This window comes from Leucoraja erinacea, chromosome 2, assembly GCF_028641065.1.
Source record: "Leucoraja erinacea ecotype New England chromosome 2, Leri_hhj_1, whole genome shotgun sequence".
NCBI lineage: Eukaryota > Metazoa > Chordata > Chondrichthyes > Rajiformes > Rajidae > Leucoraja > Leucoraja erinaceus.
In genome coordinates, this window is record NC_073378.1 from 88,150,196 (window position 1) to 88,272,091 (window position 121,896).

Consider the following 121,896-nt stretch of genomic DNA (forward strand, 5'->3'; position numbering starts at 1 on the left):
ATACATCATCCTTTTTACATTTAATTCAATTTCAGTGCTTTCGTCCTTGTTTCAAAGTTGGCACAGAATCATGTTTTGATATAATGAAATGTAAGTGCCTATGGGGGATTTCCACATGTAAAATAATCTCAGTAAAATTATATCAATTTACATCCATCATCATGAAAATTTTATTAAAGCTACTTAATTTTATTCGTTGGTATACTGGGAAGATGGAAATAAGGATAGATCTTACATTTATATCATGCCTATCCTGCGAGGCTGTGCTACATTGTTGTTTTACTTCGGAGTCACGTGAGTGACTACGTGAAGAACCCCACCAGGACGCATGCGTGTCATATCGCTACACGCATTGCAACGAGTCACAGCGGGGGGAACGACGTTCCTTTAGCGGCAGAATTTGAAAGCAGGGAACAGCAGGTAAGGAAACTCTGCATTCCAGAATTTGAAAGTCGGGAACAGCAGGTAAGAAGACTCTGCGTTCCTTCCACTTACCTTTTAGGTGGAGACATGGACCGGATCCACGAAGGCTGCGGGAAAGCTGGCGGGAGAGAACTGCGGAGTTGCGGGCAGCCGGCAGCAGCAGCCAAAGGCACTATAATCTCCCGTAATAGGAACAGCTGTGCCCGACTTCGCTCCCGAGGAGTCCGACTCTGAATAGCCGCGAGCGGCCAGTGCCCATGCGCATTGGGGCCGGTTGCAGTGGCTTTAGGAGCAGCCGCGAGCGGCCAGTACCCGTGCGCATTGGAGCCGGTTGAAGCGGCTGGGAGCGGGGAACAAAGCAGCCGCGACAGCCAGTGCCCGTGAGCATTGGAGCCGGTTGGAGCGGCTGCAGGATCAGCAGCAGCCGGGAGTGGCCTTTGCCCGAGAGCATAAGAGCCAGTTGGAACGGCTGCTGGAGGAAATACCCCAAAGTGGCAGGCACCGGGAGATGGAGGCTAGCCACAGTGGGCAGGTAGTAAGCCCCACAGCAGTACCTCGTGTAGGGCTGCACAGTGTTTCTCCCACATCAGAGGGGAACACCGAGGGTCAATCCTGGGCTGGCTGCAGGAGCTGGAGCAGGAGCGGCTTCAGGAGCATCCGCAATGGCCAGTGACCATGTGCATTGGAGCCGGTTGGGTGCCCGAGAGCATCGGAGCCAGCTGGAGCGGCCGTTGGAGCTGGAGCAGGAGCGGCTTCAGGAGCAGCCGCAACGGCCAGTGCCCGTGAGCATTGGAGCCGGGTGGAGTGGCTGCAGGAACTGGAGCAGGAGCAGCCTCAGGAGTAGCGGCCTCAGGAGCAGCCGTGATGGCCAGTGACTATGTGCATTGGAGCCGGTTGGGTGCCCGAGAGCATCGGAGCCAGCTGGAGCGGCTGTTGGAGCAGGTAAGTGGCAGGCTCCGGGAGATGGAGACTAGTCACAGGGGGCAGCTAGTAAGTCTTACAGCAGTACCTCTTGTAGGGCTGCACAGTGTTCTCCCTCATCAGAGGGGAGTATAGGGGGCCAATTCTGGGCTGCACCTGAACAGGGGTGCAGAACATATCCCTAGTGCACATGGGGTGCAGAAAACCTATCGGGGGCCACTTACCATCAGGGAACTGCAAAACACTGAATGTTCCCAGTATCAACCAGTGTATTTGAAAACATGGCAGGGCAAGGAATTGAAACAAAAGAAAGTTCTAAAAGTCCTAACAGTGGGACAGGTTCGCCTGCACAATAAACAAAAAGACATGACACTAGATCACCAGGATGCACTGGCCTTATTTTGCAAACTACCAATACGAGTAACAGCATTAGGAAGAAGTACCATCCAAGCGGATTTAGACCCTAATTTGCAGGCCTATGCAAACCTGGAACCTCCATACCTCCAATATTAAAATTTGGAGGCATCTTATCTTAACAGGTAAAGAACTTGACATAGAGGGAAACCTTCAACACAGACCCAACTACAGATCCAGACACCGGCACCTCAACGACCACGGAGGCTGCCGAAATAGTAACAAACCTACTAAGAGTAACCATGGAGGGAGGTGGGTCTGGCTCCTTACGAGGTTGGTGGGAGCTTACAGTTCTATCTGGATGCATAGAATATATTACTACCGACACTTATATTTCAGAAGTATAGGGGTATACCATAGAATTATTCAAAACATAATCCTCCAGTTCAGCATGTACCGAACTGAATGTTCATGCTTACAGGCAAAGAAATAATCAAAAGTGCATGCTGAACTACAGTGCCCTAATAAAATAGGAGTAATGGAGGACAACCAACACGAATCACAGGAATTTGTGTCCAAAAATCTTTATCATAATATAGATGGGGGTTGCCACAACATCATAGATTTGACTAATTTGAATACTTTCATACTTTATATTCATTACTAGATGGGAACCTTTGTTACTGCAAAGGTATTGATCCTAGGGTACTACATGGCAAGCATGGTATTAAAATATGCTTGCTAGACAGTACTCATTGGATGTGACCACAGATGTATTTAACACAATAGATCATCTGCGGTTCACCCTTAACACAGTTCACATGTCAGTGACTTTGCCGTCAGAAAAGGTACAGCCTTAATGGAGGCTTGCAGTAAACTAAACCATCCATCAGACTGGTAGTAGAATAATCGGCATTTAGTGGCTGTGTTCACTTGCCGGCCTTTAAATTTTCCAACCCCTTGGAATACTGAATGAAATTCTTGCCTCTCGTCATCATATGACTGCACTGAATTGACATGCACTCCGATGTGAAGCACGCCCAGCTCTCGAGCTGTGTTTCTACGCAGCAGAGGTTCTCCCTTCTCCTCTATCACCACAGATTCTGCTTCAGTTTCTCTATCTCTGACTTCTACATTAGCCGTGAAACCAATGGTCTGCAATGGCTTAGTTGTGATGTATGGATATAACTTCCTACTACATCTCCTTGACGTGCACTTGATTTTCTGCTGTTTTAAGCATTCCCAAACGGATCTGTCAATTACGTTGATGTTGCTACAAGAATCTACAATCACTGGCACTGTAACACTTCCGATGGCCACTGCAACATTTCTTGTGATGGCTATCATTCAATGCAAACTGATAATTATTTTTAACAGCATGCTCACCGGCTTCATCTGTCTTCATAACTTCAGAAATCACCATCTACGTGACGGATGTGACCCTTCTTTTTCTGCCAAGGTCTGTCTTTCTTTTCACTGGACTTCCCTTTCTTGTTGTAATCACTTGTCTTGTCCCTGGCCTTACTTTTACATTTCTTTGCAAAATTATCTTGATCTCCACATTTCCTACATATTCAACCTTTTGCCGGACAACATGCATCTTTCCCTATGTGATCCTTGTTGCCACACCTGTAACACTTGATCTCACGATCAGGCATACTGCTTGGTCTACTGAAGGACAGCTGGTTAACTTCCCCAGTCTTGGAATCTTTCAATTTCATTCTGTGAAATTGTCCCCCAACAGCTTCCAGTGCTGCTGCAATCGACAAAGCATCATTAACTCACCACCTTTTTCTAGCAGCCTTCTCCTGAGCTTGTCTGACCTTCAATGCTGTACAACCTGATCCAATATCTGGTTTTAAACATCAGCAGCCACATATTTGCATCCTACAGACATCTGACAGTCTAGCCCTTTTCCTGCATTGTTTTACAGAATAAATGGCGTTGAAATGTAACATTCGGCACCACCACATAATGACTGTTCAAAGCATCAACGGCTTTCTTATAGTCTCCCTTCATTCCGGTATCAAGGAGTGTTTAAAGATTTTCTCGAACTGCTGGCCCCACGGTGAAAAGAAGCAATGCTCTCCGCTGTGCCTTCTGCCCCGGCGTTTCTGTTTCCTTGTATTTATACAACTGCATCAGAATTTTGAGATATATTTAGGGAATGGAAGAAAAGTACAAAGGTATATTTCAAATTTTATTTTCAGTGAAAGTAGATGTCAGCTACAAACTTAAATTTGATTTTTAGTTGGACAACTCTCACAGGGTAAATATTGATCAAATTCTGTGGTTAGTGAATCATCATTAGATGAAGACTAATATGCATATCAAACTACTGAGAAACTTTCACTCTGAGGTAGAACAAATAATTTATTTTTTTTAAGTTATGTTCAAGTGTAGAAAATGTAATTTACAAATAAATGGACATTCATGAGTATGATGTCATGTTACATATGTAAAGCAGTTAAGCCCCTGTCCCATACGTGTCCTTGGCACGCTAATTACGCGACCTTGTCGTCACGTTGAGGCGCGACGGTCCCGCGAAGGTCGCGCACGTCTTCATGCCCCCGCACAGCCGTCTGGAGCACGTGACGTCATTTGATGATGGACACAAAATGCAGGAGTAACTCAGCGGGACCGGCAGCATCTCTGGAGAGAAGCAATGGGTGATGTTTCAGGTCGAGACCCTTCTTCAGTCTGAAAGAAGGGTCTTGACCCGAAACGTCATCCAGTCCTCCCCAGAGATGCTGCCGGTCCTGCTGAGTTACTCATGCATTTTGTGTCTGTCTTCAATTTTCTTGGCCCCGCTCTGGGAGTAGAAGTGGGGGCAGACCTGATCCGCAACGGCCGTGAGCCCCAGGCCAAGTTCGACGATCGTTTGCCTGCTTCTGCTGCTGTTGGAGGTGAGACGTTGCATCACGCCAGGGTCTTGGGCCTGTCCCACTTTGGCTGTCAGTTACGCGAAGATTTTGTTCGGTACAAAATCCGGAGCGTCACGCAATACCGCGCACAACTCCATAACCCTCCGTGCTTCTCAGTGGGACCTGCCCCGCGCGGCCACACGTGCACCTCAACGTGACAACAAGGTTGCGTAATGTGCATGCCAAGGACACGTAAGTGGGACAGGGCCTTTAGTAAGCAAGTGGAGAGGTAGGGAAAGGATTTAATCAGGGAAGATCTGTGAGAGTACAAAAGGGACTTGAGAGATTAAATAGCAGAAAATATCATGTATGAAAAGAGACAAAAACAAAGTAAAGGTTCGGTATAGAGGGCTGCATACTCACACTGTATAGGCACAACAATTTTGAGCAGTAAAATATTAAATAGAACCTGAAATTAGCCTGAAGAACTGCGAAACAATATTATTTGGCTTTATTAGACAACTTTCTCCTTCTGTTGACTGGAAGTCTAGAAAGTCCGGACACTGGGAAGATCCACCACTGAGAAGATCCACAACCTGGTTAACCTCCTACCCAGGTATAAGCCAATGGTCCAGAGGCTGCCTGTGACCACAAGTTCAGTGAGGAGTGGTCACAGGAGGCTGTGATGCTCTACAGGGCTGTTTTCAGGTCACAGACTGGGACGCACTCTGTAGTCTCCATGGCGAGGACATTGATGGACTCACGGACTGTGTTACCAGCTACATACATTTATGTGTGGATAACGTTGTCCCTGAGGTGACTGTAGACTGTTTCCCCAACATAAAGGCCCAACTCAACCAGAAGAGGGCCTTCAGGTGTGGTGATGGGGAGGAGGCAAAACGGGTGCAGAAAGATCTGAAGGTGAGACTAAGACGGGGCAAGGATGACTACTGGAGGAAGCTGGAGCTGAAACTTCAGCAGAACAATATGAGGGATGTGTGGAGGGTATGAAGAGCATTGCAGGCTACAAGATGACCAGTGGTCCAGGGAGGGTAAGCAATTATTACTGGGCCAACAAGGTAAACCTGTTTTTGTTAACAGATTTGATGGGGGTGGGCTCTGCCCACCCTCCCCCCTGTTTCCCGACAGACTCTCCCACTCAATCCCATCCCCCTGATCCACTTCCTCTGCTCTTTCTTTGTCACACCTGACCATCAAGGGTGAGCAGGTGAGGAAGGAGCTGAGCAGATTCCGCCCAGGCAAAGCCACGTGTCCCATTGGTGTCATAGAAACATAGAAAATAGGTGCAGGAGTAGGCCATTCGGCCCTTCGAGCCTGCACAGCCATTCAATATGATCATGGCTGATCATCCAACTCAGTATCCTGTACCTGCCTTCTCTCCATACCCCCTGATCCCTTTAGCCACAAGGGCCACATCTAACTCCCTCTTAAATATAGCCAATGAACTGGCCTCAACTACCTTCTGCGGCAGAGAATTCCAGAGATTCACCACTCTCTGTGTGAAAAAAGCTTTCCTCATCTCGGTCCTAAAAGATTTCCCCCTTATCCTTAAACTGTGACCACTTGTTCTGGACTTCCCCAACATCGGGAACAATCTTCCTGCATCTAGCCTGTCCAACCCCTTAAGAATTTTGTAAGTTTCTATAAGATCCCCCCTCAATCTTCTAAATTCTAGCGTGTACAAGCCGAGTCTATCCAGTCTTTCTTCACATGAAAGTCCTGACATCCCAGGAATCAGTCTGGTGAACCTTCTCTGTACTCCCTCTATGGCAATAATGTCTTTCCTCAGATTAGGAGACCAAAACTGTATGCAATACTCCAGGTGTGGTCCCAACAAGACCCTGTACAACTGCAGTAGAACCTCCCTGCTCCTATACTCAAATCCTTTTGCTATGAATGCTAACATACCATTCGCCTTCTTCACTGCCTGCTGCACCTGCATGCCTACTTTTAATGACTGGTGTACCATGACACCCAGGTCTCGTTACATCTTCCCCTTTCCTAATCGGCCACCATTCAGATAATAATCTACTTTCCTGTTTTTGCCACCAAAGTGGTAACCTCACATTTATCCACATTATACTGCATCTGCCATGCATTGCAGTATAATGTGGATCCTGCAGTGTCAGATCTAGAGCACTCAAGGCGTATGCCAGCCAGTTGTGTGGAGTACTCCAGCATATCTTCAACCTGAGCCTGAACCTGGAGAGGGTTCCTGTGATGTGGAAGACATCCTGCCTGTTTCCTGTACCAAAGATGACGTTCCCCAGTTCATCCAATGACTACAGACCGGTGGCGCTGACTTTGTACATCATGAAGTCCCTGGAGAGGCTGGTGCTCACTCACCTGTGACCCCTGGTTAAACCTTACCTGGACCTCCTGCAGTTCCCTTACCAATCAAAGAGTGGGGTTAAGGACGCCATCATCCACCTGCTCCATCGTTTCTATGCTCACCTGGATAAACGGGGAAGCATTGTGAGTCATGTTTTTTTTTTTACTTCTCCAGTGCTTTTAACACCATCCGGCATGCACAGCTTGGCAGCAAACTGAAGAAGGTGTGGGTGGATGCTCCGTTGGTGTCCTGGACCATCAACTACCTGACTGGACGACGACAGTAGCTCAGGCTACAGAACTGTGTCTCAGACATGGTAGTGAGCCACACAGGGGTCGCCCACAGGGGTCAGTTTTTGGATGACTCTCCAATTGTGGGCTGCATCTGTGAGGGGAGGGTAGCAAAAATACAGAGGTGTAGTCAACGACTTTGTTGAGTTGTGTGGGATGAACACCACAGGAGATCCTTTTTCTCTGTGGCTATCAAACTGTACATCTCCTCTCCTTTCTGTCATGGGTTGACACCACCACCCCGTCTAATCTTTTCACATCCCCAATCCTTTTTATTCGTCACTTTCATTTCATGTTTCGTGTATCTTGTTGTGATTTATGTCTATTGGCAGACCAATTTCCCTCCGGGGAGAAATAAAGTTCTATCATATCATATTATATCGTATTGTAAACTGTGGAAAGGATGGGTTAATGGTGCAGTGAGAATCGAAAACGCAACAAAATTAAAAAAAAATGCAGATGCTGGAAATCTGAAATAAAACAGAATATATTAGAAATACTAAACACGTCAGGCAGCATCTGTGGAAAGAGGATCAGAGTCGAAGAACTTCATTAGAACTATAGAGTGTGATTACAGGTGATTAGCAAGGAAATGGTTGGTTTAAAAAGCTTTTGCAAACTGCACTTTGTTGTCACTAACCAGCTGCGATGCACATGTCGAAGCAATCCCACCCTCCATATCTGCAACATCTTTTCCCAAATCATCCTCATGCCCATTTTTCAGAGTCAGGGGATAGGGAAACAAGAGGTAAAGATGGTAATGTAGGAATGCAGAACAAATGTATGAAAGATATGCAATAAAAGTAATGTGTAGGAAGGAACTGCAGACGCTGGTTTAAACCAAGGATAGATACAAAAGACTGGGGTAACTCAGCAGGACAGGAAACGTATCTGGAGAGACAAAAAACAATGCTAATCAAGGAAACAGTCCATTATTAATTGTGGGCTTCAAATCAACGACCTTGCATCCAGGGCCACTGGCGAGTTCTGATATCAATCAAAGACACTGCTTTGATCCACCGGGTGGCTCCGTCAGCGATGGCAGCCTCGCCAACAGTCTGTCTGCCCTTTTGTCCTTATTTTGTTATTTTTAATGTGTTTTAAAAGTTTGTGTTGATGTTCTCTGGTGTGTTTGATGTGGGGGGAGGGGGGGGGGGATGGTAGTGGAAGGTCGTCGGGGGTCGGGGGAAACTTTTTTTTCTCCCTCTTACCTTGCCGGAGATACGATTGTTTTATGGGTCGTACCTCTGGTCGATCTGCAGCCTAACATCATGGAGCTGAAAGCCTTGCTCAGGACTGACTTTGAGCCCCACCACAGGGGCGTGGACTTACCATCGGAGTCGATTCCTTGCCTAGGATTGGCGCTCCAACCGTGGCCTGCGGACTTTAACATCAAGAGCTCGTAGTCTCGAGTCGGGAGCTCCAACGACTCAGAAGGTTCGACAAGCCCCGACCCGGGTTCCGATCGCCGGCAAGGGGGTGCTGACATCCCCCCGATGCAGGAGCTTGGTCGCCCGACACAGAGGGTCCGTCGCCGGCTACGGGAGCCAAGATCGTCCCGTCAACGGAAGGCTCGAGGCCCCCAACCATTGGGAGAACAATGAAGGGAAGAGATTGAACTTTTTTTCGCCTTCCATCACAGTGAGGAATGTGGAGGAGTCACAGTGGTGGATGTTCGTAATCTGTTGCTTTTTATTAGTACGACTATGCCAAACCAAATTCCTGGTATGTTGCAAAACTTTTGTTTTTATTTCAAAATATACTTTGCTAATAAAGTATAATTATGATTATATAAAAATGCTGGAGTAACTCAGCAGGTCAGGCAGCATCTCTGCATGGGAGCCCTCGCTGATTGGAGGCGGGGGAGGGGCGGGACCGGCCGCTGATTGGAGGCGGGGGAGGAGGAGGGCGGTGACGACAGCGGTTCCGTCTAACCGACTGACGGAGCGAGGAGGAGGAGGAGGCGGCGGATGCGCGGCGACGGTCACGGCCACGGCCACCATGGAGGAGGATGGCGGAGAGCAGATGAGACCGCTCCTCACTGTGGTAAGAGCCGGGCGGGGCGGGGCCGGGATGGGGATGGGGAGGGGGATGGGGATGGGGATGGGGATGGGGATGGACGGAGCGGCGATCGCGGGGGAAGTGATGGTGACGGTGATGGGGGTTCGGGATACCCGTTTCCATGGTGCTGCCCACGGCTCTGCCGGCACACGCTGGCCGCCCGCTCGGCAACGGCCGTTGCGATGGAAGCCGCGGCGCTGAGGCTGAGGCCGGGGCCGGGGCCGGGGTCGGGGGGGCCGGGCCGGGGTCGGGGTCGGGGCCGGGGGTCGGGGCGGGGTCGGGGCCGGGGCCGGGGTCGGGGCCTTCCGGGGGGGCCCGGGGCTCGGGGGACACGGTCGGGGCCGGGGTGCCTCCGTTTCCGGGGCGTCGGCGGGGGTCGGGGCCGGGGCTCGGGGGGTCGGGGCGGGGCGGAACCAGCGGGGTCGGGGCCGGGGCCGCGGGGCCGGGGTCGGGTCCTCGTTGCCGCATCCGCCGGGGCCGGGGCGGGGGGCTGGGGCCGGGGTCCCGGGGTCGGGGCGACCGGAGCCCTTCCCCCGGGGCCCAGATCCGCTGCTGCCCCCGTTTCCCGTCGGCGGGGGTCAGATCCGCGGTGTGGACGCGGCGGAACCAGCGGCCGCCCTGTCCTCGCTGCCGCATCCGCAGCCGCTGCCGCCCCCTCCCCTCCCCAGATCCGCTGCCGCTGCCGCCCCCTCCCCTCCCCAGATCCGCTGGCGCTGCCGCCTCGCCATGCCAAGGGTTTTGAACGTAAACACGGCCCGGCTCCCGGTGCAGAGAGCAGGGCTCGGAGGGTGGGATGGCAAGCCCGCTTCCCCTGCCTCTTCCCTTTCTGTGACACTGTCACAAAACATAAGACACCGTCTTGGATCTTTCCTCCAAAGTTTCATTTGTTTGACTAACACGTACACAGACCGATTTAGTCCGTGTTTGGCCCTCTTTCTTCATGCTAATCGTTGTGCTGGTAAACGATGTTGCTTATCTCCGGTCCTGGCTGTGCTTCGTGCGGGTCCAGTGTCATAGCTTGCAGTGTTTGCATAAAGTGACAGTGGGTGGTAGTTCTCTGCCTGTCGAGCGTACATCGTTAGTGCCTGTCCAGTATCGCAGCCTGTCTAGCATCTGCAGATAGTGTCAGATAGTGTCAGTCACTGCCTGTCACTGCCTGTCCTGTGATAACCTGGACAGGCAGAAAGCGATAATCTACCTCCGGGCTAATACTTGATCCCCCTCGTCCTTGATCACTGGCTGTCCAGGATTCAGCAGCTGTAGTTGATGCAAGTCCTGCTTCATATGTCCAGGGCCTGTGCAAGTGCCAGTCGGAGGTTACTGGCTGGCCAGTACCTGGCGTTAGTACCAGTGTGGGGTCACTGCCTGTCTGGGTCTCGCGTTGGCCCTAGTCCGGTGTCACTGCCGGACATTAGATCCAGTTCAGTGTCACTGTCAGTCAAGTGTTTGCTATCCATCCTAGTTTGGGGCCAGTCATTCATTATCTGCACTTATTGTCGGCTTTTGTTTCCGTGGTCCATTTAACTTTTGTTTGTAGTGAGTGCTACTGCCATATTTGTGTTTCTCTGAGGTCTTTTTTCTGGCTTCTGCTAGTCCAGGAATACTGATTGGAATCTGGTCCTGAGTATGTGTCGTCTATCATTCTGCCTATTTGGGAAATGTGAATAGTTATCATTATGGAGTCTGTGCCTCCAGTATCTATTTGTTGTTTATTTACATCAACTGCTGCTGATCCAGGGCCTCTGACTGCAGCCTCTGCCTTGGTCCTCCTTTATGCACTTCATTTGAGAATCTGAGTTGCATGTATCAATTCGTGTTCTGTTTATCATTGATCATTGTTTTTTCAACCACCAAACCTAGTTTTGATATAAATTTTTGGACGAGGCTATAAACTATGGAGAGCTACTTTCTGGTTAGGTTTAAAGACTGACAATACATTATGCTTTCTATTTGGTATTGGTTTTGTCAAAAGTATCAGCATGCAGTGAAAGTCTTTGTGTGCTATCCAGGCAAATTATACCATACATTAGGTAATACAAAAGAGTACGTAAACAAACAGTGTGCTGAATATTGTATTACAGTTAGAGAGAAAGTGTATTTTTTAAATAAGCGCACGTCTCACAGCGAGGTAGATTGAAATATCGGGCAATTCATCCCGAGCAAATGAGAGGTCGTTCAAGCGTCCGCTAACAGTGGAGAAGAAGACATTCTTGAATCTGGTAGTACGTGATTTCAAGCTTTAGTATCTTCTGCCCAATGGGGGAGGGGAGAAAAAAGAATGATGGAGGTGTGTGTTGTCCTTCATTACATTGGTTGTTTTCCTGAGGCAGCATAAAGTATAGATGAAGTCAATGATGGGGAGATTTATTTGTGTGATGATCTGGGCCATTTTCATATGTATCTGTAATTTCTTCCCACCTTGAGCAGAGCAGAGCGGTTGCCATTCCAAATTGTGTTGCATCTATCTGTATAAGATGCTTTCTATGGTGTATCTGTAGAAATTGGTAAGAATCATTGGAGACATGCTGAGACATTAGGCCTTGACATTCTTGATTCTCACATATCTAAATATACTTGAGCTACTTGTATTCTGTTGCTTACCATCGGGCTCTTAAATTCAGCAGAACATGAACCTACTGTGCCCTCGATAATGTTTGGGACAAAGACCCATCATTTATTTATTTCCCTCTGTACTCCATAATTTGAGATTTGTAATAGAAAAAAATCACATGTGGTTAAAGTGCACATTATCAGAATTTATTAAAGGGTATTTTTATACATTTTCGTTTCACCATGTAGAAATTACAGCTGTGTTTATACATTGTCCCCCCATTTCAGGGCACCACAATGTTTGGGACACATGGCTTTACAGGTGTTTGTAATTGCTCAGATGTCTTTAAATGCCTCCTTAATGCAGGTATAAGAGTGCTTGCAGCACCTAGTCTTTCCTCCAATCTTTCCATCACCTTTGGAAACTTTTATTGCTGTTTATCAACATGAGGACCAAAGTTGTGCCAATGAAAGTCAAATAAGCCATTATGAGACTGAGAAACAAGAATAAGACTGTTGGAGACATCAGCCCAACCTCAGGCTTACCAGAATCAACTGTTTGGAACATCATGAAGAAAGCACTGGTGATCTGACTACTCGCAAAGGGACTGGCAGGCCAAGGAAGACCTCCACAGCTGATGACAGAGGAATTCTCTCTATAATTAAAAAATAAATCCCCAAACATCTTTCCAACAGATCAGAAACAAGGGGGAGAGGGGGAGGGGGGAGGGACTATGTATAAACACTGCAGTAATTTCTACATGGTAAAAATTGCCTTTATTAAAATCTGACAATGTGCTCTTTAACCACATGTGACTTTTTTTCTATTACAAATTTCAAATTGTGGAGTACAGAGGCAAATAAATAAATGATGGGTCTTTGTCCCAAATATTATGGAGGGCACTGTATCATTGCACCGATGACTTGCTCTAGTCCTTTTTTGGTATTCTGCTCTGATGGAATTGAAAATATGTATTGCAGTTGAAATATCCTGTCTTTTATATCATCTCTGGCAGTTATTAGCTTAAAAGATTGAATATTCATTATGTACTGTGCATGGGTGTCGTAAAGAGTAGGTTCCTACAGTGGTTACCTACAGTGGAGTTGATTGAACCACATCAACAGATGGGAGGTAGATTGGATATTTTGATGCAAATGTCAAAACATTTTAAAAAACAGCATGGAGAATTGCAGTCCTGAAGGGAATCCTCCATGTTACGTATTACAAAATTAATCTTTCTTCAAGCTCGGGCGTAATTAATTTCCGTCTGACCCTTGTGTGTCAACAAATCACTGCCACATTTCTGCAAAAGCATTTGATCTACGCAGTCTTTGTTTACTCTTTCTAAGTTTGTATAACTGTTGATTGCTGAAATGATCGATTCTTCACACTTGACATTCTGTTTTCAGTGTTTGGGAAGCTGCTGTTGATTTACAGTATATTAGCTGTCAACATCTTATTTGCTAGTTAGAATAGAAACTAAATGATTGTCTAAAAAATGGTGTAAAGTGGTGCTGGAAATTGGCAACTTCAGTGTGTGAATTTGATGTAATTACATATTTCCCCTTTTAAAATAGAAATATTGTTCTCAAGATGTGCTTATAGTTCAGGTAAGTCTTAGGGTTTAGCTTTTTAAATAATTATATTAGATGTGTACGTTATATTGATACTTCAGTTATTAGATATATATTTATAAAAATAAAGATGGGCAAAGTTAGTGGGGAGCAGTCTGAAGTATTGGGAGAGATTGAATAGGCAGGGTCTCTATTCCATGGAGCGCAGGAGGATGAGGGGTGATCTTATAGAGGTGTATAAAATCATGAGAGGAATAGATTGGGTAGATGCACAGAGTAGGTAAATTGAAGACCAGAGGACATAGGTTTAAGATGAAGGGGAAAAGGAATCTGAGGGGTAACTTTTTCGCACAAAGGGTGGTGGGTCAACTACTAGCTGCCAGAGGAGGTACTCGAGGCAGGGACTATCCCAACGTTTAAGAAACGGTTAAACAGGTACAACCCTCTGGGTTGAGGATGGTTTGATTTTTTTTTAATCTTGAAGAAGGGATAATGCTTAAGTGTTTTTAATGAAGTGTTGGCTTGACCAGAAAGGGCGGGTAAATGAAAAGAAGGATAATTTTGGGCAGATCTGAAGGAAAGAGCGGTTTCGGTGGATATATTCCTCATGTGCTGTAGCCCTGAATAGCATAGCTGCTGGGACCAGAGAGAGCAATGTTTGTGGAGTGAGCCTGGAGAGAACAGTACCAGGGGAGAAAATAGATTTTAAGGAGAGGGTTGATACTAAAGGTTGAACGGGAGGGTAGAGGGAGGAGGAATTGAGTTGAGTCAGTGGCTAGAATGGTAAAATGTGATTTTTTTTCCCCCGATGTTTGACCAACAATGACTTGGCAGTGGTGAAGTGGGGACTTGCACCGCAATTATCTCTTTGGGACTTACTAGAGGATTTAGCAATACAATTATATTACAGCCATCAACATAAGGAGTTAAGGGAGTTTTTTTTTTTTAATTGATTATTTTTTATAATACTTCTGTCTCAGCTTTTAATGTAAGGGTTAAGTTTCAGCATTAACAAGAGGGCAGTAAATTGCAAGTCACAGGAGGGATTATTATTGTGGTCCAAATTGATAAGACAGTGATTTAGAATTATATCACTCCTTTGGGGATCTAAAGAGGTTTATATTGCGCAGTCCTAAGAGAACTATTCAAATGGTGTATACATGAGTTTTTTTAATTTTCCTCTTTATGGGAGTTTAAATTAACTTTGGAAGGTTGCTTGTATTAACATCTCATAGCCTTAAGGTTAGTTATTTTACAGTAATTACCAATGGGGAACATGTTGCTGTTATGTCCAGTATAGGTGAGAAAGATGTTACCTCAAGTATTAATTCTTGAATTTTTTTTTGCAAAATGTTAGAAAATATTAAGTTGTAATTTACCGCTGTAAATAAGAATCTTGGATATTTAAATGAAGGAACAGGAAAGTCATTCTTTGAAAGGAATCCTATGTTTCCTCGAGTGTTTTGCCATCTGGAGGTTTCTTGAATTGGAGGATGCAATCAGCAGTACCAGGATATACTTTGTTGTTTAAAAGGCACAATTTGTTTAATGCTGTCATACCTTCTAAGTCAGTTGGGCACTATATGTGTAACTTTGCAGGATGAATTTCCCACGATGTATGATGCATATCTTCAACACCAGAGTATAAAATATATGCTGCTATCCAGTGCCTGAATTCTTCACTTTAGTGTTTACCAAAATTCATTACGCAATAAACAATATTGCCTCTATTGTTGCAACATATTGTTAAACATGAAAAATACAAAGAAACCAAACTGGTCCAATTTTCCTGGTATTGGTTTATTTTGCATTCTATCCAGTCAAATCAAAATAAACATGAGTACAATCAAACCATACACAAAAACAATTGGTAGTATTTAATCTGTGAACGCCACATTTAATACAAACTTGTACATTGAAATTGTTTATTTTGTAGTCTCCAGTGAATGCAAAACTTCAGTTCAATAGGAAAAAAAAAAACTTTAGGATAGAATCCAATAATTAAAGAAAACTGTATTTAAAATGAATCAGAACATTAATAAAATTAACACCAATAAAATAAATCTAATTGGAGAATTATTGAGAAGATATGGAATGGAATACTTTATTGTCACATGTGACTAGGCACAATGAAATTCTTTGCTGCATACCCAATGTATACAAATAGCAGCCACCTATGGTGCTGACAAAGTTACAAAGCACACCGCCTCATCCCTTTGTTCTCTCTTCCCCCCCCCCCCCCCCCCCCCCGTCCCCACCCCCACAGCAGTTCCTCCACGCCGGGTGCCCAAGTTCTTTGCTCTCCCACCCACCCCAATTCTCCATTCATCTTCCCCTCCCCCCCTCACAGTGGCCCTCCACGAGGGTCCTCCATTGTTATCCCCCCCCCCCCCCCCCCCGTTCATGGCGGTCCCCCCACACGTTCCATTGTTCTTCCCTTTCCCCCACCTCACGACGGTCCCTCCACATCGAGTCCTACATTGTTCTTCCCCCCCGCCCCCTCACGGCAGTCCCCCCACGCTGGGTCCTCCATTGCTCTTCCCCTCCCCTCACAGCGGTCCTCCACGCTCTCATCGACCCGCGAGGCATCGCCGCCACGAGGCTTCACCACCGCCGAGGCCCCATTGTCGCGAGGCTTCACTGCTGCCGAGGCCTCACCGCTGTCGTCGTCCCACTTCACACCTCCATGGTTTCGACCAGGGCCCCAGCCGCGGGATCCGGGAGACATCGAGACTGGCGCCCGATAAAGACCTCGGGCCGCGTTCCCAGTCCTCAGCCGCAGCGCGCGGTCCATCGTGAAGCCTTCTGGCCGGGCGTCCCATTGGGAAGCCTTACAGGAACAGATACAGACAGTGAGTATCTATCTCTAAAGTATCTCTCTAAAAGGATTACTAATATCTTTCCTTGACCATTGCATATTTGCTACCTTTGTAATGTGGATGCATCATAATCTTCTAAAAGAAAATTCATTATTTGAAAAGTAACACTTAAGCAAAAATGATTTGTGTTCAATAAAAATCTATAATTGACTGAATCTCAGAAGTTGCAGTGGGAATAGGTTAATAAATGCATTTTAAAGGCTTTGTGATCCAATGTGATTGATGTACTGTAATTCCCTGGGTAATTAATAAATAGACAATAGGTGCAGGTGTAGGCCATTTGGCCCTTCGAGCCAGCACCACCATTCACTCTGATCTTGGCTGATCATCCACATTCAGTACTCCATTCCTGCCTTTCTCACCATATCCCTGACTCCATATCTTCTCACCATATCTGCTGACAATTAACTAATGTTTTTTAATATTAAATGTATATGGTATGTTCAGTCTTTGTTGTAATATTTCTTATCCATGAAGATATATTTTGTTATAAATCTGGCCAAATTCATAATAAAATTATGAAGAACAAGTATTACATTTAAGTAGAATGATAAAGTCTGCTTTCTGGAATTATATTTTTATAGCCTGATAACTTTTGATTGATAACTGTAATTGGAAGGCTTTTACTTTGTGCCCAAGCCTAAATAAACACATTATTTTATTGAACGGGTGGCACAGTGGCATAGTGGCAGAATTACTGCCTTACAGTGCCGGAGACCGGGGTTCGATCCTGACTACGGGTGCTGTCTGTACGGAGTTTGTACCTTCGCCCCGGGACCACGTGGGTTTTCTCCGAGAACTTTGGTTTCCTCTCGCACTCCAAAGACGTACAGGTTTGGAGGTTAACTGGCTTGGTATAAATGTAAAAATTGTCCCTAGTTTGTGTAGGATAGTGTTAATGTGCGGGGGTTGCTGGTCGGCGGACTCGGTGGGCCGAAGGGTCTGTTTCCGCGCTGTATCTCTAAACTAAACTAAACTAAACATTAGTATTTCTGACAGAATTATCATACAATATTAATTTACCTCTTGAATTGTACTGCTTGCAAACTAAACATTGAGCAGATGGATGGATAACTCATGTTTTCCTTTCACTCGGTGACAGACTGCATATAAATCTGTGTGGAAAGTTGGACTACTCTTTCCCTTTTCTCCTTGCCCCTGATGTTTTATGGAAGTGCTTAGACAGGTAGTGTTTTATTTCAAAAAAATAAAGCACTGGGAATATACAGCAGGTCGGCTAGCATCTGATTTGAAATAGTTGATGTTTTCATATGATGTCTGGTTGTGATGTAAGGCCAGCATTAGAAGATGAGCACTTGCAGCAAATGCAAAGAGGTGAAGAGATGGAGGGAATGATTATAGACCAAAAATAACTTAATGACGCAGATTGTGTTGACTGGGCAATGAACTCATGATAATCATAGTGATCTGTCTGGATGAGATGCAAACAAAGGAAGATGAATGAAAATGGAAGAGGGAGAAATTGTTTCTGGACAGAAAAAGGAACAGAATTAAGATAGTTAGGCTGGAGTTAGACAGCTTAAAATGAAAAATATAACTGACCAAAACTGATTGTAGTTTGGGTGAATTACATATTTGACTGGGAAGTGTGTTTAGAAATTCAACCAGAAAAAAATGATCTTGTCCAAATAGAAAATATTGCCCCTTTTTCACCTTTTTTTTCAATTCTATCCGTGAAGGACAGGATAGAGGCTGCTGTAGCAACAGAACGTAGAAGTGGAAGTTTTAGATCATTTACGGCAAGGAATAAATCAAAGGAATTTTCATTATATGCAGAACTCTCGTTTTATAAAAATCAGATCTGTACCTTTTTGAACATGTGTTTTCATTGTAAGATCATTCTCAAACTATCAATTATGAGTATGCAGATATCGGTGATGGTCACGAAAATGGACCTTGAAAGTATTTATTGTGTACTGGGTGATTAGTGTGTGATATGCACCTGCTTTGATATCTTGCACTAGCGGTCCTCCCACCTGCTTTGAAATTTGGAATCTGAAAGCATTTGGGTGAAAGTTTAGAGAAAGAAAAGAAGAAAAGATAGACTATACAGTGAAAAACTGTTGCTCTCAACAGCATGAATTCGCTCAGTTTAAAATGAAAATAATGCCTGTCAATCTGATTAAGTTCCTCAGACCTGTACGTAAGTAAATAAATATGCTGAAAGTAATATAAGTAAACAATGTGGAATAAAACTAAAACTGCACTGATCAGCCAAAATGAACAGAAGGTAATTTCCTAAATTGCATTATTTTAAATAATTAAAATTCTGGTCTGTTTTGATTGTTGGATTTAACTATGCATGAATTTCTGACAATGGATTATATGCAAATCATAGCAAAACCTGGCATTTATATGCTATGCCTTGGCTTATAGAAAAATGCATCCTTTTAACCTCCTCAACATAAAACTGTCCTCCTGACTTAAATGGTACTGCAGACCCTCTATTTTTCCATGTCTCTCAATATCTTCCCATTTATTGTGTACTTTCCACCTGCAGAACTTCCCATTATCAGCAATCAACACATTGCAACAGTGATATTGGCTTTTGTAATGATCTTTAGTTGAAAATGTTTCCTATCATTCATGCTAGTTTAAAACATGACTTGCAACCCCAACATTCAATCAATTTTCTGTCATCTGGTAACGTCAAATTGTACTTATCTTTTTCTCCCACAGACAAACATTTTGAAGTTTGTTAGCCCTTACCACATTGTTTTTACTAGCATCAGCATTTATCATTCAATTAACCATACAACAATTACAGCACGGAAACAGGCCATCTCGGCCCTACAAGTCCGTGCCGAAATTCTGGTCTCTGTCCTATCTTTTATTATTTTTGGCCATCCCCCTATCCTTTTCAATTTAAAACTGTATTCTCATCTGTATTCTCATCCCCATTTCTAACTTTACTAGCTCTGATGAAACGTCATCAGTATCAGACCTAACTCAGTTTTACACTTGAGGGTAATGCTGAGTATTTTGTTGGCCTTTATCTAAAAAAAAATCTATATTCTTTAAGTATATAGCACAGTGACTTGAAACTCAAAATGACATCCTGTATTGCACCTTTGTAAGTATACCAGAAAGTGAGAAACTGGTCACGTACCACATTTCCACTGAATAGCAAATTACTTCCAGTACATTAACTAATTTAGAAATTCTTGGGCATTTCATGTTATTTGTCAAGGGCCGTAACTGAATTTTTGAACCTTTGTTGCTAAGCATGATAGTCTCACATCTGCAGTTATACGGCATTTTAGTTCTTCTGTCATAGTACATAGTTCCCTTTATGTTTAGAACTTTTAAACCTACTGCTTCACTCGGCTTAATACAGTCATCAGGAGAAACCGCCTATAAAGCAGTCTTGATTTGTTCAGCAATTTGTCTAATGCATTGAATAAGCTAGCAAATATTGTTTTTTTCCACTGGACCATTAACACTAATCATAATCGTAATCATAATTTATTAGCCAAGTGTTTTGCAACATACGAGGAATTTGATTTGCCATACAGTCATACCAAAAAAGCAGCACGACACACTATATAAAAATTTGACATAAACATCCACCACAGCGGCTCCTCCACATTCCCAACTGTGATGGAAGGCAATAAAGTCTTATCTTCTTTCCTCCTTCCTTCCCGCGGTCGGGGGAATCGAACCATTCGCAGCCGGTGGTCGAGCTCCCACGTCACGGCGGCCTAAGCTCCCGCATCGGGATGGTTGAAACTCCTGCGGCCTGGTGTTACCGAAATCGGTCCCTAACCAGGGATCGCGAGCTTCACGATGTTAAAGTCCGCAGCTCCCGCAGGTTGGAGCACCAAAGGCCGACCCCTGGCAAAGGGATTGCCCACTCAAGATGTTAAAATCTGAAGGCTCCGCGGATTTGGAGCTCTAGAAGTCCCAAACAAGAGGCCGCCAACTCCACGATGTTAGGCTGCAGTGCAGACGGAGATATGACACAGAAAAAGTCGCATCTCCGTCGAGGTAAGAGATAAGAAAAACATACATTTTACAACAAACTAAAAACACTAAAAATGAAAAAGACAAAGACAGACTGTTGGCGAGGCAGTTATCGTAAAGGAAGTGTTAGCGGCGGGAAAATCTGAGCTGGTTCACAGGGTATTTATTTTATTTTCCACACACAAATCACTTTAAGTGGATTAATAGTCTCGGATATTTATTACTTGAAATAATATCTCTTTCTTAGTTTTCACGATCATTGTATTGCTCACACACCACATTTTAGCTCATCTTTTTTCCTTTCTGTTCAAGAGAAAGTTGGTTCCTTTTATGCCTCTAGAGCACCACCATGTGGCTGGACACATTGATCAACTTATTCTTAATACAGCACCAATATAAAGGCCTCGACAACATTGGCTGGATGCCGACTAACAAACATCCATTACATGGTTCCTATTCTAGTCTCCACATTGCCCACAACCTCTTCCAGATTCCTCAGTTACACATGAACCGTAACTGGTGCCAATCACCTTTCACTGAACATATCTTTGGGATGTGGGAGGAGACTGGAGCACCTGAAGAAAGCCCATGAAGTAAAAGGAAGAACATGCCTGCTCCACATAGAGAGTATCGAAGGTTAGAATTGAACTTGGGTTGTTGGAGCTTTGAGAGAGCTGCACTACAATGCTACGTTTGGCACTTTTTGACTCGTAGAAACATAGAAAATAGGTGCAGGAGTAGGCCATTCGGCCCTTCGAGCCTGCACCGCCATTCAATATGATCATGGCTGATCGTCCAACTCAGTATCCTGTATCTGCCTTCTCTCCATACCCACTGATCTCTTTAGCCACAAGGGCCACATCTAACTCCCTCTTAAATATAGCCAATGAACTGGCCTCAACTACCTTCTGTGGCAGAGAATTCCAGAGATTCACCACTCTCTGTGTGAAAAATGTTTTCATCATCTCGGTCCTAAAAGATTTCCCCCTTATCCTTAAACTGTGACCCTTTGTTCTGGACTTCCCCAACATCGGGAACAATTTTCCTGTATCTAGCCTGTCCACAACCCCTTAAGAATTTTGTATGTTTCTATAAGATCCCCCCTCAATCTTCTAAATTCTAGCGAGTACAAGCCAAGTCTATCCAGTCTTTCTTCATATGAAAGTCCAGACATCCCAGGAATCAGTCAGGTGAACCTCCTCTGTACTCCCTCTATGGCAAGAATGTCTTTCCTCAGATTAGGAGACCAAAACTCCAGGTGTGGTCTCACCAAGACCCTATACAACTGCCATAGAACCTCCCTGCTCCTATACTCAAATCCTTTTGTTATGAATGCTAACATACCATTTGCTTTCTTCACTGCCTGCTGCACCTGCATGCCTACTTCCAATGACTGGTGTACCATGACACCCAGGTCTCGTTGCATCTCCCCTTTCCCTAATCGGCCACCATTCAGATAATAACCTACTTTCCTGTTTTTGCCACCAAAGTGGATAACCTCACATTTATCCACATTATACTGCATCTGCCATGCATTTGCTCACTCACCGAGCTTATCCAAGTCACCTTGCAGCCTCCTAGCATCCTCCTCACAGCTAACACTGCCCCCCAGCTTCGTGTCATCCGCAAACTTGGAGATGTTGCATTCAATTCCCTCGTCCAAATCATTAATATATATTGTAAATAGCCGGGGTCCCCGCACTGAGTCTTGCGGTACTCCACTAGTCACTGCCTGCCATTGTGAAAAGGACCCGTTTACTCCTACTCTTTGCTTCCTGCCTGTCAGCCAGTTCACTATCCACATCAATACTGAACTCCCAATACAGTGTGCTTTAAGTTTGTATACTAATCGCTTATGTGGGACCTTGTCGAAAGACTCATTCATTTAAAAGGAACATTATTCAAATAGTTGTTCTGTGCATTATCACTCTTCATCCTGTGAAGAGACCATTTCTACCTATTTCCTTTCATCCCTCACCACTTGCTTCCCCATGGCCTTTGCAATATCATAGCCTTCTGGATAGCATGAAAGAGGCTATTTGCCCATATCGCTTTCAAAATGGCAAGTTTATTTATCCTCTGTACAGTTTAGCTGCGATACGTTTGCATATGTCAACTTGTTCAGTTGCTTCCTTAGTTCCATATTTTGATCATACAGCCTCTGGTTATTGGTTCTTTACAAGCCTAGTCATTCTTTTTCATCTAAGGTTTCCATCTTTGCTATTAGTTAAGAGATATTGTGTGACGTAATTCAGGTGCACAACTAGCTGAGCAATCCATCTAAATCAAGATCAGTTTAGATTTACCAGTCCTTGATCAATGTAAAAACTATTCAACATGAGGCATTTAGATGGACCATCTTTGTCAGCATTGATGAGTTGGGCTGAAGACCTCGTTCCATACTGTATTTTCTGACTGATAACAAAAAAAAAATCACTGTGACTCTAACAGCAATTAACTTTTATAAATTTAATGTAGAAAAAGTAGCAAAATGCTTCAACAGTTGCTTTGCAGTGTTTTAGGTTACATGTAGGGAAGAGAAGACTTTAAAATACTTAAACCGGTCTACCTCTGATTTACGGCAACTGGTGGTCCGGCACCTCTTAATCCGGACAAAATTTCTTGAGCGCACTTGAAACCCCTCCCGCAAGTCCCACCAAAAATGTGGTGCCTGGGCTGAGTAAGACAACCGATCTCAACCTCAGCGGGACTTCCATGCCGATCGGTGGGTCAAATTTGTCCCCTGCGTTTAGGGCTCGTGAATTCTGGTCCGGCCAGAGCTGGCAGATCCGTTCCATTAACTGACATCCAAGGCCAACTTTGTGAGCCAGTCGCTCGGCGGCCTTGGCAGACCATTCCAGTATTATTGGACTCCTCTCAGAAGGTATGCCCTCTGTTAGTCTGACGAAATGGATAATCCAGAAATCCACTGGAACCAAAGGTGCTGTAACATCGGTGGTGGACCTGTACAAAGCAGGACCATCCTGGAAGGAGAAATAATCCCTGACTTTTTTTTTAATTTACCATAATAAGCCAACCTACTTTTAATTTTGAAATGAGCATTTGGAAGCCTCTGAGACCATCCATTCCACTGTTTATTTGCCTGCTAACCCAAGCCTTTAAGTTATTTCCTGTCTTCACCCAAAATCATCTTGTCCATAAGGCATCAGCGGCTTTCACAAAAAGCACGACGAGGACAGTAAGAACATTCAGTTCACTCAATGCAAACTTTAGGTCATTTGTTCCTTGCTCCCGTGGAAATCTCCAGCGCGGTCGAGATGAGGGGGTTCTGAAGTTGCATTCTCTCGATTGAGGACATTTTCTCAACTCTCCTAGAAGCAACGAGCCATGGCTTTAACATTGGTTGTCTGTCTAACTGAAACCTCTCTTCCCCCACCTCTCACCGTCTCTCCCTGACCCACTTGCATCTACCCCCTCGCTCTCTCTCGCTGTTACACCCCGCTCTCCCCCGCTACCAGTTCACTTATTTTATTCTCGAATGACCTTTGAAAAATCCCATGATTTCTTGTGTTTTTCGGAATACCGAACTGACTGGAATGGCCATTTGTTTTTTTCATGTGTGCTGTTAGATAACTTAACAAATAGTCAGAAAAATTCCTAAGGAGTCTTTCAAGAACCAGAATTGGCATCCAATGTTGAAAACTGGTTTTCAGCACAGCAGTGAGGAATAAAAATTGTTTGACTCATCCTCCACTTTGTAAAAAATAGTTCTACATAAAACGGCTGCTCGTGATACTTTCTGTGTTTAGATTCCAAAACACACACAGCCATTGGATAGGTTATTGTGATTTATTTGAAAAAGGAACATAATTGATTGCTTCATATCATCTCAAACCTATTGTAAATAAAAACAATATCTAAGATGTTTGCCAATAGTGCCAAAATATTTCCGTTGAAGTTTGAGCTGTTAACTGCTTCAGTTTAAATAGCTGGTGTTTATTAATTTGCATAATAATCAAACTTATCATCATACTGATTTTGATGACTAAGTAAATGTCTCGTATTAAATTATAGACAAATTTATCCCTTGGGTTATCTCAAAGGCTTTTATTTTGATATATGGTATCATTGCTCTGAAGACTTGCTCCAGTCCTTTTTTGGTATTCTGCACTGATGGAATTGAAAATATGTATTGCAGTTGAAATATCCTGTTATATCATCTCTGGCAAATATTAGCTTAAAAGATTGAATATTCATTATGTACTGTGTATGGCTGTCGTAAAGAGTACGTTGTTACAGTGGAGTTGATTGAACCACATCAACAGATGGGAGATAGATTGGATATTTTGGATGCAAATGTCACAACATTTTAAAAACTAGCATGGAGAATTGCAGTCCTGAAGAGAATCCTCCATGTGTACGTATTACAAAATTAATATTTCCTCAAGCTCAGGGATATTTAATTCCTGTCTGACTCTTACTGGTGTGTCAACAAATGACTGGCGCATTTCTGCAAAAGCTTGGTTTCATTTGATCTACGCTGTCTTTGTTTACTCTTTCGGAGTTTGTATAACTGTTGATTGCTGAAATGATCGATTCTTCTCATTTGACGTTCTGTTTTCAGAGTTTGGGAAGCTGCTGTTGATTTACAGTATATTAGCTGTCGACATCTTATTTGCTAGTCAGAATAGAAACTAAATGTTTGTCTAAAAAATGGTGTAAAGTTGTGCTGGATTAGCTGAAATTTGGTAACTTCAGTGTGTGAATTTGATGTAATTGCATATTTCTTATCTCAATTGAACACATATTGTTCTGAAGATGTGTTTATAGTTCAGGTAAATTTTAGAGTTTAGCTTTTTAAGTAATTATATTAGTTGTGTATGTTTTATTGATACTTCAGTTATTAGATATATAAAAATAAAGACAGGGGCAAAGTTAGTGGGGAGCAGTAAAAAGATGGCTCTTGTCACTGTCATCAAAGAAAGATTTTCAGGATGAAGTAGCAGTATCTGGCATGGATTTCCTATTTCCTAGTGTAAATTTCATTCTGGTTCCAGCTATAGGAGATTTTGCAACCGTGATGTAATTGCACAGCTAAGTAGGCAATTACATGTACGTATTATCACAGATAAAAACAAGACAAAAACCTCTAATCTTTACTAGCTTCTTCACCAGAGAACAAAATGAACTTGTAGAACTTGGGCTATGTAGAAAAACATTGCAATATAATTACATTATTTTAAACATGGATTAATTTTTAGTTAGTGAAACATGGAATTTTAAAATAATTATTAAGAGATTTGGATTCCTAAAATCAAAGGCCAAATTGGCTTAGTAGACCATTAAAATGTAGTTAATTTAGTCTTTCAGTAAGTTATAACTGTTAACAATGTGCATATTAAAAACAAATGTTCCTGTCAGTTTAATGTTTAAAAGAAAAATCTATTTACAAAATCTTCAGTGTTGCACCCGAAGGAAGGGCAGGCTATTTAAACCTGGGCTTCCACTTTTAACTATGCTTATGTCAACTCCAGTTGTTATTAGTTGTTGCACAGTTTTCCTGGGAAGTCTCTTGGAATTCAGATGACCCTAGTTATTGGGTTCTGAGATGACTGATTATTTGGGTCAGTATGGGGATAACAGCTTAAGTTGCAGATGGAGCAGGTTGTGCCTGACAGGGTGGGCAAGTGGATATATGAGATGGTGACATTAGCTGATTTGAAGAGGTTTTGTGTATTTGCAATGCAAGGCCTCGATTATTAATACCAGTTGAAAGCTCCTTCTCCATTTTGAGTTATGATGGGACAGAGATTTTGAAGAGTCAATGGCAATCTTGCATGCCATCAATAGAGTTTGAGTCTGTCCTGCAATCTTTTTCTCATAATAATGTCTTCATACAGAAGATTAATGACTGCAAATGCTGGTATGTTTACTATCTCTGCACCTCAGAATCTTTGGTATATGACACATTAAAATAATCCCTACATTTGTTTTTTTCGATTTGAAAGTCAGATCTTTTTATATAATTCTTTTTTTGTTGACTATTAAACCACAAATTTCTGTCTTGCTGATTTGATTGCAAATGCTGCTGAACTGACGGAAGTAATGTCCATCAGCTATTATGTGACCTTTGGCAAGAGAAGTCATCCATGTCTCCAGTGTTCATTTTTTGGCATTGACTTATTCTCTTCCTGTGGCAAACTTGCTTTATAACCCAACATTTGCACAACAGAGTGTCATGTATTTTACTCATGTCCAACAAGAATCTAAGGAAGTAGAAACAAAGAAGTGCAGATGCTGGTTAATATCGAGTGCAATTGATAATCCATTACCATTTTGCAATGTGTTTCCTTGCTCTTTTAAACAATATGGAATCATTTAAAAAGTACTACATTTATTTGCTAAGATTACAGGCAATTATGTTAGGTACAGTGTGTAAATAAAGTTTGGAAACCTTAACAATTCAAATCTTGTGTATCAATGAAAACATGTTAAGATGCTAACTTACATTGTGCTAGCAGCTTGGTATTTTATTTTCTTGTGACCCTTTGATGATTTCTCAAGTTGTAAAACATCTTAAATGCAAAATTGATCAAATGGTTCCATTTTATCTTGTTCTCTGAAATATTAGTTTCAGATCCACTCAGTAAAATGAGGCTCTCACTTAACTTTTTTTTCTCTGTTGTCAGTCGGGCAACCTAGGCAGCTTTTTTGGTTGCCAAATGACAGTTTAGGTGGTCATTTAAAACGGCTTGCATGATGCATGCGATAATGTGCTCTGCGAAGTGCATAGTTACCAGTCTGAATTATGCTCAATGAAGCGTTCACATTTTATTTCTGCTTCAAATAAAGTCACAAACTAAACATATTCATCAATCAAGACATGATATATACCACAATGACATGCAGCAAAATTATAATACAGTATCTCAATTCTTTACACGTTGCAATGAATGCAAGTTCTATTATTTATTTCCACTTTCAAACAAAAATGTGGTTGGATTATTCAGCATATGATCAACCTGTGTCAATAAATCCTGGACCAGTATCAGTACTGTAGTTATTTAATGAGCAACATTCACAACTATTCGTTGAATTTATCTCGGTTTTACTTCTACAATCAGTCATGTATATATTTCAGTTGAAATTTTAACGTTAATTCTGAAGTGGGAATGGTGGAAACAGCGTTTATCAATAATTTTTTTTAAAATCTGGTGTGTACAAACTAGGTATCTTCATTGTTGTTCACAACACACAAGTCTAATTTGAACGTCCTGTAATGTGGCGTTTTGACACCTTTAAACGTATTGCCAAAAGAACATTTGCTGCAGTTATGTCTTTTGGTCATACACTAACTGACAAGAGATAACCAAAGGACATAACTGCAGCAAATGTTCTTTTGGCAATATGTTCAAAGGTGTCAAAACGCCACATTACTGGACATTCAAATCAGACTTGTGTGTTGTGAACAACAATGAAGATACCTAGTTTGTACACACCAGATTAAAAAAAAAATTATTGATAAACGCTGTTTCCACCATTCCCACTTCAGAATTAACGTTAAAATTTCAATTGAAATATATACAGGTGTACATCACAAATTTGTGATGTATATGACTGATTGTAGAAGTAAAACCGAGATAAATTCAACAAATAGTTGTGAATGTTGCTCATTAAATAACTACAGTACTGATACTCCATATTAAGAGCATTGATATGCCGTTAAAATGAATTCTGTAGTAACGTGTCAATGGGAGCAGTGACAATCGAACACTGCGGTTTTAATGTTTCACGTGTTTACAATTTAATTAATCCATCTTTATGGATTAAAACAAATAATAACATTGGGAATGAAAACACATTTCATTGCATTCCGTTATCAAACATAATGTTCGCTCTGAAGACATTTCCAGTGCATTAGGGTCGGGGGAGGGGGGGGGGGGTTGAATCAGTGCAGATGGATAGATGGGGGGTTGAGAAGGCAGTCGGTGCAGGATGGATGGATTGAGGCAGGGGAATTAGTGCGTGTTGGTTGGAGTAGGTAAAATTGTGAGGGGAGAGCGCAGGGGATGTCAGTGGTGATTGAAAGGGGGGGATCAGTACGGGATGGATGGAGGGGGGATCAGTGCAAGATGAATGGGAAGGGGGATCAGTACAGGTTGAATTGGGGGGGGGGATCAGTGCAGGATGAATGGAGGGGGGATCAGTACAGAATGAATGGGTGGGATCAGTGCAGGATGAATGTGGGGTTCAGTACACGATACATGGGGGGATCAGTACAGGATGAATGGGGGGGGGGTGGTGCAGCATGAATGGGAAGATCACTACAGGAAGGATGGAGGGGATCGGTGCAGGATAAATGGAGGGGATGTCAGTACAGGATGGATCGGGAGATCAGTGCAGGATGAATGGGGGGGGATCAGTATAGGATGAATGAGGAGATCAGTACAGGATGAATTGGGGGACCAGTGTAGGATGGATGGGGAGTGGCAGGAGAATCAATGCGAGGTGGATAGGGTGATCAGTGCAGGATGAATAGTTTTGGGGGGGAAGGGAGCACAGGGATGTCAGTGAGGACTAAATAGAGGCAGGAATGTGGATCAATGTGGGATGGAGAGGAGAGGTCCCAGGATAAGGGGGATGGAGGGGGTGTAGGAGAGAGAGAGAGCGATGGGGAAGAAAGAAGGGCAGCGCTCCTCGGACAACACCGGCATCATCGCCCCGCTGCCTTGGCCGTCCCTGTCCACCGCCACGTGCCGCCACCAAAGGGAGGCAGTTGGGATCTCCTCACCACCGCCTCCCCTCGTCCGCCAGCCAACAGGAAGGTGCGGGGCCGAGCGGTGCAGGTGCTTCAGACGGTGGAATGGGGCCTCCCTCTTCCTCTCTCCTCCCGGCCTCGGCGTGCGGGTTTGTTTTGAAAGCGGTTATCGCTGTTGGCGGAGTCGAAACGCAGCGGCTGCTAATGAGGGTGGGCTGAGTGCAGGAGGAGGTGGAGCCGCCACTGCTGTGCGAGCTTGTTATTCGCTCCGACCTTCTGTCACCCTGCACTACAGCCGTCGCCACCACCGACCCGAAACGTCACTTATTCCTTTCCTCCAGAGATGCTGCCTGACCCGCTGAGGTAGACCAGTTTTTTGTGTCTATCTTCGGTATAAACCAGTATCTGCAGTGTCAAGCCGGGCAAAATGACTGGGCTTTTAGGTTGCCCGGCGGGACTTTAGGTGGCCATTGGCATCCGGGCAACCGTTAATTTCGAGCCCTGCTAACTGAATTTGTATTATTGCTACTACCTTCTTTTCCAACTTGAAATGACTCAGTTTTAAACAGTCGTTAATCAAGTTCGAGTCACCTGCTACGAGATGTGCACTGAATGAAAGTTGTATTTATTGCTACGTTCTGTACTTAGTCCCTGGTTTTCCGAACTTGGGAAATGACTCACCTCTCCGTTTTTGGCAAACAGTCGTAGCGGCTGGAACAGTCCGTTTCCTGTGGGTATTAAAGAATGCTATGGCTTTATCCCCAAACTGCAACATTTCTTATGGAGAATTGGCAGACATCAGACTTTTAATAAATATGATGACGTAGATTAACAAATTGGGTACCTCCTTGTTGTTTCATTGGCTACCATATTATCTTATAAAAGTGACTTTGCCTTCTTTAAAGATACCCAGTTAATAATCCAATTATATTTGTGGTCTGGCAGGGGCAGAGATTATTGGAGACGAGGCACATGAAAGGTGATGTTCACATACAGATGATCTACATTCTCCCATCAGAAAGGGTGTTGGAAGAAAATATATTAATATTGTACAAAGTGAACACAAAGTTGAAAGGTTATGGGGACAAAGCAGGCCTGTGAGGTCTATTTGTTTACCTTTTTCCAAAGGAGTTGCATACACATGCTCACTTGAGTGGAAGCCTCCTTTGGTAGTATTCTGTGATTATGCATCAAATCTACCTCCTATAGTCCCAGATATCTTATTATTCAAGATAACCCATATTATATTTTGTTTAGAGGCAGCTTGATCTGGTGTCCTTTACTATTTTAAGATTCACCACTAACTCTGTGTCTAAGCCATTAACTATATTCTTGTATCTCTGCCTCTGTTATATCAATTCCTTCAGTCCATCCACAAATGAAGCCTTTATCCATACCTGTGTAACATCTGTTGCTCTGGTAGGCTTTAATTTTATCATTCAAAATATGAATGCTCTCTTGCTTCGTCTTACTTGAGAATTGCACTCTAATTTGTTGCCTTAATGTTGGTTGTTTGTCTCTGGATCCTACAAATTTAATTAACATTATTTTGGTTAAATCAGTATCTGGTATTATTCTGGCTATATTTAAGAGGGAGTTAGATGTGGCCCTTGTGGCTAAAGGGATCAGGGGGTATGGAGAGGAGGCAGGTACAGGATACCCAGTTGGATGATCAGCCATGATCATATTGAATGGCGGTGCAGGCTCGAAGGGCCGAATGGCCTACTCCTGCACCTATTTTCTATGTTTCTATGTCTCCATGTTTCTGCATATATCTGTAAATGCTTCCAGTGTTTGAAATCATCCTCATGCTAAATAGATTTTCTGGTATGTGGCCTTTTACACATGCAGCTGTTCCTCTTTACCCTTGGTGACTAGACTATGAACAGCCTGTGTTCTATGCTGAGAAATTATTTCCATAACATTCTACCTTTCAACTTCACCCTTTTAAATATCTTCAAAGTTCACCACTGTGATGCCTCTTGGTGAGACACTCATTTTCTGCAGTATCTCTGAAGCACTTTGGGATGTATTGCTTATAAGCGTCAAGAAGCAGAGAATTTTAATGGATAATCATAATCATACTTCATTAGCCAAGTATGTTTTTCAACATACGATGAATTTGATTTGCCAATACAGTCATCATACCAATAAAAAGCAACTGACACACAAAATACATTTTAACATAAATATCCACCACAGTGACTACGCCACATTCCTCACTGTGATGGATGTTAATGTTAAAATGTATTTTGTGTGTGTTGCTTTTTATTGGGATGACTGTATGGCATAATCACATTCCTCGTAATGTTGAATTATATGTCGTCCATCAGTGTTTTGCCGTACATAAGGACTTCATTCTCAAGACCTGACATATTTAGTGCTGGATATATTCTGTGAAGTAGTCATAAGTTGGGATGGAAAAAAATTCTTGCACTTCAGATTCAGTTACTGTGCAATATAAACCCTTGTCCTTCATTATAACCTTTATGTAATGGTTGGAGTGCAGTTTGCATGGTTGCTTGCATCTATTTATGATCAAGTTGGCATTCACCCGGCCAGTGTGAAGAAGTCTCAAGAACATGCAGTCCACGCATTATATCTTGCTGCCACCAAAAATCCAAGTATGGTATTCCGTTTATTAAGATACTAAATGTTTTGTTAAATTTTAAAATATCTGTACTGTGACAACATTTCAGGTTGCAATTTACTTTAATTGACCTGACAATCGTTTATTGAGTGCTTTTTATTAGAATCTGGCCTATTTGAGTATATCAATTTCAAACTTTATTTTTCAATATTGAAATTATTTTCATCAATTAGTGATATGTAATTGAAACTAATTAGTTATTTGTTAATTAAATATTAAAGAATATATGAAGTAGTAATAACTAGAATTTTTGTTTTTAAATAATCTGTGCTTTTCCTTCATTTAATATTCAAAAAAAATGCATGGCCATTAACATTTCCTTACGTTTTCTCGCTCTTCACTGACTGGCATAATGTACTACGTTATCACCATATAAGTTGCCAAGTCATCTCTTAGAAACATAGAAAATAGGTGCAGGAGGAGGCCATTCGGCCCTTCGAGCAAGCACCGCCATTCATTGTGATCATGGCTGATCGTCCCCTATCAATAACCCGTGCCTGCCTTCTCCCCATATCCCTTGACTCCACTAACCCCTAGAGCTCTATCTAACTCTCTCTTAAATCCATCCGGTGACTTGGCCTCCACTGCTCTCTCTTCATATATTTGTCTTTGCAAATGCACATAAAAGTGATGTTGTACCGAATATAGTTGCAGTTACTTGCCACTGGCATTCAAACATATTATTTAAGATGAACTTGTTAACTGGTTTTGGCATTTTTAATTGGTGGCAATTAAAATAATCATTTGAATTGGTGATATTGGTTAAAAAATCTTCACAGAAAATAGGAAATGGTCTAGTATATGTAATCATTCCTAATTTTGTTTTAATTGGAATTTAAATTTGAAAATTTGTGTAAGGACACAAAGTGGTGAAGTAACTCAGAGGTTAGGCAGCATCTTTGGAGAACATGGCTAGGTGACGTTCGGGTTGAGACCCTTGTTCAGATTGATTGCAGGGAGGAGAACAAAGCTGAAAAAAGGGAAAGGCCGGGCAGGATGTGGCAGGTAATAGGTTGACATAGGCAAGGGTTTTTTTTGGTTTAGATTAACTTAGAGATACCGCATAGAGACAGGCACTTTGGCCCACCGAGTCCATGCCAATTAGCGATCACCTGTACACGGGTTCTATTTTACACACTAGGGACAATTTCAGGAATCCAATTAACCTACAAACCTGTACGTCTTTGGAGAGTGGGAGGAAACTGGACCACCCCGGTGAAAACTACACGATCACTGGGAGAATGTACAACAGACAACACCCATAGTCAGGATTGAACCCGGGTCTCTGGTGCTGTAAGGCAGCAACTCTACTGCTGTGACACTGTGCTACCCTTTCTTTTTACAGGTCTCCTATTTTCTCATTCTATTCAATTATTAACGTTTTCCCACCCAATTCTGTCCAATCCTTCCATCCCTCAGTTCTCCCACCCATACTACTCTCCCGTTAAAATTTTAATCTCTATGGACTGTAGAGAAAGATGGCTGCACATTTGTTAAGTTAAGACTTGTAACAAGTAAGCCATTGTAACAATGTGTGGGATGGACTTTTTAAGTAACTTTGACTTTTTTAGGGCAGATTATTTTATCGTTTCCTAGAAATCGATTTTAAGGTACAAACATGGTTTAGACGATTCAAATGTAAACACCAAGTAAACTACATTAATTAGAGGATGGCGTATAATTGCTTAGTGTTGAAGGGCTTTTAGGGTAACAAGTTACTTGAATGAACTTTTAAAAGCATTGAAGGTAATCCTGCATGCTGCAAAGAACAAGGCTAAGGTGCAATATAAGAAGGATGGCAGAGAACACGTACTAATTCATCAGAAAGCCTTCTGAATCTTAGGCTGCAGAAACAATATCTTCCCGAAGAAAATCATGCATAATTGCATGCGCTTTATTGAAGAAAAATATAGTTTATTTTGATCCTACTTGTTTATATTTGACTTGATGCCTCCGATTTGGAGACCTTTATTTTGTTTACAGTGTAAACAGATCTTAAATCCAAGCATTGGGTTGAGTGATTTTTTTTAAAGTCAATTTTTTGGATAAGTAGAAGATAAAGTGACATTCTTTGACAGATGGCTGACACTGGATGCACTTGAATTTCCTGCACAAAGAGTGGGTGAGAATGGCATAAAACCATAAAATGTTGGAATTGCTCTTCAGGTTCACCAGTATCTATGGATAGAGTTAAACATTAACTGAGTTTCTATCCACAAATATTGATTGAAGAATGGTAAGCAGCTATAACTTTTGCGGCTGGTCAACTACAATTACTATTAAAGCCAGCATGATGAATAATGGCCTGATATTGTTAGTGCAAGTCAACTCCCCTCGTGGCTCAACCGATTTTGTTGTGGAAATCCTTGGCATTTTGTTTTCTCTGTCCAGTTCTCCCATGGTTGGTTTCCCAACTTCAATCCCATCATCCAACCACCCATTAGATAGAGAGAGTTTCTCATTTTTCCCTGTCATCAGGGCATTTTGGTATTATATCTGTTGTAGAACACTTTGTAGGTGGAATGATTAGTAAATTTGTGGATTGCATGAAAATTGGTGGTGTTGGTATTAGAGAACAAGACTATGTAAGGCAACAGCAGGATGCAGATCAGATGGAAAGTTGGGTGGATCATTGGAAGATTGGAATCTAGATAATGCATTTTGGAAAATCGAGTAGGGGTGGACATGTACAATAAATGCTAGGGCATTAAGGAATGTTGAGGAATAGATGCACTTTGCGGTTCAAGTCCACAGCTCATTGAATGTGGCAATGAAGTTAGATAAGGTGGTGAAGAAAATGCATGACATGCTTGGCTTCAAAGGTTAGGACATAGGATAAAAAAGATGGGATGTTATGTTGCAACTTTACAAAACACTGGCTAGATCATTCTTGGAGTATTGTGTGTCATTCTGAATGTCACGGTATAGGAAGTATGTGGTTATATAAGAAAGGGTTCAGAGGATGTTCTTCTGGATATTTCCTGGATTGGAGGATTTTAATTAAAGGGAGATGTTGTTGAGGCTGAGTTTGTGTTTACTGGAGCATTTGAGACTGAGGGGCGACCTGATAGAAATATAAAAAGGGGGACGAGGCATAGATAAGTTAGGTTAAACATTTTCACTCAGATCGGTTATCGAAAAGAGGATGCCTTGCTGCATTTTACTATCTTGACACACCATAGGATGTTGGGTTACTTTTGAGGACTCCTGGAGCCATGGCTTGCAGACACCAAGCTGCAATGTTGTACCTTCTGCAATGTTGTACCTTCTGCCATGTTTGACAGAGGGATAAGAAAAAACACGAGAATTATGATGAAGTAGACTGGGATTTTGGTGAGTACAACTTGAACCGGCCCATCTTTGTGACGTGTCACAATTTATGCCTAAATCCCAAGGCATTTTTTGTCTGTTGGGTGAAATAATTTGGTGCCTAAATTGTGTTGACTATCAGTCCTCTTTAATTCTTATGTTCTCGTGTTGCAGTTTTGTACAGATGAGCACCTTGGGACCTACATTTAAGTTGACACATAAATTCACGTGCCATGGATATAAATAGGAGTTATTTGATACTGGGAATGCTTAACGTTTGTCAAATTATGTGCCAATGAGTACTGGAACCAATGAGTGTATCATGATTAAAAGTAGAAACCATGTGGGAAATTATCTTTTAGGTTAGATTTTATTGGCTATAGTATTCAGTCAACGTTTTAGATGTGATCCAGCTACCTTTTGTTCTGAACGATATATGTTCTTGGTACAACTATAACAATTCATACGCCAATGTTATTTTCTTTTCTCGCCCACTTATATGCCTGACCCTGTTCTCCAACCTCACCCCCATACACTGAAAAAAATATTGGAACTGTGGTATGTTGCTCAAGGAACACACATTTAACAATTTGGGCAGTTTGTTGTCAGGAAAACATGATTGAAACCCTTAACAGTTGAGCTCAATCCCACTTTCTTTATCTGGCGTATATCAGCATGGGATCGAAATTGATATTGCCTGTTTTGTTTTGCCCAGAGTAGCAAAATGATGTCTGAAGTAAATTATTTTAACACTGATAAAGGTTGAATTTGGAAGTTCTGCAGTTTGCAATCAGATGGTGTTATTTTCTTAAGCATCAAAACCAAACGTTAAACGTTGTTTAAACTTATTATTGTTTGAATTTCTAATGTTTAAAAATTAAGAGTGGATTTATTCTATATTTAATGCAACAAGTAATTGAGAAGCTCAGTTTCCACAGTGGGTGATTTACCTTATGACAGAAACACATTACTTAAATTCTACTTATTAAGATATTACCCAATTAATATAACTTTGTTGAGAAACATGCATACAATAGATTTTTATTTCAAATGATTTCAAATTGTATTTGGAAGTACACCCCTATCATTTGGAAGTACAGCCATGACACACTGGTTAACCTGAGGAGCACCTTCAAAAACAGACTGGTTCCACCAAGATGCAACACGGAACGCCACAGGAGATCCTTTTTCCCCGTGTCTATCAAACTGTACAACTCTTCCTCCTTCTGTTGTGGGGTAGACTGACTCCTCTTCCCCCTCTCCCCCCCCCACCCCCCCTTCTCAATCTTTGCACATCCCAAATCGTGGTCTTTCCACTTGTCACTTTAATTTCATGTTTCATGTATCTTGTTGTGTTTTATGACTGTTGGCAGACCAATTTCCCTCCTGGGATAAATAAAGTTCTATCGTATCATACGTGTCTCGACCCGAAACATCGCTCATTCCTTCTTTTCAGAGATGCTGTTTGTCCCGCTGAGTTACTCCAGCTTTTTGTATCTTTGGTTTAAACCAGCATCTGCAAATTTGAAATACCAAATTACATTTTCTCTTACAGAATTTATATGGGGAAAACGTAAATAAAAAACAAACACATTCTCCCCCCCCCCCAAGTTTCTTTGCTTGTGGCATGCACAGATAATGTGGTCTCGTGTTACAGAAAATTGTGATCTAGGAATGTGGGTTTCATCTGTAATGTAATAATCAAGAATGCATCTACAACCTGATTTATAAAATGTGTTTAATCCTAAATCAATCATCGTAGGTTAATATGTAGTTTTTGCTACAGCAAAAAAAAACTTTTGTGTATCAATGGCAGACTATCATGACTGTCTCCCCAAGAGACTGTTAACTTCTCTAACAATATCTGTTGTGAGTTTATTTAGACATTGTTGATTAATACTCTAAGCATGAGTTTTCTATTATTATACTTTGTCATCAGGCGTACCAATTTTCATTATGACTTGATTTTTGAATAAATGTTGAAAATATTTAATTCTCGGAAGCCTACAAAACACACATTTTAAACAATGTGTAAGTGGGTATACCATCACAATTAGAACACAGTTGAAAATCTCGTTTGAATATATCTTAAATGACAGTGAAATCCTTAAAATTGTGAGTGAAATTCTTGAATTTATCTTTATCAACTTTATAACTTTATTCAACTTTAATGTCATTGCACAGATACAAGTATGGGTACAACAAAATGCAGTTTAGCGTCAGTCTGTAGCAGTAGTGCAATATAGAAATAAAAATACAGAATAATCAAACAATGTGGACGGAGAGACTGGAGAAATCTATCGGCGGGACTCCGAGTTCAGCAATGTGATGGTATTATTGTAGAAGCTGTTCCTCATCCTACTAGTACGAGACCCGAGGCTCCTGTACCGCCTCCCTGATGGGAGGAGGGCAAACAGTCCATGGTTGGGGTGGGAGGGGTCTTTAATGATCTTCCCGGCCTGTCTCAGACACCGTTTTCGGTGGAGGGCATCCATGGCAGGGAGCAGGGCACCGATGATGTACTGCGCGGTTTTCACCACCCATTGTAGTGCCTTCCTGTCTGCTATGGTGCAACTGCTGTACCATACCGTGAAGCAGATGGTCAGGATGCTTTCGATGATACAACGGTAAAAGTTGGTCAGGATCTGGGGGGACAGGTGAGCTTTCTTGAGCCTCCTCAGGAAGTAAAGGCGCTGCTGCGCCTTTTTGATCAGCTTGGAGGTGTTGAGGGACCAGGACAGATCCTCCGAGATGTGTACCCCGAGGAATTTGTAGTTGGAGACGCGCTCCACCTCAGTCCCGTTTATATGGATGGGGGTATGTCTGCCCCCTCTGATCTTCCTGAAGTCGACAATAATTTCCTTCATCTTCTTGGAGTTGAGGACGAGGTTATTGTTGGCACACCAGGCTGTCAGGTGCTGGACCTCATCCCTGTAGGCTGACTCGTCGTTGTCACTGATCAGTCCTACCACCGTGGTGTTGTCGGCAAATTTAATGATGGCGTTGGATCCATTCTTAGGGATGCAGTCATGGGTGAAGAGGGAGTAGAGGAGAGGGCTGAGCACACAGCTTTGTGGCACGCCGGTGTTTAGTGTTATAGTGGAGGAGGTGAGGTTGTTGACCCTCAACAACAAGAAATAGCTCAAATGGAACAATTCACTGCAGTTCAGAGATTATACCGATTACAGTTTTTGCATCTCTGCAGTTAGGAGCATGTTGTTCCTTGATCTTGCACTTAGTACAATATTGTCGTATATTAAGTTATTACGTTTTTTAAAAAAAGTAAGACATTTGTTGTAAATAATGAACTTGAAATGTGCTGTAACTTTATTTCAGCGACACGATGATGAAGCTATCGTGGATTTGGGTAAAACAAGTACAATTGTCAATACAAACTTCGAGAAGGAAGAGCTAGAGAGTAAGATTGCATAAAATTATGTATTTTTGACGGTTTATGTTTTTGTTATGATTGCATTTACCAGATGATGAAACGGTAAAATACAAATTGTCTTCCAATGCTTAGACATGTTGACCATAGAATATAGAAAAGCACAAGCACAGGCTCTTCTACCCCAATGTGCGCTAAAATTGACGCCAAATTAAACGAATCTCCTCCCCCTGCATATGATCCACATCCGTACATTCCCTAATCATGTGTCAATCTAAAAGCCTCTTAAATACAACTTTTGTATCTGTTTCCACTATCACCTTGGCAATGTGTTTCAGAGTCTCGACCTGAAACGTCACCCATTCCTTCTCTCCAGAGATGCTGCCTGTCCCACTGAGTTACTCCTGCTTTTTGTATCTATCTTTGGTTTAAACCCTCCGCTCCAGGATCTTTGGTTCCTAAAGCATCTGCAGTTCCTTCCGACACAATGTATTCCAGGCATCCACTACTCTGAGTTTAAAAAAAAACTTGACATACTGATCTGCTTTAAACCTTTCCCTCTCTCATCTTAAAGCAATGCCGTCTACCTTTTACATTTCCTCCCTGGGAAAATAAGGTTCTGACTATCTACCGTATCTGTTTAATAGTACTGTATTTCTTTGGGATGAACTTAAAGCTTACTCTTTTGGAGATTTAAAAAGAGAGCAAAAAACAATGCTGGAGAAATACAGCGTGCCACACAACATCTACGGAGGTAAAAGGAGAGGCATTTCAGGTTGGGACTTTTCCTCAGGCTGATGGAGTAGATTGAAGAAAGCTGGTAAAGAGAGATGAAAGAAAGAGATGAGGCAAGAACTTGCAGGTGGTGTTTTTTATCCCCTCTTTTCCTTCCCCTGACACCTCCCTCATTCTACCTGCGATCCCTACCTCTGGTTTTCTATTTTATTCCTCATCCTTCCTTATCTCATTGCACATCTGCACCCTCTTGTCTCTAAGTCACCTCTAATTTGTGTTACTATCTCCACATCTTCCAATCGCCCTTCTTCACCTGAATCCACCTATTACTTGTCAGTTCATGCCCCACCATTTCCCTTGCCTCTCTCTGCCAGTCTTCTCCACACTACTCCATCAGCCTGAAAGAGGGTCCTGACCTGAAACAACATTTGTCCTTTTACCACCATAGATAGTGTTCCTCCAGCACTTTGATCATTTGCTCAAGATTACAGCATCTACAGTCTCATGTGTCTCCTTTTGGAGATAAATTTGTGCCCAATACTATTTGGCTTATCTTTCTGTTCTTACAAAATCACTGAGTATTTTGAATCTGTGTTGCCTCTGCATTTATCAAAATCATTTGAAGACTTTTCTGCAATTATGAATTATTTTGGTCATAACTTGTATATGTTTCTTAACTTTCTGAGTTATATATATTGTTTTTGTTAATATTTTCTATTCTTGGGAGCCTCTGACAAATTACCAAATTACCTAGACCTATCAATATACAATCTTATCTTTTAAGACAAGGGGGAGATATAAAGTATGAAATAAAAAACAAATAGTGCATGCCAGGCTGTTAATACAAGTGACTGCCTTCAGAAAATCGAGAGAGTAATTAAAAAAGGAAAGATGAGGCAGACAGAGAATGACACCAGGCAGAAAATGGAACTAGAAAAGGATATAGAGGAGAAGTGGTCTGTTTAGAGACTAAAATAGAAAATTTATTCCAAGAGTCAAAGGCCACATGTGTACTGTACATTAGTCTTCACCAAAGACCCTGATGTTACTGGAGTCTTAGCAAAGCAAGACGCAGTTGAGATCTTGGATGTGCTGGAAATTGATGAAAGTGTGACACAAAAAAAGCTAGTTACACTTGAAGTGGATAGATCAACTGCCCCAGATGAAATGCTACTGAGAAAAGTTGAATCGACTGGCCATAAGCATTTGAACATTTGTAGATACAGTGCCCTCCATAATGTTTGGGACAAAGATCCATCATTTATTTATTTGCCTCTGTACTCCACAATTTGAGATTTTGAAACACAGCTGTAATTTCTACATTGTTAAACCAAAATGTATAAAAATGGCCTTTAATAAAATCCGACAATGTGCACTTTAACCACATTAATTTTTTTCTATTACAATTCTCAAATTGTGGAGTACAGAGGCAAATAAATAAATAATGGGTCTTTGTCCCAAACATTATGGATGGCATTGTACTGCTCTGGTGCCTAAACTATTGTAAATGTTACACTCTTCATCAAAAAAGGATCAGGGAATGAAATTGGTAATTGCAGGCGTCAATTTTCCCTGTGGTGGTGGGGAAAGTTGTGGAAACAATAATCAGGAACAGAATCCACACTGTATGGATTATTACTACTGCAAGATCTGGTAGTTCAATGGTAGTTTTATGTAGTGCAATAATTTCAGAAATATATTTTTTTCTTACTAATGAATTTCTGTTTTTGAAAATCAGTTTTGGCCTCTGTAGTTTACGTCCGTTTTGACTGGGCATGTGTTTGAAATTCCAGGTCACAGAGCTGTATACATTGGAGTCCATGTTCCCTTTGGTAAACAAAGCCGAAGGCGTCACAGGCATCGTGGACATAAACATCATCATAAGAAAAAGGGAAAAGAGAAAGATTCAGATAAAGATGATGGACGGGAATCTCCCTCATATGGTAAGGATGAAAAAAGAATGAATATTAAAATGCCGACAATTGTGATTCTAATACTTTTCAAGGATTCAAACGTTAAATATTTTATGAATTGCTAAGATGGGAGGACCAAGGTGATAACAAAATTAACAAGTTCCCTTTGCCGTTCTGTTCATTGTGCATTTGTAACCTTGTCCCTTCTATTAACCTCAGTCTACACGTTCCAACCATGTAAGTGTGCACTTGTTCCCCCTTCCAAATACCCTACTGACTCAAACACTGCCACAGAAGATAGTTGAGGCCAGTTCATTGTCTATATTTAAGAGGGAGTTAGATGTGGCCCTTGGGGCTAAAGGGATCAGGGGGTATGGAGAGAAGGCAGGTACAGGATACTGAGTTGGATGATAAGCCATGATCATATTGAATGGTGGTGCAGGCTCGAAGGGCCTACTCCTGCACCTATTTTCTATGTTTCTATATGGGCATTAACTTTATTTAGTCCAAACTAATAATTTTGCTTTGATACTCCTTTTTAAAAAATCTAATTTTCTTTGTCTTGACTTTCTGGAGGTGGATATCTGGTATCACTTGCGGCCATTAAGGAATCTCTTCCTAACAAAAGATCAGAATTAACCCTTTAGGTATTAAGGTATTCTTGTATTAAGAATTAAATACATATATAATTTGATTATATGAGGTATAAACTATAGACAAGGTAACTAGTTTGCAAATTCGCAGATATATTTATTAATGCAATTTCTCATGGGAAAGAAGAGTATGTAAAGTTTAAGGTTATAATTGTGATTTATTTTATTATATTAAATTGCTTCAGAATGTACGTAATCTTTTGTGCTCACTAAAATATCATATACATTAAAACTCTGCTTGTGTGTGTGATTACGCCTTTGAAACGCATCTCGAAAACCAGACGCCGAAACGGGGACATTTTTACATATTTTGGTAGAGATTTTTTTTATGATTTTAGAAATCCACTCCTCTGTAAATTTGGTTAATTATTTTCCCGAATGTTTTAATTAAAATTGTTGACCAATCTAACGTTTTTTTCACGTCTGACCGCTGTCCAGCTGCTGACGTTATAATAACGGTGAAATTTTTACATCTTCTGGTAGAAATTTACCTTATGATTTCAAAAATCCACTCCTCTGTAAATTTGGTTAATTATTTCACGAGTTATTTACTAAAATTCATCACCAAACTGACATTTAAAAAAAATATAACTGCTGCCCAGCTGCTGACCTCACAATGCCTTTACTCGTGGTCCACCTCGCTTGCGGCACCGCCTCCCCACTCTGGATTACAGCAGCTGCTGTCAACGCGCATGCGCACTGTTTTCCACGAGTTACATTACCACGCCTTTCCCCCCGTTCTTCAAAAGGGTCAGAAAGAACGAGCAATGTTTAGTCTGAAGAAACGCTTCGGCCCGAAACGTTGCCTATTTCCTTCGCTCCATAGATGCTGCTTCACCCGCTGAGTTTCTCTAGCATTTTTGTCTACCTCCGAAAGAACGAGCAAGTTCTGCAGATCCCGAGGTCACAGTGATGCCACAGCCCCCCCACTCCGCAACCTGCTTGTTGAGGGGACGGGACCCAATGGACCCCCCTTGGTCTAGTATGAATTAAATATCAGATTTTAAAACAAACGGAATTTTGTTTTTCTCTATGGGATCCACATTTGAACTTAACAATGACACTATTGCTTCTAAAAGGATATTTTTCTTTCGGGCAATAAATCCACTGGAGCTGATTCTGTAGCTTATTGCTAATTTTCGTCCTTTTTACCTGAGTATAAATACTCAACAACACAACAGTTACATATTAGTTGTGGTTTTGGCCCGCTTTTCTCGTTCCCAAGGTAGCAAAGTAAGAAGCGAGTCCCATTGGTTTAGTTTGAAGAGAACTACAAAAAGTTTAACAAACCACATCCTGATTGAAATATTTGTTTTCAAAATTAAACAACTCTAGTCGTTGGAAGTCTAAACTAAAGAATCAGCGGAACATATACCGCGTGTTACGCAGTGCCTGTGAGGAGATGAATAGAATTAATATTTCAGGTTTTCCACCTCTCTGCCACAGGGACTTTATGGTCAATTATAGTTCCCACAGCTGTTTAATTTGAAATGAAGATCTTGTAGGGCCATTATTATAATACAATTCGACAATAAATGTTCTGATGACTATGATGAAGAGCATTTGAGACAAAGTTATATTGTGTTGCAATTCAATTTCTGACATTGATATTAATTTTAAAGGAGGTTTTAGTAGTTACTAAACCAAGTGGGACCCATTGGGTCCCATCCCCTCAAGGCCCCACACACACTAACCAATCCCCCCACCAGACACACATAACCCACCCCCCCCCCCCACACACACTAACCGCCCCCATTGATATTATATTAATATTATTAATTCACTTCTTTTCCCCCGCCCTATCCACTCACACATAGCCCCCCAATTCGCAGGCACAGAGAGGGACACGGAGGCACAGAGAGGGACACGGAGGAACAGAGAGGGACACGGAGGGAGAGGGACACGGAGGGGGGGGGCGAGAGGGTGCATGAGAGGGCAGAGAGGGAGCAGGGGGGGGGGGCAGCAGAGAGGTAGGGGGTAGAGTTTGGGTGGAGGGGGGCGCGTCGTCACGGGGGAGAGCTGGTTCCTGAACGCAATACTCCCTCGCTCCCAGATGCAAAATGCACCCTTCCCCTACCCGTTGCCCCCACAGGAGGCATGGGGGCAGAGAGGAAGCGGGAGGGGGGCAGAGAAGGGGGGGGGCAGAGAGAGAGAGGGGGGTAGTGTTTGAGGGGTGGGGGGGTGGCGCGTCGTCAGTGGGGCGGGCTGGTTCCCGAACCTCGCTCCTGGGTCCAGGCTGCAGGCAGGGCCCGAGTACGAGGGGAGTGGTCGGGGGAGGGGGGGTGACGTCACTCGCAGCGCGAGCAAGAAGACATCGGGGGTTTTTTTCCAAAGGTTTTTCGGCAGCGACGGTCCGGACCCGAAAGCTCTAGTACAGGGCTTGTTCTTCTCTCGCAGCATGTGCCGCAGTCTTCAGTTATGATCTTTGGTCTTCAATCGACAGGGTGACTTTTGTATAACGGGGGAGAGGTGGGAGGTGATGACTTCAGTCGCAGCGTGAGCAGACGGCAGGCAGGCAGATCCATTGTCACGTCATCAGCGAAAATACAAGCGTCTTGGTTTCAAAGTTGTATTGGATTTGTGAACATTTTTATTAATAACTCAAGAAATAAAGCACAACATTTTCAGATAAGTGGATTTCGGACTCCAGGGGGTCAATCTCTACCGGAATATGTAAAAAAAATTCCCGTTCGTGCATCGTTTTTTTTCGAGAAGATGCGCACACACACACACACACACACACACACACACACACACACACACACACACACACACACACACACACACACACACACACACACACACACACACACACACACACACACCACCCCCCCCCCCCCCCCCCCCAGATCAGAGTTGTATAGTTATAGGATATAGAATATCAGAACAAAAGCTAAGTATGTTCAAAGCTAAGAACATTGTTTTCATTGTAAGAATAGCACCAGTGATAAAATTATACACCTTTCATGTAATTAATTGAATCTCCTTTTCCTTTGGTTGAATCTTTCTCCTTTTCCTTTGGTAATGAAAACATTTAGGTGGGATGTTTTTATTTGATCCGACATGGGGTAAAGTAAAAAATAGACCTGAATTAACTGCTTGGCATGGCCTGGCCTTCCATAGCCTGCTTGGTCTGAATTATCTCTGCTATACATAAAAATTGAAAAATAGTCAAAAACTAATGAAAAATTATCAGTAATTTGTTAAACTATTAGATTTTGAAAATTTACACTTAAAATAATTAAATCCATTTTATAGGAATTGTATATCCAACAAAATTTTGCTTTCAAAAGAATGTGAAATGTCTTATTTGGCCTTTTAGTTTAGAGGACCTTTCAAAGGCTAGTTAGCTGTTACTGAGATTTAAAGCCATGGTGTGCCTTGAGCAGTTGAAAAGGGTCAGAGACTGAGGGTAGCAGTCGGAGTGTAGAATTACAATGGCAGGCAACCAGAAGCTTCGGGGCCAGGCTTGTGGACTGAATTGAGGTTTACTACAGAATTCTCCTCGGTGTACAGGAAAATATGTTAAGAATTCTGCTGATAGATTCACAAACTTTCCAAAATTTAAGGTCTAATTCTACTATTCACGTTTACAATTACTTTGAACCCACACTTTGCTACTTGTCTTCTACCCACTTTAGACACTGCCCTTTTTTATTTAACCTCTTGTTTGTATCACGTTATGCGCCTTTAATTTCTTTGCACCTTCCTTTCTTGGCATCTTGGCATCGTTCACATTTCCAAATTTCGGGTAAAGATCATTGGCCTGAAATGTTAAATCTACTTCACTCTCTACAGATGTCACCTGACCCGCTGGTTGTTTCTGTCATAATGTGTAATTTATCTGTTTTCGAGCTGCTACTTACACTCTGTGTTCTGATATAATGTTGGTGAGTTGTAACCTGTTAGGTTCCGAGCTTCACAAATGTATCATTGTCTTTAAATTTTAATTTAACAGGCCTGATTCCATTATGATGAATGCACTAAATTAATTTGTGTTCAATATGTCATAAAATCATAAGTGATTATGATAAGCAGAATGAGGCCATTCCACCCATCAAGTCTACTGCGCCATTCAATCATGGCGGATCTATCTTTCCCTCCAAACCCCATTCTCCTGCCTTCTCCCCATATGACCCTATCATAGGAATCAATTTTTCCAAAATCTTGCATATACAATAGACTAGGTGCAGGAGTAGGCCATTTGGCTCTTCGAGCCAGCACCAACATTTAATGTGATCATAGCTGATCATCCCCAATCAGTACCCCGTTCCTGCCTTCTCCCCATATCCCCTGACTTTGCTATTTTTAAGAGCCCTATCTAGCTCTCTCTTGAAAGCATCCAGAGAACCTGCCTCCACCGCCCTCTGAGGCAGAAAATTCCACAGAATCTCCACTGTGAGAAAAAGTGTTTCCTCGTCTCCGTTCTAGGTGGCTTACTCCTTATTCTTAAACTGTGGCCCCTGGTTCTGGTCTCCCCCAACATCGGGAACCTGTTTCCTGCCTCTAGCATGTCCAAGCCCTTAACAATCTTATATGTTTGAATGAGATGAATGTCTCATCCTTCTAAACTCCAGAGTGTACAAGCCCAGCTGCTCCATTCTCTCAGCATATGACAGACCCGCCATCCCGGGAATTAACTTTGTAAACCTACGCTGCACTTCCTCAATAGCAAGAATGTCCTTCCTCAAGTTAGGGGACCAATACTCCAGGTGTGGTCTCAAAAAAATTATTTCTCAAAAAAAAATGTTGCATATAAAATACTTGAGACTGATTCTGAAGTACTTGAGTCAAAGGTAAATTAAACTTTAATACTATTTTAAACCCACTTTTACAAAGCCATTACCATGAAATGTATTTGCTGATTAGTTAAATATGTGGATCTGCCAGATAACACCATCTTATTCATCAGTGACCATTTACTTTCAAATGCCTTTCATTGTAGACGTGCATGGCTGTATCGACTTCTGCCATTGTCTTATTGCAGTAAATTAATCATGCACATTAGATTAAATTGCTTTCTCTTCATTGCAGTAGAACATAATAAACAATGATTTGAACCAAATTACAAATTTTGTGACTTTATTTTTGTGAATAATGCTTGTGGATATTTTTCCTCATCTCAATTTTTTTTTTTTTTTTTTAAATTCCTCACCCTGTACACGCTTCTCGGTCATCCACAATAAATTTCTGCAGATCTAAAATTGGCTGCCCATTTCCTAATTTGTTCCATTTGCTCATTATCCCTGTGTCAATCCACTGTTCATTTACATCTAATTTCTAACATTGCCTCGAAGGTAGACAAAAATGCTGGAGAAACTCAGTGGGTGAGGCAGCATCTTGCCTCGGCATTGCGTAAACGTAAGAATCCCCTCTCCTCTCGGCCACCACGCCACTTGCGATATGCCTGTATGACATAGCTTAAATTTACCTGTCATATCACTTTTCGGTCAATTCTTTGGTAATTTGTTACCTATGAGTGCTATCTATATTCTATTACTAGAGTAGTTTTTATTAAAAGTTATTATTTTTCTGACTATCCCCTACTTAATAAATGCTGCTTTTATCATTCTCCAATGGCCAATTTAAATAGATTTGATTGCCACTGATGAGTTCTCTTTCAAACTTGCCTGCCTGACTGCATAATTTTCAGCCAAAAGAGAAATCCAAAGATTCAGATTCAGATTCAGATTCAATTTTAATTGTCATTGTCAGTGTACAGTACAGAGACAATGAAATGCATTTAGCATCTCCCTTGAAGAGCGACATAGCAAACGATTTGAATTTTGTGAATAAGTGTCCGGGGGATATTGGTGATTGGCATCTCACCGAGGTTTTTTGTTGAGTAGAGTGACATCCCGTACACGGAAAGAAGCTGTTCCTCGACCTGCTGGTTTCGGCAGACGGAGAAACCTGGCTGCGCATCCCGGATGGTTCCATTTAAACAGTCCCTGGTGGGTGAGAGCAGTTCCTTGGCGATGCTGAGCGCCCTCCGCAGGCAGCAGCGCTTGCTTTGGACAGACTCAATGGAGGGGAGCGTGGAACCGGTGATGCGTTGGGCAATTTTCACCACCCTCTGCAATGCCCTCCGGTCGGAGACAAAGCAGTTGCCACCATACTGTGATACAGTTGGTAAGGATGCTCTCGATGGTGCAGCGGTAAATTTCCCAGTCATCTGAGGAGACAGATGGACCTTCTTCAGTCTCCTCAGGAAGAAGTTACCTGATGAGTGCCTTCTTGATCAGATTACTAGAGTATTGTGGGTTAAAAGAGAGGTATTTTTCGGAGATGTTCCCCCCAGGAACCTGAAGCTAGAAACACGTTCCACCTCCGTCCCGTTAATGTGGATGGGGGTGTGCGTGCCGCCTCTGGTCTTCCTGAAGTCTAAAATGAGCTCCTTGGTCTTCTTGGAGTTAAGGGCCAGGTTGTTGTCAGCGCACCATGCTGCTAAGTGCTGGACCTCCTCCCTGTAGGCGCCCAATACAAGTAATTACAGAAACAAGTTAATACATTTCTTTTTCGGTTTTATGTATCATTGAAATAGCTTAATGGAAGGCTCTTATATCGGACTTATTTTCACAAAGCTTATTTCTTGACAAAGATGAACCACAACCCCTGTCTCTCCTCAATTTGTTAGTTCAGCAAATTCTGGCACACTTGGCCAGCATCTGTGGAAAGAGAAAGAGAGTTAATGTTTTAGTTGATGCTTGTTAACCTTTTGTTCTACCACTCAGTTGCATGAACTGCTGAGTGTTTACAGCATTCCGTTTTTGTTTTAGATTTCCAGTATCAGCAGTTTTGTTTTTGATTTTACATGTGGCTTGAATGGATCTTCTTGAACAAATGCAGCTTCACCTTGGTTGTCGAGTGTGCCTTTTAGATGCAAATAGTACCAGATTGTGAAGCCTAAACGAATGAACACTACATATTAAACTATTTTGCCAGGGTGAATAACACATGCCCCTGAACATAAATTAACCAACTGGTAAAGGGTTTAAACTTTTGAGCATATCTGTACATGCAAACTAATCACATTCCCTGCTCTTCCTTACAGATACCTAAAGGGAAAAAAATCATTACACTGTTGAAGTTGCAGAAAATCTAAGCAGCCTGTTGAGGGGCTATGTGGTTAACAACGTTGAGGCTGAGGGAATTATATTGTGCAGTTACTGGAACTAGAGTTCCAATGAATAGAGATTTAAAAATGATAACTTTAGAGACACAGAGTGGAAAGAAGCCCTTCAGCCGAGTCCACACCGACCAGCGATCACCATGTACCCTAACACTAACATCATCTGACGCACTAGGAATAATTTACAGAAGTTATTCACAACATTTATCAAAGCCAAGTAACCCACTAACCAGTTTGTCTGTGGAATGTGGGCAGAAAACGGGGCACCCGGAGACAACCCACAATGTCACTGAGAGAACGTACAAACTCCATAGAGACAGCACTTGTAGTCAGGATCGAATCTGGATCTCTGGTGCTGTGAGGCAGCAACTCTACCGTTGCGCCACTGTGCTGCCCTCTATCATTAATTTTAATATTTTATATCCGATCATTCAAAACAAAAACTGTTTCCCTTTGGACCATTCAAATGTATTAGTATTTTAGTAAATTCGGGATTTACGAAGGGGAAATCAAGCTTGACTGATCTTCTGGATTTTTTTGAGGATGTAACTAGGAAAATGGACAAGGGAGAGCCAGTGGATGTAGTGTACCTGGACTTTCTGAAAGCATTTGATAAGGTCCCACATAGGAGATTAGTGGGCAAAATTAGGGCACATGGTATTGGGGGTAGAGTGGTGACATGGATAGAAAATTGGTTGTCAGAGTGGAAACAAAGAGTAGGGATTAACGGGTCCCTTTCAGAATGGCAGGCAGTGACAAGTGGGGTGGGGGGGGGGGGGGGGGGGGCAGCTATGTACAATATACATCAATGATTTAGATGAAGGGATTCAAAGTAACATTAGCAAATTTGCAGATGACACAATGCTGGGTGACAGTGTGAACTGTGTGGAGGATGCTATGAGAATGCAGGGTGACTTGGACAGGTTGGGCGAGTGGGCAGATGCATAACAGATGCAGTTTAATGTGGATAAATGTGAGGTTATCCACTTTGGTAGCAAAAACAGGAAGGCAGATTAGTATCCAAATTGTGTCAAGTTGGGAAAAGTGGAAGTACAATGGGATCTGGGGGTCCTTGTTCATCAGTCAATGAAAGTAAGCATGCAGGTACAGCAGGCAGTGAAGAAAGCAAATTGCATGTTGGCCTTCAAAACAAGAGGAGTTGAGTATAAGAGCAAAGAGGTCCTTCTGCAGTTGTTTTGGGCCCTAGTGAGACCACACCTGGAGTATTGTGTGCAGTTTTGCTCCCCTAATTTGAGGAAGGACATTCTTGTTATTGAGGGGGGTACAGCGTAGGTTTACAAGGTTAATTCCCAGGATGGTGGGACTGTCATATGCTGAGAGAATGGAGCGGCTGGGCTTGTCTAATCTAGAGTTTAGAAGGATGAGAGGGAATCTTATTGAAACATATAAGATTATGAAGGGTTTGGATACGCTAGAGGCAGGAAACATATTCCCGATGTTGGGGGAGTCCAGAACCAAGGGCCACAGTTTAAGAATAAGGGGTAAGCCATTTAGAACGGAGACGAGGAAATACTTTTTCAGAGAGTTGTGAATGTGGAATTCTCTGCCTCAGAGGGCGGTAGAGGCCGGTTCTCAGGATACTTTCAAGAGAGAGCAAGATAGGACTTCAGGACAGCGGAGTCAGGGGATATGGGGAGAAGGCAGGAACTGGGTACTGATTGGGGATGATCAGCCATGATCACGTTGAATGGCAGTGTTCGCTCGAAGGGCCGAATGGCCTACTCCTGCACCTGTTGTCTATTGTCTATAGTATAATTATTCACTAGCCAAATTCAATTTGCACTTAATATTTAATTACAATAATTTTTTAATTATTTGACAGCCCTCATTTAGTATATTTTGAAAATATATATATTAGTTGTTAAAATATTATCTCTAATATTCCTCTAGAAAATAAGAAAGTTATTAACTTTTACCTGTGAGACAGTTTCTCAGATCTATGTAGTTAGGCACTCTTTTTTTTCAGTAGGTTTCTATCCTAGACTCTGTGAATCAAGTGCAGTTAACCAACTGTGCCGCCAAAAATGAGAAAGCCACAATTTATATTTAAAGGAATGCATTTCTACAACGAGCATCGAACAGGTGCAGTGCTTAAACCAGATTTAATTTAATTTTTCTTGAAAACAATTGCAGATACTCCGTCTCAACGTGTCCAGTTTATCCTGGGGATAGAAGATGATGATGAGGAGCACATGCCTCATGATCTTTTCACAGAGCTGGATGAACTTTGCTTTCGTGATGGAGAAGATTGTGAGTGGAAAGAAACTGCTCGGTAAGCACTGGCATTGCATAATTGTTATCATAACTCATTTTAATTCTTGGCTACCTTGGGAATAATCTGATCAGTAATGTATTAGTTGTTGCAATGTTATATTCTAGACAAAAGAAAGTACTTTTATCTGCCACCAAAAACCGGAGAAGGGACCCTCTTCAAGAATTATTCTGCTGTGGGCAACTAGCCTGATTTAAAAAAAAATACTGCATCTGCATTTGAGGAGTTCTATATTAAATCCATTTTTGTTTGTAATTTTTTAACTTCATTATTTAGGAATAAGGTCATTTTACTGTACAACAAATGATTTTGAAGCTCTAGAAAACCGATAAAATCATTTATTTCAATGCTTATTACCAACAAAACTGCACAATATTATGCCAGCAGTATAATTTATTTTAATTGAACTAAAATAACCACAATCAAATTCATGGAAACAGGTCATTCAACCCACTTTCTCCATCCCATTTTCTTGTATTTCGCCCAGAGTTCTCAAAGTTGATCAGATTTTTGTTTGGCGTGTATTGTGCCTCTCTGCAACTAAAGTCAAAACTAACAATGGGCATGTCTTTAATTAAAAACCCGAGAAAACCCAGAAAACCGGTCCTGATGATCCATTATATATAAGCCACCCAATAATTTTTTTTTAGAGATTACGGTTCCAAATTAGGACAGTTTTCTGATTCATAATTATAACATTACTGCTTTTGTTTTATCCCGCAATTACAGTGGAAAATAAAAAGAGGTTTCAGTTTTATAAAAGTGAAGAGGAAAAGTCATAGGTTCTTAATTACTTGTAAAAAAAAAAGATTTCCTTTTGTTAGACCTCTGGCTTGCATGTTACCTAGAACTAGTTTAGATGAATCTACAAGTTAAGATCAGGTTTTGCACAAAAATGGCCTCAAGCACAGCTACAAATTGCCATATATGTGACAGCCATTAAGCTGAATATGCATCAACTCCTTTTCTGCTCTGCCTATTTGATTTGGCCAAGAACACTATCCTACTTCTTGTTATCAATTGAATTGGCTCCTTTGACTATATCCAATTTATAACCAGACTCTGTCTTACATTAGTGTTTTGTTCTATTATAGTACTATTAGCTTTCAAACACCCTCAAGCGGATAAAACTGTACAGTGTTTCATGTGTGGGCTGACCGATGTCCAATAAAGTACAGCCAGGAAATGGTGCCGCTTTGTGTCCTTCAACTGGCCACGTCATAAGATTTCCTTTGAAAGTTAACTTCAATGCAGTGCCCATGAAATGACAATATAATGTGTTCACCCTTGATCAGGAGTCAAAATTAAATATTTATATCGCATGCGGCTCTTCGAACAGCTTAAGGAAAAACTTCTTCAACTCCGAGGTAGCTCAGTATTTAGCTGTTACTTAGCTGCAGGCGTTCTTCCACCAGGTCAGGCAGCTCTGCCTCTTCCAAGGCCTTTTGAGTATAGTTTTCATATTTTATGACATGCGGCAGGTTACGTGATAAATTGCTTTACTACTTTTTAATGCAGGTATAATAATGTGTATCTACTTAATGCCTATCTGAAGGCTTCCATAAAGATCACAATCTTTAATTGCAAAGTTCTGACATCAGCCATGTTAAATTTTCCTGCATAACACTGCATTGTGTCAGTTTCAGCATGCCCTAATCTATTGATCTGTTGCTGCCGCTTACCCTAGCAGCTGTGACCTCATCAGCCAGCCTTGAAGGAGACACGGGTGGGTTATGGGCAGCACTCTTCAAACTTCTGGAAGTGCAGCTGCTCAAGGGAAAATGTTGGGAGAGACTTAACAGCAAAAAATATACTTTGTGTGGAAGATTGCATGGCGAACCTCCAGGGTAATGGCCAAGCATTCTTGACATGAGTTTGCACAGGAGGTGCCTAGGCCAATTATTGATGTCATAGACCAATGGCAGGAGACTGGAATTATCCTGCTGGTAGGAAGCTGAGAACAACCATGATCTTAATCTTTGAGGGCATGGATGTCTAGGCATATATTTGAGGTCACAGGAAGTCACAAATCTCAATGATAGAAAATGCAAATTGAGTATTGGCATTTTTTATTTAATTAGAAACAAAATTAGTTGAACCTGGTTGTTTTGAGTAGCATTTTGAAAATCCATGATGAAATAAATGTTACATTTTATTTATTACTGTCAAAGTTTATTCCAGAAAATTGTTTCTGTTATGTGAATGAATGAATGAATGAATGAATGCTTGAATGAATGGATGATGAATGAAGTCACATGTGACAAGTCACAGTGATATTCTTTGTTTTGCATGCTCAAGGTATGCCAAGAGTTGCCACGTAAAGGGCGCCGACAAGTATCCCATGCCAGGTCCTCCCTTGTTCTCTCTTCTTTCCCCCCCGCCTGACGGCAGTTCCTCCACGCCGGGTACTCCATACATGTGCCACTGCTACTAATAGTCCTGGAATTTGGTGTAATATTGTTCTGCTCCAAGTCAAGCCTGTTTTTAAACCGTATCACCTTTCCTGAGTTGTGAGAGCAAAATAAAGCAGATGTGGGAACACTAAACAGGAGCTGAAAATGCTGAAAGGAATCGATAGGTTTGATACCATCTTTGGTGTTAGAAGCAGAGCTATCATTTTCAGCTGAGAATACTTATGAAAGATTACTGAATGGGGTGGAGCAATGACTTATGATCTGCTTTGCAATTTCAACATTTTCACTTTTGAATTTCTAAACCTAGTCCCCACCATATTGACATTTTAATTACAATCATTAAATCTTTCAATTATTTATCCAAAATTATTTGATATTTTTAGTGGCAATGAAAGATTGTGATTTGAGCTATTTTCAAAGAAGCATCTAATATAACATAAAGCTATTCATTCATATGTGGTGATCTAATTGATCACCTGTCTCAGCATGATCTAAACTATGGCCTCCTGCATGCGTCACTGATGACAGAATATCTATCTGCAGTTATGTTTAATGGCATCAAGTGAACAAAGTGCACCTATGTGTCGCCTAGCCCATCAAGTGTCCAACTGTAGACTTTAAAAAAATAATCATACATTTGGTACTAATAACAGTATGTATTTAGTTTAGCTTAGAGATCGGAAACAGGCCATTCGGCCCAACAAGTCCGCACCGACCAACGATCCTCGCACATTAACATTATCCTACACACACTAGGGACAATTTACACTTATACGAAGCCAATTAACCTACAAACCTGTACGTCTTTGGAGTGTGGGAGGAAACTGAAGATCTCGGAGAAAACCCACGCCGTTGCAGGGAGAATATACAAACTCTGTACAGACAGCACCCGTAGTCGTGATTGAACCCGGGAATCTGGCGCTGCAAGCACTGTAACTCTCCTGCTGCGTCACTGTGCCATCCATAGGGTATGCCCTTAATGCATTAAAGTAGAACAATTGAGGCATTGATACACAAAAACAGCGAGAAAAATCAATAGATGGCTAGTAGGTCAAGGTGTGTCAAAACTATTACGTCTTTTCTTTTTTTAATTACTTTATCACTAAAGTTCATTCTGTACACAACCTATATATATAATTTATTTCTAATTGCTATTTGAAACAATGTCCTATGTATATTAATTCCCATGCCTGACACTCTTGTCCTGCCACACAATCTCATTCACTGAACATCTACTTGATGTTGTGTTCAATTTAATATAATCATTCCAATATATGTTCTCCTTTAAGATGTAATGCATTAAGATTTTAACCATAAACTTGATTTAATTGTCATTTGTTCTTAAAATAACATTTTGCCATTTGTTCTTAGAAGTAAATACACCTATTTTTTGAGTGTATCTTTAACATGCCATAGCAGCCTCAAATATAATTCAGTACTAAACATTGATCTGCTTCTCATCTCAGATGGCTGAAATTTGAGGAGGATGTGGAAGATGGAGGGGAGCGATGGAGTAAACCATATGTAGCTACCCTCTCTTTACATAGTCTGTTTGAGTTGAGAAGCTGCATATTAAATGGAACAGTCATGCTGGATATGAGAGCTAGCACCACAGAGGAAATAGCAGGTTTGTACATAATCTTTACCTTTTGTGTGTAGTTGACACAATTCTTTAGTAAACTTTAATTGAAATTAAAATTAACTTTTTTATAACCACGAACATTGAGAATGGTAGTTATGCAGTGTTTTGTGAAAATGTATATCTGAAATGTATCATTACTGTTTCGTAATGTTGGTCTCAATAAAGCCATTCTTGTAGGAATGTTACAAAATTTTGAGATTTAAAAATCAAGCCTGTAATTTATCCCATCAGATAAAGCAAAAAAAATCTTTAATTTGATACCTAATTCATTTTCATCTCTTCAGTATTAAAATATTATGGTCATTTTCATACTCGGAAATTAGCATATTGTTCCCTATTGCTTTTCCATTAACTTAACACAAGAGCTGTGATCGAGGACTATCAATTGACATAAAAGCCCATAACTTTCTTAAAAAATAAGAGAACTGAATGGAAATTTCAGTTATTATAGTTTGAAGCATTCTGAAATAAATATGATACATCTTGGATTACCTGAAATTAAAGTATATAATTAGTGAGTTACCTAATTGTAGATAATTACAAAATTGACCATCATAACGGAAATAGTAACAAACACCCAGACTCTTGAAAATTAAAAAATGTGATATTCTCAAGATCAGAACTTTAATATTATCGTAACGTAAAATAACTTAAAGACCATTGATTCATCTAAATTACTAGATATAAACATCCATCCCATTCTTAAAAATAATTATTTAAATAGCCAAAATATCCAAATAACAAACTGATCCCATTCAGACAATAATTCACAATATAACATGATTTTTTAAATCTCACTTTGTCATGAATTTTTATGCCAAATGGAAGGAATTTAATGTTAAATTCCCATAAATTAATCCAGAAACATCCACTCAAGATAATCAAAATCATTATTTTTTACACAATACATCTGACTAAAACTGTACTGTGGATATTTAGTATGAAAATATTGATCATGGATAGACAATATCACACAATATAGATGATTTAGATGTTCTTATGACATGATTGTTCAAAAACAAAATAATGAATTTGATTATCTTGAGTGGATGTTTCTGGAATGTGATTGATTGGAATGTTGCCGCTGCCATGATTTAAGCCCCATCAACAGGCGAGTCACGGCCGATTTGAATCGGGGCCTAAATAACGTTTTTACATCAGCAGATTAAAATGAAGCCACACCAAAAAGCAAGATAATATGTTAAATAAATTACATACCTTTTGTTTTGTCTTGCACTTGCGATCCGTGATGTTGAAGGCGTGTTTAGTCGTGTTTAAGTTCAATCCAGCAACGCAATCGACCAGCAACATTAAACGAGGGCGGTATCGCAGAACGGATTTTCTTCATCAGCTAGCAGTCTGAGCAAATTCCTCTCCGACAACCAATACAAACCTGCCCCCCCCCCCCCCCCCCCCCCCCCCCCCCCCCCCCCCCAAAGTCTCCGGAATCGCATGCACAAGCAGCAGGCAGATCTGCAGTGCCACTGATGGTAGGGTTTGTAACAACTCTAATTCTTGTACAGGTTGGGCAATGTTATTACTAAATATAAATGAAATGGGTTGCGGCAGTTAATTCTGCAATTAAGAATTTTCAGATTACATGTTTATAGCTAATTTAAGCTGCCATGTAAGAATTGCATTATATGAAACATTTACATTTAATTCTCATGAATGTCCATTTTGTATTTATTCCTTGATGTAATACATTTGTTCTGAAGAGTATTTATAAATTGTGTACAATTCATTGAAGAGATCAACTGAACTACAGTGGAACAGTAATCTGCAGTTACATATCCTTAACTGTGGAAAGTATTTACTTGCCTTGTGTCTTAAAAATAAAGAGGGAAAAGTGGTTTTGATGTAAATAAAAACTGAAAAGGGCCTATATACTGAAGGTCTTCTTGACTACCTTATCTACCTGTGATTGCACATTCAAGGAATTATGTACCTGCATGCCAAGTAGATCCCACTGCTCTACAACACTCCTTAGGGCCCTGACCTGTGCTGACCATGTATGATTCATTCAAGACAAATAGGTTTATGAGACAGTATTTATTTTGGTAAAAATTATGCAAATCTCCTCTAATCAGTCCCTGCCTTTCCAAGTGAACACAAATCCTGTCATGAAAAGAAGTCACAACCGGAAAAGGTGTTTCTCCAACACTCACGAATCCTGTCCTTTAAGGGCCTCTCCCACAGGCAATTTTTTAGTTGACTGCTGACGACTGTCATAGTCGTAGCAGGTCGCCGAAAAACCGGCGACTGGACCCCCCTCTACGACAATGTCTACGACAAGCTACAACAACCTACCATCTAGTTGACATCAAGCTACCGACAACCGACGACCCATTAGGACGTCCACCTAGGACCCCACCTATGACAACCTACGACCACACAGGCGACAACCTATGACAACCAAAGTCACCCTACATCCACCCGCCACAAGCTACGACCTTGCCGGCGACAACTGAAGACAATTCAGTCACCAGTACTTGTTGACATAGGTAGTCGTCAATGGAATTCACCGGTCAGCACTGGCGACAACCTGCGTCATCGTGGCGACAACAACGACAGCACCTACGTCAGGAGGTCAAGCTACGCTCATTGGCCTCAACCCACTGTCGCCGGAATTGTTTGAACATGTTGAAAATCCATTGGCGACCAGAAAGATGCTACGACTCTTTGGGCGACTGAGGAGACTACTCACGATCATACAGACGGCACCCCGGCGACCATGTGGCGACAGTTTAGTCGCATATATTCGCCTAAAAAATAGCCTAAGTGGGACAGGCCCTTTAGTTTTTTTCCTCATATAATTTCCCTACTACTGATGTAAGGCTCATCGTCCTGTAGATTCCTGGCTTACCCCTATTGCCCATTTTTAATAAGGTAACAAAACTTGCTGTCGCCCATTCTCCTGATAATGTTTCCTCCTTCCTCATGCAAACATATTTCTGAATATCTGCATACCCCTTTCCCTAGTTCGCTATCCTCCACATCCGTCTCCCTGGTAAATAATGATGAGACTTATTCATTTGGGACTATATATCCCCTGCTCCCCCACTCTCCCCCTAGCTATCCTCTTGTTTACACTATACTTATAAAACAGTTGGGAATTCTCCATAATTCGACTTGCTGATGCCATTCTATGCCCCTTTTTTGCTATTACTAACTTTCTTAAATTCTTTCTTATAATCTTCAAAGGACTTATTTGCTACTAGTTGCCTATTCCTGACATATGTTTCCTCCTTTTTCCAGATAAAATCTTCAATGTCCCTTATTTAACCAAGAATCCCTAATCTTACCATCTTTATATCTTTTATTTTCAGGCACAGCTCTGAGCTTACCATCTTGCGTTTAAATGCCTCCCACATATATGTTGCTTCCCCTACCAACCAAGTCCTCTCATGTACTATTCCAGTCAGACCTCCCCTCTTTAATACCATTATTCCAGGATCAACATTTTCCTTCAACGACTATCTTAAGTCATAATTAATTCATGTTCGTAAGTTCATAAATGATAGGTGCAGAATTAAGTAATTCATCCCATTAAGTCTACTCTGCCATTCAATCATGGCTGATCTATCTTTCCCACTTAATCCCATTCTCCTGCTGTCTCCCCATAACTCCTGACACGTACTAATCAAGAATCTATCTCTGTCTTAAAAATATCCATTGTCCTGGCCTCCACAGCCTTCTGTGGCTTCTGTTCCACAGGGTACGTTCACAGACACTTCCACCACTTGCCCATCCTCATTCCCTAATAAAAACAGTCGAGCATCTTTCTAAGTTGGACACTCTTCACATTTCTTTAAAAAGTCCCGTGGAAGCAATTCACTAATTCTCCCCCTTCTAAGCTCATTAGACACCCAAAATTGATTTTCTAGCGTAATCTATCATTAGATTATGCTAGAAACATTTGGCAGGTAAGGCGGCATCTGTAAAAGTGGAAAACTGAGTTAATGTTACTCACTGATGATAGGATCAGAACTGCCCAGTTCTAATAAAAGCGGAAAGGTTGGCAGGAACCATCTGTGTGAGTGTACAGGGGTTACTAGTAGAAATGCGGAAATTGAATGGATGTAGTTCATTAGGCTGGAAAGAATGCAGAAAAAAATTACAAGGATGTTGCCAGGACACAAATGTAGGAATATGTAACTAGCTTAGATGGGGCGGCTTGTTCAGCGAAGATGTGTTGGGCAGAAGAGCCTGTGTCCCTGCTGTATGATTGTATGGTTGAGAACCCATGTGCGTCCAATCTATACTTATTTCTTTACGGAATGTGTATGGCAACTTTGTTCCAATCCCTTGTTCCAATCCCTTCCCTCCTCTTCTGGTACATTAATCAGCTTCCTACTCTTAATCCAAATTTCAAACATTTCAAAATACTTGCTGCTTATATTTACCTTCCTTGCACATTCATGCGGCCAATTCTGACGTTTATCCATTTCTTGAGTTGTCATCTCTACTTTGGTGGATTAGTGACAAATATGCATTGTAAAACCATAGATTTAAGCGGGTCATTTATCTATACCCCTTCCTGGCTGCTTCCTATAATGATTCCATGCCATTGTGCCAGTTTCTCTGGCTCCATTGCATCTTTTCTGATAACATTTTTTTGTACTGAAGCATCAATGGTCTTCACTTCTCTATAGTTGTACAGGGGACTCACCTACAGCTGTTCTATTTCCAGAATATCTGGTTTTAAAACATGGGCATCTACTGAGCAAGGATTGGACTCTCTTTGATCTCACCTTCCACCACAGCAGCCTCTACAGATAACTTTCAGTAAATCCCATTACCATCAATGTATTTCTACCACGAGTCACATCTTGCCCTTCCTTCCAAAGACCCATGTCTTCTATGACTACTGTGTTTACTTTTCATCACCATCACACTTAGTCCCTTGATTATGGTACCTTCTGGTGAAATTGAAAAAATACACTTTTTTTCTCTTCTCGCCATTTAGTGGCCAATTGCGATTCTTCCAAATGAAATAGCAGTTTACTTGTAGTTTTTCCCATATGCGTCCAGTAACTCGAGTTTTTTCTAATCACTGGTGCTCACTATGGAGTTAGTACATTGCATAGATTCCTCCAGGTGTTCCAGTTTCATTCTATATCTCGAAGATGTACTTATTGGACAGTTAATTCCTACTGTAAATTATCCCTAGAATACATGGGTCATAGAATGATTGGGAAAGGTTAAGAGGCCTGTGAGAAAGAATAGGTTACTGGCGAATACACCTGGAAATTAGCTTAATGGGAATGTTTTGAAAGCTGACTTCATGTCAACGGCCAACTTGTGGCCTCCTCTGTCATAAGATAAAATATGTGAAATGTACTCCATTTTATGCCCACAATGTGGTCTACGTTGCAAAGCCAAAGTGAAATGATGAGATGATAGCTTTGCAGATCACTCCATCTGAATCTTTGAATCCAAAGTGACCCTGAGCCTCCAGTTGCCTGCTACTTCCACCCAGTTGTTATTCTAACTTTAGTCTTTGGACTCTTGCATTGTTCAGATGAAGCCCCATGTAATCTACTAGAACATCATCTCATCTTCCTTCGAGCATTAGTAGAGATGGTATTTGCATACACTTGGTTACTTAATGTTTAAGAAGGAACTGCAGATGCTGGAACAATCGAAGGTAGATAAAAATGCTGGAGAAACTCAGCGGGTGAGGCAGTATCTATGGGGCGAAGGAATGGGTGACGTTTCTGGTCGAGACCCTTCTATAGACTGACGCATTCCTTCGCTCCATAGATGCTGCCTCACCCACTGAGTTTCTCCAGCATTTATGTCTACCTTAGTTACTTAATAGTCAGGATGGTTGGATGGTAGGGTGTATTTTTCTGCTGTCAGATTATATGAATGTAATTGCCCTCGGATTGCATTGCAGCCTTTTTAAAAATTTATATCAATCTAACCAATTCTGATCAAACGTAATCATCAATTTCTATTGTTCACTCTGTTTTTCCTTTCCACAGATATTCCTGACCTGCTGTGCATTTCCAGAATTATTATTTATTTTCGATTTCCACATCTGCAATGTCCCTCCTCTGTCATTTCCATGATTTTTTTCCCATTGCTCACTTTCACCACCTAGTGGAATCTCCTCATATAGATTGCAGTAGTTAATAAACTTTCATCACTATCTCCTAGACGGCACCACTCCCACGTGTTCTCTCTTGCACTTCTCATTCTATGCAATTTAAAGTATGCTTGATTTCTAATTTAGTTCTAGTCAAAATTGAAAAATCTGATGTGTTAACCCTGTCACGCTTCTTAGATGCTGCCTGACCCTTGGGGAATTTCCAGCATTTTATTCCCAGCATTCATATTTCAAGCAACTGCAGCTTTGTTTTGCTTCTCCACGAGCTTAATCTAGTTTGGTAATTGCATTTAAGAAATTATTTTCTGATTTTGCTTTTTTGTGTTTGCTTTCTTATTAACTGTATTGCCACCAACCTCCATTTCTTACACTGCTTCCTTGCTGCACTGAGTGGTCATGGACCTTTTTTTTAATTGCCTATATTTATACACATCTGTCTTGCTGATGTTTTATGCTTATAGTGTTTTTTTTTTTTTCTTCCTTGCTTGCTCTTGTATGTTTATTATAGATATGGTACTGGACAACATGATAGCATCTGAACAGCTGGACGAGACTATGCGAGACAAAGTGCGGGAAGCACTACTGAGAAAGCACCATCATCAGAGTGAGAAGAAATTGAGTAATCGCATCCCCATCGTTCGCTCCTTTGCAGATATAGGCAAGAAACATTCTGACCCTCACTTGCTTGAACGAAATGGTGAGATGTTTTGTAGTATCCAATTTATTTACATCTCTCCAGTATAATTGTATCAGAAAAAATGGTATTTACAACTTTATTTACTGTGGTTGATGCTGGGGTATGCAATGTATGCTCCAAAGCATGTTTTAAAAACTGGCATGTTGGTAAATAATTCACAATGTAACAGCGTGCTTGCAGTGGACTATTTTTATAAATTTTATTGGACCCCTCAATCTCAAAGTGGCTGTGTAATGGAGTGTTTTATTCTATGTGTTTTCATTATCCATATTTTTTTTAACCAACTGATTGCAAGAGGAAGCCATCAATATAAACTAATGCATTTCTGCTTTTACAGATATGGTTTCAGATATTGGGAGCCTAACACTGAATTTAGTGCTGGCATGTTGCGATTAATTTGTTTTTCGAGTTGCTGCAAAATGCATTCAGTAATGAGTAGGTCTGTGACTGAATTGTAAAAGTTGCCCGGCACTCTAACATTGTGCACAATATGTACATATCTGTGAAAATTAATATAAAACTAATTCTTGATGGGAAAATTTTTCATAACCGATATAGTTTTCAGTCAAATAATAAGACTTCTGAAGAAGTCCACTGTGTGCATTAATAAAAGGGGAAAAGTTAATGGTTAACATCACAAAGGGCTGCAGTTGTACCAAGCTAGATAATACGTAAGAGGTTAAAAAACTGAAAGAAATGGCTCAGGAAATTTGCCTCTGATTCGAATTGCAACCAGGCCATAACTTGGACAGTTACTAGTAGTTAATCATTGTTGAAGGTTGCTTAATAATTTTGCATTAAACTTCAGGTAAAGGTCAAAAGGGCTGATATTGAAACTCTCAATGCAAATTAACAGACCATGACAAATTGAATAACTTATAAGGCTACATAAATAAAACGGAATGTTTTTTAATAGCAATCTAATTTTTGAACAATGAAAATTCATTAATGCAGTATGTTGTGTTATTAATTTATTAACTTGTGCATTTCATACTTTCAAAAGATTATTCATCAAGCCACATGAGATCTTTATGTAATTTGAATAAAATTTCTGCTTGCATGGAAGTGTGTAACTCCGTAAATCCTATTTATGTTTTTTTTTCTATCTTTTTATTTTGATGATAGGGGACGGCCTTTCTGCCTCCCGCCTTTCTCTTCGTGCTGGTCTGTCTGCCTCACATCTTTCATTAAGAGGAGCTTCTCTGTTTTCCGCTCCATTTGGCTCCTTTGCACATGGTTCCAAGGGCGGATCTGTAGCAGGCTCAAGGTGCTCAACTCCTGTTCCCACCCCTCAAAATACACCACCCAGCAGTCCAAAGCCTGAGCATCGTTTTCAGGGTCAAAGCCAATTGTTGGTGTCTTGTGCCGGTGAGGATATTCCTGATGTGGTAGTTCATCCCCCAGAAGAAGAATTTGAGGTACAGAAAGGACACGTGAAAACACGTGAAGAATGTGCTGAACACAAAGCAGGCAAATATCAGAAACAGTTGGGTAACTTTGTGCATGTGGAGCACTGGTATGATTATAGCACATAGCATGTCGTGGTATTAGTTTTAAAGGATTATTTTTTTATTCTGCAGTTAATTGATGTATCACTGAAGGCAAAATTAAAAGAAAGCTTACTGCATGGAACCCTTTTCATAAATAAGCACAAGATAAGTTTCACTTTCATGCAGCTTGCATGCAACAACTGAATAATTTTTCAATGCAGTATCTAAATCATGTTCATTATGTGCCATTAATTACTTGAGATTTCAGGTAAAATAGTTTTATAAAACATACTGAACAAGAGTTTTTTTTTAAGCTGAGATATAGGCATTGTGCAGATATTATTGTAACATTTTTCCATTGTTTGGCTTTACGTGTTTATTCATAAGAGTGCCATAATTCTTTTATATTGAGCATTTGCATTGTGTTGAATATATTTCTCTACATGATTGAAATGACTGCTAGTTCTTGATTAATGTTACACATATTCAGAAACTTGTTTCAGCTTGATAAAAAAAGGACAGATGTGTTAAAAACCATATCCCCACAATGTTAATGCAAAATATCTACACGCTAAGGAATGATGGGAATTTTCACATTTATCCTTGGCTGCCAATTTTTATCTTATCTTATTTTATTTTAATCCATAGATCTTCAAACTCGATATTGTCATTTTGGTATTAAGATTTTATGAATATATTGCTTTAGTGATTTCAGATGAAGAGAAAAACATTCTATAATTCTGTATTTATATACAGCACAAATGCTATATAATTTTTTTTACGTCAAGTACAGTCAAAGCAATTTTCCAGATACATTAGTTGGAATCAAAAGGGTAATTTGAATGTTGACTAAACAAGCTAAAATTACATGTTTTTTCTTTAAAGCGATACGGGTGGACAGGCATGCACATGAGAATTCAGCCTTTTCTGCCATATCTTTTGTAGTTGGCGCAATATTCCTGGGCTGCATATTTACTAAGTAACATATCCATCAAGTTTAGGAACTAGAAATGGACAAAATAGTGATACATGTTATTTTTCATACTTTATTGCGATTCGTATTTTACGATGAACCTTAATCCTAGCTTGCGAGGCAATAATTGTTCTTTTTTTCTTTTTAAATAGCACATAGGTCTTTTTAAGAGACAAATATTTTCCTTTCAGTAGTATTGTGCTTTGCCATTCTTCACAGATCCTCCTTTCCTTATATGAAGACTGTATCCAAGATTTAATATCTGCATTAACTTTCCTTTCAACTCTTCTTTTGAAACACAGCTGCAGTGTTTATTTTTGATCAATACTGGTATAGAATTTAATGCGATGGAAATTGTTTTATTTTGATTAAATAGTGATAAACACTGAAATGCATGGAGCAGAGAGTTATCATGCATGGAACAGAGCTGGAATTTAAAATATTTTTCCTAAAACACGAGGGCATAGGATTAAGGTGAGAGGGGAAAGATTTAAAAGGGATTTGAGGGGCAACCTTTTCACAGAGAAGGTGTTGCATATATGGAATGAGCTGCCAGAGTAAGTGGTCGAGACAAGTGCAGTTATGGCATTTAAAAATACTTGGATAAGTAGATGGATATGAAAGGTTTGGAAGGATCGGGACCAGACGGAGGCAAATAGGATTAGCTTGATTGGGCGACTTGGTTGGCATGGACGAGTTGGATCTAAGAGGGCCTGTTTCCATGTTCTATATCTCTATGACGCATGTCATAGATTATATTATTGCAGTCGAGGTGGTGCTAGATGTGCTAGAAGGTATGAAAGCAGATAAATCTCTGGTACCTGATCAACTATATCCAAGGACACTGTGGGAAGTTAAAGAAGAAATTGCAGGAGCCATGGGTGAGATAAATTAATCATCGTTAGTCGCCGGTGAGGTGCCAGAAACTGAAGGTGGCTAATGTTGTGGCTCTAATTAAGGACTGTGATGAAAACATTGCAACTGGAGACCAATAAGCCTAATATCTGTGATAGGTAGGTTACTCTAGAGAATTCGGAGGGATAAGATATACATGCGTTTGGAAAGGCAAGTAGATTATAGAGATAGCCAGCATGGTTTTGTGCATGGGAGATTGTGTCTCAGGAAGGGTGATGAGGATATCAACAGACTTTAGCAGGGCTTTTGTTAAGGTTCCGAAGGATAGACTGCTCTGGATGATTCGATATTGCAGTGAATGCACATAGTTTTTTTCCCCAGGATAGGGGAGTCAAGAATTGGAGGGCATGGATTTAAGATGAGAGGGGAAAGATTTAATAAGAACCTGAGGAGCTACTTTTTCATACAGTGGATGGGGTTTATATGGAACAAGCTGCCATAGGAAGTAGTTGAGACAGGTCCAATAACTATTTCTAAAAGGCATTTGGGGAGGAACATTAAGAACATTTTAGAGTGATATGGGCCAAATGCAGGTAAATGGGACTAGCTTAGATGGTGCATCCTGGTTGGAAGCAACGAGTTGAGCCAATGTTACTGTGCTGATTCACTCTATGACTCTATGGCTTTTACACAATGTGCTTTTAATACGGATAGATCTTGCCTCTAACATTTAGAGTGGTGACCAACAAAACTGTGACACCATTACTGATGTTATCCTATATCATTTGCAGCATCTTAGTGGCTTTCATCTTTGAATACAAAAACATGGAAGTACAGAAGGTACTGTTAGAAATCCATTTTACACCAATGACGCTCCAATATTGAGTGCATACACATTTTTAACCAGTTCCAAAGTGACAGACTGGATATTCTCCAATTGCTTTCAGTGGAAGGAATTACTGCTTCAATTAAGAGTTTAGTAATATAATTAGACTGTTGGGGATTTTATGCTTGTAAATCTTTCCAAGGATTTTTTTAAATCATTTGATAGATAGTTGCTCTAATTCTTTTTGTTGTTAAAACTTTAAGCAATTATAGGTTTTAATGCATTTAATCATTTTGTTTTTAGAAGAATCAAGTCAATGATGGTTAAGACCATGTCAGGGGATTGACTTGACTAACTTAATTTTTCACATTTTGTTGCTTGTGTAAAATTTGGTTATCCTTGGATTATTTGATCTTCACAAATCAGTAGTCCTTGAGTCCTCCATTACTTCCCTCAAATTCCAGCCTGCTGAACAACTGCCACAAGTAGAGTCATAATTTTTAGCTTCAGTGTCAGTTGAGACGGGGCTGGGCTGCTGCTGGCTGTGGGTCTCTACCACTGATCCCGTTGGTCCACAACATCTTACTGGCACATTGCAAATTGTAATGGAAAGGCAAATTGTACCTGGACGAAGCAGAGGGGATACTACTGATGTTTTGAATGGGCGATACCTATGAGAATAGAACTTTTTATATTTTTGTGGTTTCTCCCGCGCAATATCATGAAATAGTGTCGAGGACCGACCGGAGGTTCCGCTGTCACCTCTGCGGGCCGCCCTCGGACCTTTCTTCAAGGACTGGGTCCGCTATTCGGAGGTTTATTATTTGACCTTTCTAATAAGATGGATTGAAAAATGTAATCTTGAAAAATATAATTGAACGTTTAATCATAGTACACTATTATCTAAGTATATTATTTATTACTTCAATCTCTATTTTGAATTCTCATACTTTCTTCCATGTACACAAGTAAGCAATTTACTCTTCTGACGAACTTTATTCTTCTTCAGTCTTTAATTTTTTTTCTGGATGCAGAGCCTTATATCTCAGCTTACCATGTCCTCGTATATTTAAAAAATAAAAATGACACATAATGGAAAAGAATGTTTGAATGGTGTTACTGCTTTTAGAAAATACAATACACCCGCAGCCAGCATAAAGCTTTGTTTGTTCATTTAATAATTTTACAGGAAAATTGCTTAATTACACTAATTAATGGAAATACTTAAATCCTACAGATTGCCATAACACCGTGTGCCACCACATCTAACAATTTAACAGTTTGGTTAATAAGAGTTACCTGTTGTGTTTGAAAGTATATTACTAAAGCATATTTTCTTATGCATCTTATACAGGAATTCTAGCATCTCCTCAATCTGCACCAGGTATCTTGGAGACTAAAAGCATTGAAAACAAAACAACTTGTAATAGTGCAAGTAGAGAAAACAGCACAGTGGACTTCAGCAAGGTAATTATTTGTTTGAAAAGTGTCGAATAGTAGCCCACAAGTATTGATTTTGTTTTCCACATTTTGAAAAATAATCCATTCATTGCTTTGGAACAGATGTTTAACATCAACAATTATGTATTTCTGAAGAATAACTATTGCAGATCATTGTGGAAACTAGTGAAACTTTACCTTGGATCATTCAATATCCCTGGTTGATCCAGATGATTTACAAGTTTATTAGAGTTGTAAACTCTATCGTAGATCATTTGATCTGATTGAATGAATTGTGGTAACTTTGGCCAACTATTGACAATTAAAGATATGACACTTTAGACTTTCTAGCTCATAAATTATCATACAAATTCTTGGAGCACCTCTTGAATCGGAGGCGGCCAGATTGGCCATTTCAACTGCTTAGACTACTGACAATGTCTTGGCAATTAGATTTCACCGATTTTTGATGTACCGAAATGTGGTCGCGTTTAATGCAATAACAAATTGGATCCACTACAACAACATCAAACAGTTGGCTAAAGTCGATTGTACCACAGCTTTCGGGTGGTTTTTTATTCAGAAAACAGCACAATAATGTAAACCCCTTTGAAGAATAACAAAACCCCATTCAATTTAGTACATCTATTTTCTATAGCGTAGTGATTATGGAAGAGATTTGGCCTTCATGTACACACTTCCTTTGTTAGTTGGACAGCAGCAACATACTGTAGTGGTTGTCATGGGGAGACATCGGCTGTAGGAATACTGCTTCTACACTTGCTTATAGAGACAGACCTTGTTCATTGATATATATGCCAGGAGGGATGTCTTGCATGTCAATTGGCTGATGGCAGCCTGACGGGGGGTGGCTGCAGAAGAATCTTCCAGATGTGCGAATCTCTGCATGATGGAGCAATGCAAAAAGACATTTCAGGTCCTCACACGATGCATCAAGTTTTCCATATCACTCTTCACACTTGGATTGTGGATATCCTGACCAAAATACATTTTATATGGAGGTTTGAGTTATTTAAGTGGTGCAATTCACCGGGAATTGCCGAGATGTTGCAGCAGCTATTTATGTAATTAGAGCTGGAAATCATTGACTTAACAAACTAGGGTGTGAGGAACATCTATCAACCACTTGGATTCTCATACCTAACTACTAGTGTACTGGCATCAGCTCCAGGTCTCATTGCCACTCTTCCTGTTGAGTTATTACAGTTTGCACCGCTCAGAGACTTAGATCAGGGGTAAATGATTTATTCCACTTCCCCAATTCCACAGAACAGTGAGTTCTCCAACTCCCCAGGAAGAGAATATGGCGACTCCAAACTTTCCCATATATTCAAGCAGCTATAGATTATCACTGCTAAATCCACCATTTGCTGTTTACCGTGGTCTTGCAGAAGTCATCAGGCACCATGTTCAAAGAAACAAGTTAATCTGCTTTGATTTTAGTAGAGATCGAGTGCTGTCAATAGCACTGGGATTTACTAGCGTAATAGACTGATTTACTTATAACGACTGAAAAAGAGGTAAGTTAGCCAACAGGGTTCTTGCCTAACAACCACATCAGCCCAAAACCTCTCCTTATTTCTCTTACCCTGCAACTCTCTCACATGATAATCAATTTCCCTTTATTGACACACTTTATCGAAAGGGTAATAATAGTGGCCAAGTAATTTACTAGTACAAGTTTGGAATGTCGGAGGAATCCAGGGCACCTAGTGGATTCCCAGATGATCAATGGGAGAATATGCAAAGTCTGTGCAGACAGCATCTGAGTTCCTGAGCAAACCTGGATTACTGGAGCTGTGAGGCAGTAACACTACAAAAGTGTCATTGTGCCAAAAATGCACATCGCCATTGGTTGCACTCATGTGATCAAAAAGGAGTACCTAAAACTTTTCACGAACAGGGAAAATTTCTATTCTGGTAACGGGGCTGACCTATTGGCTCCTCAGGGACCTTGACAGGTCAGCCACTGATATAACAAAGCCTCAAATGATTGAGTGCTGCTAGTGCTGTCAACAACGAGTCAATCATGGAATAAGAATCTCAATAAAATCCGCTGCATAGAAACATAGAAACATAGAAAATAGGTGCAGGAGTAGGCCATTCGGCCCTTCGAGCCTGCACCGCCATTCAATATGATCATGGCTGATCATCCAACTCAGTATCCTGTACCTGCCTTCTCTCCATACCCCCTGATCCCTTTAGCCACAAGGGCCACATCTAACTCCCTCTTAAATATAGCCAATGAACTGGCCTCAACTACCTTCTGCGGCAGAGAATTCCAGAGATTCACCACTCTCTGTGTGAAAAAAGCTTTCCTCATCTCGGTCCTAAAAGATTTCCCCCTTATCTTTAAACTGTGACCCCTTGTTCTGGACTTCCCCAACATCGGGAACAATCTTCCTGCATCTAGCCTGTCCAACCCCTTACGAATTTTGTAAGTTTCTATAAGATCCCCCCTCAATCTTCTAAATTCTAACGAGTACAAACTGAGTCTATCCAGTCTTTCTTCATATGAATGTCCTGACATCCCAGGAATCAGTCTGGTGAACCTTCTCTGTATTCCCTCTATGGCAAGAATGTCTTTCCTCAGAATAAGATGCTCTAGTATTAAAAATACATTCTATAGACCTGGAAAGTGTTTGAGCAGTCTGCAGTATGTTCTAAAATCACAGATGAATAACTCCACGTATCAGCAATATTGTGGCGGTCCCTGGATATTAGTCCACTCCTTGGGTCATCCCTCTTGGCACTTGAGGGACAGTGGTCTGCCCACGGTTTTTCCGGTTCCTGCTGGGGAATGATCTGTGTGTTTAGTCATGCTTCATTAAAGGACTTCCGAACCTGCCTGGCATCTAGCCGTTTCCTGACCTTGTCCAGGCCATTACAGTATGATCCTTTAAATAATGAGAAAAGCAAAAAACTGGAACAATGCGCACTCTTTGAGACTTCCACGACTGTTGTGTGTAGAGCAGCTCCAATTTATGTTGATGCATGTGGAACTGGACGGTAATATGAATAATGATATAAGGCGTGTCGGATGCTGCAAAGTTAAGTTTACTAATATCGATTGCACATGGAAGTGCTCAGTACAGTTTCACAGTAAGAATTATATCACCCAGAAGTTAGTTATCATGAGCTGTCATAACAAAATCTAATTTTGGCTGAATTTTAAAAAAAAAAAGTTCAAAATGATTGTTTTCAGGCAAATTGATCTTGGACGCTGGGTTGTTATGACAATTTGTAATATCCCTGCTGATATTAAGAAAGACTTCTACTTTGAAAGCTAAAAAGGCTCGGAGAAATCATCAGTTTTATCCTGTTTGGAAATGCTGATTGAAATGACAATTTTTCAAATTAACTTAATAGTAAAAGATTGTGGAAAGCCAGTAAAGAGGACTGTGTATTCTAAAGTTAGCAAGAAATGATATGTGCTGAATTTATAATTTGTTGACAGCAATTGGAGGGCTGGAAGAAATGGGGATCTGATATGAATATAACTGTAACTGTAAGAGTCTGAAGAAGGGTCTCGACCTGAATCGTCACCCATTCCTTCTCTCCAGGGATGCTGCCTGTCCCGCTGTTACTCCAGCTTTTTGTGTCTATTAACTGTAAGGACTTGGATTGAAGTAATATTATTGGCACAGACTTTGCAAGTCTTAGTTCAAAGCCTCCTGTTGGGAGAAGAAAGGATTTAATGATTTTCCTTAGAAATGCACATATCTAACAAAAAAAATGATAGAATGCAGAAATTCTCCTCGAGGTTTGCTCACCTTTATGTATGTATGTATGTTCTAATATCAAACAACATTGTTCCATAGAAATTTAATGAAACATATACTCCTGCCCTTATAAACTTGTATCTTCAAGTTTGCATTTTACATCTTCATTTTGCTTGTGTCTTTCGTTATCATTTTAGTTTGTAGCATGCTTCTTTGATAATAGAGGTGGCATTTTTCTGTTAATTTAACTTCTTGTGCATATTGCTATGAGTTTTATTTTCATGATTGTATCTCCAGGGATATTGAATCATATTAATGCTACACATGGATGATGCCATGTAAATTTGATAGTCCCATCGACTAAAATCCATCCAATGTTCATTCAGTGTTGATAACAGACAACTGGCTTACACAATTTATATTTCGCTGAAGCAGAAATCTGAAAATTAAAAGTAGTTTATCAGTGAATAGCTTTTAAAAGAATTAAGATTTTCAAGTTATGTTTAAGCAAAAATATATAATTGTTACTGGGCTGCCATGTTGGATTGTGATTATCAAGCTAGTGGATGACAACCAATTATGTCTGAAAGTTGCCAGTGAGATTCCAAAGTGTATTCATTTTTGGAAGCAAGGGTAGAAGTTGATAAAACGTCAGCAGCTTCTTAATAGTTAACTGGTTTTGTTTCATTCTTCCATTTTGTTTCTAATTTCATCTTAATTAGTATTACGTATGGCCTGCTTATGAAAAAGAATACCCAAAAATGTGATTGGTTTTGCTGAGTAGATATTACATTAATTATTTGACTATAATCGCATGTTGATTTAATGTCCAAAAATGAAACTGCTATGGCATGTTTATAAGTTAAGGATAAAGATTGTAACATTATTAGCTCACAGTAACAATGGATAAAATGCATTGTACTTACGATAAGGTGCATTAATTGTAATTCATTATATGAATAATGTTTTCTTTGTCAGTTTTATCTACACTTCTGAAATTGTCTTAAAATTTCTCATTTGATTTCTGTTGTTAAACTTACATTCTTAATAGTACTTCATCTAAGTCGTTTCTCCCCCCCCCCCCCCCCCCCCCCCCCCCCCCCCCCCCGTAGATTATTTAGCCTACAATCGAAGCAGGTATCTTGGTGCCTGTATCTCTATTATGACATTTTACTTGTTTCTTTTCCCCTTTTTTTTATTTTTTGCCTTTCCTTGGCGTTTTTTATTTTAAATGTGTCTTTCTTTACTCCTGGTTGGACTGGAGTTTGAGTCCTGGCACTGTAGTTGTGTCACGCTTGGTATAAGAAGCAAGAGGCCTACAGTAAGTCTTTAGTTCCATGGGCTTCTTGTGAACTGCTGTTGTGCACATTGTTTTGTTCCTGGTGCTTGTGTTTTTTTTATTATCAACCTGTGGCAAACTTTCATTTTGTATGGTGATGGATATATATCGGCGCAAGAAAATGTGCAGTGGTCATTGATTTAGGTGTATTGAGTTAATGTGTATCTTGGATTTGGAGCAATTAATGAGCAATGTTTGTTGACAATATTTGGACCTTAAAAGTAATTTTATGACTATATTGTGTACATAAATCTGTTTTTTCATATAAAAATTACTCAAAATGGATGTATGACTTCACAGTTAAGCCTTATCAATTCAAATTTTGAATACGTTTTAATTTTAAAATAGTATACCAGAGATTTGAATCCTTATTTTATCTTTGTGTACCTGGCACTTGAGCTGTACTACCAATTTTTACAATTTTGTGAAATATAAATTCAAAACTTTTGACTTGCAGTCCACAAAGAAATTTGATTTCCAGATATTAATTAATTTGCCATAAAAACAACAAAAGATTTCAAAGTCAACAAACATTTGCTCAAACTCGGTCCTTTTTCATGTTATTTTTTGTGTTTCTCAAGTATTTGGAGTTGCTAAAGATATTGTCTCATCCCTCCACATTTGTTTGTAGGTGGATATGAACTTCATGAGAAAGATTCCAGCAGGTGCCGAGGCTTCCAATGTCTTAGTAGGAGAGGTGGACTTCCTTGAGAGACCCATAATAGCCTTTGTTCGTCTGTCTCCTGCTATTCTTCTGACAGGGCTCACAGAAGTTCCTATTCCAACCAGGTGAAACTAATGTACAAGCTGATAGAGAGATGGTAGTTATGCATGATATGCTCTACAATGGAATATTTAACCAGTGTATTGGCCTCCTCAAAATCGGTTCAGTGGCTTGTTCAACTTTTACCTGCATGATAACAACTACCATATCCAACAATGGCTTTCTTTCTGTTTTGTTTTACTAACACTTTACAAATTATCCTCCTCAAATGTCTTTTTCACAAGTTCAAAATGATCTACAAACTAAAGGGTCATTTCCACTTGCATATTGACAAACAATTCGGCATCTCTACATCCCCTCTTTGAATCTTGAACTCATCCAGATAATGCAGAATTTTAATTCTGTTTTGAGATTTCTAGATAGTGGGCAGGTTTGAAGTTTCAGAAAGGTCGATATTAATTTAAAAATATCCAGTTTTTGCCCTGACATTAAAACTAAGCTATTTATGGTGGTCAAGTTAAACTTTTACTTCTTGATAACTCCCTAAGATCTTGACAGTGCACTTGACAAAAATATTATTATTGAAGGAAAGATGAGCAGAGGTAATAAGATTCTTTCCAAAAAGGTTTTGGACTGATATCCAATGATATCCAGTGATGATTGGCATCTATCAATTGCTCTACAATAAGCGAGTTCGGTATTCCGACTGCGCATGCACAGGTCATAGGTCATTCACAATAACATTCTCGCCAGCCTAGCTGCTGCGTGTATACAGACCTGTGTTTCATCCGTAGTCAGGATTGAACCTGGATCTCCAGCGCTGCAAGTGCTGTTGAATTGCTACTGGGGTTAGATAATGTAGAACAAGTGTGAACGGGTGATCTCACTACCGTCCCAGTCCCCTCCCGAGTGTCCCATCCCTGTCTGGGGTCAGCCGGAGATATCCGGGGTGACGGGACACCGGCCTGGAGCAATGGCGGCCGCAGACTTACAGCCAGTGCGGAGAAGAAGCTCCAGCTCCAGCTCAACTCTGCTCCAACTCCCGAGGAACCCGTTCCCTGATGGGCCGGGGACCGTCAGTCGCACCACTCGCCTTATCCAGTGGCTGTTGGTTAACCCCCTCGGTGTCGGCGAAAGCCGAGCACCAGTCATCAACGGGGATACACACAAAATGCTGCACTAACTCAACTGGTCAGGCAACATCTCTGTAGAAGGGTCTCGACCCGAAACGTCACCTGTTCATTTTCTCCAAAAATGCTGCCTGTCCCACTGAGTTACTCTAGCACGTTGTGTCTACCTTCGGTGCGAAGCAGCATCTGCAATCCTTTCCTACAGAGCGACGCCCGTCCACGGGTAAAGGCGGGGAGAGGGATGGGGAGAGGGATAGGAAGATGGGAACAGAGGAACTGGGTTCACTGCAGATCCCGAACACCCCGTCTCTGCAAGAACTCCCTGGCGCTAGGACAATCTCACCGTCTCTCCACCGGTCCAGTCTCTCTCCCTGTCTCCCCCTCGCATCTGCACCCTCTCTTTCGCTGTTACACCCCACTCTCCAGCTACTTGGCACCCCCATTCGCTTTTTTTCTCGAATGATCTTTGAAAAATCCCATGATTCCTTGCAGTTTTCGGAATACCGAACTCGCTTATTGAATATCGAACTCGCTTCATGGACCCTCTTCCTTTGCAACCATCAGGAACATGTAATGAATTTCTTACATGGAATAAAAAAATCATCAATAAATTATTTAATTGCTATGTATCACTGTTTATTCATTTAATATATTTGCTAAATATTGTGGTTGAAACATATTTGGTGGCCAGTACATTGGTAATGTCTGGGAGTGCGGTAAAATATACAAATTGTCACTCCCTCGATATTGGGGTGTTGTGTACACATGTAGAAAGATTTAATTTTTGATGTTAGTAATGAATACTTTGCCATCTGCGAAAATGTAATGATGGAAACTAGCATTTGGCTAAATGTTAAACACAGTTTTATACAATTTGTAGTGATCCACAGAAACTCGAAATATTTGTCTCATATGCAATTTCCTTCCCATCAGATTTTTGTTTCTTATGTTGGGGCCATCTGGCAAAGCGCAGCAATATCATGAAATTGGTAGATCAATAGCTACCTTAATGACAGATGAGGCAAGTTTATTTTTTCTCGAAGGAAATTTCTATGGTATATAGAAATGGCATATTTTCTATGGTATATAGACACACTGATCGGTTCTGTATTTATGCCTATAATATTCTGTTGTGCTGCAGCAAGCAAGAATTTCATTGTCTTATCTGGGACACATGACAATAAACTCTCTTGACTTGACTACTTCATTAGAATCTATATGGGACAGCAATGGATGTTAAATCGAATCCTGTGAAGCTGAGATCTTGTTTCTTTTGATTCATTAAAACTAATCCACAATCTGTAAAATAAATGTTTGTACAAAAGACCAGTTATTAGATCAGCCTTAATTTAGAAAATATGTAGATTAATTGTAATTGTAAATAAATTCCATTATAATTACAATGTATCTCTGTTATTTAGTGAGCCAAATTAGGTCAGTTGAACCATAACCTTTGAAAACTTAAATAATTAAAATAATTTTTCCTAGCTTTAAAATTGTAATTGTAAAAATTCTTTACTGGATCTGTACTTAAAACAGAAACAATTCATAAATATGTTTTTGTATATATTTATACATATATAAAGATTTTTCACGATGTTGCCTACAAAGCAAAGGATCGTACGGACCTGTTGGCAGGAATAGATGAATTTTTAGATCAAGTTACTGTACTCCCACCGGGTGAGTGGGATCCTTCAATACGAATTGAACCACCAAAAAATGTTCCTTCTCAGGTGAGAATCATTATTACAGTCTAATGAATAGACATTTGTATTCACTGTCAGAGGACTATAAGAAATAGAAGCATGAATAGACTATACAGTCAATAGACAATAGGTGCAGGAGTAGGCCATTCGGCCCTTCGAGCCAGCACCGCCATTCAATGTGATCATGGCTGATCATCCCCAATCAGTACCCCGTTCCTGCCTTCACCCCATATCCCCTGACTCCGCTATTTTTAAGAGCCCTATCTAGCTCTCTCTTGAAAGCATCCAGAAAACCTGCCTCCACCGCCCTCTGAGGCAGTGAATTCTACAGACTCACCACTCTCTGCGAGAAAAAATGTTTCCTCATCTCCGTTCTAAATGGCTTACTCCTTATTCTTAAACTGTGGCCCCTGGTTCTGGACTCCCCCAACATCAGGAACATGTTTCCTGCCTCTAACGTGTCCAAGCCCTTAACAATCTTATATGTTTCAATAACAGTCCTTCGAGCCTGCTCCACATTCATTAAGATTATGGCTGTCCTGATCTGATCTTGATCTTAGCATAATTTTACTGCCAGATTCATGTAATTGTTGACTGAAATATCTCTTCTTGGCCTTGAATATATGCAACATGTCAGCTTTGCAACTTCCTAGGGCAGAAAATTCAAAAACAATGATTTTCTGAGAGAAGAAATCCTAAGTGGTCAACTTATTCCAGAAGTATGCCCCTAATTCTAGATTCCTGTTATCAGAGGAAACATCCCCTCAGTTGTAGGGTTTGACTGAATACCATGCAAAACAAAAATGTTCACTGTATCTCTGTAAACATGACTAATTAAGCAGCACCAATTACCAATACCAATTGTGTCAGGGGTATCAAATACTTCAACTTACGTAGGCAAAGTAGCCCTTGAATATTTTTTAATGTGTTGTTGTAATTGAGCTTTGAACTTATAGTTTTCAGATCAGAAAAAAAGTAAATGAAGCTTCGATAACATCCCACGTGTTAAATACTTTTTTTCTGTATTATGCAATTGAAAAGGAAAAGCGAAAGTGCCCTCCTCTTCCAAATGGTCCAGCAATTACCAATGGTGCCACGAATCACGAAGAACACCACACTGGGCCAGAACTTAAGCGTACTGGAAGGTTTGTTCTGCATATTAATTACTCTACAGATAATTTTCCTGTGAAACTAAATATAAATTACTTCATGTAGACTATTGAACCTAAATGTTCAATAGAATGATGAATGGAAAACAATCCTGTGGGCTTTAATGCAGCCTTTGATTTTTTTTAATGTTCTATACTTTATATGTATCATCTTGTACCCAACATAGAAGTTTTTAAGAATTTGGGGAAGGTGAGATTATGGTAATGCCTTGTAAATACAGGATAGGCATGAAAAGGATCATATTCCTGTATAATTATTTTCTGTATAATCTTCCTGTACTGTCACTGTTGCTGAACTATCCTTTTAAAACAGTTAAAAAAAAAACCCGCAAATAATACATCTTCTCTCTGCCAGGGAATTTTTTTGGCGCCAGCTTTCAATCTTGGTATAAAATTGGTAGTGCCCCTTACAGACTTAGTGATCTTTTCTTCATACATGAATGATGCAGAAAGTATAATTGGATATAATCAATGAAATATTATTCGTTTTTACGGATTGCATTACAACTTGAGTTAATCAGGATATGTAAGACTTATCTGGTGTAATAGCTGGATAATCGTTCTTCATTGTGATATTTTATGTCCCAGCATCTTTTTCTATATTCATGACATCTAATCAGCTATGCATGCATGAGTATAGTCAATGGTAAATCACACTATATTTTCCTAATGGCTGGGGCTTTCTTATTGAACCAGCTTATCTTTGCATGACTTGCAGTAGGCAGCAAAATACATCACACTGTTTGTGTTCATTTATGATTTGAGGCAGTATGCTACATCTGTGGAAGTACTAACCAAACAAATAAAATGATGACAAAGTGACAAAGAAAAGCAGTACAAGAAGTGTGAGAAGTTTGTTGTTGGTTTTGACAGAGGTTTCTTGCTTCATATCTGTTCTACTAATATTAACTAGACTTAATTCTGGAATTGGTCTGTAAAGTTGGAAAGTTATCTTTTAGGTATTGTGTGTGATGACTTTAATTTTAAACTAGATCAAATGTTTTTTTACAGGTGGCTGGTGACTGTTAAATAATCCCTTTGTAGTATGTCATTTTTATTGTAAGAAAACTAATTTATCAACCTCGTCATGACAAACTTTAACTCCCCTTTCATTTTTGGTCCTAAGAATAATGAAAAATGTTGCAGATGCTGGAAATCTGAAACAAAATAGAAAATGCTGGAAACACTCAAGTCAGCTAACATCTATGGAAAGAAATATAAAATTAACGGTTCAAAGACTGTGTCAGATCTGGAAAAGGGAGTAAAAATGCGTTAGATTGTACAGGCGGGGGATTTGGGTGGCAGGAGGACAAAAGGCAAATCTATGAAAGATTGATGCCAAGGTTCTTGTGGTGCTAAGTTACAAATAGCAGCTCAAGGGCTGCTAATGGGGAGGGATAAAACAACTACAGATGGATGAACATAGAACAGTAAATGTAGACACCAAATGCTGGAGTAACTCAGCCTGTGTGGCAGCATCTCTGGAGAGAAGGAATGGGCGATGTTCCGGGTCTAGACCCTTCTTCAGACTGAAGTCAGGGGAGGGGGTGGGACAAAGATAAAATGTAGTTGGAGACAGTAAGTTTCATGGAAGAACTGGGAAGGGGAAGGGGATGGAGAGAAAAAGCAAGGGCTATCTGAAGTTGGAGAAGTCAATGTTCATACCGCTGGGGTGTAAACTACCCAGAGAAATATGAGGTGCTGTTCCTCCAATTTGCGCTGGGCCTCACATAGAACAGTACAGCACAGGACAGACCCTACAGTCCACAATGCCTCTGCCGAATATGATGCCAAATTAACCTAATCCCTTCTAATAGAACATAGAACAATACAGCAAAGAAACAGGTCCACAGGTCCAGATATAAAACCGTAGTGGCCTCTTACACTGTTATATGAAACCCAAAGCAAACTTGAGGAACAGCAGATGCTGTGGACGGTGTTGAATTTTCAATTTTTCCGAGAGTTTGCTTTCTTTGTCAAATAAGAACTGGTCATTTTTCCATTTGGATAGGTGGAGGCGTAACAAGACTTTGGAAACCTATCAAGATGCAATTTAAACCAGTTGCTTGCACATTGTTCTATTAAATTTAGTATTCTTGTGGATCAACACACTTTGCCTATAGTAATTATGTTCAACTAGATGAAAGAACATTTAACTACGTGGTAAATGAATGGTCTTACATGTTTTAGTGGGTTAATTAGACTCCTATTTATTATAAAAACTGATACTGCAGCCTCCCTTGTCAATTCTGGGTTATTTTGCGCCGATGCCACGTTTGGGGACCAGCCCTTCCGTGTTGGGGGACGAGGCCCAACAGGTCCCACTTGGGCTAGGTTATTATAAAAACTGATATTGCATCTTCCTTGTCAATTCTGGGTTATTTTGTTGCAAAAATTAATTTAGCACGTTCCAGGAATTCTCTTATGTTCAGCTGAGGTAAAGATAAGGTGAATTGCCACAGTCTTTCCGCAGGGAAGGGCACAATTAAATTGAGATGGGAAAGATTTAAGACACCCGAGTTACTCCAGCATTTTGTGGCAAGTTTTTCACACAGAGGGTGGTATGTATATAGAACCAGATGCCAGTGGAAGCGGTAGAGGGGAATATAATTACATTTAAAAGTCACTTGGACGGATACATGGATAGGAAAGGTTTGGAGGGAGTTGGGCCAGGCGCAGACGAGTGGGACAAGCTCGGTAAGTCAACAGTGACTGACATTTCAAATATCTTTGCCCCACCTTAGACAAGTGTTGCTGCAAACTGTTGTGTATATTTGAATTAAGCTGCTGAATTTGTAAATTTTGTATAAATTACTACATTTATTTCACAGGTTCTTTGGTGGTTTAATCCATGATATTAAAAGGAAGTCGCTGTTCTACCTGAGTGACTTCAAGGATGCAATTAGTCTACAGTGCCTAGCTTCCATTCTATTTCTTTATTGTGCTTGTATGTCTCCTGTCATCACTTTTGGAGGACTACTTGGGGAAGCAACAGAAAATAGAATAGTATGTATCTGAAACTCATTTAAAAAAAATTCAAGTTATGTGTCCTGTTTATGCAATATGATTGTTTTTCAGATTGAAAGCTACCCTTTTCCAGGATGTTACCAATTAATTATTTATTAGTGATACCTTGGAGTGTGGTACATTGTTGTAGTTTTATTGTGTTTCGCAGTGTTTTGGATATAGTATGAAACTAGTGCAAATAAATAGGGTGAGATAGTCTCCATGAATACCAAACTACCTGGCATGAGCTCACTGGATTACTTCTGTTGCTATTAAATATGTGTGAATTTAAACTAGTTTAGCAGGCGTCTTTTTCTGAATTTACATCACATAACCTTTCATCTCTAATTTAATATGTTAATAATGGTGCATCAGTGAGCAGACACAACTGTTTTCAAATGCTGTACAAATTTGAGCGAGAACCTGAAATTGATCAGCATATTTAAATTTGGCGCAATGAATGACGTGTGAATATCATTCGCACATCCGATTATGATCTTGGGACAATTATATTGCAGCAGAATAATATATTACATGATCAATAATGTAACATTTATTATTGTAACCAAGTTATTGAGAAATATCAAATGAAATCTAGTAAAATTGTTTTTGCTCGGTTGTTGTTAATCTACAACTGTCTTTACTAAAATATTGTTTTCTAAATAAATTTTGAGGTCCACATTAAAATCATCTAGTCAAGTTGTGCCATATAATCTATAACAATATAAACTCTTCATTGCTATAAAGTAATAAGAGAAAATCTGTTGATCAAAAGTGAACAGCTTCAAGAGTAATAGTCTAAAAATATTATCTTTAACCAATCCACTACAACATTCTGAGTTTGGGAATGACTCAGTCGGGAAGAAAGATTTGCTCTTCCTTGTATCCATCTTAAAAAAGGCAATTGAATATCATTAAAATATTTAGAAATAGTGTTTGTACTTATAATGTTCAAATTCTTTATACTTTATAAACTGTTATAAATTTATCTTATAACCATATAACAATTACAGCACGGAAACAGGCCATCTCGGCCCTACAAGTCCGTGCCGAACAACTTTTTTTCCCCTTAGTCCCACCTGCCTGCACTCGTACCATAACCCTCCATTCCCTTCTCATCCATATGCCTATCCAATTTATTTTTAAATGATACCAATAACGTATAAACGTATAAATGTTTTTTATAATATTTTACGAAAATAAAGTGTTGCGTTTAAGACAAGCTGCAATTTGGCTGTGGCTAGAATCTTATTGGTGCATCAGTAAGTGTTCAAACATGTATATTAATTGTCTTGAATAATTTGTTTCAATTGAAGAGGATGTGCTTGCAGCATTTAATTAACAAAATATTTAAAAGGACTGACAAAATATGGATGCAGGAAATCAAAAACAGAACAGAACAGACTAGAAGTATGATTCACCAGCATGAAGAGATAAACACAGTCAAGCTGTAGATCAAAGACTCTTCTTGGATGCAGGAAAAGTGAGAAAACAAGTGTTTTAGTTTGCAACATTGAAAAGATGGAGAGAACACTGGATTGTTTTGTTTTAATGGTTATTTATTTTTCATATGTCTCTAACTGTCAGTTTTTAAATTAACTTTCTTGACAACTTTGTTGTGCACCCTATCATAGACATTCCCTCTCCACTCATTCCCTTTGTAGCAACTTGCTTTCTCACTTTTTCAGTTCCGTTGAAAATTAATAAATTGAATAATTGACAATGTTTCTCTCTCCATGGATGTTGCTTTATCTGCTGAGTTTTACTGACATTTTCTGTGTTTGTTAAACTAGTAAAAGGCAGTGCCAAAATTGTATTTAAAAATTATTAGTCAGTATTTGCTGATGCACAATAAACGCTAGCATTTATTTCAAGAGGGTTAGAATACAAAAACAGGGATGTAATGTGAAGCATTTAGTCACATTTGGAGTATTGTGAGCAATTTCAATAGTGTTTTATTGTCATATGTCCTGGACGGGACAATGAAATTCTTACTTGCTGCAGCACAACAGAATATGTGAATATGTAAACATTGTATATAACGGGGAGAAAAAGAAAAAGTTCAATAAATAACAAATATAGTGCAAATAGCAAATAATAATAGTCTTTTGCAGTTCAGAGCTCTTAGCTTATTCGTTGTGTTTAATAGCCTGATGGCTGTGGGGAAGAAGCTGTTCCTGAACCTGAACATTACAGTCTTCAGGCTCCTGTACCTTCTTCCTGATGGCAGTGGTGAGATAAGTGTGGCCAGGATAGTGTCGGTCCTTGATGATTTTGGCTGCATATTTGAGGCAGCGACTATGCAGGCACGTGCCATCAGGGTAGGCAAGGTAGGCAGTGCCTACCCTGACTAAAATTATAAAATAGTAATTATTTTATATATATATATAAAAAATATATATATAAAACATATATAAAATGGTCATAAATAGTAAAGGCATGGGAGAATTATGCCTCCCGAAGAGATCGATCTCTTAGGGAGGCATAATTCTCCCATGCCTTTCATCAGCAGTACGTTTTAAACGCAGAAGTATGTTCTACTCACTTGCCGTCAACGCTGCTTCAAGCCATCAGTAGGAACGGTCCATAAAGGCAGCTGAAATTCTGCCTTTACACTGTGGACTGCGTGCATATGCTGCGTTGCGCATGCGCAAGTTTCTTGGCGAGATTTTCATAGTGATTACCTGAAGAGTTTCTTGAAGCAAACTTACGAGGAAAAGACCACAATAATTTAAAAAAATGGCAGACCAACGCCGGACCTTAAAGAACTTCAACAGCGCAAAGGAACAAAAATAATTAGAATTTAAAACAGCTTGGTACAACAGGAAAGAGTGGCTATGTGGTTGTACTTCAACAAATAGATTGTTTTGTTTCCCGTGCCTGTTATTTTCTGTATCTAGTGGAACTGTATGGGTCGCAGGTTGATACAGTGATTTAAATAATTTGCCTAATGCTTTAAACAAGCACGAGAGATCTGCTGCGCATTATGAAAGCCAAATAGCATTGAAGATATTTGGGTCTACATGGATCGACTTGCTCATAGATAAGCAGAAGCAACTTAGCATCGATATTCACAATGAAAAAGTTAAGGAGAACAAAGAGAAACTAAAAAGGTTAATATGTGCTACTTGCATTTTGATCAGACAAGAACTTGCTTTTCGCGGTGATAATGAAAACAAAGAATCGCTAAATCGTGGAAATTATATTGAGTTACTGAAATATACAGCAAAATTTGATGAAAAATTGGCACATAATTTACAGAGTTCATCTGTTTTTTCTGGCATTTCTAACAAGATACAAGACTTGATTGAAGCAGTAGGCACAGTTGTAGAAAATAATAAAGAAGAGATCGCAAAAGCCCCATTCATTGCCATAGAAGTGGATGAATCCACTGATATTTCAATTACAACTCGGTGCTCTACAGTATTCCAGTATATATTGGACTCTGAAATTAAAGAAGCATTTATAGGCTTTGACAAACTTAAGGACAGAACTGCTACTAGTGTAACAGAATACATATTCATTAACTTACACAAATATACTTGTGCTGAGAAACTTGTAGCACAGACCTACGATGGAGCAATGGTAATGACATCAAACTTAAATGGTTTTCAAGCTAAAGTAAGAGAAAAGGCACCATCAGCTTTATTTACCCACTGCTACGTTCTTGTTGAATCTTGTTCTGTCTCAATCAGCTAAATTCATACCTGAATGTACAGGCCTTTTCAAGACCATTGCGCTCTTGCCTCATTTTTTAGTAATTCTACAAAACAAACTCAATTTCTTGATGAAATAGTGCAGAAACGCATTCAAAAGGCAGCACCAACCAGATAGACTTCAAACTCAAAACGAACCCAAACTATTTTGCAATATCATGGAGATCTGTAAACTTTTTGACAGCATTAACATTAATCCTTTATTGTGGGATCCTGAAACTTTGGTGAGGAGCAATGGGTTTTATGCTTGGCTAACGAAAGATTCTACATACTTTCTTCTTATGGTTTATAATGAAATTTTCATTAAAACTGACACTCTCTACAACATTTTGCAAACTAAAATTATAGATATTGCTTATTGCATTGAAAGAATCAATGAAACAATACATTCGCTTGAGGATCTGCGCCAATATTTTGATGACATTCATGAAAAGTTTGAAGAACATTGCAAAGAAAATGACCTGACTGAATCAAAATCTCGTTCAAAATGTCCAATTAAAGAAGAGAGCACGAATATTTGATCTGATATTGGTTGATATATTGAAGCATATGGAAGCAAGATACAGCGACTTAAAACATTTACAATTCATTTCCTTAGTTGATGGGAACAAGTTTTAAAAACTTCCTTGTCAAATTGATCAGGAGGCAATAGTAAGTTCAGAAAGAAACTACGGTAACTTATTTGATGTTATAAGACTGAAAGTGGATCTAGCTGGAATTTACAATGCACAAGTGTTTCGGGATAAATCATTTACTTGTTTTTATATTTCAAAATGGACTGGAATAAACGTTCCCTGAAGCCGTGAAGCTGCTACACCTAATTAAACAATTCCTGCTACAACAATTTCTGTTGAGAGATCATTTTCAGCTTTGAAAAGAATTAAAAGCTTCATCAGGAATACAATGTCCAATGAAAGGCATTCATCACTTGCTTTAATTTCTATTGAAAAGGAAAGATTTACTCAGATGGAGCAAAGTCCCACTGCTAATTTCTATGAAAAAGTTATGGATATTTTTGCTGCAAAGAGAGAAGAATGGATTTTGTGTACACATAATATGGTAAGTAAATTTATTTGAGCTATATGTTTTTAAATACTTTATTAAGAGATAGGACCTATTGAAGACAAATTACTTGATAAAAGTCGAGAGAACAATGTGCGCAAGCGCGGTTTCCACGATTTAAAAAAAAAGCCGAATGACAGTTCACTGGGGAGGGAACAATGTGCGCATGCGCAGTTTCTCAAGATTCCTTTTAAAAAGCCGACTGACAGCTCACCAGGGAGAGAATAATCTGCGCGTGCGCAGTTTTCAAGGTTTTTAAAAGCCACTGCCTACCCTGGCTGATTACTCACGGCACGTGCCTGCAACTATGATAGATCCCTTTGACACTGGGGAGGTTAAAGCCGGTGATGGACTGGGCAGTGGTCACAACTTATTGTAGTCTTTTTCGCTCCTGGACGTTCAAGTTGCCAAACCAGGCTGCGATGCAACCAGTCAGAATGCTCCCTACTGTGCACCTGTAGAAGTTTAGGAGAATCTGCTTCGACATGCTGAATCTCCGTAATCTTCTCAGGAAATAGTCGCTGATGTGCTTTCTTTACAATTGCAACGGTGTGCTGGGTCCAGTAAAGATTATCTGATATATGTACGCCCGGGAATTTGAAGTTATTGACCCTTTCCACCATATAAACAGGATTGCGGGTCCTCATCCTTCCCCTACTAAAGTCCACAATCAGTTCCTTGGCCTTACTGATGTTGCGAGCCAGGTTATTGTGCTGGCACCATTTGGTCAGTCGGTCTATCTCACTTCTATACTTTGACTCGTCCCCATCTGTGATTCGTCCAACCACAGTGGTGTCATCGGCGAACTTGATGATGGTGTTCGCACCATGACTGGCTACGCAGTCATGGGTATAGAGTGAGTAAAGCAGGGGGGTAAGCACGCAGCCTTGAGGTGCTCCCGTATTAATTGTTATTGAGGATGAAATGGTTCTTCCAATTCGAACAGACTGTAGTCTGGATGAAGAACTCGAGGAACCAATTGCAGAGGAATGCGCAGAGGCCCAGTTCCATGAGCTTTGTAACCAGCTTGGAAAGGATGATTGTATTAAATGCCAAGCTGTAGTCTATAAACAACAGCCTGACGTAGATGTTTTTATTGTCCAAGTGGTCCAGGTCGGAGCGGAGAGCCAGTAAAATTGCATCTACCATTGACCTGGTGTGGAGGTATGCGAATTGTAGTTGGTCAAGGTTCTTGTCGAGGTAGGAGTTGATGTGCACCATAACCAACCTCTCAAAGCACTTCAACACCACAGACGTTAGTGCCACTGGTCGATAATCATTGAGGCACATCACCTTACTCTTCTTGGGCACCGGTATTATTGATGCCCTCTTAAAGCAGGTGGGAACCTCAGACCTCAGAAGTGAGAGGTTGAAAATGTCTGCAAAAACTCCTGCCACCACCATATATGAGGAAGGAGACTGTCCAGAGGAGGTTTACAAGAATGATCCCAGGAATGAGTGGGTTAACATATGATGAGCATTTGATGGCACTGGGCCTGTACCCGCAGGAGTTTAGAAGAACGAGGGTGGGGACCTCATTGAAACAACCAAATAGTGAAAGGCTTGGATAGAGTGGATGTGGAGAGGATGTTTCCACTTGTCAGAGAGTCTAGAACTGGAGGTTATAGTCTTAGAGTTAAAGGATGTTCCTTTAGGAAAGAGATGAGGAATTTATTTCGTCAGAGTTTGGTGAATCTGTGGAATTCTTTTCCATAGAAGTCTATGGAGCCTAAGTCAATGGATATTTTAAAGACACTGATAGATCTTTGTGTAGTACGGGAGTCGGAGATTATGGGGGGAAGGCAGGACAATGGGGTTAGGAGGGAGAGATAGATCAGCCATGATTGAATGGCGGAGCAGACTTGATAGGCCGAATGGCCTAATTCTGCTCTTATCACATGACCTTATGCCAATAATATAAACCTTCTTCACAATCTTTGCTCTGTTTATTTTATTCTGCCCATGTAGAGTGCCATGGAATCTCTCTTTGGAGCTTCAATGACTGGAATTATTTACTCCTTGTTTGCTGGACAGCCGCTTACCATTTTGGGAAGTACAGGACCTGTGTTGGTTTTTGAAAAAATATTATTCAAATTCTGCAAGTAAGTTTAAAAAAAATATTTTACTATTTCCAATAAAACACTTTCACCGTGTCACAATGAGGATAACTTTTATTTTGCATGTATGTCTGCTTGTTAGTATCCCTGCCAGAATTGAAATTTGCATTTTAATGTATAAGCAACACTTTGGTAGGTAAGGAAAAAGATGTAGTTGAAAAGGTAACATTCTAGACTAAGCTATGGGGTTGAAAAGATAGCCACTCTAGACTAAGCTAGACATCGTTCCACTTCAGAAACTCAGACACAAGAAATAAAGGTGACACTCTTGACACAGTCAGAGATACCACCTTCCAAATGAGATGTTAAAAACAGGCTTGATGATGTTCTCAGCCGAATGTGAAATATTACAAGGAAAGCAGTGAAGTCATTTCTCCTGTTCTGAACATTTATTATTCCTTTAACAATTTGGTTATTTTTATGTTGCTGTTTGGGATTTTTGCTGCATCCTGACTTAGTGGTAGCTGCTCCGACATGACTTGATGGACCACTCTTCAAAATTATTTCTAAGCTTTGAAATTTTCTGTGATTATGAAAGATCTTGTACGAATGAATATTTATTTTATTTCTGAGAACAGTGAGTTAAATCAAAATATGTTGCTTGGTCAACTTGTAACATTTCATTAGATTTTGTGAAAAAACAATTTCTCCGTACTTAAACCGATTCACTTTTCCAAAATGCTCATTGAATAATGCTCAAATCACCAATATTCCATCAATGGAGAACTGTCAAAAACAACTTCTCTTCCTTGTACCTATATCAAATATACTCAGCCGGCACGTCCTTATAGTTAGATGTTATTGCTTTCCTGACATTTGGCAAATTAAAGTTTCAGCTTTAATTTTAACTTGAAAATATGCATTTCATTATACCCATGAAGTGATCCACTTGAGCTACTCGTTAAAGGTTGATATTTCCTTCCACAGTCACATTATAATCACTGGCAAATTTATATTTACTTTTCATCATGCCCAAAATGTTGAAAGTTGCATTGAGACCAAGTAGTCTTAACTTTGCAAGTAGTTCTTTGCCATTTACATCTGGTAGCAGACTCATTAGAGCAGAAAGTATAATATTACTAGCAAGGAAGGAAGATGGAAATGGTAGCATCATAAATTAATGTTGATCATTGATTCAATTGATCAGCCATGATCATATTGAATGGCGGTGCAGGCTCGAAGGGCCGAATGGCCTACTCCTGCACCTATTTTCTATGTTTCTATCATTGGTACACCTTGCTATTAACCCTAACCCTAAAGCATCAATTATTGAGTTTGAAATCTTATCATTTTGATGTCTTTCACCCATGCTTTTAAGTCATTTGGTTCTCCATTTTTAATCCTTTTCTCTGAGAAGCACAGAAAATTCATATTTTTAACAGAGCTTCTGGGTATATTGCAAAAATAGGGGGCATTGCATAACTATCTTTAGAGATGGCTAAAATTATGTTAGTATTTAAAGTTTCCATTAGGAGCTAGAGTTCATCTCGAATTCTGGGTAGGTTGTAGTAATTTCTTTCTGAACAGGAACTATCCTTCAACAGAAGCCTTACAATAAGAAAAAGGTGCACCATGAGTCCTTCCAAATCTATGATAAACTTTATTTGCATCACTCTAGCAGATGATGAAGGTATTCTAAAAATGCCACAACGGTGCTAGCCAAATTAAATGACTGTTTTTTGGGAGTTAGAAGCTTAATTTCCCATGCTGGATTCCTAGACTCTAATCTGCTCTTGTATCCACATTTTTGAACTTGAATTTCATATGCTCCTAAAAGATATAGTTCCTTCAGAAGCCAAGGATGTTTTTGAGAATTCTGTAGGTTCCTTTTCTCAGAAGCAAAATTATTTGGGTGGGCCAAATTTCAACTAGTGCAGAAAGGAATATTTGGAAATTACTGCGTGAACTAAAGTTGTACGAGATGTTCATGTCTTGGCTTGCTGAATATCAGAAAGCATCAATCTTAAGTAAGGAAAAAACTGGTTCCATCATTTGTAGTGATTGCAGATGCATGTTATCATATGGCTTTGTTAGACAGGATACACATGGAATTTGTATTTTATCATCAATTATATGCTGAAAATATGACTATTACCTTTTCTTCCAACAGGCAATATGAGCTTTCATATCTCTCGCTCCGTGCCAGCATCGGACTATGGACTGCATTTCTATGTATAGCATTGGTTGCCACTGATTCGAGTAGCCTAGTTTGCTACATAACTCGCTTCACAGAAGAGGCTTTTGCTGCTCTTATTTGCATTATATTCATTTATGAAGCATTGGAGAAACTCTTTGACTTGGGAGAGAAATACCCATATAACATGAAGTCTAATTTGGAGGCACTTACTCATTACACGTAAGCAGAAACATTTGACATTTTTCTTTGATGTAATTTTGACGTATATTCTGTGACTATGCACATTAACTGTATGAGGGAGGGAGAATAATTGTGCATGAGCCTTGAGCCAGACTAAGGGCAATGAAATAAAAATAGAAAATCTGTGGGATGATTCATGTGGTAACGTGATATGTGGTTAATGTTTCAGGTTGAAGACCCTTCGACAGAGCTATGGCATATAGATGGCCCTATGCTTTGAGTTGCAAGGGAGAGAGTTGGGTACAGAGGGCTTGGGTCTATGCCTTGAGTCAAAGGAGGTAAAATGGGTCAGGCCTATGCTTTGAGTCTAGGTCATGCGGGAGAGATATCACAAAGAGATATGTGACTCACTGTCATGATCTAGCAGCTTGAAGAGAAATGCATTTCTTTGTTTTATGCTGCATTGACCTAGGTTGATGAAAGTATGGAGAAAGGTTCTAACATAGGAAAACATTTCCTGCAATCTACCCTTGCTGTACCTCTCATAATACCATCCCCCTCGGTCATGTTTCTTTTTAACTTCCACTGCTCCAGGAAAAACAGACATTGTCTCTCCAATCTTTCATTATTGTTGAAACTGTCCATCCCAAGCAGCATCCTGTAAGTCTTCCCTGCTCCCTCTCCAGCACTAATGTGAGGGGACCAGATCAACAAGCAGGAGTTTAGCTGAGATCTTACCAATGCTTTCAGTAATGTTTTTTATTTTATTTTTTGGGGTAAAAATACTTTCTTAGGTGTGGCTGTGCTGAACCATCTAATCCTTCCAATAAAACGCTAGAAATGTGGACCAAAAAGAATGTTTCTGCAGATAACATTTCATGGAGGAATCTCACAGTTTCCGTGAGTACAGGGTTTGGCTATCATTATTCATCGATTGGTTGTATTTAAAACTATGTTTTGAAATTTGAATATTCCAATTATTAAATTACTCCAATTGTCAATAAAGCCCAATCAACAGAATGAGACAAGCAAGAGTCTCGACCCGAAACATCACCCATTCCATCACCCATTTCAGAGATGCTGCCTGTCCTGCTGAGTTACTCCAGCATTTATGTCTACCTTCAAGCAAATTGCATGTTTGAATGAGCTTTCAAAATAATTTTTGCAATGAACAGTTTAATTTGATTAAATATGTATCTTGCTTTACTGAAAGTTGTGAATGATTTAACTTTTTTTTCACAATTAGTTATGTTTATGTGTGCTCTTCCTCAGGAATGCCATGCATATGATGGGATGTTTGTTGGTTCAGCCTGCGGGCAACATGGGCCCTACGTTCCTGATGTTCTCTTCTGGTCAATCATTTTATTCTTTTCAACATTTTTTCTTTGTTCCTTCCTGAAACAATTCAAAACTAAACGTTATTTCCCAACAAAGGTAAAGTATGGAATGATTTTTTAAACTTTAGGAAACTTTATCTGCTTTAAAAAATGGAATCCATCTTTCCCAAATCCCAGAGTAAAATGGCGATATTCCACATCCAATGTTGCATTAAACCCATAGGTTCAGGTTCAGGTTTGCCTCACCTGGTTCTATATCCTGTGCTTTATGTAAAATCTTTGTGGTCCTGTTTCCCATGCTCCTTCTTAAACTCACTGGGTCCTATCCCTGTGAACCTTTTACACTCTCAGGGACCTCATTCCCACATTCCCATAGAACATAACTGGGCCCTTTGGCCCACCACATCCGTACTGACCTTTTTGGTTATCTAAACTGATTCTAGTTGCTCATTTGTCATCTAAATAACTTTTTTAAAATAGCAACAGATTCATAAATCTTTATAAATAAAGATGCTGGAATTTCAGAGCTTTACTGTACTACTGCCTCTATAATATGGTGTGTACCCACACTGTGCCTCTTGAGACCTTCATCCGTACCGTCTTTCACACAGAGGGTGGTGGGTATATGGAACAAGCTGCCAGAGGAGGTAGTTGAGGCAGGTACTAAAGCAACATTTCAAAATACTTTTGGGCAGGTACATGGACGGGAAAGGTTTAGAGGGATATGGGCCAAACGCGGACAGGTGGGATAACGTAGATTGGGCATCTGGTTTGGCATGGGCAAGTTGGGCCAAAGAGCCGGTTTCCATGCTGTATGACTCTATAATGGTTCCTGTCAATTGATGTGTCACTGGACTGCTAATGTAATCATACATTGGCATGCATCTGGTGCTGTTGACTTCCTTTTTGTTCTTAGATCATCGAAAGGGAAGTATAATCAGGCATGATATTCTTCCGATTTAAATCGGAATTACGATTTTTTTTGTTTTCCAATTTTTCAATTTTTTGTGCCAGATTATTTTGGCGGCCAACAAACAGCTGTCTCTAATGGGGTTGCGTCCAAATCACCGACCAGCTTCCCTTAAAATTCCCGTCCAATCAACAAATCAGCCTCCTGCCGTCCAATCGCATAATGCGCCGGTTACTCCGTGGCCAATCAGACACAGTCTCTGAGGGGCATTGCGGCCAATCACCGACCAGCTTCCCTTACTGAAGCAAGATGGCTACAGCCAAAATCACTTTTTCTGTGCTGTTTGCACACAGTGCTAGGCAAAGAGACATTTCAGGTAACATTTTTTGTAAAGATTTTTTTAGCTGTATGAAGTCATTTATTTCATGAAATATTTATCTTTTTGGGGTTATTTTACTGGTTATGTGTTAGAAAATTTCTAAGCTTCTGTTATGTAAACTACCAGCAGAAACTTTGGGAATCACTTTCAATTTATTGAAAATGCAGGAGCCCCCTGAACCCCCTGAACCCCCACTGGGGTAGCCGAACCGGCCTCCTGGACCTCCGGCCAATACTTCCTACTTTTTTTCTGGAGGTGAATATCATGCCTGTATAATTTACTGAAGTGTATAATGTTGGAGGAAGGTTGTTATAGAAAGTAATAATTTACTTTCTGGCCAATGATGTTGGGAATGGGAATCTCTACCCAAAATTTCCATGCAGGGAAGGATCAGAGAGAAATGATCAGATTGTTGCCTCGCTGGCTATGGGCATTATTAATTGCTTTAAAAAGCTGTGAAAGGGACACCTAACAATAACATGATTATTTTGAATGAATATGGATGGCAAATCTGTTTATTTTGTGATGTAGAATAGATATTGCGAAATAATGTATTTGGTATGTTTGGGCATTCAGTGTCATATGCGGTATTTTTGCTGCAAAATGTAGGCCCAGCATCTAGAATATTGTATACACGTCTTATCTCCTTACCCAAGGAAGTATATTTTTGAGCGAGTAGAATGAACATAATTGTGTTGATTCTGGAATGACAGGTTGCTTTTTGAGAAGAATTTAAGCAGAATAGCTCTTCATGCTTCAATGTTTAATAGAATGTGGTTAATTTGTTAAAGGGGCTTGATAGGGTAAATGCAGAGTCAAAGCCGCCACAGCCAGACATAAAAACAGCGTTTTTCCACAAGCAGTAGCTCTACTCGACAGCCAAAAGTCTGTAGCCTCCTTTTATTCTGGTATTTTATTTCATTCTTCACATGTTTAAATTACAATGTTTTATCTTTAATTGTCTACTGTATATCGTGTTGTTACTTACGAGCTAAGCACCAAGGCAAATTCCTTGTATGTATACATACATGGCTAATAAAATTTATTCAATTCAATTCAGAGTTGATGTTTCCCCTGGATGGAATATCTAGAGTTAGGAAATTCCTTCATCCATAATCTTTGGAATTCATTACTGGGAAAATCAGATACATTTTTAGATATTATAGGAATTGAAGGTAAAATTGGTACAAAATATAAAAGGTCAGACCAGATATTATTTAATGGCGATGCAGCTCCGCTCCTGCCTTTTCTCCTCTTCTAATGGTAATTATCTGGAATTTATGGGTTTTGGAGGAGTGCTAACGGCTTCAGGTGCAGTGTAAATAAGGCCTGGGCTCTGTCCGTCTATTTATTTATTTATTTATTTATTCTAATAGGGCTGGTGGTGTACTTCGAATACTAATTAACTTGCATTTCCTGCCCACGATATTAAATGGTCAGGTGCCGCCTTGCCATTTGGGAAATTTGTACAGTGCAATGGAATTTTTTGGTCAAGGTACATCTTTCCTGAACGTAGGACGTCAGCAGTGTTAATGTGCGGGGATCGCTGGTCGATCCGGACTCAGTGGGCCGAAGGGCCTGTTTCCGCGCTGTGTCTCTAAACTAAACTAAACAGTAGCTCGTTTAATATTGTGCCACCTTTTCGGTAAAAAAAACCTTGCTATAAATGAGACACAATTGCCCTCATCACCATATTTTAGTTAGCCAGCATTGTGTTACTGCTAATGTTGTGACCTTTTGGCTGTGGAGTTATTTTTTAAGAAAAGCATTGTATTTAACAAATTTTGTTATTTACCATTGCAGGTGAGAGCCATCATCAGTGATTTTGCTGTGTTTCTTACCATTCTTACTATGGCATTGATTGATTTTCTTGTTGGCGTACCTTCACCAAAACTTGCAGTACCAGACCGGTTTGAGGTAACAGCTTTGTTTTCTTATTATCACCAGACTATTTTAAAATAACTAGTTTGATTAACTCATAGTTTATGTTAGAACGTGTTTAAATCCACTTCCAAAAAAATGTGGGAAGTATGACTTTTTAAATCATGTTTACAATCATGATAACTTGAGTACTTGTGAAGATTTTATTTTGTAATATTGCCATTGGTTTTATTTTGGAATAAACCCTGTTTCAGAAGTTAATTTACTTATGGTTTACTTTTAACAAGGTGCAAAATAATTAATCCAATCATATTTCAATCTTTTTTTGCCCTGGAAAGAAATTGGCTCATATAAACCTGAGCCTTTACTGCATTTATATATCTGGAGTTTTAGTTTTGATTGCACTAATTAACACAATGTGAAACCCAGAACCAAGAACAAATTGTGTCCTCTAGTAAGTGCACGTTATAAATATAAATATCAAATGAATTAAATCATTTGCCTTCATGGTACTTGATGTTCTCAATATCCAGTCAGAATAATATTACAGTATGGAGTAAAGGATTGTGCATGTATGCAAAACACCAAAGTGCTTCTGGGTGGCATCAAGACTAATTGAATCGTGACACATAAATTGATCCTTCCTGATAAGTTGCTTTTGTTGGATTCATAAAACTCTTGAGTTAAGACTTCCTAGATTCAATCATATATGAACGCTTTAGAATAATGGAAACAAAGGGTTTTACATTTCATCCTTCTAGAGCAGATTTCTCAGACCATGTGAGCTCCAATTGTAATACTTACAAACTAAATATTATTTACAACCGTCAGGCAGAGCTGCCAAGTAGTAAGGATTTTCCGTATTTTGTACGGAAACGCGATAAGAATACGGATGTACGATTTTGCCTGACGGTTGTAAATAAATATATTTAATATTTAGTTTGTAAGTATTACAACTTTTTAAAAGTCCGTACTTAATGCAAAATCGACCATAGATAATCGTAACAACGAGTCTCTCTCACTCCCTCTCTCTCACCCTCTCGCCTCGGCATTCCCCTAATCATTTGGCATTCTGCAGGGACAGCTGCATTTGCGGTTCCTTCCTGTTGCGGGGGAGTCCTGGCCGTGGCGGCTCCTGGTGCCGCATGGCCTGCTGAGTTCCTCCAGCACTGTTTTTTGTTTGGCTCTGGAGTTGAAGGTGGACATGGGGGGGCTGGGGTGGCTCAACAGGACAGGCGGCGGCTCTGGGGAGAGGGAGCGGGTGGTGTTTCAGGTCGAGACCCTTCTTCAGACAATCACGTACTCTCACTGACGAGAGTTCAGTTCAGTCTGGGAGGGGTCTCGAACGTCGCCCTCCTCTCTCGCTGCTTGTCCCCCTCTCCAGCCTCGGCATTCTTCAATTTCAATCATCAGAGTGGCATTCTGCTGTGGAGGGACAGATTGTGAGGTGTTTGCGGTTGGGGAGGAGCTGCAGATGCAGTTGTTTTTGCGCCCGGTGGTTCCGGAAGAGGGGGGGGAGAGAGAGAGAGAGAGAGGGGGGGGGAGGGTGGGGAGTGGGAGGGGGGGGGGGGGGGGGGGGGGGAGGGGGAGAGGGGGACAGAGGTTGAGAGAGTGGGGGGAGGGGGCGTTGGATGAAGAGGTTCTGGCCTCTTGGCCCCGGGCACCGTGGTGGATCAACGCTTGAGGGGATGGTCATCCAGATCTAGAAATTTGGAGTGTAGGTAGATTTGGTCTGCTGTGATTTTTGGAGGACAGTGTGACTTTTTGTGTCCTTGCATTTTTTGGGCAGCAGGATCTTGGGTCAATTTCGCCGGGTTTTGCTTTTCCATTGGCGAGTGGGATGTTGGTGTGACGGGGTCGGGCCGATCTCGGTTGTTCCTAACGGTGGAGTTGCTGTCTTACAGCACCAGAGACCTGGGCTCGATCCTGACTAGGTTTGCTGTTGCTGGAGTAACTCAGCGGGACAAGCAGCGACTCTGGAGAGAAGGAAAGGTGATGTTTCGGGTCGAGATCCTTCTTCAGACTGAACTGATCTCTTGTCGGTGAGAGTACTTGTGATTGTCTGAAGAAGGGTCTCGACCCAAAACGTTGCCAGTCCCACTGAGTCACTCCAGCTTTGTGTGTCTATCTTCAATATCAGAATTAAATAAAAAAGACAGTGCTGGAGGAACTCAGCGGGCTAGGCTCTGTGGAGGGAATGGATTAGGAGTTGTTTTGGGCCAGGGTCTTTCTTCAATAGGAAGAAACTGAAGATCAGGCATGGTATTCTTCCGAATAAACCGGCATTCCGATTTTTTTGTTTTCCTATTTGTCAATTTTTTGTTGCCCGATTATTTGGTGGCCAATCAACCACTGTCTCTAAGGGGGTAGGATCCAATCACCGACCAGTTTCCTTTAAAATTCCCTTCCAATCAGCCGCTGTCTCCAAAGGCATTGTGTCCAATCACATAATGTGTTGGTCACCCGGTGGCCAACCAGACGCAGTCTCCAAGGGGCATTGCCGCCAATCTCCGACCAGCTTCCCTTGCTGAAGCAGAAGAGGCTGCAGCCAACACTTTTTCTCTGCTGTTTGCTCACAGTGCTAGGCAAAGAGACATTTCAGGTAACATGCTTTGTAAAGATTGTTTTAGCTGTATGACGTCATGTATTTCATGAAATATTTATCTTTTTGAGGTTATTTTACTGGTTATGTGTTAGAACATTTTTTATCTTCTGTTATGTAAAGTACCAGTAGAAAGCTTGGGAATCACTTTCAATTTATTGAAAATGCAGGAGCCCGCTGAACCCCCACTGGGGGGGGGCCTAGCCGGCCTCCTGGACCCCCGGCCAATACTTCCTACTTTTTTTCTGGAGGTGAATATCATGCCTGTAGGAGTTGTTTCGGGCCAGGTTTCTTCTTCAATAGGAAGGAACTGCAGATGCTGTTGGCTTAGCAAAACGCCAAATGATTCCGGGAATGCCGAGGTGATAGAGTGAGAGAGAGAGGGTTGGGGAGTGGGAGAGAGAGAGAGGGGGGGAAAGGGAGGTGAGGAGAGAGAGAGAGAGAGAGAGAGAGAGAGAGAGAGAGAGTGAGAAAGAGAACGAGACAGAGAGAGATTCCAGCCTCTTAACATTTCCCCAGGCCATGGGGAAATGTTGCTACCAAATTACTTTCAATGATAAACTTCTGGACAAATGCAAGAAAGCAGCTATGACATATAACACACAATAAACTGTATTACACATACACAATAAACAAGTTATGCATTCTTGTACTCTTACATGGGTATGACCACAAATTAAAAAAAAAAATCAGCAAAATGGCACCACGTAAAAATACTGATTTCCTCAGCAAAATACTGATTTTAAGGTACTAGAATATTGAAATGCTCTGACAAAACTTGGCAGCTCTGGTCTTGAACTACGTTTGAAAAATATTCATAGAATCTCAAAAATTGTCGGCATAAAAGGTAGCCCATTCTAAATAGGGTAGTTTTATTCCTCTGTTCTTTCCTGTGTCTTCACAAAGTGTTTTCTGTTGTGCTTATCCAATTTGTTTTTCGCACTGGTTGATCTGCACCTACAGACAGTCAATCCTCGATCATAACTATTAGGATTAAAAATGTGTTTCCGTACGCCACTGTATCTTATTTATAACTTTAAAATTGTGCTTCCTGGGCTTCCAGGTTTTGCTTTTCCATTGGCGAGTGGGATGTTGGTGTGACGGGGTCGGGCCGATCTCGGTTGTTCCCAACGGTGGAGTTGCTGTCTTACAGCACCAGAGACCTGGGCTCGATCCTGACTAGGTTTGCTGTTGCTGGAGTAACTCAGCGGGACAAGCAACCTTTATTGGAAACTGCTTCCCATCCAAACTTGTAACCTGCTATCAGATTTCCCCTCTTTCCTCCAAGAAGAAACAATCTTAAATTCTCATGTCTAACCTTACAGCTTCTCATTGCTGGGACTGTGGTAGGAAATCCTGCATGCATTTCTCTTGTATCTTCACATCTTCACTGTGGTAATTAAATAATCAAATTATCTAAATTAATGTATTCCCTTTCAGCCATTTTCAGTTTAATTGACTTGCATAATAACTTGCCATTAACTTTAAAATATTTGACAATTTAATAACCATGGTTTGTTTTTCCCTTGCATACAGCCTACCCGAAAAGACCGAGGTTGGTTTATTGATCCACTTGGAAAGAACCAATGGTGGACAATGCTTGCTGCTTTTGTACCAGCTTTACTGTGCACTATCCTTATCTTCATGGACCAGCAGATCACTGCAGTTATTGTCAATAGAAAAGAGCACAAGCTGAAGGTATTTAAAGCTTATGGCAGTTAAGATGTGTGTGGACTATCTACCTTACCTGCCTTTTGCACTTTATCATTTTATTTATTCATGTGTGTATATATTTCTATTATAGTATATGGCCACATTGATCTGTTTTGTAGTAAATGCCTACTATGTTCTGTGTGCTGAAGCAAAGCAAGAATTTCATTGTCCTATCAGGGACACCTGACAATAAACTCACTTGGACTTGGACTTTTTAAAAGTACTATTTATATTTGTGAATATTTTTATGGAAGCTTTTATGAAACTTTTATGAAAGTCCCCAGCTAATGACAGGGCTCCATTCCTGAGAACTATTCATAACCTGAACTATTTGTAAGTCAGAAATAAACAAATCCAATGCCTGGGACAAGATCACAGAAACAGGCCCAATGGGAGAGCGAGCAGGTGTGGGAAGAGCGGCCACCATCTGGCTCACTGACTCAATGAGTGAGTGAGCGAGTGAATTTGCTCAGCTCGTCCAGCTCTGCTTGACACAGCTCCAGATTGTGGTGCTCATTGGTTGGACATCTCAGGAGGACCTGTAATGTTAAATCTTTTTTTCAAAATTTGCTTAGTACTTTCAGAGGTGATGGTATAGTAACGTGTGCTTGAAACCTCCTACATTTTTCTAAAATGGAGTGGTCAGAAGCTTGTAGATTTGAAATTATTTAAATAAATGCATTCCCTTCTGTACATTTTCAAATACAGTGAGGCCAATGGGACAATATTATCCATGAGCATTGGCCATGTTGTTAATGAGTGACAAAACCATTAAAAGCTGCATTGAATGATTGACAAAATGACTTTGGCTCTGAGCTTTTCCTTGCGTGCGTACTCATTCTGGCTACTGGTGGCTCTTTCCCCATTGAAAGCTGTGGACACCTTTGCAGTTTTCCCTCATTTGAGGAGCAGTGAGTTACTTTTGTTTTCCCCAAGATATGCATGGTATCTTTTGGCAGCAAGTATTGCAGGTATCATAAAACAAGATTATTCAGCCTTTTAACTCAATGTCAAAATTAGAATTTTGCCTGCCCAATTCCCCTGCACTTTTTCCATAGAGTTGCAAATGGAGCATTTAAGACACTTTTTTTCTATACCTGGTATAGAAAATACTTTGGTCTTGGTATATACCTGGTATATACTTTGGTCTTTTACTAACTTGAACGCATCATCCCTCTTTTGTTGTATTGTACATTAATGTTAGTTTGTACATATAGCTAAATGCTGATATTCTGGTTGCTGTTTTGCAGAAAGGTTGTGGTTATCATCTTGATTTGTTGATGGTAGCTATTATGCTGGGAGTATGCTCAATTATGGGACTTCCTTGGTTTGTGGCTGCCACTGTCCTCTCTATCAGCCATGTCAACAGCTTAAAGGTGGAATCGGAGTGTTCAGCTCCTGGTGAACAACCTAAATTCCTCGGTATCCGAGAGCAGAGAGTTACAGGTTTACTGATATTCGTTCTAATGGGACTGTCTGTCTTCATGACTTCTGTTCTGAAGGTAAGATGGAAAGTATTGGATATTGGTTGGCATCTTGTGACAATATCCACATTGATGTTTTGAGACAAAAATAATACATTGTTTCAGGTTTTAAACAAACACTGAAAATCGATAATTTTTCACGAAATAATCTGAAATCTCCATGAAAACACACATTCTAGTCACAATTATTTCTGGAATGTCGAGTTACTTCGAAGTTAGAACATAGAACAAGACTGCACAGGAACAGTGCCAGTGCAGAAGATGATACACTAATTTCAACTGCATGCACATAATTCATATCTCTCCATTCCCTACATATCTATGTACCTATCTAAATGTCTCATAAACGCGACTATCGTATCATCCTATCTCCCTCCACCACTACCTCTGACAGTGTGTTCAAAGCATGCACCATCCTCTCAAACAAATTGTCCCGTACATCTCCTTTAAAATTTGCCCCATTCTCATTAAAGCTATCCCTGTAATCTTGTGATATTTCCACCATGTTTACTCTATCTATGCCTCCCTTCATTTTATATACTTCTAATCAGGTCTTTCCTCAAACTCCACATTCCATAGATACAAGTTTGCTTGCACCTAATACCCACTAATCCATGCATCATTCCAAAGCCACCAGATCCTTCCTGTAACGGGGTGTCCAGAACTGCACGCAATACTCCAAATGTGGCTATTAAATACATTAGTCTAATCCAAACTATATGTAATATGTTGTTTTGCAAATTGAATTAGTTGAAGGAATTGATGTTTCTATAATATATATCAGTTTCCAAAGGCAAATGACTAATATTTATATTCTCTTATTTGCAGTTCATCCCAATGCCAGTTCTCTATGGTGTATTTCTTTATATGGGTGCTTCTTCCTTGAAAGGAATTCAGGTAGTTAAGTCTAGGTATAATAAACCCAAAATAATTTTCCCAATTATTTTCCCCAAGAACGTTATAATTAACTATAGCTAAATTTCTTTCACCAGTTGTTTGACCGTTTACAATTATTTGGGATGCCTGCTAAACACCAGCCTGACCTGATTTATCTACGCTATGTACCACTTTGGAAAGTCCACATCTTCACTGTAATTCAGCTTACCTGTCTTGCCCTTCTTTGGATCATTAAAGCTTCATCTGCGGCAGTTGTCTTTCCCATGATGGTGAGATTGTTGGTTATTCCTGTTGAATTGAAGGCATTGCTCAGCTTTGATTAAGTTTTTTATTCATGAGAGCTGGATATTGCTTGCAAGGCAATGATTTATTGTCAGTTCCTAATTATTGATGTGCTGTTTAATGGTCTGGAACTGTGTAAGATCATAATTACCAATGCAGGTGAGGATGACATATTTTCCCACCGAAGAACGATGACACAATCTGGTATATTAATGGTTACTAATGTTGGTCTAGGTTATGAAGAGAGGTTCAACAAAATTTATACTTTCTGGGGTATAGAAGAAGCAGGATTCTGAGAGAAAGTGATACATTTGATGTTAGTTTGCTTCCATTCGTTGGAAAACCTGGTATTAAGGAGCATGGTGTCAAGATGTGAATTTGTCATTTAATACTGAGATTAAAAATAAATTTCCTTAAGCAAAGGATTGTAAATCTTCGGAATTCTCTAACCTTGAGACTGAGGATTTGGAATTATTGAGATTGAGATATATTCCTGAACATTAAAGGAATTGTCAGATAGGTAAATTTTACAGACAAGTGGTGCAGCTGGTAGGGTTGCTGTCTCACAGCGCCAGGTTCAATCCTGATCTTGGATGCTGCCTGTGTGGAGTTTGCATGTACTCCCTATGACCACATGGGTTTCCCCCGGTGCTCTGGTTTCCTCCCATAGCCAAAAAATGTGCAGGTTTGTGGGTTAATTGATCTCGGTAAATTGCTCCTAGCTTATGTAGGGAGTGGATGAGAGAGTGGGATCATATAAATAGTGGGTGCTCGATGGTCGGTTTGGATTTGGTGGGAGAAAGGCCTGTTTCCAAGCTGTGTCTTTGATGAATCCATTGAATGTAGAGGGATCTTATGGCCATGCTCTACATGCTGAGAGGCATCATAAAAGAGCATAAGTATAACAGTATCCAAACCAACACTTGGTTTGCAGATGATGCTAAATTGAGAGAGGAAGAGGTTCAAATATTAGAAAACAAGAAACAAAAATGTGAAATACTGTGGATGTGGGAATGAACTAAAGTTTTTTTCTATCCGTCATCTTTTGGCAGGTTCTTGCTCTGGTATTTATTCGAAAACTGTTAGACTTCTTTTTTAACAAACGAGAGCTTGGCTGGTTAGATGACTTAATGCCTGAAAGTAAGAAGAAGAAATTGGAAGATTTGCAGAAAAAGAAAAAAGAAACTGAGGTAAGTCCCAAATTCCAAATAGACTCATCTTAGCAGCCCAGTAATAAACTTGACTGCTGGTGCTGTTCAGACTCCAACGAACAGTTGTGTGTTGGAGGTTGACAGGTTCCTGCATGGACTCCGCTCTTGCGACTTGTTATAAAAGTAATTTCTATATGAGGGGAGGCTCAGCTCGTCACTGCCACACGTCTCATCTCTCCCTATATTTGCAGCAGAGCTGCGCAAATAAATAAAAACAAATAGATAAAACATAAGAATTAGGAGCGGGTGTGGGCCATTTGATCCTTCAAATCTTCTTGCCATTCATCAAGTTTGCAGCTGATCTTCAACCTCTGCTATTTTTCTTTCATATCTAGAAAGTTATCAATCATAGTTTTGAATTAACTCAATGATTGAAATACCACAGTATTCTAGGATACAAAATTCTTTACCGACTATATAAAGAAATTCTAGTCAAAATTCTTGACCCACTATATAAAGAAATATTTCCTTATGAGAGATGAGACTAAGATTAATTTATATCAGAATGATGGCAAGAGCCAAGTATGGAGGAGAGAAGGAACTGCGCTAGATCCAAAGCATACCACATCATCTGTGAAACACGGTGGTGGGTGTGTTATGGCCTGGGCATGTATGTAGCATAATGAATTCTGAAGTGTATAGACACATCCTACCTGCTCAAGTTCAAACAAATGCTTCAAAGCTCAATGGCAGGACATTAATACTAAACATACTGCTAAAGCAACAAAGGAGTTTTTCAAAGCTAAAAAATGGTCAATTCTTGAGTGGCCAAATCAATCACCCGATCTGAACCTAATTGAGCCTTTATATATGCTGAAGAGAAAACTGAAGCAAACTAGCCCCCAAAACAAGCATGCTCAAGATGGCTGCAATACAGGCCTGGCAAAACATCACCAGAGAAGACACCCAGCAACTGATGATGTTCATGAATCGCAGACTTCAAGCAGTCATTGCATGCAAAGGATATGCAACAAAATACTAAACATGACTACTTTCATCTACATTGCTAAATCCCAAACATTATGATGCTGTGAAATGGGGGGATTATGTATAAACACTGCTCTGATTTCTTCGTTGTGAAACCAAAACGTTTGGCCTTAATTAAAATCTGACAATGTGCGCTTTAACCACGCATGATTTTTTTTTTTTCTATTACAAATCTTAAATTGTGGAGTACAGAGGCAAACAAATAAATAGTGAGTCTGTGTCTCAAACATTATTGAGGGCACTAGGTATTTTGAAAGTGGTCCTGGGTTACTGGTTTGTATTTGTGCTTAAACTATCAGTTTATAATTGCAAACAGGCATCTGTTATAAATTATTCTCTTTGAGTTTGCATGTTCACTGCTCGTTTGAGAACTAGGTGTGATCGAGGCTTTAGTGATGGCCGAGGCTACAGTAAATATGGCCTGGTTAATAGATAATTTAATTATCTATTAATCTCATTTCATAAAATAATGAACAAATAGTTGATGCTGGAAGTGTGCTGGAAGGCTTGGAATATTCAGCAGGGCAACTTAAATCTGTGGATGAGGTGTCAGCGGTAATGACCTTTGCCATAGTATTGTAGGTATGTTACAAAACTTACCTTCAGCAGTGCTGCAGTTCTGCCACTGGCCGTGTGCTCGACTTTGGCGCCTTTGAGGGGGGGGGGGGGGGGGGGGGATTAAAATGCCGTTTTCTCCTGCTTATCGGAGGCCGCTTTTCTCGGGCTGCTAAGCCGCTGAAAAACAATAGTTCGGACTTCCGTCCCGATTTTTTAATTTATTTAATCGCGAGACAAATCAATAATTACATTAAAATAAAACCGACTTCAAACGTCCTCAATGCCTACAACGGAACGGATCGCATGAAGGGGATGGCTTTAATCTAATTTTCATTTGTGAAAATGTGATTTTGGCCCCATACGAACCGGCAGTGTTTTTCCTACCGATATGGGGTTCAAATTCACTGCAAATGCAACGTTCCGATCGATCGCGTTCCAGAAGCAAGATGATTAAAATGCCCATTTTTTTTGGAGATAAGCCATCTAAGTTGTCCATATTTTGTCTTATTCTCTCTCTCCATAATCATTATTTTAAAACTAAATATTCACACCCGTTTGAGTCACATGTATTGTGCAAAAAACAATAATTTGGTTATATTTTGGGTGGATGTTTCTAGATTAATTTATGGGAATTAAACATTAAATTCCTTCCATCCTGGATATAAATTCATGACCGTGAGATTTAAAAACCATGTTATATTGTAAATTCTTGTGTGAATGGGATTAGTTTGTTATTTGGATACTTGGGCTATTTAAAAAAAAATCATTTTCTTAAGAAATGGAATCTACAGGACATTGTTAATGGGAAAGTAGTGGGCAGAAAGGCATGTTGTGTGGTTTGAAGAGCAAAAACTTGTAGTTTACAATGCCAAAATTGAAAAGGTGAGGATAAACAAGGTGTAGAGTTGCTTATTGGTTACAATCTGAGGAGTATGATGATGCTATTGATTATGATATGCCAATGTACCAGCTGGCAACTGATCTTCTCCATAAAGACTTGGTCTATTGCTAGAAATTGTAATTTATTTACCTACCTGTTACAGAGTTACAACATATAATACAATAATATTAACGTTCTGATCTTGAGAATATCACATTTTTGAATTTTCAAGGCAGTCTGGGTGTTTATTACTATTTCCGTCACAACGGTCAATTTTGTAATTAACTCCAATTAAGTAATTAACTAATTATATGCTTTAATTTCAGGTCATCCAAATAAGATGTTTTATATTTGTTTTAGAATGCTTCTATCTATAATAACTGAACATTTCATTTAGTTCTCTTGATTTTTAAGAAAGTTATGGGCTTTTGACTGTCCTCGATCACAGCTTTTGTGTTAAGTCAATGGAAAAGCAATAGGAAACAAGATGCTAATTTCCGAGTATGAAAATGGCCATAACTTTTTTAATACTGAAGATATGAAAGTGAATTAGGTATCAAATTAAACTTCTTTTTATGCTTTATCTGATGGGATAAATTGCAGACTTGATTTTTAAAATCTCAACATTTTGTAACATTGCTAAGTATTGTATCCTTGCAGGAAATAAAATGGTGTTAAATAGACTTTTCAGAATTGTATAAATATTTGGATATATGCTTTTGGTTATGGCTTGCAGCTTTAGTTTACTTTGATGTTACTGCCACGCTTTTCTTGGCAGTTTAAAGCTTTACATTGAAAAGTTTCACTCATGGTGTACCCTACTTGCTTTATGTAATCTCTAAAGGGACTGATCTCTGTCTGCTTTTTCTGCTGCACATTCAATTTGCTCTAGAAAACGAAGGATGGATCTAAACCACCATGGGTATGTCTTTGGTTATTTATAATGGGTACATTTCAGAGGTATCAAGGACAAATGTGCAGGTTCCATTCCACCTCTCTCCACGTCTCTCATGAGCATAAATGTACTTTTTGACTTTCAGTTATTTGAAGAAATCTAATATAGACTGAAATATAAAGGACATAGCTTCATAACTTGACTGAACTCTGATCCTGCATTGCACATGTTTGGATGTGGGGGTACTAGATTATCAAGATTTCTCTAAGTAATAGTTTAATCAATTCGAATCGTAATGCATTGATGATTTTAATATACAAAGAATGACATTTTTGTAATGATTTCATTTCTTAGAGCAGTAAATAAATTGCCTTTTAAAATCCTCACCAAGGGTCCAAAATAATTGGGTCCAGCAACTTTATTAAAGTTAACTAAACCAGTTTAGTTAGTGGTGGACTGCTGGAGTGGGGCGCCGTTGTGTATGGCTGGCTCTGCCTGCAGTCCGTCCTTTCACCCTTTTTTATTTTTATTTTTAGTCGTGTTAAAAAACAAAATGTTAGTTGGGGGTCTTTTATGTGGTGGGTGGGGATGGGGAAGGAGTGGCGGCTTCTCTCCGAGCTGCTTCTTCGCCCCTTCCTCGCGGCCTACCATCGGACTGGAGCGGCGTTTCTTGTCGGGACCGGCCGGGACTACAGCTTCGGCGGCGGCACAGCGCTGAGACACCTTCACGGAGTGGGCGATGCCTTACCGGGTTGCCGTGCGGTAAGCTCCGGAGTGCTGTGACCGCCGACTCCAACATCCGAGGAGCTGTGGTTGCGTGCTTCCAGCCGCGGGCGGCGCTGGATTTAAAACACCGCGGAGCTTGGGATCCGAGATTGCCTGAGTCGGAGCTCCAGCCAGCACGGCCTGAGGACTTCGGGAGCCGCGGTCTCCAGGGAGGAAGCGGCCGTTCCAGTCATTCCAAGCCGCTGAGGAGTGTTCACCCGACGCCAGAGTTCCAGCTTCCCAGCAAGAGGGCCTGAAAACATCGGACTGGCTGCGGAGGCCACAAATAGGCCCCGACCTCGGGTGATCACAGAGAAAGAGGACTAAACTTTCTGGTGCCTTTCCCCACAGTGGAAAATTTTGATTCTGTTATGGGGGGACATTTGTGTTGAATTCTATAATGTGTTGTGTCATTATTCTTTTTTCAAATTTTTCTGTGGATGTACGGAAATTTAATTTATTTTATTTAAAGCACTTTGATTTCAACGCAAGTTGATTTAAACGTGCTATATAAATAAAACTTTACTTACTTACTTACCCTGATCTTAACTGAAGTTTTTCCAGTAGCCTTTACAATAATATGTGTAGTTAATTTCAAATTCACTTATTAATGCTATGGAAATTGTGCAGCCCTTCACTTACCATGAAAGGTTGGTAGCTTATCATTTTCAAGTTAACAAGTATCTTTCTTTGATCTTTCTTAAACAAAATTATTTGTTAAAAATACTATTACAATTCCACTTTTGATCCATGCTTGTTAAGTATCATAAGGCATTTGGATTTGATTTGCCATCTGCAGGTTACTTTAAGTTTTAGGTAATTCATAACGCCCTAGAGATTTTCAGTTTTGTTGAAGCAACTTGTTTGTTGTAGCGATTAATCATAATGGGTCTATTGTAAAGAGTTACAATTTGAGGATTTGGCTCAGATAATACTAAAGCTTCTAACTCAAACTGAATCAAAATAAAGTAGCAGCATCTCATATTTTGCTTGTGTAGTTTATACCCCAGAGGTATGAACATTGACTTCTCCAGGTAGTCCTTGCTTTCTCCCTCCTTCCCCTCCCCTTCCCGTCTCTTCCTTTCTTCTTACCGCCCCCACCCCCACATCAGTCTGAAGAAGGGTCTCGACCCTAAACGTCACCTATTCCTTCGCTCCATAGATGCTGCCTCACCCGCTGAGTTTCTCCTGCATTTTTTACCTTCAAAATAAAACAATTAGTTTGTTCTTTAAAATTTTAGTAATTTATAGCATTAAACATTTATGAGGAATCATTTTATTAAATCAATATTAAGGATATTAACAAAAAAAACAAAAGTCATTTTCACTGACTACTAGATTTAAGTAGGATTGCCTTAGGAACAATCAAAATTCTTTAGTATCCAGTCGTTTCCCTAATTTTGAGCTACTTGTGGTTAAATTCTTCAACACAGTAAGGAAATGTCTTTCTTTACATTGTTTATGATAAAAAGATTGGGATTTAATTAAAGGAAAAGTTAATATTAATTGTGTATGTTAACAAATATTAAGAAAGATTTTATGATCAGCAGTGAGTCACCCATTCATGGCATTTACTTTATGCAAGAATCCATTGTTGTGCATGGCACTGGGACACAGACAAACCCCACCTACAAACTGTGGATAAGGAACCTTTGACAGTTAGCATGTTCCTTGGTGCAGCCTGGTGGCAAAATTGTGAAACAGTCAAAAACATGTAAATAATAGAGACCATGAATACTATAAGCTTGTTTAATATTTGTGCAAGATGTTTTTAAACGGTGTCCATGCAGATATGGCATCCTGTGTATAACTTTACATTTTAAACATTTTGTAGGAAGCGCAAAGAATGCTTGAAGTTGCAGAAAGTGGGACGGTGCAGCTCCCGTTAGAAGGTGGCAACATTCTGAAGATACCTGTGAAAAGTATTAAGTACAGGTAAAGTACAAAGTTATAAATGGAATGGACAGATATGAAATCAGTTACTTTGAAGTTAATACAACTTAAAAATATGCAAAGTGATGACAGTTATGTGGCTCAATTAAAAAAGAAAATTATTTTTCACATTACATTGCTAGACTGTTCTACAAAATTGTTCTGAAATAATTCATAATCTTTTCAATTTTGGGAAACTTAAATTTTAGTCCCCAAAGACCATATTGACATATTGACATCATTATGCTACCTGCTTCTCTAGCATAACTTGAGTGATGATAAAGTAGTTAAATAACAATATACTTTGAATGGATCAAAATAAACTGCTCTTGTAGGTCATCCAATTTAAATCTATTTAGTAGCTGTGGCCCGAGTAATAAATATGACATTGTTCAAACATTTTAATGACCAGTAGGAATAAAACCTCTGTTGTATTTCTCATGTTTACTTTATTTGAAGCAAAATGATCAGTGCACTGATTCTGTTCCCTCTTATGGCAGAAGTGGTTCAGAAGATTGGAGAAATGGTAGCTGTTTTTCAGTGATGCTGTTTAGCCAGTATTTCTACTTGTGTCCTCCATGTTCAGGTTGGGTAGCATTGTTGGCTTCTCCAGGAGTTTCATCAGTCATGTCACCCGAAAGCCTCAACAGAAATCAGAAATCAGGACCAAATGACATTTTTAAATGTAAATTAGCAGTATCAGGGAACCCCAGTTATTGATTTTGAATAATTTATAGGAAAGTCAATGTCGAGGGAAGAGGTTCTCCCTTCATGGCTTTTTTGTATAACTAATTGATTTTTTTAAATGTTTTTTGTAGAGAGGGGAATTATATTACTGCTGCTTTGTAAAACTTTCTGTAAGATTATATGGGGGATCTCTTCTGATGGCACAGTAGACAGATATATAGGTGATGTAGTGGTTCATTCTGCCCTAAGTATTTATGTTCTATGTTTAATTATGTGGCCTATGCTTGTTAGTCACATACAGTGCATTCAGAAAGCATTCAGACCCCTTCACTTTTTCCATATTTTGTTACGATACAGCCTTATTTGAAAATTGATTTTTTTTTTTAAATCATCAATCTACACACATTACCCCAGAATGGAAAAGCGAAAACATGTGTTTAGAAAATCATCAAATTAATTAAAAAGAAATAACTGAAATATCACACTTGCTTAAGTATTCAGACCCTTTACTCAGTAGTTTGTCGAAGCTCCTTCGGCAGTGATCAGTCTGAAGAAGGAGTCTTGACCCGTAACGTCGTCTATTCCTTGCTCCATAGATGCTGCCGCACCTGCTGTTACTCCAGCTTTTTGTCTACCTTAAACAATATATATGTACATTTGTATAAGTGGTAAAGCGTTTAGTGAGTGATTTGGGGGGGGGGGGGGGGGGGGGGAATGGGCTTTTAAAAATGAATTGTTGCCTTTATAGAGCACTGCTAACACTTGGATATGTTTGTCTGCAGCCCAGATGATCCTTCGGTCATAAACATATCTGATGAAATGGCCAAATCTGCTGTGTGGAAGGCTCTTGCTATGAATGCTGAGAATGCAAAAGTTGTAAAACTTAAAGCGAGGTAGTTTTTGTTTATGTGCTTAATTATTGACCTGATGACTAACAAAGCATTTTAAGACTAATATCAATCAATCAATCAATCAGTTTTATTCGTCACATTGCACATAAAGTGCAAGTGAAATGAATTTGTCAGCAGCGGTACAATGATAAAGAACACACAAACACAATAAAAATTTAACACAAACATCCACCACAGCATTCATCACTGTGGTGGAAGGCACAGAAATTGGCCAGTCCTCCTCTATTTTCCCCCGTGGTCGGGACCTCAACCCTCTGCAGCTGTCACTGCGGTCTTCCACACCGGAGACCGTGGCTTCAGGCTGGTGCAGGCCGACGGTCGAAGATTTAAAGTTACCGCCGCAGCCAGAAGCACCGCAGACTGCAGGGCAGGCGGTCTGGAGCTCCTCTCCAGGGATCGCTGGCGAGGGACCCCGCACCTGATGGTAAGTCCCACGGCGCCCGCGGTAGAAGTTGGCAGCGGGCCGGCATTCGGAGCTTCTTCTTCCCCCGCGTCCCCCACAAGGGATCCCGGGCTGCAGACGCTGCGCCAGCTGGAGCTCTGCAGACCGCGGCTTCAGGCTGCTGGCTGCCGCGGGCCAACGAAATGGAACGCTCCCCTCCAGCGAGGGCTCGCCCGCTCCACGCCGAGAGTCCACGCTGCGCCCCGCCGCTGAAGCCCCGGGCGCGTCTCCGGGAAAGGCCGCGCCGATCCTTGCTGTTAGGCCACGGGGGAGGCGACCTAAAAAAAGTCGCCTCTCCGTGGAGGAGGCGACCGAAGCTCTTTCCCCCTTGCACCCCCACACCACCCCCCACACAAAACACACCGAGAAACATCAAACACATACTGTAAAACATACTAAAAAAAAAAAAAAAAGTAGGGAAAAAAACGGACATGCTGCTGACAGGACGCCGGCTTGCAGCGCCCCCACCGATATGTGCACAATATAGCTGCATTTTAGAGAATTGGATGCATGAATAAAAATCAAGTCATCCAATTAACCATTTTAAAATTTACTTTCTGTATTTTAATAACATCCACTTTCTACTTCGCACACTGATTATAATTCTACCTATTTAAGGCTACACTATTTGGCAAATTAATTTTTTTAATCTAATTTTGAACAGATGTGAAACACTCATTTGAAGTTTGTTACAGCATCATTTTTTAGGCTATCATTTTGGAGAACTCTTAAAAAAAGTTTTAAACTTGTAGTTCCATTGAGTCACTCCTTTCAGAATGGCATCTTCAAATACTGTACCTTTTTGCCAATTTCACAATGCTTTTTTCCGACGTTTGTTTGTTTTTAAATATATAATTTATATATTAAAATATATGATCCAGATTTGCATTTTGCATACCATATAAATAATCAAAAGCAACATGCAGTGTAGCAGTAGTACAGAAATTGGCCCTTATGGAATTCACAAATCACTACCAAAACATTTGAGAGCTGGAATAAATTAATAGAATTTCTCTGAAAAATAAAATAAATGTAAAATATATACAGAGAAATTAAGTAGCTTTCCAAGGTCAATCATGAAGGAAACTACTTTGGAAACTGACAAAACAATTGCTTCTATTGACACTTTTCCAATGATTCTATATCAAACAATGTAACATCCATTTCTCGTTAATTAAAACAACAAACACTTTGTCTTCTGCCCACAATATAATCATAAATCACTTGCATATAGACCACACACCATATGGGGATTTCATTTGAGAGAAAAAACTTCATGTAGGAACGAACCATCTCCACCTATAACATGGAAAGCAATGGGGAGAAATTAATATAAAGGAAAGTAATGATATGGATGGTTTTCCAGTAGTAGAATCCCTCCATTAGAAACATAGAAAATAGGTGCAAGAGTAGGCCATTCGGCCCTTCGAGCCTGCACCCCCATTCAATATGATCATGGCTGATCATCCAACTTGGTATCCTGTACCTCCCTGCCTTCTCTCCTTACCTCCTAATCCCCGTAGCCACAAGGGCCACATCTAACTCCCTCTTAAATATAGCCAATGAACTGACCTCAACTACCTTCTGTGGCAGAGAATTTCAGATATTCACCACTCTGTGTGAAAAATGTTTTTCTCATCTCGGTCCTAAAAGACTTCCCCCTTATCCTTAAACTGTGACCCCTTGTTCTGGACTTCCCCAACATCGGGAACAATCTTCCTGCATCTAGCCCGTCCAACCCCTTAAGAATTGTGTAAGTTTATATAAGATTCCCCCTCAATCTTCTAAATTCTAGCGAGTACAAGCCGAGTCTATCCAGTCTTTCTTCATATGAAAGTCCTGACATCCCAGGAATCAGTCTGGTGAACCTTCTCTGTACTCCCTCTATGGCAAGATTGTCTTTCCTCAGATTAGGAGACTAAAACTGTACGCAATATTCCAGGTGTGGTCTCACCAAGACCCCGTACAACTGCAGTAGAACCTCCCTGCTCCTATACTCAAATCCTTTTGCTATGAATGCTAACATACCATTCGCTTTCTTCACTGCCTGCTGTACCTGCATGCCTACTTTCAATGACTGGTGTACCATGACACCCAGGTCTCGTTGCATCACCCCTTTTCCTAATCGGCCACCATTCAGATAATAGTCTACTTTCCTGTTTTTGCTACCAAAGTGTATAACCTCACATTTATCCACATTAGACTGCATCTACCATGCATTTGCACACTCATCCAACCTATCCAGCATCCTCCTCACAGCTAACACTGCCCCCCAGCTTCGTGTCATCCGCAAACTTGGAGATGTTGCATTCAATTCCCTCGTCCAAATCATGAATATATATTGCAAATAGCTGGGGTCCCAGCACCGAGCCTTACGGTAGCCCACTAGTCACTGCCTGCCATTCTGAAAAGGACCCGTTTACTCCTACTCTTTGCTTCCTGTCTGCTAGCCAGTTCTCTATCCACATCAATACTGCACCCCCAATACCGTGTGCTTTAAATTTGCATACTAATCTCTTATGTGGGACCTTGTTGAAAGCCTTCTGAAAGTCCAGATATAACACATCCACTGGTTCTCCCTTATCCACTCTACTAGTTATATCCTAGAAAAATTGTATAAGATTCGTCAGACATGATTTACCTTTCATAAATCCATGCTGACTTTGTCCAATGATTTCACCACTTTCCAAATGTGCTGCTATCCCATCTTTAATAACTGACTCTAGCATTTCCCCCACTACCGATGTTAGACTAACTGGTCTGTAATTCCCCGTTTTCTCTCTCCCTCCCTTTTTAAAAAGTGGGGTTGCATTAGCTACCCTCCAATCCTCAAAATTTCTCCAGAATCTAAAGAGTTTTGAAAAAAATTTCGGCCCTAAACGTTGCCTATTTCCTTCGCACCATAGATGCTGCCGCACCCACTGAGTTTCTCCAGCATGTTTGTCTTCCTGTGTAAACTATCTGTCAGGCTTAATACTCTGAAATTGGTATCTAATGAATTGAACTTGATATTTAGTGCAAACATTTTTATGAAGCTGCATTTTTGTGAAACTGCATAGGGTATACAATAGAGGAACGATGAAGTATAGGCAAATCTCATTAATTTGAAAAAAATAAATGTTTTGATTATAATGAGGTTAGGTTGTTACATTGTTTGAAAAAATGCACATTTCCTCGGTAATAAATTTCCTATCTAAACTTCCTTCACATTATGATGTAAAATTTGAAAATACACCAAATAGTCTACATAATAAAAAGTTAAGTACATATTTGATTATGATACTTACTGGCACTCTGGCTGCTGAGACCTTGTTAAACCTCACCGAACGCCTCATGGAAGTTTAACTGGCTCTCCGCATGTGGTGAGTCCAAGCAAAGGGCAAATCCAGCAAGATTTGGCCCAATGGTAATGAAAATTGAGTTGGTGTACGATGGGAAATGACTTAGTTTTCTGCAATTTTGTGCAAGGCAGAAAATAACTACTGTTTTGCATTTAAGAAGGATATATTTAAGGTAACAATCAAATAAAATTGTTAACCTAGAAATATAAAATACTGGAGGTTCTCAGCAGATCAGGTAGCACATCTGTGATGACTGAAAGACAGATAACAGTCAGTGTTTCAGGTCATAATCCTTCACCAGAGTAGAATATCAATAAAACCCATCTACACTGAGAAATAGGTGAAATAAATTTACGCTAATTTACTCTATCTTTGTATTAAATTTTACTTCAATGGTAACGTTTCTTTTGTAAGTATAATAATTTGTTTTTTTTACTTTGTGGTCAGAAGAGCTCAAACTGAATGTATTTTGTTTGTAACATTCTCACCTAAATACTACTAAAAGTCAATGTTTAAGAGATCAGATGTATAGATAGCCAAAATTATTGTATTTTTTAAATAATAATAATTGCTGATATAAATTAAACAAACTAAAGCTGTACCTAACAAAGGGAACTAAAATCACAAAATAAAAAGAATTATCAAGTGCAAAGTAAGCTAAATTACGTGGCAAGTCTTTGAATTTAGAGTTTGAATTTTGATAATTGTACCTTGTTTTTCTGTAATCTTCTAACCCTTCATGTCTGCAAGCACAAATTACCGAATTGCAAATAAAACAATACATTTTACTTTGTTATAAATTTACAGTCCTGAAAATACAGTGGATATAAGAATGAATATTGAAGAGGTGCCAAGGAAAAATGTCCTCGATGCTGAAACCTCTGTATGATCTTGAAAGCTCCACAACATCATCATCCAAAAAGGACTTTTTGTGAAAGTGATTACTTGAGCTGTAAGCAAAACCCTGGACCCTTTGCAGGAAATAGGAATGTTTGGCTTGCTCTGTTTGGTTTCTCAGTCAGTATGAAACTCTTCTGAAGAAGACATCTTCACATTTATACAATCCAGTTATATTGATTTCAATGCCAGTCATTATTTTAACCTTCATATCCAAGGCTCAATGATTTTTAATTCATGATTTTGGCATAATACGAAAACAAGCAATAGTCTAGCAAACAAGTTTATTTTTTGTTTTAGTTCTGCTTCTCAACATTTAATTTGCTTTGCACTAATACTATCAAAAGATAATATTCTATTTTTAAAATGGAAAGGAGTAATAATGAAATGTATATTCTATATATAAAAACCCGTAATCTTGCTCCTTGACATTCATGATAATTAATTTGAGATAAGTAATATTTACATTCGGACTTTGAACCAAACCTATGTAACTTTATCTCATCATTTGTTGGTGGTCTTTGAGAATTTTGTTTGGTAACTGTGAATTAGTATGCAGTAACAAGTGTTGCAATAGGATTGATCGAAAAGATATTTCAATTGGTAATTTGCACACAGGGGTGTGTGACTCAACTACATTGATGTGATACCGGTTTTCAAACTAGCCTGTTGCTTTGTTTATTTACAACATTGTTTATCAGTATTGCAATACTGATCTAACCACATCTGAACTGTTTACATTTTACTTTTCAACATATATTGTAGGTTATAATTTACAATGCAACTTGTTAAATGTTTTATTTATTTATATTTAGATTGCCAAATTTATTCAGAAATTGTCATGTTACATGGTATAGCAAAGATATTTGGCTAATTTTATAAAGATTTTTGTAGTTTTTATGTCTTTGTACTTTGGATATGTAAACTTCTTTCTATGAGCAGTTCTGTAGTTAGTGTTAGAATAGTAACTCTAGACCATCTCAGGAAATTGTTATCTTCCCAGTGTTCTATGTCACCATGCTTTTACACAATTTGTGAAATTCTTCCAGATGAAGTGTTTTTAAAGAAAATAACCACCGATGTTACTTTAAAGTAGGAGCAAGTTGGTTTATCTGTCGTGTGACATACAATGCCAGTGCAAGAGAAAGACTTGCCTTTAATCATTGCAAGATAATTTGCAGATAGTCAAGACAAAAAAAGGTAATATTGTGAAATATTTGGTTTGTGTCATAATATTCATTATATAGTTGGACGTGTGACAAGTTCTGCAGATAAATTCAGCAGCAAACCCATTTTCTGTTTCTGTTATATTGTGTATAGATTCTAATCAGTGTAATTGAATAATTAAGTTTGCATAATGGGATCTAAATTATAGAAAGTTATTTTGAGTGTCAGTGGTGAACTGAAGGAGTTTTTCTATTTAATTTCATACGTTACGTTTAAAAAAGATGAGTATTGTGTTGATACTGTTGACCTTAAGATGCTAAATACAGTATGAGATTTTAACAAGTTGAGCAACGTGTCTGGTAAAGACAATTTAATCCTTTTTTTTAAATTTGCAGTTGATGGTAATTTTATGTCTTCCTGTGTTCTGCATATTTAATCACAGAACAAAATCACTTAGTATTCATCAATTTTCATAAAATTGTCTAATTTGAGATAATTATGATTACGGTTTTTATTACTCTTTGAAAGTATGGTTGTGACCATTATTTTTGTAACAATACCCAAAGCAATGTAAAAATGTTAAAGTAATCCATTGTCTTAGTTTAAATGATTTTTTTTTTTTGTGCACTTCCCTGATTTTCTTTCTTAGTTGAGGATAGCATTCAGCTGTCGGCTATTAAATATTAGAGGAAATTATTTTTTGTAATGTCATATCTGTTAATAAAGCAATAACGATTACTCTTATTGCATTAAATATGAAATCGATGAATGTCATTTATAAACCTCTCTTTACGAAGAAACGAACTAAAGGACTATGTTATTTTGTAATGTTGACAAGAGAAACATTGAATTAGAGTTCCTATCTTTTTAAATGTATTAGTCAGGGAGCATCTGGAACACTATGGGATTATGCAACGCTAACTGTTTTTCTTTCCACAGAGGCTGCTTGGCCTGTGTCTGTTTCTAGCAAAATATATGTTTTTTTTTATTTCAAACTTGCAGCTTCTGCAGTTCTTGTATTTTCATAGATTTTGGGTGATAATTTATACTTTTCAAAATTTGCCCAAAATTAGAACTTCAGACACTGCCTTGATTTTGTTTTAACTGTGAGGGATTTCCAAGGTGAAATCACACAAGCAAACTACCCTGTATATATGTTTTAATGCACTTGGCAACAATTCAATGTTGGGACTCCTTTAATATATTCCTGAAAATAGTCAACAAGATTGGATTTCAAAGACATTTTACCTTTTGAAGGGGTAAATCATGAGAAAAGGATACTAATCTACACATTCAAAATATTTTGCTTTTCTTGTGTTTACACAGAAATGAAACCCTGCAGGACCTGAACTGTTTTTATCATTAGTCCAGCACATTGTTTCTGCTTTTGTCATGTCTTTTGGTAATGACCTGTTGGAAAGCTATAGTGGTGGTTTCTTGCAGGCCTGAATTAAAATTGTCATCTGGTCCCGATGACACCACAGCATAGGTGAACATCTTTCAGAAGTACCATGTGGATAATCTGTCTAGTGTTCCCATGATCAAATAAGTCAATTTCACTTCATTTAACAGGCACGTAGAGCATGGTGATGGCAGTTACCAATGATTCACAGGCTTGAGCTTAATATATACGTAAACACCATGTTCACATCCCACCACACAGCTGTGGAATTTATATTGTTGATAAGCAGGCATTAGTAGGAAAATAAATCGAGTAACAAGTAATTATAACCATCTAGTTCACTGATTCCTTGAAAGTAATCTGCCATTCTTGTCTATTCTGGTTTTAATCTTGACCAAGGTTTCTGCAGTACAGAGTTTATATATTCTCCCTGAGCGTGTGGAAATTCTCCGGGTGTTCCAAAGACGTGCAGGTTTATAGGTTAATTAGCTTTTGTATATTTTCCCTAGTGTGTAAGATAGAACTAATGTACGGATGATTATTGGACGGTGCGGACACGGTGGATCAAAGGGCCTGTTTCCATGCTTTGTCACTAAAATAAATTGATTGATTTATTGCCTTTCAAAGTCCTTGTGGACAGTTTCCCATAATCAAGGTCAATGTCACATAATACGTTCCAATGTTATTCATGGCTATACAGTACAACAATTCTGGCACCGCAGAACAAACGCTGAGAGTCAAGTTATGGCGCACATTAAATCCAGGCAACAAAGCAACCTTGATCCACAACAGTTCACCTACTGCCACAACAGGTCCATGGCTGATGCCATCTCCCTTGCCCTACATTTATCCATGGAACGGCTGGATAAGAAGGAAGCCTACGTCAGACTTCATAGACTACGGCAATACAATTATACCATCCAAGCTTGTCTTCCAACTCGTGGAACTTGGAGTCAGCACCCCTCTCTGCAACTGGATCCTTGACTTCCTGACCAACAGATCACAATCTGTGAGGATAGATGACAAATCAACCGATGATAATCCTCAATACAGGATGCGTTCTCAGCTGCATACTATATTCCTGCACTCATGACTGTGCAGGAAAATACCAATCCAACTCAAATTACAAATTGTGTAGGAAAGAACTGCAGATGCTGGTTTAAGTCGAAGTTAGACACAAAATGCTGATGTAACTCGGGCAGCATCTATGGAGAGAAGGAATGTGTGTTGTTCACGTCGAGACCCTTCTTCAGACTGATGTTAGGGGAGTGGGAGGTACGTAGATAAAATGGAGTCGGAGACAGTATGACTGGTAGGAGAACTGGGAAGGGGGGGGGGTTGAAGAGAGGGGGAAAGCAGGGGCTACTTCGAAGTTAAGGGCAGTCAATGTTCATGCAGCTTTGGTGCAAGCTCCCCAAACAAAATATGAGGTGCTGTTCCTCTAATTAGTGCTGGGCTCCACTGACAATGGAGGAGGCCCAGGACAGATATGTCAGTGTGGGAATGGGAGGGGGAGTTAAAGTGTTGAATAACCAGGAGATCAGGTAGGTGGACCGAACGGAAGTGTTCAGCAAAACGATCGCCGAGCCTGTGTTCGGTCTCACTGATATACAGGAGTCGACACCTGGAACAGTAGATGAGGTTGGAGGAGGTGCAAGTGAACCTAAAAAGACTGTCTGGGTACTTAGACCGAATTGACGGGGGGAGGGGGGGGAGGTATAGGGACAGGTGTTGCATCTCCTGCGATAGCAAGGGAAATTACCTAGGGAGGGGGTGGGTGGTTTCAGATTCAGATTCAGATTCAGATTCAATTTTAATTGTCATTGTCAGTGTACAGTACAGAGACAACGAAATGCATTGTTGCGTGATATCGAAGAGACCCTAGTGAGAGCCTCATACATAACGGAAGAGGTAAACCCACGTTCCCTAAAGAATGGGGACATCTCTGATGACCTGGTATGTGTCTACCTTCAATTTACAAATTTGCAGATACCACCGTAGTGGGCCGGATATCAAATTGTGACAGTCCAACCTCTCCCTCAACGTCAGAAAGACAAAGCAGATTGTGAGTGACTTCAGGAAGTGAAACAGTACAGAAATCTATATGCATTGATGGCGTTGAAGTTGCGATGGTTGAAAGCTTCAAGTTCTTAGGAATAAATAACACCAGCAATTTGTTCTGGACCAGCTACATCGAAACAATGGCTTCTGTTGTGCTGCTGCAAGTAAGGATTTAATTGTTGTAACTGGGACAAGGTCCGGTAGGCGGCGCGGCTCTGGCCAGCAGCGGCCTCTGCAGCCTGTCCGCGTTTTTATTATTTTTGTCTGTGTTTTTATGTAGTGTGTTTGTTATTTTATGTTGGGGTGTGTGTGGGGGGGGTGGGGGTGGGGTGGGTGGGGGGGGGGGGGGGAAACTTTTCAATCTCTCCCTGCACTGGAGACCCGACCTTTTCTCTCGTCGGGTCTCAGTCGTCCTGCACGAGGAGCGGCCTCCAACAGGAAGAGACTGGGGACTCAGGTGTCGACTCACCGTTGCCGTCGCGGAGCTGGCCGAGTCCGGAGCAGTGGAGGAGCGCTGCTGCTGCTCAATTGCTGCTGCTGCTGCTGCTTGCGGAGAGTCGGAGGCTCTCTACAGGTCTGTGGACGACGGCGCCGGGAGCCCACGGCTCCCTGGGGGGAGACCGCTTTTCGGGGCTTCTGCGGCGGCGACTTCTCCCGCCCGAGTTGCGGGGTCGAAGAGCTCCTGGAGCGGGGCCTGACACCACTGCCCCGCGCGGCTGGAATGGCCGCGGACTCTGCGAGCGCACACCGGGGGCTCCAACATCAAGACCCGGTGTGCGACCTCGCACCACCCGGCGTGGCTTTAATGGCCGCGGGACAATCGCCATCGCCAGCCGGGGGCTATGACTTTGACTCTGACATACAGTGGAGAGAGAAGTTTATTTGGCCTTCCATCACAGCTATGTGATGGATGTTTATGTTAAATGTAATTATGTTGTGTCTGGGGTCTATTTGTGTGTAATGTATGGCTGCAGAAACGGCATTTCGTTTGGACCTCCAGGGGTCCAAATGACAATTAAATTGACTCTTGACTCTTGACGTGAGAGAATAAAACACTCTTGACATACGTCGTTAATGTGTGGGATTGAACTAGTGTACGTGTGGTCGGCGTGGGCTGAAGGGCCCGTTTCCACGCTGTATCTTTAAATTAAACTGAAACCAGAGGTAGTCTAAAGCAGGGTCTCTACCCGAACGTCACCCAATTTATTCTAGCCAGAGATGCTGGCTGCTCCATGGAGTTCCCCACACAATTAAAGCATGGAATAGTATTCACCCTATCATAGTTACCCAACCAGATGCAACTAAATTTAAGGTAGCTCTTTTTCCCCGAGAACCCTTTTTTTGCTTAAGTCCAAGAGTTTTATTGTCATGTGTCCCAGATAGGACAATGAAATTCTTGCTTTCTGCAGCACAACAGAATATGTAAACATAATACAGAACGAGATAAAAGTTCAGTGTGTCTATAATCAATCAATCAGTTTTATTCGTCACATTGCACATAAGTGAAATGAATTTGTCAGCAGCGGTACAATAAAGAGCACACAAACACAATAAAAAATTAACACAAACATCCACCACTATATACCATATATATACATAATAAATAAACAGATAAAGTGCAATAGGCTGTTATTGTTCAGAGTTTGGAGTTTGGTGGTGGACCCTCCAACACCTCCAGTTTAAATTCCATTTGGAAAATTTTTGGAGGACCACGAAACCAAGAAGCAAGAGTTACTCCAGGGAGTCACTCCAGCTCCAGGACGTGATTCTGCGTTGGTTTTCAGCGGTTGCGGCGAGGTGGCGACTGGACAGCAATGGCGGCCAAATCTCCCACAATGTAAAGTGGGGGAGAAAGTGCCCAGCGCGACCAGTTGCCGTGGCAGTGCACATATGCAGGGCGGCCGATGATGTGCTGGCCATGATTGTGCTCGTATGCAGGGGGAGGATGTGCAAGCCGGCAGGCCGTGCCGGCGGATGAGGAGAGGTCTGAGAGCGGAGACCCGGTGGCCCAGACACGGATGGCGGGCGGAGACGGAGAGTGACAGAGAGAGAGATTGAGAGGGGGGGGCCCGCTCAGAGTTGAACGACAGGTGTCCCGGGTGCTTACCAAGCCAGGCAAAATGGCACGGCTTTTAGGTTGCCCGGAGGGACTTTAGGTGGCCATTGCCACCCGGGCAACCATTAATTTCGAGCCCTGATCTATCTCTAAATGGAATCTAACCATGTCCCACTTTGACATTAAATGGGATTATTATTGCATTCATTTCTCACCATCAACCACCATTGTTTAGGTATGTTACAAAACCTACCTGAATCGCCATTGGGAATCTGCCCTCAGCCAGGTCGGCGATTTTGGCGCTGTTTGGAGGGGGCGGGTTTAAAACGCGATTTTTACTAGGCTGTACTAATCGCACATGTTCAGCCTAGTAAATCATTAACGAAAAATCGCTGCAAGACCTGGTCGCAAAAGGTATTATTAGTTTTATAGGCCTCGATAATATAGTTCTAATAGATTTAAAATTACTGTTTCATCTCGCAACCTCTGGCAGCCCCAGGGTTTTATAGAGCAAACAATTAAAGGTATGTACCTTATTTTTACATTAAATGGGGCATATATATAACCCTATATATCAAATTATCTATAACGAATAGCTCATTTTGGGCTTTTTATATCCCGCAGTATTTTTCTCGGCACTTGAGGGCACTAATCTAGCGCTATGTCAACGTTCTAAACCGGCGCGTTCCACA

The 121,896-nt window shown here is 40.2% G+C and overlaps 1 protein-coding gene across 5 annotated transcripts; it reads left to right on the forward strand.

Moving 5' to 3' along the window:
• The first annotated feature begins 9,102 nt into the window (after positions 1 to 9,102).
• LOC129712168 (sodium bicarbonate cotransporter 3-like) lies at positions 9,103 to 116,485 on the forward strand. 5 transcript variants are annotated; one of them, XM_055660449.1, is made up of 26 exons: positions 9,103 to 9,251; positions 38,269 to 38,350; positions 40,849 to 40,998; positions 50,908 to 51,046; positions 54,927 to 55,087; positions 61,726 to 61,914; positions 63,040 to 63,384; positions 67,413 to 67,525; positions 73,212 to 73,369; positions 75,368 to 75,455; positions 76,021 to 76,167; positions 77,182 to 77,285; positions 80,141 to 80,315; positions 87,062 to 87,195; positions 89,321 to 89,566; positions 90,322 to 90,427; positions 90,800 to 90,961; positions 93,957 to 94,070; positions 98,173 to 98,334; positions 99,600 to 99,851; positions 100,662 to 100,730; positions 100,826 to 100,999; positions 102,065 to 102,202; positions 108,143 to 108,243; positions 109,710 to 109,820; positions 114,429 to 116,485. In XM_055660449.1, the coding sequence occupies exons 1-26, from the start codon at positions 9,207 to 9,209 to the stop codon at positions 114,508 to 114,510; spliced, it is 3,747 nt and encodes a 1,248-aa protein (XP_055516424.1). In that variant the 5' UTR covers positions 9,103 to 9,206; the 3' UTR covers positions 114,511 to 116,485. The 5 variants fall into 5 exon arrangements, with proteins under 5 accessions (XP_055516424.1, XP_055516392.1, XP_055516409.1 ...); XM_055660417.1 differs by lacking the exon at positions 63,040 to 63,384 and adding an exon at positions 105,541 to 105,570; XM_055660426.1 differs by lacking the exons at positions 9,103 to 9,251; positions 63,040 to 63,384 and adding exons at positions 31,540 to 31,597; positions 105,541 to 105,570.
• The last annotated feature ends 5,411 nt before the right edge of the window (positions 116,486 to 121,896 follow it).

Coding starts and splice junctions, on each gene's coding strand:
- LOC129712168 (XM_055660449.1), top strand. CDS start 9,207: ATGGAGGAGGATGGCGGAGAGCAGATGAGACCGCTCCTCACTGTG. Junction 98,335..99,599: donor GAAAAGAGCACAAGCTGAAG/GTATTTAAAGCT, acceptor GCTGTTTTGCAG/AAAGGTTGTGGTTATCATCT. Junction 109,821..114,428: donor GTTGTAAAACTTAAAGCGAG/GTAGTTTTTGTT, acceptor ATAAATTTACAG/TCCTGAAAATACAGTGGATA.